The 121,896-nt window shown below is 39.7% G+C and overlaps 1 protein-coding gene across 1 annotated transcript; it reads left to right on the top strand.

Annotated features, from left to right (window-relative positions):
• The first annotated feature begins 1,656 nt into the window (after nucleotides 1–1,656).
• On the top strand, nucleotides 1,657–63,630 carry MPPED1 (metallophosphoesterase domain containing 1). Its single transcript, XM_008490245.2, has 7 exons — nucleotides 1,657–1,722; nucleotides 15,569–15,834; nucleotides 20,928–21,109; nucleotides 36,637–36,862; nucleotides 55,071–55,186; nucleotides 59,940–60,053; nucleotides 63,512–63,630. Exons 2-7 carry the CDS (start codon nucleotides 15,683–15,685, stop codon nucleotides 63,628–63,630), a joined length of 909 nt encoding a protein of 302 aa, XP_008488467.1. The 5' UTR covers nucleotides 1,657–1,722; nucleotides 15,569–15,682.
• Nucleotides 63,631–121,896: the final 58,266 nt, after the last annotated feature.

Raw genomic sequence — 121,896 nt, 5'->3', positions numbered from 1 at the left:
GCACATTTATATTGTTGTAAAAACGCTGACATGTCAAAATGCAAACTTTCAGGATAAATACATGTTTTGCCAGTAACAGAAACTGTGCAGAGGGTTTTCAGGTCCAGTTTTCAGTTCCTGACAACACGGCCCAGCCTCCTCTCCGTTTGCACAGAGCAGAGATAATAGCTCAGTGGGTAGCTGAGGTGTTCCCTCCCTGTGCAGAGCTCTGTGCTCAAGCTTGGCCTTGGCTTCAGCAAGGCACTGGCTATGGGGCGAGGCTGAGATGCCGTCTTTTATTTCCTCAGGAAAATTTCCTGAAGCCGTCTGTTTCATTATGACATAGAACAAGCGCCCAAATCTCAATTTTTCTTTTACAGAATTGGTGTTTTCTTACTCGGGTTGTAAAAAAGGCTGTTTGATGAGTGATGAAGTCACCAAATACATAAAAGCAGATGTAACTCCACTCATTGTTGCTAGATACCCAGCACTCTTCCTTGCCTAGTAGGCGATACAGGAACAAGCGTACAGGAATTAAAATTATTCTTGGAAGGATTTAAAAATATTTCATTTGAGAATCGCTTCACAATTCTGCAGTAAAGCCCTTTATATGTAATTTGCCTCTCCTCGATGTATGCATTTAACTATCCTGCTCTCTACTCATTATATCATAGGAATGTATTATTATATATTTATGATTCTATCATGGCCTGATTTTGAAAAGAAGGAAAGCTGTGCATGCTCAGTGCCTCTGAGAAACACACCAGCCGCTGGCAAGGAAGGGGCCTTCCCTCACGACACCCCAAATTTTCCCAGTGCCGTACGAGTCTCATTGGACCGGACTTCAGCAACTGCTCCCCGGAGCCGTCCTGATCGCCCACCAGCACCACCCTCAGCAGTGCTGAAGGGGCGGCCAGCAGCTCCGCTGTCCCCAAGGCGATGGCCGGAGACGAGGAGCATTTCGCGGGGACGCGGTCTCCGGGCGTGGGGACAGTTGGCCCTGACCCCAGCGCGCCGCCCGTTTAACGGTCGCCAACCCGCCTAACGGCCGGCGCGGCGTGGCAAGGCGCGGCCTGGCTGCGGGCAGCCGTCCCGGGAGCCGCGCCACCGAACTTCCCCCTGACCTCGGAGGGGAGAAGGGACCGACTGGGCACAGGGGGCTGGGACCCTCCCGTCCTTCCCCCAACAAGCCCTCTGAGAGGCCGGCGCGGAGTTACCGGCTGCCCCCGCTGCACACACACGCCTTTTAGGGGGCTGCCTCAATTCTGCCCTGGGGAGGGCAGCCCCGCAGGACGGTTCCTGCGGCCACCCCCTAGGGTGGAGGGCCGGGGGGCACAGCCTCCCCCTCCCGCCGGAGGCGGCCCCACGCCGCCCCCCTCCTGACCCCCACCCGAAGCAGGAGGGCGCCAACCCGCTCCTCCACCGTAGCGCGGGCGGGCAGCACGTCCCGGCCCCGCCGGGGGCCATGGAGCACCGCGGGCTCAGTGCCCCTGCCGAGCCGCCCCGGCCGCGGCCGGCTGCAGCCCCCGGCAGCTCATCGCTCCGGCGGCGCGGGACACGGCTGGCCGGCGGGGCTCCCTGCCCGGGCGGGAGGAGGAGAGGGCCGGCAGTGGGGATTCCTGGCCCCCAAAGGAGGTGGGGGAGGCGGGGAGGGAGGTGAGGGGAGGGGAGGCTGGGCTCCCGGAGAAGGCGATGATCGCTCGCACAAAATCCTGCGTCTTCAGAGCAGCCCGGCGGGGGAGGGTAAGTATTTTAGGGGAACCCTCTCCCTGACCCTTCCCTGCGCCTACAGGGATGGGAGCAGGGAGGGATGCGTCGGCTGCCCCGGGCGGGTTCTTCCTCCACGGCTCGGGGCGGGGGGGTTGTGCGCAGGGCCCGTTCCCTGCTGCGGATCGGTTCAAGGCAGCGAGGTTCAAGCCTCCGCGCTGCCTCCCCGGCTGGGGACTGAGGAGACGGGGGGGATGGTCTGCCTGTGTTGCTGTGCGAGGGTCTGAAACCCTTCACAGCCGTCTCCCCACCTCCCCATCCCCAAGAGCATCAGGGTTTTGCTTCTCCCAACCAAGCTTCCGCGTGGTTTCGCTCTGCCTCCTTAAAGAAAATGATTAATAAAATTATATGTATATATGCCCCAAAGCTAGAGAGAGTGAGGCGGTCGGGGCGGGGGAGGAAGGGCTTCTCTGAGGAGCGGGAGAGGCGGAGGGAGAGCCGCCGAGATCCTGGCAGCTCCTCTCGCTCTGCCTCCGTGCTGCTCTGCCGGCACTCGCCTGCCGCCGGGCGTGTGAAGGGGGTGTGTGAGGAAGGTAAGGGCTGTCACCGTGCTCTCGGGGAAGGGGCTTGCTGCTGCTGCCCTGCCTGCGCCTTGCCTCTCCCGTCCTGCGAGTGCGGTTTCTCGCCAACGGGGTGCACAGCCCCCTGACCCACGCGTGTCCAGCCGCCTCCCGCCAGCCAGCCGGGCAAGTTACTTTGTTCGCAGAGTTCCCTCGGAGGCTGAGCTGCCGCCGGCGGGCAGCGGCGACCCCGGGGGGGGCCCGGCGTGCCCCTCTCATCCAGCCCCCTGTGTTCAGGTGTCACCAGCCGCCGCCGGAGGCTTCCCGGGAGGGAAGCTCCTGTAGAGAACCGTTGTGCGACTTCCCCGAGAGCTTCCCCCCGAGTACCGAGGGAAGAGTGGTAGAAGTGGAAGAACTTTTCTTTGTCGTAGGAGAGGATTAGTCGACCGCCAAGTTTTATTCCGGGAAGAATCCGCTAAGTTTCTCAGGGATTCGTGGTGATTTTCGTGTAATTGCTTTGTTGCTCTTTTTTGTTATCCAGCACGCTCAAAGAAATGGAGAGAAAAAAAAAGATTAGGGATGCTTAGGTAGTGATTTCACTGCTTTTAATTCATTGCTTTTTTAATGCTTGCATTTTATATTTTGCACTTTCAGATGGGTAGTGTGGAAATGCATTTTTAAATGCATCACTTGCTTATGGATAGCAGCATGAGATGGGGAAACAGGGAGAACTAGGCAGATAGTAACATCCTATTTCTCTTTGGTAGAAGATCAGTAGTTAAGATTTCTTCTGCTTACACATTCTATATCTTGACAATATCATACTTACGGAGATCTGATTGATATGTACGGTATTGATAGCCATTTCAACTTCAGTTTAGGCTTAATAAATTTAGTAGGTAATTCAGAGTAATGTAAGGATTCTTTGGATATTCTGCATAAACTGACAACTAGTCAGATTATTAAACTTTGTGATGGGCTCCTGACGAAGTGAACTCTCAGCTTTTCATATATATAATTAGCAGGAGATACTTAAAATACAAGGCAGTGTTTTAAATGTGCATGTCTGAAATTTGACTACTGAAAAACAGTGTATCTTTTGAGAATACCAATTAAGGAGTCATTATATTATGGTAATCTGTGTTGCACCCGTTTGTAATGAACAGTTTTATGATGCCAAGCACTGTAAATGTTCTTGTAGTGTACTACACAGGTAGGGGGGGTTAATTTTTATTTTACATACATTTTTTTTTTTTAAACTATGAATGTAGTGGCTCTCCTAATCTATGATACATACATGTATTGATGGATATTAATTATTTATCAAGAGATTTTAGCCGTATGTTTAAACAATTTTAGCTTGGCTCTTCTGGTTTATTTCATTGTCTCAAGCTACTTGAGACAGAAAGATCTCTAAATTTCCTGCTCGTACTTTATTCCCTGTCTCTTTTCTCCCTGCTCCTTTTCTGTCTAAATTAAATCAGAGTAGCCACGGAGAATACCTATACATGTTTGTGTGAAGAAAAAACACCAGTTTAGAGATACGTGGATTCTTCTTGGTAGACAAGAGCAGACCCTCATGCCCTGAATAAAAAAGCATTGAGCTGGTATTAATAAGACAGTTGTTTTAGTACTAGTTTGTGGTGTAAACATGAGAGAACGCAAAGATAAAGCTGGTGCTCTGATCTTTGTTTAAACAGGTCATGCTTTTTGTTTAATGCTGTGTGCTTATTCCAGGAACGTAAAATTGACTGGAGTTCTGGTACACAGTCAATTCTAATACTGATGTTTCTTCTTTACTTAATGGTTCATATAATATAGTTCCGCTTGTGAGCACATTTATTTACTGAATTTATTACTCAGAATTAAAAAAAATAAGGTCCAGATTATGGCCTTTTAGGAGCTGAATATGATCAGATTGCCTGTCTGAGGTGCAGTCCTCCTCACCTGAGAAGTTACACAGGAGCAGGCACTTCTATGTAGCACAACATGCAGAGGTGTGTTAAAAGGTTACCGGTTTTAAAGTCAGCTAGAGTTCTGCTGCTGAATTTCAAGAAAGGAGACTCAAATTCCCGGGATCCAGGTACCTACTTGGTCAGCTATCCAGACAGCTTGTTTTTGAGACACATGGAAGCAATATCAAATAGTAAATTAAAAATAATTTTATAATTGAGAATTTTAATCTTTTTGCTCATTAAAGCAGTTTTCATCGTCATTAATTTGAATGCTCAGTATGAATGTTTGGATTCTGTGAACACTGCAAAGGTAAACTGGGTCTGTGTGAGAGTGTCTGAGAGCAAAGTGGTCTCTAATTGTTATTTCTAACTTAAATGCATGGTTCTCTTTCTGGTCTGGATATTTTGTAAATATATGTAAATATAAGCAATGCTAGTAATTTAAGAGGATCCTTTACTGAACTGTTGTGCTTTGACTTCTTATTAGGAAGTCTTCTTTCCAGGCTAATGTTATTACAAATAAAATAACTTGAATGTAATGGTTAGGGAAGGTTGCAGACTTTGAGAGTTGAGCATAAGATCTATTGCAAAAAGTAATAGAGCTGTTATGGTAATGGCTATTCACCTACTGCTGCAGTGGCCACCTCAGGAGGGTTAAGCAGTTAATTCTTTGTGACCGCTCACTGCTTGACCTCATTGTTGAAACTGTCAACAATTGTGACACTTTTGCTGTGATTTGAGATGACAGTGGAAGTTATATTAGAATTAGCAAATCATCATCATCATAGTATATATGTAGTTAACTTGCATTCATAGCTGATTTGGGATCCATTGCACTATCCTAAATACAAAATGTTTAGTGTTTTCAGTCACTATTTAAAATGCCATGATTTACCATGGGAATAAGATTGGGTTCATAATGTCATTTAAATGTGCTGTATTGTGTGTGACTATGGAGAGCCCTATGAATATTACTGTTATAAGGACCTGTCTTTTCTGCACAGATTGAGAGGTGTAATTTGTATGTGTAATAGATTTCAATTGCAAGTATTTGTCCTTACTTGCTATACAGTTTTAACTGACACATTTCTGCTAAAACCAAGATTGCTATATTTAGCATCTATCACTTTTTTGAAAGGTATTTTTTATGCAGTCTGGCTTCACAACCTTTTAAATTCAGTTCCTCACCATACAGCCAGTTCAGCTTCCCTTATGGCAGGTGGGGGTCTTGCCATTCAACCACAGACTGAAGCCAGCAGAGCAGATGTAGAAGCAGCACATGAAGGAGACTGATGGTTACTGGTATTTTCGGCTATTTTTGCTTTGCCTTTTCCTAATTGGCTGTTCTGCTCAAGTTCCTTCTTTGCCAGGTCTCGCAGTCACATCACTTAGCTTAACATACTTTATAGGTCAAACATCCTGCATGCCACTTTATTTCTTATCACCTTTTTACTTCTCTCACCATCTTCTTACTGCTTTTGTCTTTTGTGACACTCAACTTGCTTTTTCCTTCTCCACAAAAAAAAAAATGGAACGAACATAACCCTCTGCACTGATCATTTTAATATCTTGCTATATTTTTCTTCCATATCCATTGTTGACAGACTAAGCTGTTTGGAGCAGAGAGTTGGTTGCTGCATGGTTGTACACTGCCCAGCATACTTCAGTTTTGGGTTTTACTTTGTCTGTGGACACTCATATAATAGTAATAATAGTAAGTAGTAATATTAGGAATATCTCATCTTTTTGAGGCACCCTTTCTTCTCGTTCTCTGGTAGTTAACAACATTTCTTGGAGCTTCATAGTGTATCTCCTTTTTGCCCGTCAAGACTTTGTCCCTACAGTGAGCAGTTGTTGGGAAAGTTGAAGATACCTTGTCTATTGCAGCAGGAGTGGTGGGATGAATTGACACTCAACTACTTCCAGTAGTTAATAATTTAGTACCTTGAAGAAGAACCAGAACAAAAAAACCCCCACCAAAACCTGTCAGCTTCAACACCTTTCAACAGAAACTTCAGATTTGTCAACACCAAAAAAAATGTACTTGATTAAGTAAGAAAGAGAACCCCAACATGGACAGTGGATTCATTTCACTATTTTCCTCCTAAGTATTTTTTCATTTTGATTCCCCTTTACTTCTCACCCCTGAGCTGTTTGACTTTGGTTTATCGTTCTTTGCGTCACATGAAAATCCGTGCTCGGTCCAAATAAAATTTCCATGAGTTTTTCAAGCAGCCAGTGAATCAGCTGATGTGCAGTGCATAGAGCTCCGAGTCACAGTCCAGTGGCAGCCAACCCAGTGACTGACCAATTATTCCTGTCACTTGGCACAGCATATGCTGAGTATTGCAGTGTCATAGTTTCCACTATCCTAGCTGCCACGGACTCCTGTGCATGGAGGTCTTCTCCTGAATCTTGCTTCTGAGTAGCCTCTTCAGCTTCAGGGAGAACAGTGGTTTGAAACATCCCTGTGATGGAAAAGGCACAGTGGGACTGGGTGTTTTGCTGATCAGTGGGATCCATTTTAGGCTATCCAGAGCTGATGAATCTGAAAGACTCCCTTAGCACTGTGTGTCTAAGACTTGCCCCATACTATCTTTCCTCTCTTTTTTGTTGAAGGGAAGAGTTTACTTCCCTTTGTCTCAGTTTCTTGTGGACTGTGTAGAGGAGCTCTTTGTGGATATGAGTTTGTGGATAGGAGAGTTGAGGGGCACAAATAACTGCTGAGTATTTTTTCCTTCTGTCAGTCCTGGGAGATGATACCAGGGAAAACAAACAGAACAGAGTGGTAACTGTCCCTGGACATTTATCGGCTGAAATGAAGCACTTTAAAGGGAATGGATGCAGCTAGAGGAGTGAAAAGTGGAAGCAAAAAGTTAATAGGACAGTATGCTTCATTTTCCAAGCTTTGTGTCTGAGAGAAAAAAAAAAGTAGCTGTTAAGGATTTACTTGATTGATTTTATAGTTTAACTCCAGGCCTTAATAGAAAAAAGATATACTGATCTCAGGCATAGTATCACTATGAATATATTTACATGTAAACTGTGTTCTACATTCCATCTTATATATTTGTGTGCTGTTACTTTGGCATTTCATTCATCTCGAACTACAGGAATAGATTGGCTACTTTATGTTCTGTTCTTGTGTATTGACATAGAGATCAGCAACCTTTCAAGAGTTGTTAGTGTGTTAGATTTCTTTTTGAAATCAGACAATAATATTGGCAATGGAAATTCATCTGCAGCCGAGGGGTGCTGCTGCACAAAAAAGGGAAGATGCTCTGAACTATCTTACCATTATTAATTTGCCTGTGTATGAAGCAGCAGCTCCCGGCTCCTGCTAAACTCAGAGCAGGGGAGCTGATGCCTCTGCTGCTGACTATTGAAGGGGTACAGTGGGCTGTTCACCTCCACCCAGAGTCAGTCCACCTGTGCTGTACTTTGTCAACCCACAGACTAGCTCTGCTGGTGACCAACAGAGATTTGGAATGCTTACGTGAAAGCTACTTGAACTACCTACTAAACTAATCCCCCTGCTCAGTATTAGGCTTTGGCACACTCTTAGAATTTTGGTATTGGAGAAAATGCACCAAATCAAATGGAATGTATTGTGCCCTCCAAAATGCATGAATGATCAAATTGGACAAAGTCTGTGCATTTCTACACAATTTCTGGTGAAATTGGTTTGGAATAAAAGACGTGTCATAGGCAAGTGGGACTTGTCTCAGCAGGGCTTCTTCAGATGAAGACTGGGGAATGAGTATGAGGGTGAAGAAAAATAATGTTATTTAGTTAAAAATGTAAACAAACTTGATGTTTCAGTATTTGCCTAATCTTCTCAGTAAATAATATTTTAATAGATTCAAGAGCTTAGTCAGGTGAAATGCCCAAATTGCAGACTGAAATACAGAATCAAATCCCCTCAACCCTAATTTACTGCCATTGGCATGTCCGTATTTGATAGTTTCCTCTCATAACCTGTATATTTAGCTATTTTGCCCTACAATAAGTATTATTGTTTTGGGACTTGTAATTTGCCTTTTATGAATGTATACTTGTGATTTTCGGCAGATTTGGAAATACTCCCAGAGATTAAGACAGATTTTTTAGAGTGAGGAATCAGTTTTGTGGCTTTTAGGTAATTTTTTAAAATTTCGTTCTCTAAAGGTGATTACTTAAATTCATTGGCTACTTCTGCAGGTATTTTGAGATGGATACATGTAATATTGAGCCAAAACAATATTTTTCAGGCAAAGGATTTGTTTTTACTTAAGCAAAAAGTATCCATTTAAATATTTAATCAAAATATGATAAAGTTTTATACATTCAGGCAAGATTGTATGTAGAATTACAGTAATGCATTTAGCCTTGACAATTGTTCAGTCTATTTTAAAATTTAAGAGTATTACATTTTAAATCTGAAATGTATTGGATATATAGTAATGTGATAGCTTAAGGTGAAAACAGAGCAATATTATTAGGTTGTGTTTATTTTCTGAGTTGAAAAAATGAACAGTTAATTGTATGGATGAGAATTTCATTTAGAAAATTGTATTGCTGATGAGCCAAAATAAAATTAAATCTTCTGAGTAATAAGTTACTGTAATTTTGGGGAACCTAGGCAGAGGAATGATAAGCAATAGAAAATCAGACAATCAACATTCAAAATAAGACTAGCTTAGAAGGTTTCTAAATGGTAACAGTTTTAAATAAATACAAAATTAGGTTTCATAGGCAAATGTGGAATTTTTATGTTTTCCGAGCTCATTCATTATCTCTTTCTGGATGCCAGGTCAGAACTTTGGCATATAGTAGGTACAGTTCTCTTTCAAAGACAACTCTACAGAAGTGGGTGTTAAGACATAATTCCAAAAAAAAAGGTAATTTATCTAATTTCCTACTTGAAGCTAACATGTATGCTAGTGTTCTTTATAAATAAAGCAATGAGAGAAACATATATAATGTTTGTATTTGAGATCAATGAAAGAAAGCTAATTTAAACAAAAAAAGTAATTTCAATGAAAAATTTTGTCATCTCATATTTGACAGGTCATTATAGTCAGCAAATGAGAACAATGATGTGTGTTTTAGCATAGTGAGAAGTATTTTGGGGAATTTTTTTTTCCTAGTGCAGGTTAAAGTAATTGTAATTACAGAGAAATAAGAGGCCTTACTTGAGTCACTTGTTTTTTTCATATTAAAAAGCAGATGGCTCAGTGCCCTGTAGATATGCAGTTAACAGATATGTGGTATATATGATGAGGCACTGAAGTATTCATTGATCGGTGAGATAAGAGATTCTAAACAGAAGATGATAGATCTTCCATTTCTTCTCATTGAATCTGGGAGAATTTTGAGGTACTCGAGTAACTCAATTATGCCCCCTGGTTTTGGTTGTAAGGGTGGGAATAGTTCTGACTTCCAGAGAAAAGACATGGTCACAGAACCGAGTACTATTTGACTGATAACAGTTCACAAATTCAGATTTGCTGACACAGAAAACCATCTCAGATGTGCTTTAAAAAGACCACCCAAAGACTGCCTCTAATAAATCATGGGAATGGTATAACTTCTTTCATCAGAAGCCACTGAAGAGAGCAGCAACTGAAAATTCAGCTCTCAAGATATTTTTCTTTCAAAGATGCATGTTTTTGAAAATACCATAGTGGAGTCTGTGTGCTCTAGTTCCCAGATGAGGACTGTGAAATCCATGGTAAGAGCCATGGTAAAGAGGCATTAGTAAAGGTTTTATTTCAACTTTTAACCTTAAGACAACTTCACATATTGCACATAACACGCACAGCATGTTATGCCTCAAGGAGCAGAAGGAGCAGTACATGATGCCATCTCACTGTACTCACAGAATGGGTCAGTGAGTTCATGCCTTTTTTTTTTCTTATGGCAATAAATCTGTATTACAAAACTCACCCTTATTTGTATGTGCATTTGCTGCTTAAACCCAGGGATTTCTTACCCTGTGTGGATATGAAGTTAGAGCTTCCCTTCAGGAGCTTTCTCTGCCGCAGGGGCTAGGGAGGTAGACAGGGATGAAGATGAGGCCCTGAAGGCTGTCACCCCGGCACTGTTCACCACTGCTAAACTGGCATTTAGAAAAACTAATACTCTCAAATGCCATACTGCTTCTGGAGGTGAAGTAGGGTTAGGCTTCCTGGCAGGATTTCTAGGATTTCACTGTGTTCATCATGAACAGCTTTGGGAGGTATATAAGGGTGGTAAACACCTTAAATGGCACCACAGGTTAAGAGACTCTAATTCTGTTATCCTTGAGAAGTCTGTTGGTTTTTTAAAGCTGCTGTTTAGTTCTCATTGACACAAATTGCAGGTATATAAAATGTTTGCTTTGGGAGAAGGGGACTTCTAAGTGCGTATTTCACTTTAGTACATTGCAATTTTATTTGTTTATTTTAAAAAGGCAATGGGAAAGATTTCTGTCTACAACAAATCACATTAATTTGGGAAGGCTAATGATTCCATCAGTAGAAATTTGCATGATCACCTCCAGGTGTCTCAATGACATTTGATTATGCTGCTTTCACTCGAGTTCTCATTTGTCAAGTGAGTCCAAATCAGTCTACTAAAGGGGCAGCCAGTGGTTTTGGTTTGCCAGGACTTGCATACTATTTCAGAAAATGAAGGGGAGGAAGAAGAAGAGAGTGTATCCCTTTGGAAATTATTTCATCTGTAGAGATTTGCCTATTTCTCATAGTAAGTGCTTCCAGGATGTTCATTTATTGATGGTCAGTCTATAACAAGCTTTTTTTTTGAGGGGATTAAAATAGAAGTAGCGATTCATGGTAATGAAGCCAATCACTAGTGATTTTAAGATTGTTACTGTGACAATAAGGGCAATTGTTGCAGAACACTCTGTGGTGCTTTTTAGAGGTTTAATTAAAGGGTCTGCTTCCCTGTATAAAAGATGGCCTGACAGTTTAGGAAAAGCACTGTAGTACATTACAGGGGAAGACCTGAACCCTTGACTAAGCTCTTGGAAGGTTTTCTGGTTAACAGTATCCAAGATTTGCACAAAAAGCAAGCGTGTCATTATACAGTCTATCACAAACTCTCACTCGCTTCTTGAAAGTATTTTACTGCTGTTGTCTTATTTCCTTTCCCTGAAAATAGGACTTCAGTGTTTTATAGCTGCATGAAAATACTTTTTAAAAATATTTTATTTTATTTTATTTTATTTTATTTTATTTTATTTTGCTGCTGGTCTTGGTAGTGCTAAAAGTCCCAGCATCCTCTTCTTTCTTTATGTTATCTGACTGTTACTAGTGTAAAATTTGGCAACTGCCTCTCTTCAATTCTTGCTGGAGTATGCTGTAACCATAGTGTGCCTCTTGACCTCCAGATTTTTCATATCGTAGCGAAATTCGTTGCTTATCAGGTATATCCTTCACAGTTTTCTCTCTTAATTTGTAACTTTTTGTTTTATCATCATCATTATCAGTATTTTATCTTGATTTCTAAGTATTTCAGTGACATCTGTAGTTTTTAATCCAAGTCTAAATTCCTATTTTGTGTTACTGGAATAATTTTGGAGAAGTGTTAGTGTTATTTTTAAGGTTGAGACAAAGGGGAGATGGTGGAAAAGTGGGGATGATGGAATGAGATATGGTGAGATACAGTGGATGGAGAGTGAACTAAAGGATGAACGTAGAATAAAGCAGAACCTGTGAGTGAAGAAGTGAGATTAAAATAAAATCTTGGCTTGACAAAAAAAAAAAAAAAAAAAAGAGAAACAGGATGCATAAATAGGCTGGTGAATTCATATAAAAGAGGGAAATAATTATGCCAACTATTAAAAGAAGGCTGTGAGATGAAAATAATAAATTTCGGGCAGAAAAAGTAAAAAAAAATAATCTTATTACAAAGATTTATTTGAGGACCTCATCAAAGGACTTAAATATACAGCTGGGTTCAAGCACCTGCCTAGTCCAGTAATTCCTTAGAAGGGATATCGCAGTCCACATAGTTCATGGCTTGATGGCCTTCTGAAGGTGGTGGAGCAGTGTCCCTTGAACACAGTGGGCTTTGGGTCTGAGCTCTGTGAGCATTTGAATGCATGCTGGAGAAAGCAGCAGAAAAATAATGTATGGAGAACATTCCTGCTATCAGCAAGAAGATGGCTTAGCTGATTTAATAGCTTTTTCTCAGTCTGTGATTCTAACAGCCAGGTTTGTGATATTTATTTTAGTATTCATGTTCTTGCAGTCCTTTTTACATTTCTCTGTTTTTTCTCTGGCAGACGTCCCGCAGCTCCATAAGTCTGGGGGAAGAGGATGGTTAGCATGTTGTTGCTGTGGGGATTTGAGTCTTAATGCTCTGTGTTTTTAATGCTAGGCATGTAATTTTTAAACTTGCATGCTATAGAAGCAGATAATTATTTCCTTGCTGCATTTTAACCTCTGGTTTGGGAAAGGAAGAAATTTCAGGAAGAAAAAGTTACATTTTTTGGGAACTACTGAAAATGGAAACAAAAAGAGGGGAGTAATGGGTGTCAGTCTGGTTATCAGTCAAGCTGGAAAGAGACAGCTTGTTCTGTCGAATACTGAGAATGTTAGTAGTCAGCCAACCACTTATGCAGGAAGAAAACCCCAGACTGAAAGGTAAGGTTCAAAGACATCTGTGTATGTTTCTGAAATGAGCCTGAATTCAGCTTGCTATTGAATTATGCTTCCTGATTATGTGTGTTACATGTCTCATTTTTTTTTAGCAGATATTCATATGACTTATTTTATTTTTATTGCAGAATCTGGCTATTTCTTTTCTTCTCTGGTGTTCGATGCTTTTTATGTGTTCAGGTTGACACTGGGTGACTAATTTGGCAGAAGGATTGGCAGTGCTATGGCATCTCAATTTTTTTTCCTTTTTCCCTTACCTCAAGTGAAACATGTCTTGCTGTTTTTTGCATGTTTATATGGTGAACTACTTGCTGAATGTCTGAGGCTAGCATCCTCTCGAGCTGTCCTAATGGTGTGATTCATATACTCTCCCATGTGCAAAGATTGATTCCCTGCCTAAAAGAAGTCCCCAGCACTAAAGGGTATACAGCAGTGTGTTTCTGTTGGCAAACATTTTTGCTTTTGAGTTAGTTTGGGTTGGTAAATTATGTTTTCCACTTACCCAGAAGGAGAAAGCAGAGTGTGACTGGATATTGGGATACCTGCATACATCTGCTGTTTCTGCAGCAGATTTGATGTGTAACTTGACAGAAGCCATAAAAGACAGGACCCAAAGAGAAGGCTCACAGACGACATTTTCTCAGCTGCTGAGAACTTGCTAAGACCAAAGGGAGATTCTAAGTCCCTAGGGCAGTGCCTGAAGTCCTTTGTAACTACAGTTCAGTTGTGTGTATAGTGGACATAATCCCTGAATTATATAACAAAGGCTTCAATTTTCAGGTAGTTTGAAAACCTTATGTAGACCTGTGCAATCATAAATTATTAATCTTACTGGAAAATATTTCTAGAGGTTGCCAGTTCTAATAGTTTATTTCAAGCAGAAGTAGGTGCACTTAGAGCAGTTTGCCCGCTATGAAATCTCTGACCTTGCCTATTCAAACTTCTTTACAAACGCATCATTTAATACAGGAAACTCCTCAGGGAGGGTTCTTCACATCTGCCATCATAATTTCTTATTTCCTAAATGCAACAATTTGTACTTGATTAGTCTTACAATGATCTTGCCTCCCTTCCCTCCTCCTGCTCTGGCACATGCCTTTGTGCTGCCGCTTTTTCTGTAGTCTGAACATGGAATCTGAGAGTGTTTAAAATCCAAAATTTTCTTTGTTGCTATTCTGCCATTTTCTTACTGCTCAGTTCTAGGGGAAGGCATGTAGGAATCTGCTCTTTTATTCTCAGACTGTTTTCCTGTGAGTTAGTGACAGTAAGTTGTCATCATTTTACTGCCACTCAGCAAGTCAGAAAACTGAGCTGAATCTCTCATTTCAGTTTCCTAAGGATGAGACTTCCCAAAACAAGAACACACTGCCACTTCATGGGGCACTTAACACCTCTAATAGCTAAGCAAAGGATTGAAACCCAGATTTTAAAAGATGCTTAGGTGCTTGACTGCCACTAGAACTGAATTGCACCGAAGTACCTGTAAACAGATGTAAAAATGTGAGTGACTACTAAGACCTCCCTCATCCATCCATCACTCTTGGCTGTGGTCCCTTCAGAATAGAAGTAAGGCACATCAGCAAGGTCACATACAATACTTGTAGTCTGTCTTTCCAGAAAATGCATGTATTAAGTGAATGGCTGCATTCTAGCATGACTTTTCAGGAAATACATCTTCTGAAACAGATTACTAATATCCCCTAGAAGAAAAGAGCCCTTGCTTGCATGAAAGTAAATATTTAAGGCAGACAACTTCTAATAAGGATGCAGAAATATTCTGTAAAAATACCTACACTTATAGTTTATAATGAATTTGAGTTTATAATGAAATCTGTAAAAATAGTAAAATTGTTACTTAAATTACTTTCTGCTGTTTCTAGGGGCATTCCAGTTTGATTTGATTTGCTGTTCTCTACCCTTTTCAGTGCTGCTGTTCTCAACTTGCATAACCCTTGGGAAAAAAATTAATTCCCAAAAGTAAAACCTGTATGAGTTTTACATTTATATATATATATATATATATACACACACACATATATATATATATTACGTATCTGATATCATTTAACTGTGTGTTAGCCTTTGGATCACTTTCTTTTCCAGTTAATAAAGAATATTGGGGTACTGCTGACTGAGAAGAGAAAGTATTTGTATGGGGGAGCCCTTCATATCTGTCAGGACTTCCTTCAGCAATATGAACAAGTTCACAGAAAGCTGCTTGCTCTGTTCTCTGTAAAGAACACTTGCAATGCTTCCCCATAATACATGTCACAGACTTTTGAAGAATTGGTTACAGTTATTCTTGTTTATTAACTTGCATTTTAGTCAGGCACAGCCTTGTATTCAATTTTAGGTTTGCTGGGGTTTTTTGAAGGTGATGGGAATAAACATTCAACAATTCAATAAAAGAAAAGTAAGTGATTTTGTTGAAGAAACACTATTATTTTATAGGCCATTCTGAAGAATTACTGTCTTTTAGATTTGTATTAAATGTCTGAAATACTTGAGCAAGTTGCTTCTGTGTTCTTTAGCAAGTTTACTTCACTCCTTTCTTCCCACCCTCAACATAAGTATGCTTATGAAATTCCTGATTGGAAAGGTTTGTGGTGATTTCTTCATCCCTCTGTATCCTCCCTTCATCTTCCTCTCATATTAAATAAAGATAATTTTAAATGGACTAACTGTCAAAGAGTTATGTTCCATCTCTTCAATCTGCTTTTAGGTTTACTGAAGGGGAGTGTGCTGATTAGGTGAGGAGATGTCATGGTCTTCTTCCATCGATGTAGGAAGATAGCAGATATGATCGCCTGAAAAAGCCAGACTACACCGAGCAAGCATGGCATTCGCCCAGTCCCACATTATGGCAGCTAGAAGACATCAGCACAGTAGACTCATAATTGAAGTGGATGAGTACAGCTCCAACCCCACACAGGCTTTCACGTTCTACAACATTAACCAGGGACGTTTTCAGCCCCCACATGTGCAAATGTAAGTATTATAGTTTCGTTATTGCTCTAGCACAGACTTCTGAACTGTTATTGCCTTGTCGATGTGGTATTTGATGGACCAGTCAAAAAGAATTCAAGGAACACTCTCTTGCTGCCTTTCTAATAATAATAACTATCATGATGTAAGATCAGTCCATTTGCAAAGTATAAGTACTTTGTTGAAGGATGGGAGAAAGATCACTAGCTTAACTTTAATACATAATGCTTGTGTATTAAAAAGGGAAATAAACACGGAGCAGTGGTAATAAAATAGGAGATGCTACAAGGATGATACTTTCTGCAATCTTATGAATGTTTGCTTGCATTGTGCACTTGCTTATTGATGTAAATAGCTGTTGAAAATACGAAGCCTATATCTGTACAACACGTACTGTTTCATTAGCTATATTACAGCTACGTACAAGGGAAAAATCACATCAATAAATAAAATAGTGTGGGCACCCATCCGACAACTTACTTTCATACTGATGTGCCAAAGATGCCAAGTGATTAAAGAGTAATTAAAATAAAGTGTTTGTTTTTGAATTCTTATATAATGACAACATCAGTAAAATTAACTGCTCTAAATGATTTACTTGTAATGTAAAGTGGAGAATTATAATTACAAAATGAAACTTGCCATAAACTTTAAAGCCAGAAGGAAGAGCAAAACAGTAAAGCTATTACAAATAAATTAAGTATAAAATTCTACTGTAAAATATTTTTATAGGGAATAAAAATGTCGGAACCATTTTATTGTTTCTTAAAGAGAAAAGCACCCTTATGTTTTTATCAGGAGGCTGTTTTTCATTTTCTTCAAAGGTAACTTTTTTCCTTTAGGAAGAGCGAATAAATAATCACCTCATTCAAATTTTTGACATTTAATATGATTTGATAATTTAAAAACATAGGCCATGATTTCTGCAGTTAATAAAACCCAGCAGCTATGACTGGTTGAATGCTATGTGTTTATTTAGTGAATGCTTATGTACATTTTTTAGCATAAATTAGATAGATTAAAAAAATCTGAAGACCAACAGGTATACCAGGGTGTTGAGCAAACACCCATTTTTGCGAGCAGTTTCTTAGCTTATGGTCTGTGTTGGGGTTTTTTAGGTACTACTGTATGCAAACAGTAAAAAGAGTTGAGTGTTAGCACTGGGAAACATCTTTTGTTTATAGAGCTGGCAAATGGTAGCAAAAGTACAAACAAACAAATGTGGGTTCAGAAATACTTTTCAAAGGAAAATGCCAAATGCAGGTTGCTGTATTTGTGGAGGCTAAGCCATTTTTTTTTTAATATGCAGACCTGGTTTATTCACAGGTCTTAAAGATTGATATTTTTTAGTGGGCTGAAAATCTGTTATTCATTAGTATCCACTTAGTACTTAACAATAGGCTGTTTACAATTCTAACCAGTAACAAATAATATTTCTGGATGACTTAGACAATCAGATGTGTGATAGGAGTTCAGCACCTAAGCAAGTAGTTGAAAATAAGCTCTACTTGGAAAAGGTTCCTCAGAAGAGTTTAGCAATCTCATGAATGATTAATACTATTGAAGAAGCTTGTGGAAATAGAAAACCAGACTAACTCAATTGAAACATTTACCACAATCTGACCTACTCTTTCTCTTGGTACAGAAATTGTAAATAATGTTTCTGAATACCAGCAGGATTGCTTTTGCCTCCTGCCAATGAACAGAATAATCACAAAGAAGTAGACATAGAAAGTGTAACAAAAGCACCTTTTATTCACATGATTGTTATGGGTGAAAGCTTAGCCCTGCTTTATAGTCCATGCAAGTTTTGTCATTAACTTCAGGGAGGAGAGGGCTTTGCCTTGTCTTTGTGTATAGTTCACCATCTAGATTAGTGGTATTGCAGGCAGTCATAAACAGATTTCACATAGACCTGTTAACATCTGAACTCCTAGTAAACTACTTTAACCACAGGGGGTTTTTTATGTGCACCTTTTCTTCTGAATTAAATCTTCCAGCTCTTCCTTGGTCCTGCCTCCAGTTTTGTATTTCTTGGTTACTTTTTAGCACCCATAACATGCTGACAGTCCTTCCTAAGCACATCTTAGTCTGGCATTCCTGTGCTTGTGAGGTGCTGGGTTGGCACTCACAAGAAGTGAGGGTGATGGTAAGAAGGGTGGTGGTAAATTCTCATAGATTTTTCAGTTCCATCAGTTATTTTTTGGAAATTTCTGCTTCACTCCTTTGTGAAACCACTGAAATGTAGTGTAGAAATGAACCTTTGGCATTGTTTTTGTTCTGAGATTTTTTAACTTTGCTTTTCAATTTCTCTACAAGTTTACATACCGGTTTAAAGAAAAACAAAAGCATTTGCTCAAAAATAATCAGCAGATCTTAATTCCTCTGCTCATGCTGCAAGCAGTGCATTGGGTGTTGGTGTGACAGCTGCTGTGGGAATGCATTACACAAAAATACGGTGATAGAGCCTTCAGAAATTATTTCCAGTAATACAGCTTAGATGCCTCTGTGAAACTTGACATATGTTTTTACCTATATCTGGGCTCAGTGTGTGCATATCCCTTCAATTTGAAAATCTGCATCTCATTTATTTAGTTTTTTGTACTGATGCCGTTTTCCCATGAAAATTCTCTGGCCCATTGCACAGAATTAAAAAGCGACACATACCTTGGCAGCCAGGAAAATGCTGTTCACATCTTCCCCATCCCCACTCAAACTGTAAGAAAAAACATGTATTATGTACTGTATGGGTTGCCATGTTAAGTCTGTTTCTTCCATTCAGCTTCCAAGGGCCAACATGTGAAATGCATGCAACTCCCCAACCTTGCTGTGCTGAGCTTTAAAAGATTTCTGAAGGAGAAGCAGCACCTGCTGCAAAGACTACCCTACCATGAAAAGTCACAAAGTGGTATTTTAGACCAGTCTATGTCCTAATGTTGTGTGAGGGTAATGTATTTGGTTAAAAGCTGTCTTACTAATACCTGCAACTCACTTTGGGAAGTGCTGGGCAAGGAGAGCAATAATCAGACATTTGTTAGTGAACTGATGTTGAATCTTTTTAGCTTGAGTGTCTGCAGTGGTAGCCAGAGTCAGCTCCACTTCATTTTTATCCAGCCATCCCAGGTCATTTTGAGGAGGAACTCCATGAACTGAATACACTGCCCTTCACACAGCTTGTAGCTTATGACAAGCCTCATTCACTAGTGTAAAACCCAGCATTCACCATCCGTATTCCTTTGCATCCCTGACACCTCCTCTCACAACTCATCAAGCTCACTCTGTGTTAGCTCTCTTCTCTCCACACCAGGCATTTTTAACATGTGATGGCAGTCACATGTTTGAGGTTGTGCTGTTTGAGGTTGTGACCTCCAATGCCTAACGCCCCCTGCATCTAACTTGTTTTTTTCATCTGCCCTTTGGCATGTGCCTGTGATCCTCCTGCAACATACACGCTCCTTCAGCCCAACATGCAGTGTCTGCAGCTGCTCTCTCTCAGGGTACAAATGTTCCATTCTTTGTCAGCCAAGTTTTATGATTTGCAGTATGTGCTCACTTACACACACCCCACTAGCATGTACATACTGCAGGGTATTCATTTGGTATGATTTGATCACAGCTGATTTTACTCCTTAACTCATGCTTGGTTACTTTCTGCTTAAAAACTGGAAGTTTGAAAGACAAAACATGCTTGCAATAAAAGGTTATCCCTCCAGTACTGCTGTGAAAAACTCAACATTGCTTCTTCTTAAATAGGTATATGAAAGACAGGTACAAAATAGTTGAATGCTAAGAACTTTTCTTATATGTAAAAAGATTTGAATGTTTTAGGTTTATTCCTCACTGGCTCACTAATATTGTGAAATTGTCAAAAACACTTCAGTTTACCTGCCTATAAATTACATAGATTTCTTCTTAAAGATTGTGTGATTAAAAATTATTATTGCATATCTTTCAAGCAGTAAAATGCCTTCTGAAAATTTACCCAGTAAATAAGGGTAGTGCAAATGATAGCAAAAATCTCTAACTGCTTTTCTGAGTTTATTGCTGTAAAGGTAAGCTCCTGTATTGAAGCACAACCAGCAAGGGTTAGGAATATGTATTGCATACTGAAACAGAGAACAAAACCGACTTGTCCTTTCAAAACAAATGTAAAATAATTTGTAACAATTCTTTGTATCTTTGGTTTCAAGTGACTTAACTATAACTCTTGCATCTCTAGCTTTTTGATTTTATTGCATCATAATTTGCTAAAGAATAGCAGGTATGGTATAGCTGCATATAGATAAGTTTGCTTCTATATATTCCAACAAAATATGGATTGAAGGTAAAAAGATGGAGTTGAAAATAAGTATTCCTCATGTGGCGGAGGGGTGTTCTCTGCTTTCCTCTTGCAAATCGTAAGTCTCATCAAACTGGGTCAGATATTTTAGTTGTCTCAGTTTTTAATATCAAGATTGGGCTCTGAACAATTCAGCCTCACTCCTGACAGCATCTGATTTCATTTAGTATAATTAAGCCCAGAAAGTTGCCACATTTGTCCTGACAATAGTCAGGCTTGAACGTACATTTACAGCTGCTGTTAGGAGAGTTCTTATCTTGCTTTGCAATAACACACTGAAACATATCTCCAAAATGTGTTAATTAAATTTGCTGGAATTATATAACTTTCAGAAAAAATATAATCAGAAAAAATGCATTTAAATGTATTTATGTATCTAAAATAAATCTTTTCTCTGTGTAGCATGTAATCATATTTAAACAATGAAGCAGGATAGTACTGTTTCTCTGAAACTGGCAATGCCTTTGATTTATTTGTAAGTACTTTTTTCAGTTTCTGCCACAGATCAATCTCTTTTCCTTAATCTCTTTAAATTAATCCATCTACCCAACAAATACTGAAAATGTTGTGATGTGAACATCAAGAGTTTTTACACCTCCCATTAGTGTTAGTTTGTTTTTAATAAATCTCTTCCATCAGACAGATCTAGAAGTCTTTGTAATCTTTTGTAAAGGTAAAAAATAGTATTAGAATTGCAAAGTAGACACTAAGGAGTACGGAAGTACTTTATAACCTTGTTATGATGCCTTTCTTGCAGGGTTGATCCAGTGCCCCATGATGCTCCCAAACCTCCAGGATATACACGATTTGTCTGTATTTCTGATACTCATTCAAGAACTGATCCCATCCAAATGCCATATGGAGATGTGTTAATACATGCTGGTGATTTTACTGAGCTGGGACTTCCAAGTGAAGTAAAAAAATTCAATGAGTGGTTAGGTAGGTATTGAATTCCTTGTGGATTTGAAAGTAAATTTGTTTACTGATTGTATCTGCCCCTTCTGCTTCCCATTAAAAATCATCATGCACTCAGAAATTATGAATATTAATTTGACTTTTAAATTTGAATGCAACTGATCAGGAATCAGACTTCTTTTTTTTCTTTAACAAATATTTTTGCATTTTTCCAACTGAGCAAATAAGATTTGTGAGACTATTCATCTGTTCTGCCTTCACACTCTGGAGTGTACATTAAGCAACTTTGTGTGTTAGCAACAATTTAAGTCAGTAGGCCTTTAATGATTTACATAAAACCTTTTACATACATTGTTATGGCTTTGCTTCTGCAAAAAAAAAGTTGTTGTGACTGAAAACATTTGTCTGTTTAACCCCGAAGGCTCATAGTTTTTTTTTTTATCTGAGGCTCAGCTGCACCACAGTGATGAATTCCAAACAAAGCAAAACGTGTGCCTGTGGTTGCTGTCTTGGATGTAGCAGACCAGATGTAGATGCCTTCTGTAGGCAACTGTTGGCATTGGGTACTGAAATTCTGTTCCACTGGGCAAGAGAGTGGTGATTTACATCTACTTCTGCAATGTTTTTATATGATAAAAAAAATGACAGTGAAAATTGGAAAGCATACACTGTATCCAGACAAAAACCCAGATCACTTTTGTTCCTGCAACAGTGTGGATACCTTTATTTAGAATAAAAACATGATTCTGGATTCTGATAATTCATTATCAGAAAAGGGTGAAAAGACATAAAGGACTTAAAGAGAGAAAGGACATAGTTTATAGGTAATAGATTTCAGTTTTGAGGTTGACTTTCTCTCTTGTAGTTGATATATTTGCATTTTTACTGTCTTTTTTTTAGCTTCATATTACAGCATTCCACACTGGGAAGGCACAAAGCAGAGAGCTTGTAGGCTGAAATAGAATATAAAAAAGTCATCTCTTTACAATTAAAAAAAAATATTTCCTTGGAACTAATTATCAGCAAGGGCAATAACTATTTATTAGAACTCGGGAAAACAATAATATGCATTGTTCTATGAGCAAGGTGGGGACAGCATTTCAAATTAACATGCTCTTGTTATAGTGTCTAGTGTCCTCACCTCTGCCTCTGTATCCAAATGAAGCAGTTTGGTTGTAAAACAGAAAGAAATTTTTAATCCTACTTTTTAGTTCTCTGCCATTTATTATAATGTACTGAAAACAGCATGCAAGGATTGTACAATCTCTCTGGTTATTCCCTCTAAATAATACCCATTTTATTTATCTGCTACTGTGGGTAGAAAAGTGCTATGGGAAATTGATAGGGAGGAAGCATAGGGGTACACACAGTACGTACTGCACAGTTTTTGTCTCTCTGGTTTTCCATCTGCCTCTCTGCTGGTCACAGCTGTACAGTGTTCTGAAGAAGTCCTTAAGCTGAAATCCTCTCGGTGTGGTAGAGAGCTTTTCCAAGGCATTTCTGTGGTGTTTTTTTCACCATTTTTATTCCAGAAGAATACTTAATTTTCTGACTTTTCAGGCACACTTCCAATTTCATGGTAGCTTGCAGTTTGGGAATAGGTGATCTTTGTGGTTTGAGTTATATTTTTACAAGAATATCTTTGAGCTGTGCAAATATGTCAAGTTAAAGATTTTTTTAGCTAATTGGCAACTTGAAAATGTGCAAATTTTCATCTAATTTTTTAATTCTTTCAGGAAAATCCAGCAGAAAAATAATTTGTGCTCACTACATAGGGTTCATTCAGCATTTATGGATTTTTTTCCAGTTCAAAATTGTAAACATTAAAATTTATAGTGAATGGGATTTCAAAATGGAAAATTTAGCTTTTTTTTTTTTTAGATGAACAATTTATCAACATTTTAATACCTTGAGTGTTTACAAAATCTATAGTAAATGTGAGAATAGTTAAAATGCACGCTTTGAGAAGAAATTTCAAAAGTTTTTGCTCGTTGTCCATTTTGTTGTGAAAGGTACTAGCTTCCAATAGTTTGGATTTTTCTGTATTGCTGTTTCTAGTATGTGCCATGATTTTTTAACTCCCATGGTCGGCCCAACCTTCTTCCTTATCTTAATATTTTACTGGTCTTTTGAGAAAGTAACTGGCAGACACTGGTATGGACTTTTACCTCCACCATCATTGTTAGCTGCTGCCAACAAATTACCTGTCTGTTGCTTCATCCCGTAGCACAGGGCTCCCTTTCCCACTTGGTTACTCTGTTCTGTGTCAAATCTATGTCTGCTGCCATTATTAGACTACAACTTCATTTGTGCCTTGGAATAAACACTGGAATATTGGTGTGTTACACCTTCCCTTTCTTGATCTCAGCTTCCTCTTAGCCACTAGATGCAGGCCCTGCTCCTGCATTTGCACCATGTCTTTATGTGTAGCATTCACTTCTACCTTCCAGCTTTTTGTTCCATCATACCTTAGGTGTGTTCTACTCTGGTCTCTAAGCCTATTTCATCTTTTTAACTTGCCCTTCAGCAAGCTCAGATTTAACTTTCTGTTCTACATAAAATTTCTGTGCCTGTCTGATGGAAAGTGTATTTTACATTAATATCATTAACTTCCATGGACCTTATGGTTATATCAAGCACATGCTCAAGTGTTGTGCTAATAGAAGCACATTGGCTTGCTGAGTCATATCCTAAAATATGTTCTCTCTTTTTTAGGCTAACTGTATGTGGGTACAGAGGAAGGCCTGTGGCACAGCTCAGATACTGGGTCTCTAGCTCAGTACTGTCTTTGACTGTGGCCAGCAGCCAAGGTGCTCTGCTTTGCTTGTCCCATGGTCACCTAGTTTTATACATTTTATCCTCTGACCCTTAAAACCCTCCATTTCATTTCACTTAATTCTTTTTGGTAATTAGTTGTTTTCTTTTCTTTTTCTCCAAGCCCGCTCTCCCCTTCTCAGGAACGGATTTGAGGTTTTACTAGGGCTAGTTTAGTGCTTAACTGTATGAAGGAAATTAAATGCTGGTGGTGACTGGATGTGTGTGTTTTCTCAGCTTTCTGTGGCAGTCTGTCCAAGGACTTCTTGAGCCACAGCATTCAATTGTGTGATTTTTCTCCTCTGAGTTTTTTAATAGCCTTTTAGATCTATGCAAGTTTAGAGTGCCAGCCCAGTATTGCATCTGAGTTCCACAATGTGATGTGGACTGTGTGAAGAACTTACTTTGAATCCATTACCTGCTGGTTTATTTGTTATTTGCTAATACTGGAAGAGACAAGTGAACAATTTCAGTCTTCATTCTGCTTAAGAATTTATACAGGCTTGTCCCATAATACATTTTTCAGACTGAAAACTGTTTAGAAGTCCTTAAATGCCTTTGATCATCTGTGTCACTCTTTGTTCTGCTTTGTTCAATGTACTTTCAAAAAGACCAGAACTTCACATGATCTGAGTACACCACAGATTTAACCCCTGGCATAATGAAATTTCCTGGTTTGTTCTCTTTTCCTTTCTACTGTTGTGAATTATTCTGGTTTTATTTTTAACTGACTAAACAATGAGATGACATCTTCATAAAATTGCCTATTATAACTTTATGAATTCTTTCCCGAATGGTAATATCTAGTTCAGAACCCATCAGTCTGTGTTTGTAGTTGGTATATTTTTTCCAACACTTGAATTATTCTGCATAAATTTATATTCAGTTTCATCTGTCCTCTTATTGCCCAGTCATGCAGTACCATGATGTACTTTTGCAAGCCAGATTTCTATTTTGCTCTCCTTATTCATGGTAAAATAAAAGGGGAAAAGGGATTAGTAGTCAGTTTACAAAGGTTGCCAGTGGTGTTATCATTTTGTCATTTCCTTCTCTTTTTTTCCAGGCTGACCTTTCTCCTGGTTTTCTACTTCATTTTTTCCTATATTTGCCTAGTTCCTTCTCTGACTTTTTTTTTTACTTCCAAATGTGAAAATTCAGTTTTGCATCAGAAAAAGTGAAGTACAAAATACATTTTACACTATGGCTAAACAGGAGGCCATGAAGCCAATGAAACTTTCTGATGACATTATAAGGATGCATGGTATGACAGCTTTGAACATGTGTTTATTTTCTAACATGTGCAGATTTTAATGACATCACTTTAAATAGCCAAAAATAATTTGGCAGAATCGTTTCAAAATGCATGGGCCTGTTGGAGTGTGGCCACATGATGGCTACAAAAACAGTCTGAGGGCTGGAACATCTCTCCTTTCAAGACAGGCTGAGAGTTGGTGTTATTCATCCTGGAGTAGAGGAGGTTCCATGGAAGCCTTATTGTGGCCTTTCAGTGCTTAAAGAGGGCCTCTAAGAAGGATGAAAAAGCTTTTTACCAGAGCCTATAGTGATAGGACACGGTGTAGTGGGAGGAGCCTTCCTTGCTCCTGAGGCTCAACGAGCTGCTGGTCTCTCAATTGCCTCGCACAAGAGTGAGCTTTTTCTCTGTGGGTGTGTGTCCCACCTTTATTGGCCCCCTGGTAATAGGGGACCTGCCCTAACCAGGCACAGGTGGACTCACACCCACTCTTTGTCAACTCGAGGCACCTGGTTTATCTTGTTTCTCTACAACAGGGGCCAGCAGTTTCAAACCAAAAGAGGTTATATTTAGATTGGATATAAGGAAGCAATTTTTTACAATGAGAGTGGTGGGGCACTGGAACATGGTGCCCAGAGAAGTAATGGATTCCCCTCTCTGTAAGTGTTCAAGGCCAGGTTGGATGGAGCTTTTGAGCAGCCTGATGTAGAGAAAAATGTCCCTGCTCATAGCAGAGGGTGTTAGACTCTATGATCTTTAAAGGTTCCTTCCAACCACAACCATTCTATAATTCTATGTAATCAGGGCTAGAAAAGGTATATTGTATTACGGGACAACAGATCTAGCTCACTCTGCTGTTCTTCTCCTCAGCTTTTTCATTATTTTTATTTATTTCCTATGTGCATATAAATCAAATGTGTTGTAGGACAAAGACACATGTCCTGCTTTAGTGCACTCATCAAATAATGCCACCAAAAACATCTCTATTATTTTTTTTCCATATGTTGGTACTGGAAATTGCTTGCTTGCCTCAGTTGCTCTCATAATTCCCTTTGCTCAAGTCTGTAATATCACTTTCAATTTTGTATGCTCCAGGACCCACCATTACTTGAAGCTGGTGGGTTACCTTCCTCAAAATTTAAATAAATAGCCAAACTGTGATAGAATCTGCAACACATACTTCCATATTCCCTCTGAGAATTATCTTCTGTGCACAGATTGGAAAGATTACTTAAACTAACACATTTTATAATACACATTGTTTCAGTGTGATTGCTTGAGATTCTTCATTGTGAAAGACAGTCTTCCTATTTGGAATTCAAGTTCAAGCTAAAGTTGAAATAAGAGAACAGAAATTGTGATGGAAAACAATGAAGAGCTCTTCAGAGCATTTTCCTGAAAATGTTAATCTGACTTGTGTATCATTCATACACACACAAACAATAGATTGTTTGACATGTACTTCAGGAATTGACCCCAGCAGATTCAGCTCAAAAGATAACATTTTTATAGCTCAAAAGATAACATTTTTATTCCATGCTAAAAACATTTTAGAGAGAAGATGTCTCCTCAGCTTTAATAACTAGCACTACTAGAATCACCTGTTTGTATTATTAGATTGTAGAAAAAAATAAACTAATTTTTGTCAATAAATATCATCCCTACTTTTAAGTTTGTGTTAAAATTCAGAAATGCCTGAAACACTAGGCTTAGCTTTACTTTTGGTTTACTTTTCAGTTTTGCAAAATTATGGTATTTACTTTTCTTCCTCTCTTAATAGGTATTTTATATTTTTAGGTTCTATAGTACATTTAAAACAGATTAAAATTGTGCTGAGAAAGAAAGAAAATCAGCTTCGGAGCAGCAAAAAAAATTATAAATTGTAGTCATGCCATTTTGACCATCGGTAATTACACTATTTCAATGTTAATGTAGAAACCTCTTGAAAGAAGTATTTAAGCACTAATTATCTATTTACAAAAGAATGGCTTTGGAAATGCAGCGAAAAAACATTGAGCTATGTAGGGATTTAGAACAGATGTCATTTTTAAAAGACTGGGCATACTAAAAAAAAAATGTTGGTTTTTATTGCATTTCTCAAATGTGTGATGTCTCAGATCAGTTGGTACATCTAAGGCTCAGACAGAACAGCACAGAAAAGTGCACTGCAACACACTCTTCCAGTATTCCAGCAGTTCTGGGGAGTTAGTGTGTCTTGAAGACTTCTGAGTGTTAAACTGGCTCCTAGGAGTCTAAGGAGTATATAGGCTAAATCCCTGTGTTGGGAAGATGACCCTGTTTTCCAGGTTTGCCTTCCATGCTCGTGGTCAGAAGCTGTAGAAGCTATAGAGTGGTGGGTGCTAAAGGATTTTTTTCCTTCATTCCCTCCTTCCAAACACATTTGTGCCTTTGGGGAATTTCTTGCACATTGTATGAATAACGAGGTTGCTTCTTTCCACTGTGATGGAGTGGAAAGAAGCCAAACTTGAAGATTCTGAGTCTCTGGGATGACTCACCTAAAAATGTACCGTGATCTTAAAAAATATTGAGATCCCTGACCCCCCAAATAAACAAGAGAGTAAAAATACCCAGTCTTGTTCTGGACTAGCAGACAAGTGAAGCTTTAGGGAGGCAATGTGGCCCCGAAATGCAGAGAACAAATAGGGAACTGAAAGATCTGGAGTATGATGTCTGTGAACTGTCATTGCCTGTGGCAGAGATATTTGAAAGAGCCTGAGGAGGAGAGGCAACCAAATTCTGGTTAGTCTTCTTCAGATTTGACAGCCTCTTTATTGTTCCCTCTTGTAAAATTGTGAAAATGATGCCTGATCCGCCTACCACATGAATGTGTTTGAGGATTAGTTATTCTCGGCACACCACTTTGAACACCTATTGTGGAGCACTATACACAAACATTAAACACTGTTATTGGTGCTGTGCACCTCAAACATGACACACAGTTCTTTGTAGTCTTTCTTTCCAGAATGTGGCAACTGGGACATACTGAAAGCACATTTGTGGGATCTGAAGATGTAAATAGGAAGCTGTATTGGTGTGCATAGAGATCCTTGAAGGAATTCTTAAGTTTTTGTTTAATTGTTACTTTTCAACACAGTCCTCTATCTCCTTTTCTTTCATTGTCCCCTCATACATGTTAGAAACCAAAACTAGAAAAGCTGATAAAGAAATTTGTCTCCTCAGGCTATAACTATTCCAGGACATAAATAAAGAAAAATACTGACGAAAATCGACCCTATGACTTAGTGAAGGATTCTCAAGCCATTAATTGCAGTAATCAAAGGGAACATATCAAGAGAAGGTTCAATCTAGGCAAACCTTGCAGTTTTACAATTCTTTAGGCATCTGTTACTGACCGCTAGTGGACAGAAGGATAGATAATCTTTTGGATTGACTCACTGCAGCTACTTTAATGACCTTGTTTGCAGAGAGCATTGGGTTGGTCCTGTATAATTACAGGGTAATTAAATAAACCAGACTGAAAAGAAGCCTCTTTTCCTTCAGAAGTGATTTCGGCCAATTATTGTACATGTGCGTGGGTGCGTATAAAACACGGTATATCAAAGTCCCTAAGATGAACTATTATCAGATATTTTTTAGTTTGATTTGCCTTTATGTATTTATTTTAAAAAATCTTGTTTTGCAAATGTGAGCAGCATTGGATGTGTTTGCTGTTTTATTGTTTGATATAATTACTGGCTTTTACAATGCAAGAATGTCTACAGCTAGAAGGTTACAGATGACTTAGGAGGGAGTGTTCATTTACAGTGTTATTCCAGATTACACACCATACAAAAAGTATGTTAATGTGAATTTCCCAGACATCAGCCCCAGTGTTTAAACACAGAACTGTCAAAGAGATGCTAAAAAAGCAATCTGAGATGGTTATGCAGTCTTTTGACTGTATCACTCACTGCTGTATTCTAAAAGGTTGAATTGAGAGGGAAAAAGCATTAAGTGGGCACTTATATGATTGCCACTGCTTTTAATGAATACTAAAAATTCTGCTCAGCACAATAACAGGAGATAAGCAAAGCACATCTGCTTGTACAACTTTGCTTTTATCTTGGTGAAGTTACAATCTGATAACAGTTGTAAGCTGCAAAGGAGGTCACTGGTTGATAAAGATGCCTAACCTCAGTACGAGAGGTGTCTGGAGCATAAACATTATGCATTTGCTTTTGAATTATTTGCAGTGTTGATCTAATTTACTGAGGAGTTGCTGATAGAACAGGGTGAACCTTTTAGCACACAGAATTGTAGTTTGAGCAAACTCAGATGCAGAAGAATAGCAAACAAAGGCACGTTCAGTGCTTTTGCATTATGCAATTTGTACTTCAAGTAGTGGTCCCCCAGCATTTCAAGTTATTTTGTAAAAATTATGCTCATCATAAAAAGAACCTACTGTAGTTTAGAAGTTAAGAACTGCTGTAATAATTTTGTAATTGGTGCACAAACATGCAAAAAAAATAGATGTTAAGTTGTTTTTCTTAATTAGTAACCTAAAGTAAAAAAAGGAATAAACAATAATGTTACTAGCTAAACAATATATATTACTGTTATATACATTATGTATCCAGAACTAATCAGATTCTTATTCTAAGCAAACAAAGGCTGAGAGATATCTGAGCAGGGCTTGCCACAACTAACAAAACTTCCATGTACTTAGGTAAGATGTTAGTAAGATGATAATACCATCTGGCTATATATAAGCTGAATATGACATCCCAAGCTTTTTAGATTATAATGATCTCAAAGAATAACAAATTACATTGATTTAGAAGATTAAGGGTAGAAATTTTTTGTGTGAGAAGATGTTCTGGGAGGTAAACCACAGCTTCCTGACTTCTTCGATTCTGTCTTGCAGATGGTTAGTGAGTTCTTAGGTGTCTCATCTTATGTGGTTTCTCATTTCTTCGAGGCCTCTCCTTCAGAGTGGGCATCAGTCTTCTTAGACTTTCAGAAAACTCAAGGGACTATAGTTATCTTTGAAGCCTTTACTCCTCTGCTCAGTATAGTAAATGACTTTTGAATCTTTCAGGCATTTTCAGAGGGACACTGGGAGACAAGCACACAGAAGTGTAAAACTGTTGTACTTCTACAAATTTTGTTTCTATGAGAAAAAGATACCCTCTGATAAAACTGCTAAATGAAGTGCAAGATAATGTATCTCCAGTATTTTTCTGCATGCAGGGGGAGATTACAAAAAGGAAAGGAAAGGGGAAATGTGTCAGGAAAAATGAAGAACCGTGTAGCAGAGAAAAAGGAAAAAGAAGGGAAAAAGATTGCTCATTCCAAGTTAAAGTAGAGGCTGAGAGAATGGACAGAGCCCCATTCCAGATTGGCAGAAGGAAAAATTTGGATGTGGTGAAAGCCCTGAAGCCTGAGACTGAATTTGAGCCAGTATGTTTCTGACAGAATTTTGATGTGTTGTGGAATCAACAGGAAAAAATCCAAATATGATGAAGTAGCTATAGGTTGATTATGGAGGAAAAACCCCCTTATTTTAGGAAAAAATGTGAAATTTTGCTTAGCCATGGAATTTTTATCCCCTCCAAATGTTTTAAACTGACATTTTGATTGGTTTTGTTTCCGTGGTAATGTCAGAATCACTACATGAATTTCCAAATATATCCCATTCCATGCCAATGGCATTTTAATATTTTAATACAGAAAACCATGTAGGTAAAATTTTTCCAGACAATTCTTGCTATTTGTCTCCAGGCTATAGGGATATTTTAGCAGAAACTTCTCAGGTACCAAGAACAGAAATATCCCTGATCTATGGGCAAAACCAATCTAAATAAGAGAGCAAAAAAAACCCCCAAAAAACTGCTTTCCCCCAAATTCATAATTTTTCTTTTTTTTTTTGTTTGTTTGTTTGTTTGTTTGTTTGAAAGTACATATTTGACTCTCGTATCGTATGTTCATGTGTTTCTTGGCACTCCTGAAGGGCAGATCTATTTCTTACATGTTTGCCTCCTTAATTATACTGGGGAATTAATTTTGCCCTGGATATTTATGTGGAATTCCTGTGACAGCTATACATTTCAATGTATTTGTATACATAGATTGTTTATTGATACCAAGTTTGCTACCTGCCCACCAGTAAAGCCATATTCTAGCATCAAATGTTAATTGGCTATCAACTGGGTATTTAATCTTACTCATCTGCTAAATGGATAGCATGAGAAACTTACACCTAAGTTAATGGAACCTAATCTCTAGTTCTTTTAAATTGCTTGCCTACCATAGATTTGTTCCATCAGAATCACAACATGAAATTAGATTTTAATTTCTTTCAACATTACACTCTTTAAAATTCCTGTTTATGTTCCAGTGTAGAATGACAGAAACCTAAAATCACATAGGATTGAGGGGGGAGGGTACCTCTGGAGGATGTTCAGTCCAATCCCTTCTTCAAAACAGGTCTAGTTAGAGCAGACTGCTTATAACCTTGTCCAGTTGAATGTTAGATGAAGGACAGAGATTGCTCAGCTGCCCTGGTCACCTGTTCCACTTTTGACCATCTTCATGGTAAAATTCTCTCCTAGTGCCATGTTCCCACTTGTGATTGTTGCCTCTTGTGTCTGTGTGCACCTACGTGCAGAACAGATCTGCCTTCTGCCTTTGTTCTGAGGTCAGGTAGTTGCAGACAGCAGGTCTTCCTTTCATCTCTAGGCTAAAGAGATTCCTATCTCATCCTCTCCCCATGTGCCACATTCCCCAACCATCTTGATGCCCTTCCACTGGACTTGCTTCAGTTTGTCAGTACTTTTTTTTTTTTTTTTTTTACTGAGGAACCCAGAACTGGACACTACACTCCAGATGTGATCCCCCAAGTGCTAGATAGAGGAGAAAGATCACACCCCTTGTTCAACTGGTTTCACTGTTGTGAATACAGGCCAGGATGTGGTTGGCTGCCTTTGCCACAAAAACACGGTGCATAGTCTTGTTACCATCCTAGGTGCAGGAGTTTTCTTTTGCTTTTATCAAATTTATGAGGTTCCTGTTGTCCCCCTTTCCTAGTCTTTGGAGGTTCCTCATAATAGCAAACATGCCCTCCAGAGTGTGTCAGCAGATTCCCACCCCTGAACTGGTGTTGTCTACAAACTTGCTGAAAGTACACTCCTTCAGATCATCCAGGCTGTTAGTAAAGATGGGAGACAGTATTGGCCCAAACATAACAGCTCAGGCCATACTTCATGTGACTGAATGACAGCTGGACTTTGTATTACTAATTCTAGCTCTTTGAGTGTAGTATTCTAGGTGGTTTCTGTCCCACCTTATTAGCCATTCTGATCTCACCAATTTGGCTATAAGGATGCTATGGCAGAGTATGTCAAAAGCTAAAACCAATGCAAACAAACATCTAGTTCTCTCCCTTATCCACAGAGCAAGTCATCATCTCAAAGAAGGCAATTGCTTTGGTCATATGTGATCTTCTTAAGGTAAAGCATTGGTGGCTGTTCCAAATCAGTTTCCTGACTTTAATCTACTTGGAAGATTACTTTGTGGGAGATTTGTTCCATAATTTTCCCAGGCCTGATGTGAATCTCGGTGGCCTGTAGTTGCCCAGATTCCTCTTTTTACCTTTTTCGAGAAGGAGTGGTGTATTCCAATCATTTTCAAAGGTGACAGAGCTGTGATAGACAAGTGGTAGGCCTGTGTCCATCCATTGCAGCACTCCCATCTGGTGATCTATCCCACTGTGTCTTCATAGTCTGAGAGATGTCACAGCTCTCTACTATGCATGGACTTCTCCTTCTTTCTGGTTGTGTTCCATGCTGTGTCTGAGAGGCTGTTTTTACAAGGGTAAAGAGACAAAGCCCTCTTCATCCTGTAGTCCCCCAGCTACTTCCTCACTGCCTCCATGCCCTCACTCAGTGCGACAACCCTTCCTCAACACACGTTTAATTCTTCCCTCTGTTTTAGTGAACCTGTTGTCAAGACTTCCCCCATTTTGCCAGGGGAATTCCATCCCTCCACAGCAGTCCTTGTTCTTCAGAAATGGTATTGTGGTCATAGAAGCTGGAGCCCTGCTTGCAGTACCAGCCACGAAGCATCATGTTGACTGCAGGATGCATCTGTTACCACCTGAGCAGTGAGCTCCCTCACTGGGAGAATTAAGGAGGTCACAGCCCCCTCACTGTTATCTCAGGGCTGTCAGTCACTCTTGATATGCTCAAGGTCTCTCTGGTGGTACCATTGGTGTCCACGTGGATGAACAATTAGGGAATGTAATATTTAGCATATGCCAGCTTTGGGAAAGAAGGAACAAAAAAAAAAAAAAAAAAAAACAAAAAGGAAAACCACTTAGGAAAGGAACAGTTAGCCAGTGTCTTTACTAAGGCTTCGTTTCATGGAGTTTGTAAATCACAGACAGAAGGAACCCACTGCAATGGGTGTGTTGTAGCAGATTTTTGTCATTGGTAGGAATCTTTCTTAGCAAAATGCAATTGTTACAAGAAGGCACAAAAACCTGCATGAATGGGAATTGAACATTCTCAGCTCAATTTGTTTTAAAAGGGACAGGAAATGTGCTTGTGCTTGGTGTCTTTAATACTCAGCTTGCCATTAGCACCCGCTGGCAGGTGTGGGAATAAACTATTCAACCTGGGATTGGTAGAATTATCTCTGGTTGAGAGCTGGTGTCACAAAAAGTGATAGAAAAGTGATTATTCTAAAACTAGGGACAAATGTGGAAACAGCTATTGGACTATGTTCTCTTGGGGAAGTCTTGGCCCTACCCAAGTACTGAGCCAAGACTACAAATAGAGCAGTATAGAACATCATGTATTTGTGTTGGAAGGACAGAAGAAAATAAGAAAATACAGAACAGTTCAAGTAATAACATATAAAAAGGAAAAGTAAGAAGTTGTAGGCCAGAAGTAGGGAAGAGCTGCTGCTTTAAGGTAGTTTTCAGTGGATTTTAAGGCTATAAAAGGCACTTGAAACATTCAACATTTCTCTGGACTCTGCTGATAGACTATGTTGGACTGTGGTCTTGGCTGCAGTGTGGTGGTGTTGGTCCCTGTGATGTCAGTGGTAGGAGGACTGTGCTTTAGTCCAGAGATGTTTATCATTCAGTGTTGACTTCTCCATGAGGACTAGAGTGAGCATTGGTAAGTATGGATCACACTGGAAGCAAAGAAGGTGGGAAATGTGTAATCAATATTGTCTGATAGCTGAGGGTATTAATCTGAACTTCTTAACTGGTGTTTTACATGTCTAGTTCATGACAGCAGTGTCCAGCCAAGAACAGGGTCACAAAGAGTCATATATAGGGTTGCCTCTGCACTTTGAGCAGAAAGTGAAGCATGTCCTGAAGTCTTTTAAGAAACAAAGTTTAAATGAAATGTTGATTCTACATGCAAGCAGTGAGAAATACCCCTGTTAGACAAAAAGATATGGTAAAGAGGGATTGTGGAGACAAAGAGAAAGAAAAAGGTTTAGAAAGTTGCCTCCTGGTATGGAATGAAAGGGAAAAAAAATGAGCTGCAAACTCATCAAAACCACAGTTGTTAATTGAAAAGCTGACAGACCTGTAACTACAGCAGTGCTTCTGGCCGCCACTGTAATAAATGTAACTGTACATTTAGAGTAATCTGCTAATTTGCCTAAGTAACACCCACAGACAGCAACATGACATAAATACATTAGTGGAAGCAACAACTGTAACCAGCTCGTACAGGTTCTTGGCTGCTAGATGGATGGGTCAGATGAGCTGGAAAAGATTTACAAAACAGAATAGAAATGGAATTGTTAACAGTATTGCAGCACACAGGATTTCTTTATTTTCCTGTTTCCCCAAGGCCTGTGTGTTGGATGCTCATACTTAATATGGCATGTAAGGAACATTTTTAACTTGTGTATGCATGTGTACACACACCTGGAAAACTTGTAGAGATGGAGTACACATCTGCAAAGTGCTAGGCATCTCAGGAGCAAAAATGACAGGATTTACATCTCAAGTAGTCTTTCAGGTAAATAATCAAATTTCCAGCATTCAACATGTAATCATAAATACTTAAATGAGTTTCTATTAGTAAGTGTTCCAAAGGCACATGTATGCTGGGTCCAGAAAAGAGTGGAAAATGTGCAATTTTCTTAATACAGGTGTTGTAAGAGTCTGAAATACATCCTTTAGAATTACCTCGATCTTTTTATTTTGCAAATAATGAGTTCAGCCATGTAGCATCTCATCTGGGCTAGCACAGTTCTCTGTTGTCTGTCTATATAAATGAATTACACTGTTTTATTGTGTTCCAAAGTCCTCCTCATGCCAACTTTTGCCACCACATATTGATGGTTTTTTTTACATTTTAAAAATATCCTACCTTTCGGTTAGGTTTGGGGTTATCACTAATTTTTTTCTTTATTATCAACAATACTTTTTAAAATAAAAAATTACAAGATTGCTGCTGTGCAAGATGGGTCTCAGTTTCAGTTAAATATTTCTTTCTGCTCTCAGTCTCTTAGTCTGACTCTCTTCATCCTAATGCAAATTAATAGTGCAGGAGCAAAGTTAATGAATGCAGCTTCACACAGTTTCTGTCTTTGTTTCCTCTTACATATACTTAGAATGTTTCTGCTGAGCTTTTTGAGACAGGTAATGCCTGCATTCAAGGGCAGTATCCAGTTAATAACCAAATGTGGAGTCAGGTGGAAAGTTTCTGTTGCAGTGCTGCTCTCAGGACGAGCTCACATGTGTGGGCATATATGTTCTTGCCTTCATCAGGAGCTTGTAAGATTTTTCACTAAATATGAGTTGTAAAATATTCTAGAACATGAGTCACTTTAAATTATAGCTCATAGATCTAAGGAAGTCACTGAGAAAATGGAGCAGGTAAAAACATGGGAGAGAGGCAAAATGCGAGACTTCTCCGTGGGATGTGGAGTTTTGACAGCTAAGCCCAATCCTTGTCTTGCTTGAAGACTTGATCTTAACATCAGGACAAAGAGAGCAGCAGACCCTATGGCTGACCCAAGTTCTGACTGTAAGACCTTCACAGTAACAAGTCAAAAAAGACCACAGCTCTGGGAGAAGAGGGCTGACATTATTTTATCAAGCATTATGGCCAATCTTCTTTGAACCCTAATTTCTGTCAAATAGTTATCATCACTGTCACAGTAAGTGATACTTGCAGCACAAATGGCAATTAACTACAAGTAAATAGTAGAGCAGAAATCTGCAGACTGGTTTTTAAGGTTGATGAGTTGATAGTAGTTTCAACACATAAATGCTAAGCATGCTAAATCAATGCACCCTGAAAAAGACAGCAATGTCATCTACCTGAAATCACCAGGAATCACAGTAATGTGCAGTAGGGATATGCTCAATTGTTTCGAGTACGTGAGCATATTATAGGAATCGATAATAGTTGGTGAGTCTGTCTGTTTGCTTTTCTCAGCAAACAGAGATATTCAATAAACCAAATAATTTGTTTGTTTTTCACTGTTTCAGGTAGCCTGCCCTATGAATACAAGATTGTGATAGCAGGAAATCATGAATTGACCTTTGACCAAGAATTCATGGCTGACTTAATCAAGCAGGACTTTTACTATTTTCCCTCTGTTTCTAAGCTGAAGCCAGAAAGCTATGAAAACGTACAGTCTCTTCTAACAAACTGCATCTATCTTCAAGACTCCGAAGTGACAGTGAGGGGATTCAGGATATATGGCTCCCCTTGGTAAGCAGGTTTTTAAGCATACATAAAAAATATTGTTGATTGCTATCACATCAGCCATTTCATATGCACCAGCTATATTTGGATTGCTTTATCATGAAGAAAAGTAGTACTCAGTTTGATAAAGTTTTTGTGTTTTCTTGTAATGAATCATTCCTGTGACAAAATAATGTACTCGCACCATGGGTATTGTTTATCAAATAATGATGGGAAAAAGATAATGTACTGCTTAAACTCTGAGCCAGGAGCAATACTCCAACATAGTCCATGTAGGATTTTTTCTGTCATAAAATATGTTTTCTATACCTAGTGATTTTATATAATTACAGGTTAATTTTATTACAAGGGTTCACTGTTTTGACAATTTCCCTCCTATAGATATTTGAGGTTCTTTAGTGTACACAGGAATCATTTCACACAGCAAGCTTGTTTCAGCATTTGTTTAGTTTGTTGTTTTTTTTTTCAAATATCCCTCAGAATCCTAATTTCTATTAGCAAGTAAGCAATCCTTTCCTCAAGGTATAGTTGAGCTTCTAAACTAAAGAAATCAGTGGCAACTTATTATTTAATGGATTTTGGTCTACTGCATAGAGTGAATACTTAGAATTCCTTGGCAGTATGGGAGACAGATGGGCTTTGGCTTCCTGACCTTCACCTTGGACCTTGTATGTTGGACCTTGTATGTGTTGCTACTATGTCTCTTACTTAATTTACATTGCTACTGTGCTATTTCTGCTAACACTCCTGTAAACTGAGTCCTTTTTGAGCATTCAGTATACATTCAAAATATGAAAAAAAATTAAAAGGCAGGTTTTTAAGGTAATCTGTTATTCTTCATTTTAAAATCACATCAGGCTGGAATGTAGCAAACAAGTTGTCAAACCTGATGCATATACCCCAACGTGAATTTTCAGTGTGAATAAACTGTGAAATCTCTTTTAGATTCTTTTTTTTTAAATGAAAATTGGCATTTTCCCATTTGGTTACTTGAGATGGGTGTTAATTTTCTCTGAGCTTGTTCCTCTACATTTGTCTACATTAAATAGCTTCCCTCCCAGATGCACCCTTCTCTCTCTCCCTCTTAGATTTCCAGATCTTTCTGGGATTTTTCAGCCTACCCACCTGCTGTGTTGTAGTTCATCTTCCTCTTGTGTCTCCTATGTGTTCAATCAATGTACAGTTTACTTCGTTTTCCAAATTATTAGGGAAGATATTAAATGTTATCAGTCCCAATATTAACTTCTGAGAAATGCCATTTGGCATCTCTTCCCATTTTGATGTTCAACTGTAAATACTGTAATTATGCTCTGTTTACAATATGTCTGGCAACTTCATATCTTCATTGCAATATTCCTACAAGGCACCATATTTCCAATGTCAGTAATAATTTTCCAGGAAGTAGAGTACCAAAAGTCTCATTAAAGTCTGGATAAATTACATTAAAGCAAAACACTATCTATAAAGTAACACTAAGTAGAGGCTACAGGAAACCATTTGAACTTTTTGTGTATTATTAGATCTTGAAAAATCTGTTGAGAAAACTTTTGTCCACCCACTAACCCATAAATAATGTTTCTGTAAAATCAGATCTGCTGCCTTCCCTTGGTGCGCTAATCCTGTCATTTTGCACAAGTCGTCTAAGCTCACCAGCCTGCTCGTGAAAAAAAAAAGGATTGCTTTCCATCTTTTATGCACGTTCAGATTATATCTGAACTTCCATACTACTTTTCAGAGCGTTGTTAACTCATCTCTCACCCCCTTATCATCCTGGAAGATGAACGTTATAAGGTCTTTTGAAGATCTTTGCTTGTGGGAGCAAGGCTCAACGGAAGTCTTCCAGGCAAACTATTTTTTTTTCGTTTGTTATTTGGCAATGCTGAATGAAGTTTCCATGCTAATTGATGCCATCTCCAGTGGAAACAACAGCAACAACAATAATAACAATAATAAATCACTCGTCATTAATCTTATCAGAACAGAAGATGGAGAAGTTACAAATCCACATCAGCCAGCTCACCAGTCAGAAAACTTAGGAAGAGAAACAGCTATTTTGTGTGGGTTAAACTAGCTGCCTGCTGGATTGAAGGCTATAGTTGGTCTATGCCTACTGATCATTACTGTTCCTTAGCATTTCTTTTTGTTTCTATAATTCATCCACCCTGAAAAGAGATGTTTGTCATAGCCTCTCTTGAAATCAGTCTCATTTTCTTTCTGTGTCATAGTAATGTTATCTCAAAAAAACTAAGGAAGTTTCAACTTTCTATGCTGAATCTTGTTTTGCCCTTGCATGGTGAAGGCAGTCTTTAGAAAATGCTTATGAACCTACTAAAAATATCAAAATCTACATGCCTTTTAGATCTCAGAATTCAATGAGAAAACTACATTTCAGGCATTTGCTTGTTTATTATCCTGAAATCATTATTCCATGATTTTAGAATTCTAAAATAATTTTCTTTCCCAGACTTGAGAATATACATCTGGCTTTTTTAATGGATTTGTTTAATTGGAGAGCTCCCAATTATAATTTATGTTTGTTGTCCATACATGACTACTGAATGAGAAGGCAAGCTATCTAGAAAGTAAAAGACTAGGGCCACAGTTCATGCCTTTCCATTTCTGGTTACAGCTCTCACTTTTTTTCTGACTTGACCCTTTCAAAAATAAGTACAAATGAGTAGAAATACCCACCCTTTATAAAAAAGGTCAATCAGTAGTTATAAAAGAATCATAACTATGTTGGAAAGGACCCCTGAGATCATCAATCCAACTCTTGATCCACTACCACTGTGGTTCCCAGACCATGGCACTGAGTGCCACATTCAGTCTCTTCTTAAAAACCTCCAAGGACAGAAAATCTACCACCTCCCTGGGCAGCCCATTCCAATGCCTGATCACCCTGTCTGTAAAGAATTTTTTCCTACTATCCAACCTATACCTCCCCTGGCAGAGCTTAAGCTCATGCCCTCTTGTCTTACTGAGAGCTGCCTGGGAGAAGGGACCAACCCCCCGCTGGCTCCAACCTCTTTTCAGGGAGTTGTAGAGAGTGATGAGGTCTCCTCTGAGCCTCCTCCGGACAAAAGTTATGAAGTACTTAGAGAAGGCTGGAGTAATGCCAACTAGCATTAAGTTTTTGTGTTTACCTGTAGTCATCTGTGTTTTTACATATGACATGGACACAATAAGATTGAATTTCTGCTTAAAATGTTGCAAAGTACACTATGAGAGCTTGATTGGTTTGAGTAATGTGTCAGTTCCTAAGGACTTTAACATATGTACTATTTGTGTGTGGTTAAATATTTTCAATAGAACTTGAGCATTTTGACCTCTGTTATGATCTTAAACGCAGTGTTTATTTTCAATTGCATAGAAGAAATGGGACATTGTTTTGTCTGAGAAACTAATACAGTAACTCATATAGGCTCCAAGGGCAAGATTTCAAGTGCCAGATTGAGCCTCTACTCACTAAAGAAAATGTTAACTGCCTTAAATTTGTATTAAGCTAGTATTATCATCGAGCAGGGAGCAGCCATTTTGAAATGCAAGCTACAAAGCACAAAAGCTGCTGTTTAAGAATTAGTATTTGTTACACTGGTAAACTGAACCATGGATTATCATTATAGATGGTGAGGGAGAGGAGTATAAAAACATTACCTACTTCATGGGAACTATCTTGGGAGTACCAAGATGTTAAATGTGTCCAAAGCAATTCTAAATTTTAAGGGTAGCTATATTTGGCCCAAGGGACTCATATTTTTGACAGTGTACCAAGCAGTGTTGCTGGATGAACAGGGCACCAGTAAGAATGCAGTGTGCTTTCTTCTAGTGTAGCCCAGATGTTATGAACCTTTGAGCTTTTCTCCCATATAGAGCCTGGAGATCTTGTTTTTTTCATAAAAAGCTAGGCATAGGAAGATACACTCTGGTTTAATCCCAGCAAAACCCAACACATAGCCAGAACATATTCACAGACTCAGAAGCAATTTTGTGTATGGAGTAGCCATAGTTGCTGTGAAAACAAAGACTGTGGTTCCTCAATAGCATTTGTTGCAAATTGGAAAGCTTCTGGTTGGACAGTACATTTAAACACCCTAATTTATTTTGTAGTGATATGATGAAAGTCAAACTGACTGATTGCATATATCAAATAATTCTAGACAAGAATACTGTATGATGTGCTCTTGACTGCTAAGTCTGCCCAAAGGTGATGCCATTTTCCAAAGGAGAAATTACTTCTTTTCTTTTTCAAAAAGTAATAACATATAATCAAAAAGAGAGGGGGTAGAGAATCCATCCTTAGGTATTTTCAAGACCTGGCTAGGCGGTTGTGGCTGACCAGATCTAGTGGTGATGAGTTGGCAGGGTTGTGGTAGATTAGATTAAAATCTCCAAAGGTCCCTCTTGAGCAATGTTTCTGTCATTCTGTCAGTCTCACTATTGAGCTAGAGCTAGATGTCAGTGCTCATTCCTGAAATGAACAGGTATCAACAAAGTCCTTTCAATAGGTAGCCTTGCTGTTGATGTCAAAAGAGATGGTCCCAACAGGTGATTTGGAAGTCAGCAAGCCAAGATAATGGTGGAAAATTGAACCTGGATTTGAAACAGAAGGTCATTCCTGTATTATCAAGCTGGGTGTTATCTCTATGAGGACGTCATTCATGGAACCATGTTAATAAATGATTAGAGAATTTTCAAGTTATAGATTTTCAGCCTTCTATTAAAGTTCATTACTCTCACAGGTAGGAGTTTTAGCATTAGCTACATCTGGAATGAAGATAGGCAGTACAATCAACTTGTGCCTCTGCACTACTAAAGATTTCAATTGCACAATTACATATGGTGTTTGCCCAAAAAACCCTGATGCATTCAGTCCACAAGACTGCTGTGCTTGCTGAATGTGTATGACTCTTTTTATGGTCATTATTCAGAATTGCCTTGTAAAAATAAATGCCTGTAGAGATGCACATACATTTTTATATCAGCATGTGAACACCTCTCAGAGATTCATTCTTACATGTGTGATCCGGAGTGTTGCTATGTCTGCTTCTCTGCTTGCACAAGGTTCCAGTAATGGACTTTGCCCTTCTGCATGTTTTTCCCATTGATTTTTTTGCAAGTCAGTGAGTAAGTAACTTGGCTCTCTGTTCTCCAGTTGCATGCCATAACTGATGGCAGGATGTGAAGGCTAAGGAACATAGCCCTGATCAATAATCAGAAGCTTGTGTCTGGCAGAAGTCGTACTAGCTATTCTTTCAAAGTCTAGTATTGCACCTCTGCCTCAAATTCATTAAAAATACGTGCAACTGCCGAGGAACAGGTATTGTGTGTGTATGCCTTGATCTTGTGAAAAGTGTCAGGAATTCCAGTGTAATTTTCTGTTAAAGGGTGGATTATTGTGCATGAATGGCAGGGTAAGAGTACATATTTTACCTCACATGGCAAGAGAAATGAAAGTGGCAGAAGGAAAACACCTTCCTAGCCACTGAATTTCCATAATACTTCTAAGCAGCTCTGCAGGAGTTTGTTCCTCGTTCTTTCAAACAAGTTTATAAGGTAGGAGAGCATTTTATCTCTTCAAGTGCTTTTTTTCATTTTCCACAATGTGGGAAAGGAAGGGGCAATCAAAGCCCTCTTGCCAAATATATGACAATTTCATTATTCTAAATGACATATTGCCCTGGATAGCTTAAAGAAGCCCTTTAGTATGAGATTGCCTCCAGACTCATTATCCAGAGAGTGGATTTTTGCTTGGCTTTGATTATCTGGAGGGATCTATTCCTGTGAAACAGAACCTCATTTTTCTTTTTGCAGAATTAGTTTTTCTCTAGTGTCTATGTATTCTCATTTCCTCCTTCATTCCTTTCTTATAGGCCATCTGGAACTTTAGAAACTTTCATTTCCCAGTCAGGGAAAATAGGAGAGCAAAGATTAATATCAGCCTAGAAAGACATTTGTGACCATTTGCCCTGAAGTGACAGACACCCAGTCTGGACTCCTGGATTTTTGTAGCTCTTTTCAGTGCTTTGTTGAGGTTCCTGCATGTTTACATGTGGGTCAACAGCTCTTGCACAACGTTGATGGATAATGGGAAGTGAGTGAAGACAGGTAGGGGTGTGTATGTGCAGGGTGGGTTTTTTCTGTTTAAGTACTCAGCTTAGTACTCTGGGTCAGAGCTCTGGCTATGCCAGAAAAGATGGCTGAATTCCTTCTACTCTGAAAGACATCAATCTGTAGGTTGCAATAGTATCAGCCACCAGCTCAACGCAAAGCTGCCTTAACAGGAGGCTTATTCTCCAAATCATCATCCCACTTTGGTGTGAGGGCAAGAAGTTTGTTCTAATGTGTCAGACATTTTCTTGGTATCTGGACTACTTCACTATGTAGTCAAGTGTCTTTAAACTAGCTACATAGTTCAATATGATCAGTAATGCTTAGCTTTAGGTGTCTCTCTGATGTATTATTTTCTTGTCTGATTTTTTTTCATCAAAAAATAGATGACTTTGTAATAGTCCTCAAATATTCTCTCTTCTGTGTGTGTGTGTGTGCACATCTGCACTTTGGACAGAAAGACTGGTGACTTCCAGGTGTAATTGGGGTAGTTTTAAAGAGCATGCAAAAGGCAAAATGAGGCAGATATGGTTGTGTCCCACACAGAAGCCACCCATATCCTAGGTCTCTGTTTCAGTGCCTTCCTCCTCCATCTTTTCAAGAACAGCTATAATCGTCTCTTTCATTCCTCACTGAACTTGGTTTCCATCAGTAAAATAATGTAGCAAAGATTTATAGATTGATTTCATGAGAGGGACACACTTTCATTTTGCAAGTGATGAATCATCTAATGTTTACTTTCCCAGACCTTGTACAAATCTTTACAGTCATTGAGGTGAACATCAATTAAAATGAAAATGTATTAAAATAATATATTGACTTCATTTAACATAATGTACCTCCCAGGTTGGGAGTGTTATTTCCAGATAGAGCAGCAGCAGTACAAGATGTTATATTGCAGGTTTCATTCCCTCTGAAATTTACAGAAAATTGTAACTTCTGTTTCAAAGTGAACACTCAGATTTATAGTTCTTATTCCCTCTTTCAGACCTGCAAAAAAACTATTCAGTGCCTTGCACATGACTAAAATATATAGATACTCAAAAATTTGTGTTATTTGACAAAACCTTACCAGAAGTAAAACACCTGATCCTCCTGCATTCTCTTCTTGCTATACTCTCAAAAGAAAGAAAGAAATGCAAAGTGCAACTACATCTGTACTGTTTTCTAAAGCAAGAAATACCACTCTAAAACTCTTGGAAACATCATATTAAATAGATTTTTGAGCAGGTGGCTTGTTTGCATGTCTAGCTCAGTCAGGGCTACAGTTTTGTATGGGTAGATGTGGAAATCCTGGATGTGGACATATTACAGAGTGCTGGGTTTTGGTTGCTCAGAAGTTCGTTTCTCCCAAACGATTTTTAAAGTTGGGAACTATTTGGAGCTTTTTTAATTAATGACTTTGAGGCAGGCAATATAAGTGAGTAATTTAGATAGACTGACTTGGTTCTTGAGGATAATGAAAATCATGAGCGAGAATAATAAACTCATTATTCAGAATAGATGCATTTCAAGTTTCAGAAATTCTGGGGAGGAGGTTGGTGTCTAAGCCTAAGCCTACCTGATGTGGCTGCATCACTATGGTTCAAATGCTGATGATTTATTTCAGGCATTCAGTAAGCAGTAGTTAGGATGTGACAGACATTTAAGAAAAAGCAACGTGTTTCTCTCTTCTTAAACTCTCTTCTGGAGTGAAAGCAAAATTCATCATCGTGTTAAAATATATTAATTAACCATCTGAGGCACATAGATATAGGTTTAATTGTATTTTAATAGAATGCTGGAGTGATATTTTAATTTCCTCTTTCATACTTAGCAGAAAACATTTTCCGTTTTGGAAAGTGCTGTTTCTAAAAACACTTAACATCACAATACACTATGGTTTAGTTGCAGCATATGGAAGATTGCAACAATGTTTTTTCCTGCAAAATGATGTTGATCTATTAAATCCAGCTGTTGAAGGAAGTGTTTGGGAGAAACGAAAGATACTGAACTCTGAAGTGTGAAAGTTTTCCAGTGGCAGAAGGTGAGACTAAGAATGTATTCTGGCTCTTTTAACATCAGAAACAGATTAGAGGATTGTTTCTCTCCTCTTTATTTATTCTTTTTTTAAACTAATGGCACTTTGCTAAAAATGGCACTTTGCATTTCATTTGATGAAGACATTTTAGAAAGCATTTTCTTTACATGACTCGGAAGGCCAGGAAATGCGTGTCTCATTCAGAAGACATGACTTAAACAGGTGCTATTGCTCACATGAGCAATCATACTGAATTCAGGAGAGGTCTTTTTAATGAAAACTGCAGTACAAATTAAGTGACTAAAATGAATTATCAAGAATCATTAACATTGCTGGAAAAAAAAAGCTGTATGTAAGAAAATAAAAATTTATCTGATTAAGGTGAATTTTGTAGAGCCTGCTAAAGGAGCGTGGTTGTTGTTAACTAATTAAAGTCTGCCCTAGGTATTTGTTTGAATAAAAACATAAACTCAACTACACCTATCGTAGCCCATAAATATCATCCAAGTAAAACCAGTGTTATAAATTGCATGCTCCTATGGAAATTTGTCCATTTCCCACAAGTAGACAGACTTTTAAAAAAGCTTAAAATATCCTTTCCTTTCCTTTCCTTTCCTTTCCTTTCCTTTCCTTTCCTTTCCTTTCCTTTCCTTTCCTTTCCTTTCCTTTCCTTTCCTTTCCTTTCCTTTCCTTTCCTTTCCTTTCCTCTCCTCTCCTCTCCTCTCCTCTCCTCTCCTCTCCTCTCCTCTCCCTCTCCTCTCTCTCCTCTCCTCTCCTCTCCTCTCCTCTCCTCTCCTCTCCTCTCCTCTCCTCTCCTCTCCTCTCCTCTCCTCTCCTCTCCTCTCCTCTCCTCTCCTCTCCTCTCCTCTCCTCTCCTCTCCTCTCCTCCCTCTCCCTCTCCCTCTCCCTCCCTCCCTCTCCCTCTCCCTCTCCTGAATAGAGACCAGAAGTTATGATTCCACATAACATTTTGGGACAAGTCCTGTTTCTTGTTACGTCGGAACATGTCGTAGGGTTTTATATTTCTGTATGTGAATGGGGATTTGCATTTTGTTGTTCTGTTGCAAATGTTTCTAGCTTTAGTTAAATTAGAAGTCAAAAAATATATTGCTTTAGCTTAATTAGCTTGGAAGAAAAAAAGTCCTTTCTTAGGCAGTAATTATTAGCTTTATGTTATTAAAAGGAAGTAGTTCACACTCAGTTACTTAGCAGAAATAATTGAATCTTCTGATCGAGTAAACTAACTCACTTTGGATTCAGCTGGTTTTTAATTTAAGACCTATAGAAGAGAAGACCTGTAATCTCTCTACAGGGAACTGGCTTCACTTTCCTGCAGTTCATAAACCACAAGAGTGAAATTGCAATCCCCCACAGCAGTTTTCTCTCTATTTTTCACATGTGCTTGAAAGTTTAATTTTATGAGAAAGAGCTGATTTTAATGTTTAAAGTGCTTTTTTGTTGCTGTTTGGATGCTTTTTTCCCCATTTTTTTCTTGAACAAAAGGCCTAGCAGCTCTATCTGTAGTCTGGGCTGTAGTCTCAGACAGCAGCAATTTCAGGATGTTTCAAAGATGTAAACACAGTTGGGTACTGTGATGAGCCCTTTGGCAATATTCCAAGAGAAACACAAATAGCTAACTAGTTTGGAGCAGCTCTACATGGAGCTGATTCTCAGCTGAAGTAAACTGGCAGAGCTCCACCAGCTTTTGAGCCATTTACACCTGGTGAGAATCAGCCTCCCTGCTTCACAGTTGCTTGTATGTATGTGTTTTTCCTAGGTTTTTACACAGTAGATCTGTTACTACATCAAGAACTCGATGGTGAGTTTATATTGTGCTCTATGTGAAGCAGAGCCACCATCACAAGAACTAATTGTAACAGTTAGCTGAGTGTTTCTTAAGGGGAAAAGTAATTTACCACTTGTTGTGAAGCTGTTTAACATCAGAACACTTCCTTTGGATTTGTTGTTGGTAAATTAACTTTATTTAATAAATTAGCATTGTTTAATATGACTTAACATGAAGAATTTTTTTCCCTTGTAAGAAATTAGAATGAATTGGAACCAGCATTGGAACAGAGGGCTGCATCTGCATGTATCAATATTTCTAACTGCATATTTTATATAGCTTAAGTAAATTTTTTTAAGGTTATCTCAGAATTTCTAGTTAGGTGAATGAGCATCCGGGTGGTAAAGCTGTACCTTTTTTTGGATAGAAAGGTACATTGTAGCAGTTGGCTTTCACCACTGTACTGTGGGATGAATTTAGGACTGCAGGAAAACATGAATTTGGAATTTGGGATTGCTTGGATGTTGTTCACTTCAGCTAGAAACATGGCACATGAAGTATCAGTATGTGCTTTTTTAAAGAAGAATTAAGTTCATCTGTTGCTAAATTGAAAATGCTAAAAATAATACACTTCATGCATATATGCACACATGCTGTATTCCTTTATTAGTTTTGGAAGCATTTTCATGCTTGTTTAACTCAAAATGGTTTTGAATTTTCCAAGGAAAAGAAGGCAAAAAAACCCCCAACAACAACAAAAAAGAAAATACAAACAAAAAGGAAGGAAAAATCAAAAAGAACTGACAGACATTTAGTCCATATGGCCTAATTACTTCTAGTATTTTGAGAAAAGAATGTAAACCTGGTGAGTTACTAAACTGAGTAGTGGCTACTGTGAGGGACGTTTTCTTGATTCTCAGTCCTCCTAATACACATCTTAGGTGTTTTAGTCATGCTCCATCTAGGAGAATTCCTTCAGGAGCTGGATTGTAATAAAACCCCACAAGTATTGTGTCTCCACTTAAAGGGATATTTCAACTCCTTGCTTAACAAATTTCTGCAAAGTCTTAGAGGACTACAGTGAACACTGACTAGCTGAACATGTGTGAACATGTGTGAATAATATTATTTTTCTTTGTCTGTCTGGTCATTTGGTTGTGAAAAGCTGTAATGATGCCATGCACAGACAGGCCTCAAATTATTTTTCCTTACCAATTGGCCCATTCTTGCCAAGTTTCACATTTAAAATGAGCTGGTGACTGTACTGTGGAAAGAGAGGCTGTTATCTCCCCTGTCTTAACCCTTCTTCTTTCTGTGGCTATCCACTGTCAGTATTTGAAGTACAGTCTGGATAATTTGGCCTTACCTGTATTTTTACATACTGAGAATCAGAGAGACTGAGGGAACAGACAGAAATCAGGAGCTTATGCCTTAGATTATGCAAGACCTACACCATGCATTAAATCCAAAGGGCTATATTGAAAATCTGTACAGTTCTATATCTGTACACTCAGCATTGACTCTCTTGGATAATTATTCCAAATTAGCTCTTACATTTTTTTCTTGGGTTTATTTTATTATTTTTAGAAAACATCAGATGACATATTATCATTTGGCTCCCATCAGAATGAAATAAACTATTTGTATTTGGTATTGGCATGTTTAAATTCAGTCTTTCATTAATTTTTCGCCTTACCTGTTATCTTCTGTTTTCTGTTATGAAGATCAAGTAGATTTAATTTTATTTTTCATTGTTTTATAAAAGATTAATGTTTAGAAATGATCACTTCCTATTAGTCACAGCTCATTCTTTCTTCTTTTCAGTCAGAGATGTATGAAACCTTTTACTAAACAAAGGGTGAATGATTTCATGTGTAACTCAAGTTGCAAAAGAAGTAATTACTGGCATGGGGCCATATTCTGATTTTTTACCCTCCTTTCCTTTTCTGAAAACAATATTTTAATTTGATTCAGAGTTTCAAGAGCAAAAACCTTGTAAAGCAAGTCAGCCAAATAATCAAGAACACCACAAAGTTTCCCATGGAAGAAATGTTGTCTGTTGTAGTCAACAGATGCACTGAGGATCTGAGTTCATTTTGCTTCTCTCTGCACCCTCCTGAACTAACATTGTGCAAACCATCTCATGTCTTAGGACCTACATTCCCCTCCCTTCTGCTTTCTCCTTTCCACCTGCTGAGCTGTACTTTGTGGCCATGTGTTTTAGGGGATAATCTTATATGAGATTAACCATCATTTGCATTTATTATTTTTAAGTAGAAGGCCTTAGCTTTTATTTTAAAAAGCCCTGGTTCCCATATTATGAATGAGTGAATCTGTTTCTTTTTTCTGTAACTTAATTATTTTCATACGCTGCTTCCTTATTTCTGCTCTAAAATTATACCATGCTTGTCTCTCTCTCACAGGAAGTTAGACATCATACTCCTCAAAACTTCTGAAACCTGTTTGTCTTTAAATCTCAGTTACGCTGTTAATGCTCAGATGCTAAAATGTTGAGCGGTGCTTTGAAGCCTATAAACAAACAGTGCCCTGCCTGCCTTGGCTCTAATGGCCTAATGGCTACTTTTCTGCCTGCTTTGGATGGTCCTCTTGAATGAGAGGAAGACAAGACAAAAAGATGAGTGTTGTGTTATGTCATGTCACAACTACTTTAGATGTAGAAATAGCAAATATTTCACACACACAAAAAAGTGAACTTCTATCAGTCCTTGCTTGCATTGTTAAAAAAGCAGTATAAATATTCAGTGAACTGGATTGTTACTGAGGAAATGCTAAAAAGGCAGTTCAACAAATTATTCTTTCTCTCTACTCTGTACTTGTGAGACCCCACCTTGAATACCGTATCCAGTTCTGGTATCCCCACCATAAGAAGGACATAGATCTGTTGGAATGAGTCCCAAGGAGGGCCACAAAGATGATGCAGGGGCTGGAGCACCTCTGCTACAAGGAGAGGCTGGCAGAGCTGGGATTGTTCAGCTTGAAGGAAAGACTTGTAGTGAAACGAGGCAACCAGGTGCCACTAATTGCCAGGTAGTGGGCATGAGCTTGTGTTAAGCCCACCTGTGCCTGATTAGGGCAGGCCCTCACTGTGCATGAGCAGGACCAGGGGGCCAATAAAAGGTAAGTCCTGAACTCACAAGCTCAGATCACCCTGGGACTCACAATCTTGGCATGCTTGGCTTTAACTGCTGCTTTCAGCACTGCACTACCTTCATTGCTCCACTAGAGCTCATCCCCGTCAGGGTGAGGCTTCTGAGTCTCGAACCCACGGCCTCGACATTGCTCGAGTTTGTTGGTTACTAAGTGCTAGCCGGCTGCGCTACTCAAGCCTCACCCAGACGGGTGCCTTTTAGCTGCAAAAAAGATTTCTGAAGGAAATTTCATGGAATAGAGGAGGTGCAATGATCTGCCTGTGATGTTTTAGTTCTGTGCTTTTTGCTGCCAAGGTGTTTTTGAGGTGTTGCCCACCAGTCCCTTTGATACATTAATGGCTATTCAGTCAGTTCCCATCCCAAGTTCTCCTTGGGTATTGAGCTGTGCAAGGGAGTTTTCCCTTGAAGTCAAAGAGAGTAATTGCCTGCCTACTGGTGGCAGGATTTGTCTTGCTCAACTGGACAACCTAGCTGCAGCAGATGCAGTAAATCTTGCCATCCTGAAGTCCTTGTGGTAGGTGGCACCCTGCAAACACCATGGGTGGGAATATTTCTGGCTGCCTGCCATGTTCATCTTTAGCCAATGACCAAGAACTGTTGAGGGTCCCCTTGAGCTGGTAACTGCACAGAGAGGAAAGAATCCCTTCTTTCAGTTAAAATGTTTAAATTTAATCAAGGTAATGGAGAATGAGATTTCACTGTCTGATTGCTAGTAATAGAAAAATCCACACACATTGATAATTTCCCAAGTCAGGTATCCCTTTTTGTGTTTTTTGTGTGTCTGCTGAGTAGATTGAGATGGATACCAGTGGTTTAAAAATTGAAAACCTTAAATTTTCATGTAAATTACAGGTCAAATCTGTATCATGCATCACTGCCCTTTACAGTAAATCACATATAAAACTAAGTTATGCCCCATTTAAATGACAAAAGAGTTCTTGGACCACATGGTAGCTCTTTCTCCTAGTAGCTGGATAAAAGAAGAAAAACTAATAAATAATTAAGGCAGTAATATGTTTGACCACTTTTTTTCAGTATGACTTTTTTCTGTTATTATTGTAATAGAAATGCTTCTTTCAAAGACAACTAAAGCACTAATGATAGCTAAGAAGGTCGTTCTTAGGAGGTTAAACTGGTTTAATTAGAATTTATGAGAAGGTTACTATAAGAGTGCAGAAAGATGTTAAGGGGTTAACCTATAAGAGATTACATTGTAGTCAGTGTTCTGTTAAAGTTTGAATTAATTTTTCCCATGGGTTTTTCACATTCTAATTTTCAACTAAATGAGACATCTGTTTCAGAAAAGGAAAATTTGCTATGGTTGTCATAGCAACTATCATTCTGTAAGAAAATTATTCCAATGGTTACTTTAGAACAGAAAGATAGAAATTCAGTACATAAAGCAACATCCGATTGCTAGCACAAATTCTGATATTTCAGCTTTTTTTGTTGTTGTTGGGTAGAGTATTTGACCTCCAAAACTTGTTCATATGTTTTTAACATAAGGTAAATTGTGCTGTAAACAAATTAACTTCCAATACATTTTCCCCCTAGAGCACTATATGTAGACAGTCATTATTCTTATCATAATAATAATACCATAGAATTTCGGTAGTGTGTGGAGAGACTCTAACTGTTTGCTATAGGAAGATAAGACTTAAATCAAAAGTACATTTCTACATGAGTGCTTTACTTTGGAGGTAAAATACATTCATGATGTATGTCTTTAATTGCCAAATACATTTTTGGGGTTTTTTATCTTTGCAAACAGCAAGTTTTTCTCTTGTAGAACATACAGGACAGTATTTTCTTCTTAAAATATCATTGAAAAGAAACTTATAAAAAAATTATACCTGTCCTGAATAAGCATTAACAGGGGATCTAGAAATTAAGTGCTTGACATGTAGGCTTAACTTTGCTTTCAGGCTCCATTATAAATGGATATTTTTGACAAGTTTGTCTTTGCACGATAACCAGGTCAAAGACTTGTTAGTGGGCATTAGAGAAGACTTTTTTTCCCCAGGTTCAGAAACTTTGATGGTTGTTTTGCAATAAATTTTCAGAAGAAGACACTTCAAGATTTGTAAAATCCCCATGCATTGGTAAAGATGGTTTTGCTTTGAGGGTGGGGGTACTGAAGTGTGTGATTTGTCTTTCTTCTCTCAGATGTAAAGCACACCAGCATCCTCCAGTGAATCCTCTCTTGGACTTCAGATTTTTTATTTTTTCATTTGCCAGAAATATTCCAGACATTTATTTCCATCTCAGGGTTGTCACAAAAGACAGCATAATGGCAAATCACACAAGTTATAACATCTCTCTTTCACAAAAGAACAGCTCCAGCATGCATAACTTACTGGCCCTGTGCTCGGGTGGCTACACGCTGCAGTCACTACAAAGGGAGGGAGGGGAGAAAGGAGGAGGGGAGGGAGAAATGGGGGAAAGTGCTTCTTGTCTTAATAAGCAGATCATGTCTTTTCATAAGGGGAAGCAGGCTTTTTAAGAAGTGGACGTCTACAGGCTGGCCCTAGTAGAGGCAGACAGGGACTGTCACAGATGCATGTGCCATTTGTGGTCATTCAGATTGCAGCAGGATTAAGCTGACTTCTGGCAAGACCTGTGACAGTCACAGATATTTCTCTTAAAAAATGCTTCACTGTATCTTTAAAATAATTATTGCATAGGGGTTTTTTGACCTTTTCCTCTTAGGTAAATATTGATCTTTATCCTTGGTTTCTTTCTCGGGGCATGGAGTGTCCACAGCCAATCCTGCTGTGATGAAGGACACCACCTTTCTTTGCTCTCCCCCCAGGACCTAGGGACAATGCTGGCTATGCCCAGCAGAACAGGGGTGGGTCAACGGTGGTAGCAGGGGCCTGTATTCACTGAATCTGTCAGTGGCTTTAAAAGCATGATTTACTTTTCCTGTACTTCGTTTGCCTTCTATTTACCCTTACAAGTATTTTCTGTTGGTGAGGTTTTGCTCCTGGAAAACTTGCTCTGGGCCTAAAGATAATTTGCCAAACAGTTGAATATTTTTATCCTGGTGAAGAAAGATACTTGACACATAAGATGTGGAACACAATCCCAGGGCAAGGACGGATGGAGAGTTAAGAAAAAATCTAACCTCTGTATATTTTTATAAAGCTTCCCAATTCTGTAATAGCTGAGCACCTTGTAGACTCCAGTTTATTTTCACAGAATTGCTGGGAGATTAAAACTCCCATTCTGTCAGTGGTGAGCTGTAGATAGAGACAGGCTGATCAGACTCTCACAGACTGGTTTTGTTCTGCATGGCAGTGTGATACAGGAATTTTGCTGCTAGTTCACTACTAAATAAGCCAGTAACTATACCATGAGTTGCCACTCCAGCAGTAGGAATGTGAGAAGTCATGTACCTGTAAGCCAGGTGCTGTTCTGCCTGTCAGGAAAGGATGCTGAACAGGTAGGCAGAAAAGCATGTTTTCATATCCCTGTTATATGCATATGTGTCTTTGTCAGCCAGCCACCCTGGTCTCAGCAACCTGAGTCAAAACAAGATTTCTGCTTCATTGCTGCTGCTATTAGCATCTCTTCTTTACACACCTTCACTTCTCTCATCACAGCTTCTGGAGGCTGGGACGTATTTCTGGCTCCAGTGGCAGATGTAAAAAGTTTCAGCTTTTTTGCTTTTTTTCCCCCTGGACACCTGTTTATTCAGATCCTGGCTAACCAGGGTCCTGTGTGATGGAGAGCTAGGAATCAAGCTCTTAGCCATGGACACAGAAAGCCCTTCAGTCATCTGCCTAGAAAAGCTGAGGATTTTTTTTATCTGTAGAAGAAAGGCAGGAAACATTTTGCAAGCCCTCTTCTTCCTTTCCTTGCAGCAGAATTTACTTCCCTTGAGTAAGCCATATCCTTTTATATTCTAGAAAGCTCTGTTTTTTAAGCTGTTTTCAATAGACATGTTTTACAGCATTCCAAAAGGAAAAGTGGGAGATACATCATCATGAAGATTGCAGACATGCTAATTTTTGAAATGTTAGTCAAGCATCAGTAATGGAAGAGGATGAATAATAGCTTTATAGGCATCTTCTTTTGTCTTTGCCATATACAGTGTAAAGAGGAATTCAGAGAATTTGAAAAAATTCTTTCTGCCTTTTGATGTAATGAGGGAGTGTAAGCTTTCCTCAACAAAGTACTATCTCAAAGAAAACTCTGGTTGATGTGTATGTATTTATAAACACTAAGGCTGCAATTACCATAAACCTTATTAAATCACAGCAGCCTATTTGTTATTCTCCAAATATGGATATGGCCAGAACACGTCAGTCAAAAAATTATTAAAAAATCCCAACCTAAAACTAACCCCTCAATTTTATGACCCAGAATTAGAGCATAGTCAGCAAGACATAATTTACCACTGTGATATAATTGCTGTGAAATATAGTTTTTTAATTAATGGGATGGTAAGATACGGATGAGTTGTGTTCTGACTGGCAGTGTTACAGTCCCACAGCTCCATGATGAGCTGGTCTATAAATATATATTTTTAAATGTAAATGCCCATCTGATAAGAAATCCTGAATATGGAAAGTCTTACTTAAAAGTAAGTCAGCACACCAGAGGACAGAAGAAAATCTTATATGAGAAAAGAAGCACTATTCTTGTTCTGGTGGGGAAGTAAATCCAGCATAGGTGATGTCTCCAGCTTTGGAGCAGGATCTGTTCTTGCGCCTGGTCTGTCCTTTCCCAGCTGGTCATAGACTAAGGACCAAACATGATGTGACACAAATATTCACACCTGGGTATCTGAAACAGGTGTTCAAGATGTAGGAGTCTAGCAGGCTAATCCACGCATGCAGATCTTGGTATACAGGTTTTGTAAGAGTTACTTTTTACCTAGTTAGAGGAGTACTTTGAATATTTTACTGTATGCTACCTCCTGAAAATGGTAAGGCTTGTGCTGATTTGCCACACGTGAAATAATACAGTTTGTATGGAAAGAGGGTTTTACTGTGCACAGAAAGAATAAAAACGAATGTTAATTGTGTCTCCAGATTCCATGCTAGTGAAGTCTATCTCCATATTTTAATTAGATAACCAGTACATGGAAGCAGCACTGAAGACATTCTCCTCCTCTCTTGGCAGGCAACCTTGGTTTTATGGCTGGGGCTTTAATCTTCCACGAGGCCAAGCACTATTAGAGAAATGGAACCTTATTCCAGATGGAATAGATATTCTTATAACACATGGACCACCTCTAGGTAAGAAAATACTAGTGCTCTTAGCTGTGTATTTCAGATGATTTTGCAGTAACTGATGGCTCTCCTTAGACAAAGAGTGCAATCCTGACCTTTAAAAGTCAAAAGAAACATCCATACTGATTTCAGTAGCACCAGGGCTTCAGATCAGTTTTATGTTTTATGATTACCTATGCTCAGCAGTCAAGAAGTAAATAATGGCTTGAAAAAAGAAAACCTTACCACATAAAGCCTTAGTGAGCTTTCTAAATAAGCAAGCTCTAGTTTTCCTGTTTATTTTTCTGCTCTGCCATGGGTAAAATCAGTAAATTTAAAGCATGGAGCCTGTTTTAGGAGAAAGCAGGTTTATTTTTTTTAGCACTGTCTTTCTGCCTCACTTGCAGTGGCATTATTGCACCAACAAGTACCTGGAGGCAGTATTTTTTCTTAGTATACTGACTTGTTTCATCTTCTGCCACACAAACTCAAGTGCTGCCATTGTTTGCCTATTCTTTGGACAGTGTAGGTAAATTACCTGTGTTTAATACAGTCTGGCAACACTAATGAATCAACAAGAAACTGTGTTGTATTTGTATTTTACAAATAATTCTAAAGGTGATATAAAAACCAGGAGAGATTTCTTATGATCCTAGATAATAGTGAAATTATCTGTGTTATTGAAATAATATAATGACAGAAACGTGTCCAGATTCAGTAAAAGCTCCAGGCTTTTAATGTGGTTTTCAACATATTTAGCACACAGGAATGTAAATGCCCATCTTTAGTACTTTATGCAACAATGTGTTTAACTCTCATTGGTTTAATAAATGGACATGGAAATGAAGCATGTACTTCAGTGTTCTGCTGAGTCTTACTGCTGAGAAGTCCTTTGTGTGACATGAAGGCAGTTGGTTTCTTTAAACCTTTAGATTCCCCAATTTCCTGAAGCTAAAAACCTCTTGTCTTCCACCCTTTCTTCTCCTCTTTCAGGGCTTGGAGAAGAAAGTATCTGTGGTTTTGTTATTTTCTTTAGAAAGACGTTTGCATTCCACTGCTTCCTAATCCTAGGGGAAAGGGCTTCTTTGTCAACAGGGTTTCTCACAGTAAGGGCATGTGTTTTGATAACTTCATTTAAGTGGAGTCTCATACCATGCCATAGACTGATTTTAATAGGGACCTGTATTGTAAAAGTGGATGGCCGAAATTAATCACTTAGACCCTAAGATATCAGCTCCAGATGCTTAGTACAGGGGATAACTGCTGTTAGGGCCCAAGGCATGGTGCTGGGCCTTTGATATAGTTTTATGTATGTCATATTTAGAACTCTGTCAGAAGCTTCTTCAGCACTTTTAAAGCTGTGTTTAAAACCAGTTGATCAGCTGTAAAGAACTGCAGCCATCAGCTGATTCAAAGAATATCCCTGTACCTACCACCTGAAATCTAGAGCTGGAAGGTGGAGAGAGGGTTTTTGTACCACTCAGCTTCAGCCACCTTGCTAATTTAACCACCAGACAGTTTCTGGGATAAGCAGAGGGAGAAGAACCTCTACTGAGCATTGCAAAGGTGGCATTTAACAGACATGCTCTAATAAATTTAGTAACAAATTTAATAATTGAATGGTAATTTAATAATTCAAATAATTCTGAGGAAGAGCTGCCCATCTCCACTGGCTGAAACGGGGTAACATGAATTGAACCTATGAACATGAATTCCCCCTATCTCCATGTCTCAGTATTCTCTCTTCTTTTTTTTTTTTTTTTTTATTTTTTTTCCTGAAGTTGCTCCTGTCCTTCAACGATTTTCTTTTTTAAAAATTCCTATTTCTTTGTCTTTTTTTCTGGTTGATGCATAGATAGCTCATGGCTCAGGCACAGAACCCTCTGCGTGAGGGCATCAGCTGCTGGACTCCCTGACATCCATGCCAACAAATAATCTTCAAAAGAAATTAACTCTGTGCCTAACTTAAGAGAACCTCCTTTTTGTGTAGCTTTGTCCACAAACATTTTGAGAGACTGGATCTTCCTTGATCCACCTCCACCTAGGCAATTATTTTAGCCAGAAAGCTGATTGCTGTAATTCTGATCTTGGACAGCATCACTAGAGCTGTTCCTAATGATCATACATAGCAATCAGTGCTCTTGCAATTTCTTCTTCTTTTTTCTCCAGCTTGGCTGGCTAAATTCTGTCCATCATCCAATTTCTGGGTGCTTTGTCATTCCCTCACTATAAAAGAGCTACTAACTAAGCTCCTAAACCAATTAGTACAACATTATTAGATTTAAAATTGCCTGCATGATATAAATGCAGAAGCACCATTAATAGTTAATGGTCTTTGTACTTCTAAGTCATTTAGGCAGGTAACAAAAAAATCTGAGTAACTTTTTTTTTTCTGCCTTAGAGTAGTGCTTTGAGATGAAACCAGGACAGGGATACACAGGAGGTTCACATGGAATGAGAAAACAAAAATCAAAATATATTTTTGACCATTTTATTAGTAAATTTGACCATTGGTGATGTTTATTATTAATAAAGATATGTCATGTATTTAATAGCTTATGAAACATAGTATTCACAGCTATGAAATCAGTACTAATGCTCATTTTTATATCAGAATGTGTTGGTTACTTTCAGGTGTAGTATAACTTCTAAAGTCTTTTCCATGATTCCTAAAGATAAGCATTTATGATTCTTCTATTTATATTCAAGAAGTTAACTTTTTTATTTTTCTGTTTTTAATTTAATTTCACCTTTAAGTCTTCATTTGTAGCTGTATGCTTGATTGTCTGTGACAAAGATTTATATTTTCCTGACAGCTGTAGAAAACCTATTTCAAGTAACCAAACGTTAAAAAAACCCTAAGATTAACTCAAATTGTTAGTTAGGTATAATCAATTACTCTTAGTTTGTGTAGTCAGGTGTACATAATAAGCTGCTAACATATGGGAAAGCTTCAGAAGGGTGATAATGCATGTAAACAAAAACATGTTCAACATAAATAATGCTTAATTTAATGGAGAAGTTAATTTTATGGAATTTTGTTTGTGAAGTTTTTGAAGTGGAAATACTTTGGGCTTTATGTTCACCACATACATTTTGACAATTAACTATTTCAAATCATGAAAGTAATACAACCTATTGTTATAACATGTTTGCTTTAAAAAAATCCTGACTGGATTCCAGAGGTGTTGCTGTCTGCACTTGGACATCTTAAGTACTTACAGTGGATTTTGAAATGTGTTGGAGACCAAGAGTGACTGGTAAAATCAGTTACCAGAACTGAGCATTGCTTTGCTCTGTAATTCACTGGGATTTGCTTTATTTACATTCCCCCAACAGGAGCCAGGCAGCATCTTCAGAGGCATCTGAATGAATTAGGAATCTACAGCCATTATCAGAGCTTCCTCTTTTTCCCACCTAGGATATTGCATTCCCGGCTTGTTTCTGAAAATTTGACTTAGCTCTCTGAGTTTCAATGATGAAGGCAATTTTTTACCATTTTCATAAACCCTCACAGTATACTGAGCCCAGTTTTCAAGCACTGGCATCTAAAGGGATATTTCCAATGTGAACCTACCCTAAAGCTCTAGCAAATCTGAGAGCTTTTCCAAGAACTTGAATATCATAATTCTGGTCTTTTAAGCCAGTTGATTAGCTGTTGTTCAGCCATGCTTGAGCAGACCTCAAAAGCATATGTATGAGAGATGGGTCCAGACTCTATACCTCTCTAGCAGACTACCATTTTATCAGAGGCACTAGATACTTATGCTATTGCAGCAATCTCAGTCAGAGATACAAAGCTAGGACAGGCACAAAGGGGAAGCACGAGAACACATAATGACAAATAGAATTATTTTATCTTATATGTTTCCAAATTTGAGCCTGATGAAAATAGCAGAACAGTAGAAGGAAAGCAAGATTGATTATTGCAAACCTTATAATACAATAACATCCTTCTCATACTGATTTCCTTTGAAGGAAACATGAGACTTCAATTGGCAGTGAAGAACTCCCTTGCAGTATGTTTTTAGACATACAAGCAAGTCAGTGTACATTTTTTTCTGTATTCATGAAAAATGCATTTTTATAGAAATTTTATGCAAGTAAATGCAGTGCCTAAAATATCTGCTGCTGAAGGGCTGAGCTTCTCTTCCTATATGAGGTCCATAGGTTTAGGCTAGGGGGGCTTGCTGTGTCATGAAGCCCTTAAACCAGTTTTATTTGAGAATGTTAGTTTTAGGCATGCTGTAGGTTCTTCACCTGAATGCCATTACTGTAAGATTCAATGTGATTACAATATAGTTTTATTATTAGCAACATAGATTCCATTTCATCAGTCAAAGTGTTCAGTTTTAAAAAATAGATCCCAGAGATATATTTAAGCAGCTAAATGTTAATTTAGATTCTTTTGAGACCCATTTTGGACATCCTGCTCTTAATACTATCTCACTTTCTTAAAGGAAGAAGAATGGATAAAGCATTGACTTGCTCCATTAGCAGCAGTGCAAAAATACTTTAATTGCAGTGATTTTTTTTCCTTGAAAAACAACCAGCAAGAGTTAAAATAGTCCTTTCATAGACCTTTTTCTTTGCATGAGCATTTATGGGTTTTCTCAAGTATTTCTCTTTCCTTACACCTCTACTTAAAGGCACACTGATTTTTCCACGTCAGTTCTTCTATGGCTGTTTACATGAGATTTGAAATCAGAATAATACTGTGTAGCATTACATCTTTGCAGGTAACCTGCCTTCTTCTAAACCTCTCCTTTCTTTTCCAAAGGTTTTCTAGACTGGGTTCCCAAGAAAATGCAACGGGTAGGATGTGTTGAGCTGCTAAACACAGTCCAGAGACGAATACAGCCACGGCTTCATGTTTTTGGACATATCCATGAAGGTCAGAACACATTTCTTTCTATATATATTTAAAAAACACAAACATAGAAGTCTGGTTGAACTAGCATTTTCAAGCTTGAATGTCTGAACTGAAGCACTTCTGGAATTTAGATCCTTACTTAAGTGCATATTGAGAGATGAAATTGGCTGATTCCCAGGTTTCAATATTTGTTCTTCAGCTTCTCTCTCAGTTTCTGCATCTACAAAACAGGGTGATGCCTCCTTCACGGAGAGGATTACTGTGAATTTTAAAAGGAGAACACAAATCCAGTAGTTAAAAAAAGTGACTAAATACTAGGTTTGATGGATTTTATTTTCCTCTGTAGAATCTCTGTGACTTAAAATAATTTATGTAAGCTCCCTGTTTCTTGGTTTCTATGTTTGTAAAATGGGTGAGAATGCTTTGGGGGCTGCATCTAAGGCTTAGTCTTCAAGATTGCACAATAAAGGTTGTCTCTCCTAATCAGTGCATATATGAAGTTGAAATCAACAGGGATGTCACTACTGACTTGTGTAGAAATTTAAGATATTTATTCATGTATCTATTTGCTTTGGCAGGAGAAACATTTTGTACCCAGACAAAATACAGCAGTTCTCTTGACTGATTTTTAACTGGTTTTAAACTGTTTAATTTTTTAACTGATTAGTTCCCTAAACATAAGTCAGTAGATGGTGGCAAATACATTCTACCGAAGTCAGTGACAGTAGGAGTTCCTCTCCCAGCAAAGGTAGATGCTCTTTGCTATAGAGAACTCTGTCCTGTTCACATACCATGGCTACAAGTCTTCAAACAGTGCCCCTACCAAAAGAAACCACTGGGCTGTGCAGAAGTGGCATCTCCACAGAGTGGCATGTAAGCAGGTATTCTCACTGCTTGGGCCTTGGCAATGTTAACTTACTGTCAGGAAAAGGTGCTCAACAACTGCCAGTTTTCTGATTCTGTGACTGCTCCAGCCTTTGAAGGATACCTGTGGGTCTCAGCAATGTAGAAATGAACAAAAAGAAAAACTGGAGTAGCTGGCACTTGGTTACTACCTTCTGAAAGAAAACCCACTCTAACTTGCTGCTGGGTGCTTTCAGAATGCTAGGTTTTGATTGACACTGGTGAGAAATGTGCTGGTGTACAACCAGTGGAGAAGACATTCTGGTCATTATTTTACAGCTTAAGGGTTAAGCCCATTCTCCTCTTGTGTCTCATCTTCATTTACCTAACAGTGCCTGTTAGTTAATGTCCAAGGTGCTGTTACATCACAGAGTAATCAAACAATCATAGGCAGTATTTTTTCCTAACCTTTTGCTGTTGTAGCAGTCTCTGAGACTCTGTACAAGAGAGCTGTTGAGTACAGTTCAAATTCATTGTCTTTTCAGAAATTGTAAGCCAAGTGCAGGGGATATAAGCAAACACTTAGCAAGCCATGAAGCTTCAGGCAGGTAAACAAATTCACATCTGCTAAGACTGAAACCAACTTTGGCTCCCAAGGGAAAATAATGGCACCTCTACGGAATGGTAAATCTTGTGAATTAATACAGTTGGCACAGTAGGTATCAGTACATAGAAACAAGCTACTCTTCTTGTTAACTGTCATAATTTAGAGTCAAAAAATGGGGAACTGCATAGCCTGTTTTGCAGTGGGAAGCTAAATCTCTGCAGGGGAGAATTCCCATTGCAGACAGCCTGTGCAAACGAGGCTCCTCTTTGTAGAGAGAATATATGATCTGAACAGATGAGTTCCTCCCCTGACTGAGCATAGCTACATCTGCAGCAGTCATTTACTGAACGTCCGGGAGGAGATGTTCAGACGAGATGTTTCATCCCTGTCCCCTCCTTGCACTGCTGTCTCTGCCAAAAAATACCTCTGTACATGGGCTTGCTGCTGATCAGAAGTGATGAGCAGCATAGCAGGGACTCCAGCTAAAATCCTTGTTTGACCATTACAGCCAGTGCTTGGCTGAGGTTGTGGCTGAGGAAACTGTTGGCAGTGAGGTAGGAGTGAAAACTGTAGCATTAGGAATCTTCAAGTGAAAGGAACATATTAGTAAGCTCATTCTGTTCTCTCCAAACGTGTAGCCGAGGAGACAGAAAGTCCCAGCAGCAATGCTGACTGTCCTCTGTGCAGTTTGTGTTTTACACAGAACAATTGTTCTGTGGCAAACAGCAAATGATTTAAAGAAATGCCTGTGACAGGAACCTGACAGAGTTTTCTTCCTTCCCTAGTCCCTAATTACAGTGTGGTTTTTCCATGGGGAGTCCAGGAGGCCCTGCATTATTCAGGGTATTTTAAGGAACAAAAAAGAAAGGAATTTGGCTACTGTTTCTTTGTTTGTAAATTCTGCAACTAACAATGCTTATATAAGACACAAAATTACACTCAGAAAACTGTGGGACTGCAGGATTTGAATAGCCAGAGCTCAGTGTATTTGGCAATGAATACGTTTCACTATTCATTTAATTAATTGTGAGATTGAATCTTAGTAGAAATGCTCTCCAAAAATTTATTTCTGATTGTGAATTAATTTCTTCATATTGATCTTAGTATTTCAATGCAAGTTTCCACCATTAGTAGATTTTTGACAATGGAGAGGGTGTCTTCTTTGTCATAACACCAGAGCAGTTGAAGAGCTGCTTCTTGCACTTCACTGTGTTTCTATAGGCATTAGAACTGGAAGTTTGATTTTCTGCAGATTTAGATGTAGAATTGTTTGGCTTGGATATCTAATAAAACATGATATGTAGGTGAGGGCTTTTTGCCACTGGTGAGACATACAGAAGGATATATTTTCTCCTGTGAAAATGTTATGGCATGTGAATTCACCTTCTCTGACAGAGAATGCATTATTAAAGCCATTTTTTTTCTCTAACTAAGCAGACATGTTAGTCTCTTTCCATCAAATTTGGTTGAAATTGGTCAACAAATTCAGACACATGGGAAGAAGTTCTTCATAGACAAATCCCTCCCAGGTACACATGCACACATACTCCCCTTAGCCAGGCAATGCTTTTTCTCATTTGTTGCTTGAAAGATGTACAACACAGGACAGAAAAAAAGGTGGAAGTATGAAAATTGCTCAAATTCTGCTGTGCTGATGACCCAATTATATTTTCTTCAGTGTCATATCTTATTCTTTCCAGTATTGAGAAGGTTGTAAGAAAAAATGCTTTTCAGAGAAAATAGAATCTGTCTTTATAAGGAGGTTTGGCTAGCTGGATGCCAGATGTTATAGCCACCAGCTAGCAAGGGTCCATTTTGCTTTTCTCACCCAATTTAAAAGTTGGCAAAAAGTTCTGTGGTAGGACAAAGGTTACTAATTCAGGACACCTTTATGTTTTGCATGAAGAGAATGCTAAAATTGCTTCTGAGTAATAAATGTGACACCACTGTGTGATAAAGATGAATAATTAAAAGTTAAAGAAGATAATAATGAATAATGAGAGTAACCAGAGTTTTTTTTTCTTTGTAGGTTATGGTGTCATGGCTGATGGAACTACTACCTATGTGAATGCATCTGTGTGCACTGTGAATTACCAGCCACTTAATCCACCTATAGTTATTGACTTACCTACTCCAAGGAACACATGATTATAAAGAAAATATAAAGTTGTGCCCAACACATTAGCAACTTTGTATTGCTGCCTGAGAATCCCGAGAGGGAACCATTCAACAAAAAAGCAAAAACCTTTTATCCTGATAGCTCTTCACAGATAAATTCTGAGTGACAAAAGTGGATGAGGAACAAAATTTGGTGCCAGAAACAGATTAAAGACTTGAACATTTTGCCATTAAAATATTTGTGAACATGGAAAAGTGAATGCATTCCACATATATATGTATATATATACATTTACATATATATATATATCTCTAGTAGGGACTTTTGTATATACCGTACATAATATTGGACTCACTTATTAAAAGAACAATGTCTTTCAAAGGAGTGTTTCTTTAAGAAAGTTTGCAGTTTAAACTTCAGTGTTTAGACTAGGATTTCCTCATTTCAGATGTTTCCCAGTGAGCTCTTAGTAAAAGAAAAATGATGGTAAACATGTTTTCCTTTAATTAACATGGCAAATATAAAAGATGGTGCATGAATGACCAGTCACAGGAGGAAAGCTATTACTTCAAGTCCTCCAGGTCTAAGTCTCTGCATCTCTTCAAAACCAATGCAATAGAGGCCCTAATTCACTGTACTGAAATGAAGTTTTGCTACATCTGGCATTACAGATGGCAAGGGAAATGGTGCATATTGCTGGCATGCTGTAAACAGCTCAACATTCAAGAAAGGAGACTGTTAAGTGCAGTATAAACTCAGGAATTTGTAACCTGGACTCTCCTGTTAAAAAAAAAAAAAAAAAAAAGGATGACATTTCCCTTAAAAAAAAGAAAAGAAAAGAAAAGAAAAGAAAAGAAAAGAAAAGAAAAGAAAAGAAAAGAAAAGAAAAGAAAAGAAAAAAAGAAAAATTATAACTGTGTTTTCATATGGTCAAGCGATATGTGATTGTATGTAAAAAGCAAAAAGAAAACCCCAAACCTCAACTTCCCCCCTAGTGTTCAGTAAATGTATTTTAAATAAAACCCACTGGGACTGTTCGTTCAAAACCTGTTAATGGGACATGCAGCCAATGATGAGGTTAGTGGTGTGAATTGTGCACCAGTCAGAAGTGATTCAATGTCATTGTGATTTTTTGGTCCTTGGGGAATGCTATGGATGTCAAGAGAAAGGGTTCACCTCAAGGTGGAGTTTGGACACTCACTTTTGGGTAGCTATGTAATAGCATAAGTGTGATGAGTGAGGATTACAGCCCAGTGGGTACAGAGCAGCAGGGTGGCCTCACAAAACCTTTCTTTGCTATTTACCTGCACATGGACACTGCTGAGAGAAGCCCAAGACATAATCATCAATTGAGTTGAAATCTGTCCTGTCTTGCTGCATGTGATGCAAGGAAGAGCAGGGGACATGTCAGGAGCTGTTGAGATGGCAAACACTTGTACTGTCCATGCAGCTTTCCTGCAAGTTAATGGGGGTGTTGAAGCTGCTGGGATTACTGCCATGTCCCAAGCAGAAGCTTGAGAATTGATAACAAACCCTAAACAAATAAATAAATACATGTTTTAAATGTGCCCTACAAGAAATAGGTTTCTCTCTTGAGCTAACAAACCCCATGCTCAAAGAGGAATCTTTTTGCCTTGACGGAGATAATTTAACTGCTGTATTCTGAACATGAAAATCCTGAATTTAGGGCTGATGGCAGCTAGACATTAATCTTACAGACATTGGGCAGATCACTGTACAGGGCTGTCGGCAGGTCTGCACGTAGCCCACTTCTGCACACACACACAGTGGATTATTGTGTATGTTACATTTTGCCTGATACATGGATGTAAATGTGAGCTTCACGTAGCAGCTGCATGCACGTTATTTGCATACACAATTTAAAATACCTGTGACACAAAACCAGGCTATGTCAGCCTCTAAGTGAGGTAGGCAGAAACATTGCATGTTGCTGGCTTCCCATGGGCATCAGCTCTTCCAGCTGCTGCTGGGAGTAGTGACATTTGAGCCCAGTAACTAACTCGTGCTGTGGACCCACCAGAAACCACCAGACCACCAGAAAACATGACAGGTCATGGGTCTGACATTTCTTGTAAGCTATTGGGTGACTTGGGGTCTAAACTTAATTTGCAGCTTTTTTCCTGGAATGAAACCCAAACCAATCTGTGGTGCCTGCAACTGGGTTTTGGGTGAATAGTTTACAAGTGCTTGAGCAGTCTGCTGTGATAAATTCAGATGGGGCCACTTTTGTCAAAACTATTGGTGTAGAAATTGTAGGATCAACTCCTAAATCAGCAAGGACTGAAATTCATAGCTGAATATGAACTCCCACCATCATTGGGAAGATGAGCAATAGAGTGTGGTTAGAATGAAAGTGTCTTAGCTAGTCACAGTTCAAGCAATTTGAAACAAATGTGGCAGGAAATTGGCTGTATGTTAAAGAAGTCTGAAATGTTTACATTTGCTCACAGCACTTAAGAGACTAAAATGTTAAAGTGGGGGGAAGAGGTCCCTGTATTAGCCTCAACAAAATTTCTATGTCAACCATAAACTATTCTCTTAAAAATAACTTTTCCTAAGGTAACTTCAAAATACTCTGTATTTTTATGTGGAAAGGATATGAAAGCAGCTGTTACTTCAAAATATCATTTTAAGTACTTGAGGTATGGAAGCTTAAAGGTTATTTGATAATTTTTGGCATAACTTGATTGTTGTTGTAATTTTTGGTCAAGCATGTTAGACAAATAAAGTCTTAAAAAAAAAACAAACAACCCACCACCAACAAATAAGGCCTCTTTATATCCATTCATGCATTCAACTCCATGTGGGAAAGGCTGTCTTGTCTTCTCCAAGTGCAGAAGCCAGCCTGTGGGACATTGTTACAAGGAGGGGCTGCAGATCAGCTGGCAGAGGAGCTGGAGCAATGGGCAGAAGGTGCCCTGTTCCCTCTGCCAGCTTCAGGCCCCAACATCTCCTGCAGAAGACAGCAAGTTGGAAATTGGGGTTGCAGGGGGGAAAATTGCAACCACTTCCTCTAGCTGAAGTGCCTTGGTGGGGGAGTACAGCTGATGCACCCATGAGGCAGAAAAAAGCCAAAGTGAAGGAGTCCTGCAGCAGAGCTTTGAAGCTGTCAGGAATTGGGATGCTGTTCTTTGGGAAAGGGAGGCAGTTGGGGCAGAGCTGGTTTGTGTTCTGAGCTGAGTGTAAGGACACAAACCTCACAGAGAGGGGCATTAAGGTGAGGGGACTTTATTTGTGGGCATAGTTGAGGCCTAGGCTACTTGCCTCAAATCTGATCTACTTCAGATTAGGGAGGCCATGAAAAGGAAGGTTTCTACAAATGCAGGTTTGCAATTGTTGGCTCTTTAAATCAGGGCCTCTCAATTTCCCACTTCACCTCCCCATTGCTGACCTTCACTGATATTTACCCAGTTAGCATTGGCCCTGAAGGTGTGCTGGTGTGTATCACTAATAACTTGCCTTCCCATTACCAGGCAGAATTGTTACTGAGATTAATTTTGGTTCATTTTGACGGGGAATAAGGGAGACAGCATGTCAGTGAAAAAAAAAAAAAAAAAAAAAAAAAGACAAGATTATTTTTACTTCCCTCCAGATATGGCTAAGGATGTGAAACGTTCCTTAGCTACAAGGAGCAAGCAAGTTGAGACTTGGCACCCGCTGGAGCAGCTGCCTATTTCCAGGCAGCCCCCACCCACTGCAGCTGCACTCCAGCCTGGAGAACAGGGTTTAGCATCAGATGATGCTATCTGGTAGCCCATGAAGTAAGAGACTCCAGAACCATGATGGTCTTCAAGGAGGTCACTGCAGGGAGCAGGGTTGGTAGCAGCAGCACTCCAAGCTGGCCCCTGTTTCTGGGCAACACAGAGGAACACAGTGGATGGGAAGGGGCTCTGACCTTGCTGCAGGGGGGAGTCAGAGGGGATAAGCAGCAGCTCATCTTCTCCAGTGGCTGATTGCTGACAATAGCCCATGTAAATGCTTCAGAGGAATGAGGAACAAGACATTCCTTAGAAGGCAATTTTTAGAATAACTTGCCCATGGGGACCTTTGCCCCCCTCCCATTTATTCTTGTTTGTATGAGAATTTCTCTCTTAAAACCCCACATTATTGCTCACTGCTGATGTAATTCATATAGGAAATGTAAGCGCAAATGTTCTTTTCTTTCAGGTACATTCCTGTCCCTTCCTTGCAAGTCTCTCTGCATCTGTGATTTTAGCAATATTTTGGAACAGTGGGCTCCCTGGGTGATTATGCACAGTGCATTAGAACAACAGTATTTCGCTTATTCTTGTACATGTGCTGCCATTTGGGTTTATTGACTGTCCCTTTGTTCTCTTTTTATGTGAAAAGTGTAAATAGGCTTACTTATATGTACCTTCTTTATGCCATTCATTATTTTGTATACTCCCATTATGTTGCTTTTTATTCACTTTGTCTAGAAATTAAAATAATTTCAATTCTAGCCAGACTCTATTTCTAATCCTCTTACTTTCCCATCTCAGAAATCCCCCCCTCCTCCTTTTAATGTGTCCTTTGGGAACTGGTTAAAGGCAGCAATGCCAGAAGAGGACTTTCTATTTCTTCCTACCGAAGCACTGGGACACAGTTCCCTGCTACTTTCTCTCATGATCTTTATCCAGTTCTTCACTAATTTAGGACTTTTTTTTAGGGCAATAATACATACATGCAACCCCCAGTGGAGGACTGGGGTGAGCAGCCCATAGCCCTAGCTGGGTTTTCTCAAGAGGTGACAGCTGATCTGGACTTACTGGTTTTCACAGTCATCACGCCCTTCCTTCTAGGGAGTCCTACCCAGGCAGTTTCCTTTGCAGTCCTCATCACCCTTGGTCAGGCTTTCTTGGGGGAACCTCATCCTCTGTGTATGATGAGCAGCCTGGGGTTGGTGGTGCTTCTGGGTGGGGTATGGAGCTGTATGACATTTACCCTGTCTTCATCCTGCTTTATGGTTTTTGTCTCTTGGCTAGTGCCTAACCCATGACCCTTCTTTGCCTCTCACGAATAGATCTTTCACAAAAGTCTTTATCAAATCCTTTGCAAGTGTCCACACCAATTATATATCAGAGAGATCTCTTCTTCACAGGACTTTGATGTACCAAAAGCTTTCAAATAGATTAAAGGCACAGGCTTTTCTCTTCCACAAACCGGTTGCCTTTCCCTCCCAACCCCTAGCCAGTGAAGTGTATTGCTCCTCTAGAGCGTGATGGACTAAAACTGAGCAGAGTAATTAACCCCACTACCTGCTGTCAGGTCAGCACACAACATAACCCTCACACTCATGCTTTTTGATTTGATTCAGTACAATCTGAGCCCAGTTAGTGTACAAACCCCTTCCTGCTGCTGGACAAGATGCTGTTTGCTCAGAGTGAACCCGAAACTGTGGCCGCATCTTATAGAATCATAGAATGGTTTCAGTTGGGAGGGACCTTAAAAATCACCTACTTCCAAACTCCCTGTATGGGCAGGGACACCTCCCACAAGACCAGGTCACTCAAAGCCCCATCCAAACTGGCCTTCTTCCTTGGTTTTGCCTGAGAAGAAGCACTGCACGGTGAGGTTGTGCTGCTAGCTCACAGTGAGCCTCAGGGAAGGGGGGGTTACCATAGGAAACAACAACTCAAGACAGGTTTGCCATTTCACTTATGCTCATTAATTCTTTTTTAATGCTTACTGGATGGATTGAGCAGGGGGTAGGTCCAGATGGGAAAATCCGGGATGCAGTAAACATGCTGCAATGGCTTATGGTAGTGTTAAACTATAAAATCACGGTAAGGAGAATGCTCTGCCCCACCAGCTGAGCTCCCTTATACCCAAGAAAGGTGGGGGAGAGTCAAAGGTGACATTGAAGCATCCTCCCATAAGCCCAGCCCCAAGGGCCCATTCCCTGCCAGGCTGTGGGCTCACTGCAGGTTGTGGCTGGATGCTGGGCCTGGCCTCACTCCTTGATGAGTGCTAATTGGGAATATTAGAGGATATTTGGGTTGGTGATGCAAATCTTTCCCCAGAAGCCACCAGAGTGGTGGGAAGGAGTCACAGAGGGTCTTGGGGTGCCTTTCCCCAACAATTGCCCCCTTGTTTGTGGGGGAATGGTTGGGGATGCTGCAGCATGTGCCCAAGGGGGTGTGGAGACAAAGCTGATCACATGGGGTAGGTGACTCCATCTGTACTTCTGCATGGCAGAGAGCCAGGTGGCCCCAGCATTGAGTGCTATGGATTGCAGGGAAAGACTTGTCCCTGTCCTTTCAGGTTTCCATTTCAGACCAGTAGTGCTGTGCCTCCACCGAGGCATATGGGATGTGAAGCAGCAATGGTTGTGTTCCCAGCTGCATGGTTCTGCAGTTCGCCTCCTCTGTGCTGAGGGAAGGCTTTCTGTAGACAGAAATACCCTCATCTCTGTGGTACAATAACCCCTCCTTGCAGGCTGCTGCTGCAGTGAGGAATTTCATCTCCTCCTGCAAACTTCACCTCCCACTGTAATGGCCTACCCCAAATGCTCAAGAAATAACAAAGTTACACAGGATCATATGATTTAAGTAGAGTGGGCCATTAAACCTGCATTTATATTTCTTCCACTGTTTTATAAGGCTGTTGCATGGTGCAGCCATTCTGATTGCATCTGTTGCCTGATATCTTAAAATGAACAGAGAGCTGCTTCCCATGGACGTGTGTTGGCTGCTGATTACCTTTCCTTTGCTACCAACAACTCTGCTTCCCACAGTCAGTCCTGCTGGTCCCCATCACTTCATGCCACTTACCATGGGCACCTCCACTCTGGATACCTCTGTGGTCTCCCCAGAGATGATAAAAGAGCCTTAATCCATCTTGGTCTTGCTTTTGACCCCACTGCTTTATCCAGCAGCACCAGCTCTAAGGACCTGCAACCAACCTGGAGTGGTATAGGAGAAGGGGGCAGGTCCTTCTGCTCTGGGTGAGCCTGGGGACATCTCCTAGTACCATTCCAAGCCTCTCCAGGTGAGCAGGTTCCTTCATATGGGGTATGTTCCTGTTGTGGGGAGGGAAGAGCCCCTCTCCAGGGGCAACAAATGCCAACACCAGCCAAGGCAGAGGCAGCTCTTCAACAAGGTGGCCAAGGTGAAGTATGACAGAGTAGGGCAAGCCTCCAGAAACAAGTGCCCAGCAGAGTCTCCCAGCCTCCCAGCATCAGAGTTTGTCCCATCTGTTTGTGAAAAGCTGCAAGTGTATAGCAGCTCGATAACCTCATGGCCTGCCTGCAGCAATCTGACTGGAACTTCCACCCCTCAAGTGATGGAGCACCTCTGCCCTCACTTGCAGTCCTCTGTAGCCACGTACATAAGAAAGGGAAAGCCACTGTGAAGCCAGCAAGGAGTCAAGAGAAGCAGCTGCTTCGAAAGTGCTGCTCCATCGTTCCTGCCTGTTCCCTCTAATACCCATCACTTGGGAGCAATGGTTTACCCACACACCTTCAGAAGTACCTTTTTTCCTTGCCTGTTATGCTTGTAACACGGTGTGTACATAATTACGTTTATTGCTTGTTCAGAAAGAAATAATAGCTCTGAAGAGTTACCTATCTGGTTGGTTTCTGTCAGTGCCCCTAACAATAATTAATCAGTCGTATTAACAAGCGGTCAAGAGACTTGTCAAAACTGGAGCTCTTGAGCAGTAAACAGAGCTCATACAATTAGCAGTCCCTGCTCTGAAAATGCTTGGATTAATTTGTTGTTCCTCCCAACACCTAAAGAACTCAGGGAAGTAATAAATCATGAAAATACAGACAAGGCACTCAACAAACTATGATGAAGACACTTCATCCATTGCCTTGAGCCCTGCCCCAGGGTGTGGCCCTGGAGCTGGCACCGGCTGAGCTGGCTGCAGGACAGCGGTAACCAGCAGGCACTTGCTAACACTGTGGTAAACCTGGAAATACTCTGCTCTCTTCTGAATTAAGGATTTATTAGTTGCTTTTAATTCACCTGCTACCAAGCACATGTTGTCCCTTAAAATACAGATCCAGGAACATTTTGTGCACAGCTGTTAATCCAAAGTTTAGGACTTGCTCTACTGAGCCTCCTATGTTGGGTAGACCAGAGGGGCAGAGGGTGCAGCTGCCTTTGTTGGCTGAGAAAGGGTCCTTCCATCCATCTATGAGCTCAGCATACCTCACCAGGGGACACCTAGCTCTCCTGGATCCTGGACATGCTTTGTTACAGCAGCTGCCTTTAACTTGGGGAAAAAAAATAAAAAAAAACCCAAATTAAAAAAAACAAACAACATTTGCTAGAGGAATAAAAGAAAAAAGGACAACAGTGGCAGAAGAGGAATGGTTCCTCCAAACTTTGAAGCTGGTGTTATCTATTAGAAACAACAAAGGGAACTCAAAGCTGAGAGGTGGAAAGTGACTAAATGTATGAAAGCAAATTACATGAAAGGGAGTCTCAGAAGTGATGGTGACATTTTCCATTCTCTATTGGCTTCATTTCTTTTTCTGAGTGAAAAAGGAGGGTATTCTTTAATAGTGTTGTTTCAGTAGTCTCTGCACAGGCATTATTTAATAGCAGTTGTTTTCTGCAATTGTGGTGCTGGTCTAAAAATCATCAGGAAACCACAGCCCACATGTAGATTTAAAATAGGAAGGCAGTATGTGGGGTTTTTAGTAAAGAAAAAAATCAAACTGATTTTATTCTTTAACATATTCTTTAACAGTTCTTCATAGATGAAAAAGGCAGTTGCTCCTCTTGACTCAATGGCTTCACAGCAGCTTTTACTTATCTGTGTATATGGCTAGAGGACTGCAAAGCTGTTCTCACATGAAGGTGCTGATACCAGTGGAAGTGCAAAGCTGAGTCTGTGCAAGACTCTGTCAGAAGCCCAAGGTCCACTTACTCTGGAAAACAACTTAGTCTGAGAGGTGCAAAATAACCCAATTTTATTTTTTGAGTTGCTCAGGTTGGAGCACCTCTGGAGGTACCCAGACCGACCTCCTGGTTGAAGCTCATCAAGCTGGGCTGCTCAGGCTCCTTCAGACAATTTTTGAGTGTCTTCAAACATGGGGATCACATCACCCCTCTGAGCATCTGTGCCAGTGTTTGACCACATGGTGAAAAATACTCCTTGCAGAAGGGAAAACTCATGTCCCACGTTCTCAAGGAAAGCCACTTGCACTGCTTCCCATCCCCTGCCCCCATCCTGAATGGCTATGTATTGATGTTCTCTATGGTGACATCCTGGGCAGTGGCTGGTTCAGAGCTGGCAGGTGACCTCCTGGCAGACAGCACATCCCTTTGGATGCCCCAGCCACTCCAAAACTTAATGGGAGTCTCAGTAAAACCCTAGAGCATAGTGTTTTCATTTCTTCTCTGAGGCCTTCAGTGCAACAGCTTGACTTGCTTTGGCTGCCTGGGGAGAGCAGAAAGAGAACCAATTCTGAAGAAATGTGTGATGAAAAAAAGTCCTAGTGAAGTCAGTGGAAGCATGAGCACTATCTTCAGCAAAATGAGCATCTAACTCCAGAATTTTAAGACAAGAGCATCCTAAAATAACTGCAACCAAAGACTTGTGCAATTTTTTTTTAAAAGGTTTTCCAGGTGCAGCCATGTTTAGCTCTGCATTTTGCCCTTTTCTAAGAAGCAAAAAGGTTTGTTCTTTGGGGAAGGGTTGTGCTTTGGAAGTTGTTCGCTTGATAATTGACATGTAAACGTGGTGCACAGCCTTCACTATTTGTATGAGACTAGTGTAAGAAATTTTATGTATTGGGACAATGAAATGCAGAGAGCATCCCTGCAATAGGTAATGAGAAGCAGAAAAAGACAAAATCAGGCAGACAGATCCACACCTGTTGCAGGGAGTAGGAGGAAGAAATATTCTTCAAGGCAGAGGCTGGCAACAGAGTAATGAACTGACACAAAGAGTCAGAGCACAAAGCACAACAGTTCATGAAATCAGAAGACACTGATTCAGGGCCCAGCTTTGCAAAAATTACACTCCAAAGGGAGATGAGGGATCCTCTCAGAGGAAAATGAAGAAAATCAGAAGATGCAAGGACATGGTGGTAAAAATGGTGCTTAAGTAGGATGTATAAGTTTAAGAATTTGGGTTTTTAGGACACCAGAAAAACTGCATCATTTGGAAGAGCTTCTCTTCTGCAGAAGACCAGGATGTCTGGAGCTGCAAGGAGGGATTTTAATTAACAGAAATATGTAAAAAGAAGAGACCACCAAACCCTCAGACTGTAAAAAATATTCATGTTGACAAAACATAGAGACAAAAACTCTGCTGCGCAAAAATTCATAAATTCATTATGTATCAAGATTAGAAGCCCAGGTAATAAATGCAAGGAAAAGAAATTGCTTGTTTAGAAACATGCATTTCAACTAGCTGATATTAATGAACCCTAATAGGAGGACACATGACAGGAATGTTGATTAAGTTGTTTATAATATCTTTGGAAAGATCAGCTCTGAAAAAGGGAAATAAAACTGGCTCACAGTACACAATGGTGATGCTGGCAGCTCTGAAGTCAGCTAAAAGGAATATTTATTCTTCTACTGGACCTAAGAAGTGACAGTGAAAACACCACTGGCCTGTGGTGTTGTCCCAGGTCATAATCACTTAGAATGGTCTGGGCTGGAAGGGACCTTAAAGCTAGTTCCTACCCCCCTGCATGGGCAGGGACACCTCCCACTAGATCAGGTTGCTCAAAGCCCCATCCAGCCTGGCACTGAATGCTTCTAGGGAGGGGATAGCCACAACTTCCTTGAGCAACCTGTTCCAGTATTTCAGCACCCTCAAATTAAAGAATTTATTCCTAATTTCTAATCTAAATCCCCCCTCTTCAAGTTTTAAACCATTTCCCCTTGTCCTCTCTCTACACACCTGTGTAAAAAGCCCTACCCCAGCTTTCTTGTAGACCCCCCTCAGATATTGTAAGGCTGCTATAAGGTCACCTCAGAGCCTCCACTTCTCCAGGCTGAACAACCCCAACTTCTTTAGCTTATCCCCATCAGAGCCTGCCTGTCTCTGATCATTTTAGTGACTCTCCTCTGATTGTGTTCCAGGACCTCTGTGTTCCATACTGGAGATTCCAGAACTGGACACAGTACTCCAGGTGGGGTCTCACAAGAGCAGAGTAGAGGGGTAAAGTCAGGTCCCTGTAATCTCTGCTTCTTTTGATGCAGCCCAGGACCTGTTTAGCTTTCTGAGCTGCAAGTGTGCACTGACAGCTCATGTTGAGCTTCTGGTCCACCATCACCCCCAAGTCCTTTCTCCTCCCAACCTGTGTTCATGCATGAGATTGCCTCGACCCAGATGCAGAACCTTGCACTTAGCCTTGTTGAACTTCATGCAGTTCGCATGAGCTCACTTCTCAAGCCTATCAAAGTCCCTCTGGATGGCATCCCTTCCCTCCAGTGTGTGGACTTCCCTACACAGTTTGGTGCTGTCAGCAAATCTGCTGAGTGTGCACTCAGTTCCACTCTCCATGTCACCAACAAAGATGTCAAATAGTACTGGTCTGAGTACAGATCCTTGAGGAACAGCACTCATCACACATCTCCATTTGAGCACTGAGCCACTGATAACAATTCCTTGGGTGCAACCATCCAGTCAGTTCCTTATCCAACGAGTGGTCCATGCTTTAAGCTTTGTGATCTCACAGAGGATGACTACTACTTAAACACATACCAGTAATGTTTGCAACATACCCCACACTCATCATTGCAAGGCACTTCATTCTGAATGGTGTAAACTGGAGGATTCAGTCTTCCAGAATTTGCAAAGTCCCTGGATGACAATTTTCTGATGAAAAGGCTACGTCCAGCAGGTGCAACATCAACATTACATCTCATCTTGATGGATGAGGAGAACTGGTTCATGGAATCAGGATGCTGGATTAGCCTGAGGTATCAGCAGCCTCGACTTTGATCACATCAACTGTGTGATCATAAAATAAGGAGACAGAAGAAGTCAGATAAACTCTTTGCCTCTTAGAAAGGAGAATTCCACAAAGCCAAAAAGTAGTAAAAGAGCTGAAAGAAAAATTGTTGGGAAACTGTCTGAAAGAAAACAGACATGAGCAATCCTGACTATTTAGCTTTAGCTAGAGTAAGCTAAGGGCCTTGAGACCCAGTTGCAAGGTTACTGAAAGATGAGCTATGGGAAAAAGATAAGGGAGCTGGCAGCAGAAAAGAAGAATAGCAGGATGATGTAGCCCGCAGAAGTTCTGTGAGAACAGGATTTGTGGCCAAGATATAGCCACCTGCAAGATATTGTTATATAAACAAGGGTTCTATATAAAGCGAGTGTAAATTGTTAATAAATGACTTCACTTTAACCATATTGGTGACTACGTGTTGTCCTTAAGCCCCTATGGATTTTCTACAAAAAAATCATCAAAACAATAAAACATAGATGGCATTTGCAAACCTTTGAAGAAAGATTTCCAAAGAACAGTCCCGGAATCCAGGAAGACCCAAGCTGGTTTAAAAAAAAACAAAACCAAAAAGCCCCCAACCCAAACATCCTGTTTTTCAGGATAAATAAAAGCAGGAGGAAAAAGGTAAAGAGAAAGATGTATACAAAACTGATGAAGGAAGAAAGTTGTGGTAAAAAACGAAGAAGAAAACAAATGTGCACAGGGAGCATCAATGGCTTGAAATGGTACTGGTAAGAATACAAAAGCAAAAGGGAATGGGAGATTCATCAACCATATTATTAAAAAGGTGGAATATTTAAATAAATACCTTTGCTGAGTGCAGACATTTTGTAAGGCCTGCTGGTAGCCTTACATTACACAGTGCTGGTGACCAACTACTTTTCAGCCCAGAAGTCTTTAAACATCTTAAACAGCAATTACCAAATGTTTTGAATCAGGAAACTTGCACCTGAGAAGCTGGCTGACCAGCTTTTCAAACTGCTATAAATGAGTTTTCAGACATGTTAGGATATGGGGAAAGTCTCAGCAGTCCAGAGAAAGCTGAAATTGTGCCAATATTTTAAAAAGAGGAAGGGGATAGCCAAAGTGAGGGAGCATTTGCCTGACTTTTATCCCCAGAAAAAAAGTAGCGATAGGATTGATTGTGAAAGGTTTGAGTAATAAAGAATTAAAAGGGGCTAATAACATTAAATGCTAATCAAGGTAAGTTTAAGTAAAATGGATCTTTTCAAACTAATTTGATATCTTTTTATGCAATCACAAGTTTGGATGAAAAATGAACTAGTGTCAAAGTAATAGACTTCTTTTAGGCACACGACTTGGCACCATTGCCAAGGAAGTTTTGAGGAGGAAACAGAAATGATGTACTTTTGACATGGCACACATTAAATGAATTAAAAACCATCAACCCAATGTAATTAAATGAGGAATAATCTTTAAGAGACCATATGTTTTATAGGTAGTGATTCCTGTCCTAACAATATTTAACCCTTAGATCTTGACCAGGAAACCTGTATATCCCCACCTCAAAAAAAAAAAAAAAAAAAAAATTACTGAAAAAAATTACTGAAAATGTTGATAGATGAGCCAAAGGTTGAATTTCAGGAAGTACTGACAAGGGTAGCCCACAGGTACACTCTGATCTAGATATTTTTAAGAAAAATGAAGTACAGCAAATCGGTCTATACTTCAGGTTGACCATGCATGCCATGTATCCCTAAATACAAAGACGTGGACCAAAGTGACTTTGTCTCAGGGACAAGAGCTCTAAAAAGAAGGCCTTGGGTATGGACCTGTCTGGAAAAAAGCATCTGGTGTGCCCAGGCAATGGCACAGCCAAAAAAGCAAAAACAACCCCTTGAATAGGCAAAGCTGGTAGCTGGTTACATGTCCTATGCAGTCAGCATCCTTATGGATGAGATTTGAAAATGTCCCAGTTCGGGCAGCTCTGATGTTAGTATGGTTTTGAGAAGTTGGAATCAACACCAGAAGGATGCATGGAAGAGGGAATAGGACTGGAAAAATTGCCTTAAGAGGTGAAAATCTGGGGAGCTCACTATGTCTTGCTGAAAAAAGAGGAGTTCCAAGATGATTTCGCTGTGACCTTTATGAGACTGCAGGGTGCTGCACAGAGGCAACTTCATCTCTGAAATAATATGATCTTAAGAATAGAATAGAAGAATAGAATGTCTAAGGTTGGAAGGGACTGTAAAGATCATCTAGTTCCAAACCCCCTGCATGGGCAAGGACACTTTAAAAATACATTTGCATGTGCACGTGTGTATATGTAAATACATCTTAAAAATACATGTATATGTATTCATATGTATGGAGATGATGTTTCCCTGACAAAGAAAGTAATTAGCCACTAAAACAACCTTTGAATGATTGTGCTGATTCTTTGCAACTGGCAATTTAAAAATCAAACTCTGATGTGTATCTTCAGACAAAAATTAATTATGGGAGGCCCATTCATTTAAAATAAACAAACAAACAAGCAACCATGTGAACACTTTCATCTTATCTTATTGGGCCTTGGATCAGGCCCTGCCTTAATTACAGGGAATGATGCAAAATGACCAGAGGTCAGGGTGCTTCTGCCCCATCGCCTTGCTGGGACTGCTCAAACCACTGGAACTAAGAAAAAACACTCCTTTACACAGACATGTCATTTCACACTCTGGCAGGCAATTAAAATGCAAATTAAAAATGTTAATTAGAACTGTTTCAACATCTATTCTAATGCACAAGATGGGAATTCTGTGCAGTGTACAGAGAAAGATGCATTGTTCCTCGGGCAAAACCCTCCCGCCACTCCTGCTCTGGAGCGAGCAGAAAGAGCTGCTACTTTTTTGAGAACCTGATTGCAGCAAAAAGAAAAGAAAAGAAGGAGCTAAGGTCTGATCCTCATCTCAAATGGTGGAATAAACACACTGAAGCCAGAGGAGTCACAGAGTGCTGTTAATTTAATGAGATGAGATGGGAATCAAGCCCTATAATAATACTTACACTGAAAATAAGTGCAACAGGGTATCCATCCCACAATGAAGTTTCTCTCTTATGCTATTTTTACTATCTTCTCCCCCCTTTTATTTTTTTAAATCATAGCCAATCAGTGGAAAAGACAGGGCTAATGTAAAGTTCAAACGCACTGGATGGCAGCCTGGGGATAGCCTTGTTTCAATGTGCACTGAGGGGGAAGGAGGAGGAGGCTGTGCTGGGGCATTCGGGCCCCATAGCTGAGCCCACACAGTACTGGAGCTGGGTTTTTATAACAAGAGTGGTTCACTAAATGCACACTGGCAGGTCTCCTCTCCACACTGAATATGCAGTTGCTCCACTAAGGCTCATCCCAATACTCCCTGATGTTTAAGACAACTTTCTTTCCTTTCCTTCCTTTCCTGTTAAAAAGTACCTAGATCAAAGAGGAAATCTGGATGCTCCCAGAGCTGTGATGAGGTTGTTTTTACAGCTATTTGAGCAGCATGTTATACCTGCTTATTTGAAGATGATGATATTTGTATTGTTGCTGAGAATTCATGCCAAGCATAATTTTGGGGCATTGTGAAGATATCATATTTGCATATTTTAAGTATTGATATAATACAAAATTCCTTTTATGACTCTTTTCATGGCATAATAATGCATTTTCCATTGCATGACAGCCTTTAAGCTTAAAAGAAATAAAACCCAGAAGGAAATAATTTTTTTAGAAAATGGACTATTTTAAAATCTGATTTTCATTTTCCCATGTTTGGAGCATCCCTTACTGCTCATGACCTGCTGCATATCATCCAGCTAAAAACAGTAATTGCACAGAGATGTAGGCACTTCACATAGTAATGCCTTAATCAAACAAATGAAATTACTGCATTCTGAAGAAATTTGATTTTTTTTTTCTGAAGTGTACTCTATTCCTAGCCTTTCAGGCTTTATGCCAATTGCTGACATGGAAGATGGCCCATATGAATGTCTTCCTTCTTTCTCTTCAGTCCCTTTGCCTAGCCTCAGCCCTCCCTCTGCCCTTTACCACTGTTCCATCCTTTGAGCACAGAGAGGTTCTATTTCTGTTCTTGCAGGCTCCATGCCAGGCCCTACGATAGAAATATCTGGTACAGAGTCTACAAACCTCTTCCTCCCCTCCTCTGACCAATTCCCACCTTTCATTTCCCTTGTCCTGCTTCCTCCAGCTTCTAGCAAAGCAGTTTTTGTGCCTTACCCTTTCTGCCCTGTTCCTGAGGGGCTCTCCTGGAGCTGCCCCCTCCCCCAAACCAGCCCTTGCCTCTTAGCAACAGCAACAAGCTGGTCCCAGGGGCAGGGATTTGGAGAGGCCAAGTAGCTCAGGTGGGCTTGAGGATGTGCTAATGAGCAGCACATGTTACCAGTGACTGCCTGTATTTTACAGGGGCTTCTTGAGAGGAAAGATCAGTGAGCAAGAAAATCCAGTGAAAGACTTCATGTAGTCTTCTATAGTCTGCTTATACATGAAATTAATTTTTCTATGTGGTGAGTGATGTTTAAAGTGTATTTTAATTTCTTGGAAACCTTATGGTGCTTGGCTAGTGTAAGCTTGTTGGCTGTGCAGCCTTCTGCTGCTTCTCTGAGGGGCTTCTCCCCATGATGGTGCTCAGTACTTCTGTGTGATGTTTTATCCCACAAGTGGCTTTCTGAACAGTCAGAGTGTATGTGGTTTGGCAGTGGGGAGATGAAGATGTCTACTCACCACCCCCTGTTAGAAGAGTCATGCCTCAGCAGCTTATTTTCCTGAGGGACATAGTAATGGGTGAAACTTGGGCATGCAGATGGGGAAACATCAAGGCTCTGCTGGGTGGGTGGGTGACCAGAGGCTCTGGTGCTCCTCACAGGGATCACTGGCAGGGAACCCTGCTGCTGAAATCCCTCTGAGGTGTTGTGGTCCTTATCTCCTGCTCAAAGTGGTTGCCCTGTGGATGGAGGGCTGCAGTGGAAGTGGCACCAGGTCAGTCAGCATTCCTGCTGTTCCAGCAGCCAGAGAGCAAATGTCCATCCTGGTGGAACAGGTGTGGGATCAAAGTCGTCTACTTAAAAATGAAATTCCCGAGCTTTGCATTGATGTTTTCTTTTTTTTTTCATAACTGCCTCAGCTTTGCTGCAGCGTTTACATACAGCAGCAGGAGACCATTACCCTGGGATAATGCTCAGTCCCAGGGCTGACATTATCTGCCTCTCAGAGAAGATGTGGGGGGATCTCTGCCAGCACCTCCTGGATGGGGGGCTGACTCTTGGTTTGAGGGCATAGCTGCAAAATTAAAGCCCTCTTCTATTACAAAGTTCATCAATTCTGCAGTTTGCAATTTTAATATGAAAAATTATCTTGATTATTTTAAAACACTGGCAGTTGAAATTCAGCTTGGTCTGGGGCTTTTTTTGTGGTGTTTTTGTTGGTTTTGGGATTGTTTTTTTTTTTTGAGGTTGGATAAACAGTTGGTAAGTGCCATCTCTGCCTTTAAGAACTCGCTTAAAAAAACCAGCGTGATTTGATTTGTTTGTACAGCAAAAAGATTGTTCTTTAATCCCTTTGGAGTTGTTGCATTTGATACTCCTGCTAGTCGAACTAATGAAAAATCCTCTGGCAGGATGTGTCAGGAAACCCAGAGACATCCATCCCCTCACTGCATCACCTCTCCTGACGATGGTGGAGTAAAGGATGCAATTCCTGCACCTGTCCATGAAACACAGTGCCACACCTCATGCTGGAAAACAGCACAATGAGAGAAATTTTATTTTATTTGGTTTAAAATTGGACCCAATTATCAAACAGGAGGAGATTCTGAAAGAAAATGGAAGTAAAACAGAATGCCACCACCCAATAATCACTCATGTAGGATTTTTTTTCTCTGTTGGCTCAGTACAGCGAAACGCATGATTTAAGGAATAATTAATGCAGTGTTTCTTTTATAATCGTAAGTATTCCAAATAATAATTAATTCTTTAATGAATATGAATGCTTAATGCAGTACATAAACTGCATGAAATAATAACAAAAATCAGGCATGTTGCACCTGGCTGGGGAGAAGGAAAGAAATTGCCATTAAGGAAGGGAGTAGGTAGAAGCTCCACACCAGTTGCAGGGATAAAACTAAACAAAAAAAGGCTAATTGGATCTTAAGTGGGGCGTCAGCCAACTCAAGTACCAGCCCTTTTTAGTCACTTGCTGACATAAGTATGTCTGGTCTTAAAACTCACTGGTTTCTATTAACGAAACTAGAAAACTTAAGGTTTATTTGGTATGGGAGAACATCCTTAAATAATGGTAGCTTCAGTTTCCTCTGTTATTCAACTATCTAAGCAGCAATTTCAGGGACTTATAGATAGCCAGTAGTTTTTTGGGGGTTTTTTTCCAAAAAAAGTCTAGCAAGGATTTTTTATGTTACTGTTTCAGATATATCCAATTTCAAATATATTTATTTTATGTTAGACAAATCTTAAAAGCTAAAAGAGAAACAATACAGAATATTCAACCTGAAAGCTCCCAATGCTTTTTACACAAAATCTTCAAAATACCTCCTGAAAAGACTCAAATTGATCAGAGAGATTTTTCTCAGGAAAAACATGCATTTAAGTGTTCTGCACTGAGACTCTTACAGATTCATCTCAATGTTTCACACGTTCACTAGAAATATTTAGAAAAATAAGAATATGTTCCTATATCCTTTCCTATTCCATTCCAAAGACTTCCCTTGATACATGTACATGTGTTCATACACCCATAATCTGTTCTTTTTGTGTGTGTGTGTTGGGTTTTGGTTTTTTTTGTTTGTTTGTTTTGTTGTCCTATCTTTATATGTTACTTGGGAGAAGAAAGATCCCAAATTAGCTCAGGTGATGAGGATAGGGGTTTTTGGTGTTCAGCTGAAAACTAATTCAGGAACCAGACAGTGAAATATTTATCTAAGAATTCTTCAGAACATGTAAGTGTTTAATTGTTGATATAATCCCAGGAAGCAGGCTCTGATGATCATATTATCCTTTAATAATCACAAGAGTTCAACAATCAATTATCTTTAAGATCTAAGTGCATCACAAGATGTTCAAACAGAATTTTTCTAGAACTGGGAAATCTACACAGAGGTTTTATTTGCAATTCACTGTTAATTGTTATATATATATATATAGTATACTTAAAAAACAAACAACAACCTCATGCTAACACTGGGAACGTTTCTCTGCAGTTAAGAAGGCAATGCTTATGATAAAATAGCTATTTGTACAAACTGTGCTGAAGGATGTAGAAGAACAGTTTCAACAGAGTGTCCTGGGTTGGAGTGGCTCCTATGAAAAGCTGCTCAAAGCTCCACTGGCTCCAAAATTTCATGTCCCTGTCTTCAGCTGATGTTGAGGCCATCACTGACAATGGATGTGCCTCTGCAATTAGCATTAAAGAAAGGGAAACAACTGGATTTAAGACTTCAGGGCAGAGGAGAGGAGTATCAGAAATGGGAGCAACGCCGCAGCAGAGATACCAAAGCTGGTAAGAAAGGACAGGGAGATGGTGCCCTGAAGAGATTTTTTTTTCCCTACATCCTATGGTGAGACCACAGCCTGTCCCCCTGTAACTCATGAGGGAGCACAGTGGAGCAGTCACTGAAAGATCCCAGTGGAGCAGTTGTGAAGCAGTCCATGAGGGATCCCCTTGGAGCAGTTGCCGACTTGCAGCCTCTGAAGGATCTCGGAGCAGACTTGGATCTGCAGCTGTAGAAGACCCTGTGCCAGGAACCCTGTGTTGGAGTAGGAAAAGACAGTGATGAATCCTCCTCCCTGAGGAGCATGGAGTGGCAGAAAGCAACCTGTGATGAAGAGACTCTAAACCCCAATCTCTACCCCCTATGCTGCTGCGAAGAGGATGTAGTACTGGGACAAAGTAATTTGGGTATCTGGGAAGAAGGGAGGGGTGGGGTAGGGCAGAGTATTTAAGCTCTGGTGTTTTTTTTCTCTTTGCCTTGTTTTGATTTGATTAACAATAACTTGGAGAAAAAAAAAATCAATTTTATTTCAATGTTTTGCACCTGATGGTAACTGGTGAGTAGAATCTTCACAGTCCTTGCCTTGACCCACAAGGTTTTAGGTGGATTTCCTCCTTGAAATGGGGAAGGAGGAGTGAGTGGCTCATGGTCCTTTGTTATCAGTCAGGCTCAAACCAGGACACAACAGAAGGTGTGGTGTCCACACACAGTTGCTTAGACTTCAATGGCCAGTCCATATTAGTCTGTCTTTGACCATACACATAGTAGTGTAAAGTAGATGAAAGTACTAGTGAAAGTAGTTTCACTTTTCAGTAGTGAAAAAAGATGCACTGAGAAATGGGATGATTTAGTCAAATTATGAAGGCTAATATATTAAGAGTAATACAATTGTAAAATGACAATTGAGGAAATGCAATTGTCTTGTAAACCCTTTTACTGAAGTTAAGAATGTCATTAATAAATGTATAAAAAATTTTAAAAGAATTTCCTTCAACAAATTACTTTGAGACGTCTTAAGAAGCATTATTTTGACAGTGTTAATGGTTGTCTTTTTTCTTTTTTGATAAATGGATTATACAAAATTAATTCCCTCACTATGTAGATTTAATCCACAATACAGGACCACTGTCAGAATTTTGAAGTATTTTGAATTTTCTAATGAATAGATACAAAAAAGGCATGCTCAATTAATTTATTAGTTTGAAATTTGGAATTATAAATCAGTCACTGGCTTTATCTACAGTTTCCTGCATTTGACCAAATCCTACTGTATGAATGCCTGGGGAAAATCATTACAGGATATTTCTGAAGATCAACTTTTATCATCATATTCCAAAATGTTGAATAACTCTTCTTCAGTTAGGTCAATGCTGTACTATTGAAGAACCTACAAAAGACAGAGACAACTTTAAAATTTATTCTAGTGGTTTGAGTGAGCAGGAGGTAAACATTATTTTATCCTGCTAAATTTTTTTTACAAAATAACTTGATTCAGCTCCACTCTGTTTTAGGTTTCTCAGAATATTAGAAAATGAAACCTTCCTTTCTGATCTCTTACTATTCCCATGCCAATACTGGCTTCCTGGGATGCATATCTGAAAATCAGAATACAGGGGTTTTGTCCACTAGCCAAACTGACACTAGCCTGGGGGAGCATTGAGAAATGGGTAGACCCATGTGCATAGAAGCTAATTTACAAAAAGCAAGTGTTTAAAAGCCTTTCACCACTATCTGGAGATGAGATTAAGAGATGGAATGTTCTCCATCCTCCTTGGATGCTCTGCAGCCCTTGCATCCAGAGAACTGGAAGGAATAATCTAGTCACTTGAATTAGCAAGCCCCTATGTATATAATATAATTCCCTAGATGCACTCAATGCTTTTAATTTCCATGGGACAAATGCTCATCCCTGCTTAACACTTCACTGAGAACCCAGCTGAACAGGATGCATCTGGTTCACCTGATCCTAAAGCCAGGTTAGCTGCCTGCATAGTTCAAATATTTCACTTGATGCATTCTTTTCAGCACTTCAAGGGTTTTAAGTGTTCTCAAAGCATGAAAGAAAATAATGTGTTAATTTCTGAGGATTACTTCTTGGGTTAGGTACACTTGGTAATTTAGACTTTGAAAGCAACCTCTAACACAACCTGTCCTTGAGTGCTATGTCAGTTGTCATTTGTTTTCTGGGAAACTCAGATCAGCCTTCCCCTTTTCCTCTTAACAGCTCAGCATCAGAAATCACTAATGACCCCTTGCAGATAGTGCATCCAGAAATAGCAGTGTTACTGAAGTTAGTAGAGAGCTAATTTCCCCTTTTCAGTAAATTAGTTACCTAGGAGATAAAGGGACCTGTAGCTCCACAAATCACTCGATATCTTGTCGAACAGCAGATTAACACCTTTGTGGTCGGATTCTGGAATTGGGGATCTCATCTTGATCTAGATCCACGAGGAGGTAGCTTTTGTTTGTGGGTTTGCTGGGGACTTTTTGTGTGCCTAGGTTACATCATGTTAAGAAGCTTGGTTTGAGAGCTGTTGAGGTTGCTTTAACTATAAGTGGTAATCATCAAATATCCTAGAGGAGCATGACAAATTAAAATTAAATGCAAAGGAGCCTGATCTTCACTATCCTGAGCCTGGTCTGCTGAGGCAGTGCCCAAGCAGTCAGAAAGCAGCAGTGACAGACAGGGAGCCTCAGGCATGAAGCTGATGGAGCTGCATTGATAGATCTTGCCCCCCAGCCTGGCAGGGGAGCAGGCAGGCACTTGGGTTTCAGCTATGTGGCAGTGTCAGAACATACCACATTCCCAGCTTTTAATAAAGATCTAAAAGAAAACTTCTGTTGATATAATCAGCCAGGTTTATAGTCTACCAGGTAACAGTAGTTGGAGTCCTGCAGCTGCAGGTGAAAGGGAGAACACCTTATTGTAGCTCATTGCAGCCAAGCATTTGTTTATTGTGACTGAGCACCCAGCTGACAAGTCGGTCAGTTCTTTGAAGCAGCAGCAATACCAAGGGGTGTCTTAATGCATGCAGCACTAAATGGGCTTGGGGCCCCATGCTACTTTTTTTTTTTATTATTTTTTTCCTTTTCTTTCAGTTGATTAGTAAATATTCAGAATTACTCCAGAACAGATTGTGCTTATTATTCCTGCATAAAACAATACTAGATTTTGAAACCAGTACAGCTAAGTAAAAATTGAATTCCCCATGGATGCAGATGGAGAAATGCTAATATCTAAAGTACACAGGTGTGTATGTGAGAAGATACAAAAATATACAGAGGATACAGATCCCTTGCCTAGCATGAAACCATGCAGCACTCAGAAGAGCAGAGAGAAAAACCAGAAACAGAGGCTCTAAAATGGGGATTGCTTGTGCCCATTCCACATTTAAAAGGGAACACACCAGCTGGAGGGTAACAGGGCTCTGCAGCTGTAGCAGTGCCTGGAAGGAGACCTACCAGAAGGTACATTTCTACTACCCTCCCACATTTTTGTGAAAAATATGCATTTAAACTTTATGTAGGGACTAAGATTTTTCTATGTTTTATCTATTCAGAACCCCACTAGGACCTCAGACATCAAGGAAGTGTTATCACCTCTGGAGAAAGACTACTTTGAGTAATGATCAGAGCTAAAGTCACAAAGAGACCAGGATGAGCTTGTATATTCTGGTTCAGTACAGTTTTCAGAAACTTTTCAGTCAGCCAGATCACATTAAACCATGGTAGTTTTCTTACTATTAACTGATACATGCTACTTACTAGTCTGAAATTTGCAATATTTGACAGTCCAGTATGACTTTCATAATGGGATTTAAAAGTTTGCTTCTTTGCTTTCCAGCAGCACAAACCCTGGGGCTGAATTCTCAGCATGGTACTGAAGAATGATACGGTTTGCAGCCAGGACTCACCTAACAAAGTTGCATGAGGAAGACTCCTATTTTCCAACACCACCATGAATGTGACTGGCCACAGCTATGAAAAAGAATGAAAAAGTACTGGACTGTAATGCTGCTTTAATCCATGACTGGCTGGTGCTTGTTTACAAATTACTGCTAAATACTGTTTACACAAGATTATTTTAACCTATAACATTTTGATATTCTTGGGAAGTGCAGATGGTATATTTACTTAATCACTGTCAAAGCCCTAACTTTTTGTTATTTGCAACTGATTCTGAAGTCAGTGTTACTTCTGTTCAGATATCACTGTTTTCACATGTATCATGCTTGTCCTTGTTTCAACTCGCTCTTTCAGTCATTTTTAATGCAGTGTTCATTTTTCAGAGTAAAATTTGTGCTCTAAAGTGACTGAATGCATAAGCCCCCTGTGGGAGCAGTAGGGTACTTGAGAAAAAACCCTACTGTATACTTTTCCTAGTACATAAAATGCCTTCTTCCAGTCCTTTTGAACCTTTCTGCAGTTCCACAGCTACACGATAGGGTTAATTCTGCTTTGGACATCTTGTTTTAGCTTGGTTAAACTTATCACCTTGTTGTACCCTGAACATGTGTGAACTGCAGAACTATTCATTAAGGCAAAATTAATTCTACTGTTACAAAGCTTTAGCACTGGAATGATGAGTAAGGGACTTTGGGAAAAGTCAGCAAGCCCCAATCCAGTTGCAGAGACTGAATCTACTACTGTTTTCTTAAAATACAGATCCATCTCAGCTTCCCTCTAAACTCTCCTGGTGTTTATTATTGTAACTGGGTAAGCTGATAGTGCCCTGTTTATGCCAGTTGCACATCCACTGGAGTCTGTACGAGCATCCCCCAGGGAAGGAAATGCCCGGTTGGCTTCAGACCTCTGCTCCATGGACACCAAGGCTGTGTTGGACCTGCACAAGCTGGGACAGAAGCACTTTCTTTCTATGCTCTTGGAGTGTTCCTCCATCAGACTGGGTAGGTGAGGAATGAGTGGATACATGGATAATGAAGTTTCTGGCCCAAAGTACTGAGTATGGCCCACCCAGGACAGTGATGGAGTCACCATTCCTGGAGGCATTTAAAAGGCGTTTGGACCTGGTCCTTAGGGACTTGGTTTAGTAGTTGAGTATGGTGTTGGTCAAAGGTTGGACTGGATGATCTTGGAGGTCTCTTCCAACCTAAATGTTCTGTGATTCTGTATCCTTGTGGGCTGAGAGGAGGCAAAGGGTGTTTAATGATAACCTCATTTGGGTTATTTTTAGAGCTCAGGGCCTGGATGCTTAAATGAAGGCCTAGGCCATTGATTCTCTTGAGCTTTTGAGAAGGAGAAGGCATTGCACCTGCCACACACACACACAAAAAGGTTTAATTTGGGGTTTTTAATGCCTCTTGGTGTGTAACTTTAAGCTTACAAGGTGGAATGGGATGAGCATTCTATAAGGAAGCTACAGTTTGAATATTAAATTATATAAAAGTGCTCAGAACGTGGACTGAGACCTTAATTATTTTTTCTGAATAAATTAAAAAAATAGATTATTCAAGACAGCTAAATATACACTTAAAAATTACTGCTTTATCCACTCCAGAATACTGGGATGGAATTTGGCAGAATCAAATTTGTGTATAAAAGAAACCTTATGTAAGATAACAAAGTTCTTTGATGCAAAACTTAATAGTTTTACCTTACCTTCCCTACTGGTAATGAATACTTGATAATTCCTAATGATAGTCTTTTCATACCTTGGTAGCAATCTGTTCTTTCCATGTCTGAAAACAGTTTGGTAATGTAATTTCTCTATAAAATGCTGCTACTAACCATATCTAAACTAATTAGGCACAATCAGAAATGGCCTAAAAATGGAGCAGCCTCGCTGAATGAGCAGATTTGGAATTTGGCACTGTTCCTACAACAGAACTTGATTGGGATGCTATTACTGATGCCTTCCTTTCTGGGCCATGAGAGCCAGATTTCAGTGCCTCTTCTGATCTTTTCTGCCCTAGAGCTGTACTGTGGGCAGAGAGGAACAGCCTGCCTGTAGCTGCCTTGCTGGAATTTTTGCCTTTTCAGCCACATCTTGAAGAGCAGATCTTGGTGGCAGAGAGAGGTACAAGGGCACGATGTGTGCTGACTAACCCTGGCTACTGGGTGTATTTCCTGACCATTACCAGCACTGCAAGTGAAAACTTCCTCTGGGCTTTTCTTGCAGTGCTGCGTGTGGAGCAGAGACAGACAGCAGAGAAAGTGCTGAAAAGATCTCTACTCAGGGCCATCCTAAGTTGCATCCCATACACTTTTTATTTCTAGCTTGATTTTTATTTAGTTCAACAAAAGGGCTTTAGCTCTCAGCTCCTGTGTTTTCTGTTTCGAACTATTATCTAATTTTTAGCAAAATTAGCCAATTTACCATATGATCTGGATACTCAGAGCATAATCCCAAGGAGTTAAATCCTCCAGCTGAAGGAGATGCCATATAAATGCCAGGCAATTAATATCATGGGATAAAGTAAGAGAATACTGGACAGTCCCTGCACGAAGTGGCTATAGAAAAGGGCTACAGAATACTCAGTCAGTACAGCAGAAACAAAAAGAAAAATAAAATAATTGTCATTTTGATTTTTATTATCTTTGTACCGCACAGCTTTTGTGGCCTCTCTATATTTAGCCTCTGTAGCAGTGAGCTTTACCATGGTTTTAACAAGAAGATATTACTCCAGAGGAAGTCACAGTATGCAGCTCTCCCATTTTTCTTCATATTTTGTTGTTATTTGGTTAATTTCCCCTTCATATAAATCCAAACGGAACTTCTCTGCTATATCTGAAATGCAAAGAAAGAATATTCATTTTTTCATTCTCAAAACCAGCCAGTTGTTATCCTTTGTTCACAAGTTTTAGCAAGGGTATGTTCACAGCCCACCACTTGCAGTGATTGCTGTGTAACTCTGCTATGCAGATTTTGCTGTATGCAGGTATATGTGTAGGCCTGTACTTACAGGCTGGCATTTGACATTTTACATGGTTTCAGGGGGCTGATAAAGTAATTTTGGTTTTTAAATGTACAAAAAAGTACTTTTTGACATTACTGAGATAAAAGATTTGGTAAGCTCATGCTTATAGTTTGGAGTTTACAGGTGTACAGGTGCACACTGTCTTATCACACTTGCAAGCATTGTAACAAAGGAACAGAAAATCCTCTCTGGAAGAGAATGGGAATGCAATGGGAGAACAGCATAGCCCAACTCTTCTGAGAGTGAAATCCGGGGTCCTTTCAAATCAGCGGGCATTCAGCCATCAAGACAAGAGCAACCATGAGCACACACAAGGAGAAGACTGGTGAACCTAATAATTCAAATATCTTCAGGAACTGAAGGGGTAGTGTGTTGGAAAGGTGATGAGAAACTTGCAAACATACCATGAGTACCCATGAATAAAGCCATGCCCACCATTTTCAAGGAGTAGCTAATTCTGATATGGATGTGGATGTACTGCACCCAAAGCTCCTGTTAGCTCTTCTGGTGGGTGGTACTTGGAGAAATTACACAGTAGATGCCATTTACTAGAAGCCAGATGTTCCTATGGCTGGGCCACCAGAAAGAGAACAGAAGGCATCTGAGAAAAAGTTAAGTACTTTTCAGGTGGTAACAAACCAAGAAAATCTGATGCTACGATTTCTCCTAGCTTGCTGACATCCTTCTCTTGACACACTTCAGCATGCCTCTCCAGGAATGCTGCCAATCCTTTCTTATTTTCTATTATTTTACAGTTGGGGATACGTGCAGAGCAAGTTGGTTTTGTCTGAGGGCAAGTAGAAACTGGTATCTAAAAGCAAGAGGTAACGGTAAGTTTTTTTCAACTGAATTTCACTGGTTGTGTAGACAAACATTCAGGTGACAAATCCAGTTTCTGTTCTTCCAGACTTGAAGTTAATGTACTCTTTGAGCCACTTCTAAATCTGAATTGAATCATGTCTGCAAAGCTGGAGGTAAAGGTATGAGAACATTCTTTGTGTCAAACTGAATTTAATGTGTTTTGACAACTTTTTCTGTCTTTGGCTTAATTCATAAATCGTTTATAGTTTCTCCAAATTGTTTCTTATTAAGTGACAGATACCGTGTTCAAAAAAAGCTACCCAGTGCCATCTCAGAAAAACCAAGAAAAATCAGTAAATTATGAAATAACTTGGCTTTCATTAGCCACCAGGAGAGCTCCTGGCCCTATGCAAAGACACTGAAAGAAAGATGTGAGATAACAGTGCTCAGTGTCCTCTTGATCGCTGCCTCAGCATCACTGTGAGTGAGCTGGGAGCAAAGCCTCAGCCTAACTCTGTATGGTATGTGAACAAGTGGTATTTATGCTTTTAGATACAATATATATTCTCATATTTAGTGAGACTTCCCAGTGTTCTCTTCAGGGTCTCACTGGTGCAGACTTGCTGAGGCCACACAGACAGTTCCATGAAATGAATGTTGCAGGAATCCTAGTTGGTGTTCAGGCTATTTGGGGTCTTTCCAAGAGCCAGAAGTTTGGAGAGACTTAAGTTCCTTTCCTATTGTCTTGCATGGGCCAATCTAGCATTCACAGACAGTAATGAGGAATTTTCTATTGCTTCCTCTGGGAATGGATCAAATCATGAAGCATGCATGTAGGTAACTGTCTAGGATTTTCAAGAAAGAACCTATAGGTAATGCAATAACTGAGCTAGCAATGGGCCAGTGCTTAGATTTACCAACCCTGGTAAGTTGTTTGCATCTTTAATATTCTCAGTCTGCTATTTCTTTTTCAGTAGCTAAACATCTTAGTGTTGAAGAAGTTAGAAAATCCAAGCATGTTCCAGACTTACTCTAAAAATTTTATAGATTTATATGTTCAATAGTTCTAAATATTTATTTTTCTGTAACAGGCTTGGTTTTAGTCAAAGAACGTGGAACAGGTAGGTGCAGTGGTACAAGGGTAATAGTTAGTTTTTCTGTCTGATTTCCCCACCTTTCTGTGAATTCTAGCACTAGGGTAAGAAGCCATCATGGCAATGGAGATGAACAAAGTGTATTATTGACATGAAATGTAGGTATGGAAATATGCAAAAATGAAGCAAAATTACTGCATTCCTAGCCCACTTACCTCTCTCAAATCACTGTCCTATCAGTCAGGCTATCAGACATTAAGGGCTGTGATTTGGCATCCACCAGAAAGCAGGCAAGACCCCCAAAATGTTTTTAGAGAAGCCAGCAACCCCCTATTAGAAAACTGAAACTGCCAATCCTGTCTAGCATGTGGTTTGTCTCGTTTCATGGGGAAGCCACTAGGAATACCTTTACTGAGTTCCACAGGCATTATTTTCAACATTTGCACAGAAATGAAAATCCAGAAAATGCATATAGCAAACAGAAGTTTGGAGCTGAACATCTTCAAAATGTTCTGATACTCTAACTGTCCACCAGCTTTACCATTCACTCTGTCCCAAAGATATTCAAACTAATAAAGAAGGAAAAGATAACTTTTGTATATGCTAGTCTTACAACAGAATCCACTTATGTATTAAGGATATGACAAAACATATAAAAAAGAAATAGGATGCCTTGTAATAGAAGGAATCCTAGGGCCCATCTTATTAAAAAAAAAAAAATTAAAAATGAAAGCTTGTTTGCAGAAACCTGCACAAGGCTGAGAAAACAATGAAAAAGGATTTCTGCAGGACATTTTTTAATTGAATTGGGCCCTTAGTGTGCTGTTTAAACTACTAAACCCTGTGATTAGATGCAGTGATTGAGCTGCAGTATAGAAGAATAATGCTTTAACATGAAGCGTAAATCAAACACATGGTGCACCTGTATCCTGGCTAAATACCATTGAGGCAAATTTCTCATGCTATCAGCTGCCACTTGGTTATACCAGCACCTCAGGAGGACATTAGGGTTCTATGTTATTGTTTTTTGCATCAACAAGTTATTTCACCCCAGGGCAAAAATGAATGGAAGGGCATGGAAGAACATAGCAGGAAACCTTCTCAGCCTTTGGATTCACAAAGAGTTGTGATGTGTGGCCAGGAACTGGACCTTTATGATGGAGCTGGCCTACAGATGACCTGGCTGCTGCTGCTGCTCCCATTGCTTCTGCTGTCCACGGAGATCCATGTGGCTGCTTGGCCTGACACAGGGCAGGTAACCCAGCCTTATGTATGGAATCACAGGTATGAGACTGGGCTGGTTTCCCACTGAACAGCACATGAGTCAATAAGAAACTGCGTTGAATTAAACGGGGCTCCTCATTCTATAAGCTACTAATCAAAGCAAGGATTATCACAGCCTGTCCTTAAATGAGCTGCACTAATTTCACGAGTGTTTCAAGAGTCATCAGTATGCCTTTTTAGGGTCTTCATTATTGATTTTTAATATTAATCTAATTGGGAATCTCAGATTGCTTTTGATTTGATCTTTTTCGGCAGAGACTTAAACCCTAAAGGAAACCAGTCACCTCTTTGATGCATGTGCCAAGTTGCAGTCAAACTTCAAAGGCCAAAGGATACATTTTGAATTTCCTTTCAACTTTCCCCCACTGGCCTGGCTGCTACCACATTATGAATTATAAACAATTCTATTTTGTGCGCTGGTGATTATACTTCACACTTCATATGAGGATCTCAAAGTGTATTACGAGCTTCAATTAAATAAAACAATACCCTGATGAGCTGGCTTAGCTATAGTTAGAAACTATTTTGATACCCAGTGAAGTTTAGCCATCTGGGGGACTGCAGACAGTTCAAGAGAGTCAAGGGACTTCAAGCAGAGAGGAGAAAAGTGCCTGTGATAAAAAGGGGGGTGTCAGTCAGCAAGATATTAATCAACACCTTGCTTCCAGTGTGTTTACCATCCTTAGGCTTTTCTGATAAAGGTCACAGCATCAGAAATTCAGAAGACCAAGAAGCCAAACTTCAGGAAGAAATTCTTCATCCACTACTCAGTACAGGTTCCAGCTGAGTCTTGCTAATAGCAAACAGTAAGTGGCCATCATCCAGAAAAGGATAAAAGAAGACATTTTCTGTGAAGTCATCCAGGCTATGACTGTTAGTAACACTTGTGTAACAACTTTGAGCAGTGACAACAGCCTGAGCAGCAGGGGTTTAGACTAGCAGTAGCAAACCCTGTACCCAGATTGGTAGGCTCTCCTGGGGCATCTTCATATAGATAAACATAGGCATATCTTTGAGAGGCCTGTCAAAATCAAAATACCTCTGGAGATACAGGGCTTGAGTCTCACTCTCACAGAGGCTGCTGCTTCTTATATAAATGAGGCTCCTCAGGCCTGCTTCTCACCACTATTATGGATGACAGTTTCTATCAAGATTTTTTCTTTTTTCTTCACTTTTCTGGGGTCCTTTTAAGTATAAAACAGCTCCTGTATCCCTTCGCTTCTTCTTGAGTGTAAAGCTGACAGGATTTAGTCTGGAGAACTCTTCATCTGGAGATGCTTGCCTTGCTGCTTCCAAAAAAAGAAAAAACCCGAGATTTTTCACAACTCAGGAAGGTGTGTGTTCTCCTTCTTCTGCCAGGGCTCAGCTATGAGCTCACCCCTGTGCTTCTGCAGCTGGGTTGGGGCAATCCCAAGCACTGATTTAGGCTGGGCAGGGACTGGCTTGAGAGCAGCCCTGTAGAAAAGGACTTGGGGGTGCTGGTGCATGAGAAGCTCAACATGAGCCATCAGTGTACACTTGCAGCCCAGAAAGCCAACCAGATCCTGGGCTGCATCAAGAGAAGCATGGCCAGCAGGGGAGGGAAGTGATTCTCCCCCTCTGCTCTGTTCTCATGAGACCCTACCTGGAGTACTGCATCCAGTTCTGGAGCCCCTATTACAAGAAAGACGTGGATGTGCTGGAGAGTGTCCAGAGAAGGGCCACAAGGATGATCAGAGGGCTGGAGCACCTCTGCTGTGAAGGCAGACTGAGAGAGTTGGGGTTATACAGGAGGAGACCTTACTGTGGCCTCCCAGTATCTGAGGGGGGGCTACAAGAAAGCTGGTGAGGGACTTTCTAGGATCTTGGGTAGTGATAGGAGTTGAGGGAATGGTTTCAAACTAAAGGAGGATAGATTTAGATCAGATGTTGGGAAGAAGTACTTCACTATGAGGGTGGTTAGACACTGGAATAGGTTGCCCAGAGAGGTGGTGGAAGCCCCATCCCTGGAAGTTTTTAAGGCCAGGCTGGACAGGGCTCTGAGCAACTTGATCCAGTGGGAGGTGTCCCTGCCCATAGCAGGGGGGTTGGAACTGAATGATCTTTAAGGTGCCTTACAACCCTGAAAATTCTATGATTCTGCTAAGAGGCTCACAGGAATAAGGAATCACTATGTTTTCACTTCTGATTTCACCTGATGCTGAGGTTCCAATTTCAGATATGATGCTTTCATTTGTTACCTCACTAGAATTTTGCCTACTGGAAAGAGAGCACACAGGAAATTTTGGCTTTTTCTGTTATTTTCAAGGGGGAAGTGGAATATATTTTTCTTTTTCTTTTTAATTTTTTTTTTCCAGTGCTTTCCTCTGCAGCTTTACACATGAATAGCAGCACCAGATAACATGGCACACTGTGCAATATCTTTGCTGTAATTACAAGCAGGCCCCACTCCTGTCTCCAATTTAAAGTAAAAAAATAGTGATGGGAAATACATGGCCAAGAAATTGAGGGATCTGTCTGAATAAGCGAAGTACTGAAATAATTTTCTGCAGTGCACACATGCATAGGAGTTTGGAGCTCTGTGTCTTATCTTTCAGCTTGCTGCCAAATGGATGCAGTTGTGAGCATGAAGGTTAGAATGTGCTAAGTGAAATCTGAAATCTTTTAATCAAGGTTCCCTCTGTTTTATTATTTACCTAGTATTTGGACTAGGAAAAAAGGACATTAAACCAGCATTAGCAAAGATAAAAAACCCGGCTCTTTTCATTCTATGTTCAGCAGCAGATGAATCTTATGAAAAATTGGTCTCTCTAGTTCCCCTGAGACTAGCACTGGGCTAATTGTGTGGTTTATACTGCCAGATCCATGCCATAACTTCAGTCACTCAAGCTAAATTCCTAGTTATATAAACTCTGGTGATGCTAATCTGGGGCTATCTTTAACCTAGAAAAGTAGCTGAGAAGTGACAGGGAAATGTCAAAGACTTTGCCCCTTCTTTTGTCCAAGAAGGGCAGGACAAAGTAACTGCTGAGAAAAAGAAATTTGCATTAGCTCCCTATGGAAGTTCTTTTTATTCCATACTGAGAAAGGTCTCTTTTTCAAATCAACTGGAAGTGGATTAATTTAAAACTGAAAAAAAAAGAAACTTCAAATAGCAAATATACAGATAAAGAGCTAGTGAAAGAGAACTACTGTGCTTTAAATTCACACCTTTGCTGTTAGCAATAGCATCTCTATGACACTGCTGTAGGATAGCCTGTGGTTATTATAGTTTGTAACCATACTCAGAGATAAGGAAAAAATAATCTCCCAGAAATGTAGCAGCAAATGTTCATGGAATGATGGTCTTAAAACATTTACATTTCATCCGAATTTTTTAATTACTCGCCTATGCACAACAGTATGCAGACACATTCCTTGCCAAAGCCAATTTACCCAGTTGTACACTTCAATTAGCAAGACAAAATAATATAATTTTCTTACTTGTTCTTCCGTCAGATGCTGACAATGTCAGTTACCTATATCCCAGCACTCTTCCTCTGATACTGTATTACCTCTTGGAGAGTCAAGAATATCTTTAAACGCCTCTGCAGTTGTGTTCGAGCCAGCAGTCACTGCTTGTTTCCATGAGAGGATTGCTCCAAGAAGACTTATGCAGAATGGCTTCTTGCCCTTCCATAGTCTAGACAAAAACCACCCAGAGAATCAGTATTAGATCGGGTGAATAAATTATAAATCGCCGTGTGGCATTCAGCCAGTTGAAGGCAGAAATGCCCATGGAGAGGGCAGCCTTCAAGATCCCAGAGGCAGTAAAACCTGCTTCCAGGAATTCTGGCTTGCACCACAAAAGAGAAAAGGGGCTATGCAAGTAGTTAAGGGGAAAAATAGACTCTCTATAAACGTGATCCAACTGGTGACAGGCCAACAAAAGCACAGGGATTCCAAAACTGACCTAAACTTTTAAAAAGGTCTAAAAAAACCCGGGTGATCTTACAAAGAGGGCTATTCTGTTAATGCAGAAAAAAGGGAAGTGAGTGCTAACTAGACCAAATATCCCAAACGTATTCTTCTCATCTGAATAGTCTTTAGCAAGCAGTGGAAAGCTCTTTGATTGAAAAGGCACTTCAGTCCTGAGATGAAAGAGAGAGCAATTATTTCCCTTTCCTTTCTGCATTCCAGGTATATTTACGGCGGCAGTTTTTAATCTGGTCATCCACAGTAGGGATACTGCAGCTACACAATGGAGTTGAAGGCTGCTGCAAAGGTACAGAATGTGTGAGGGGAAAGCAGAGAAGAAGTTGGGTATGAGTATGCTAATGCTCGTATAAGATGTGCACAGCCCTTTTTTTCAGTGTATTGCTTTCAAATGTAACATCTATGCATGACTTTCTAAAATCTACAGCTGGAGATTAATGCTGACTAAACCCCCATTTAGGAATTCTGCAGGATGGAAATCCACACTGTGGGTAAATACAGTAGAAGGTCATGTGGCAAACAGAAATAAAAAGGACAAAATACTGCCAGGCTTTTGGTATGGACATACCTGAGAATACCAGAAGTCTAAAAGTGAAGGCAAAAGGCTACATTTCATAAAGTTAAATACATTCTACCTCCAGTTAGCAGGAAACCAGCTTTTGAAATTAAGCCAGTCTTTAGATATGAAATTAGTCTCAGAAATGGTGCAATGTGGAATTATGATAATTACAATAAAAAAAAAAATAGATAAAAATTTTGAAGAATGACATTTTCAGGAATGGAAGATTAGGTTTACACCCACTGTAATGTCTAAACTAAATAGGTAAAATATCTTGAAAGCAAAGTTTTCATAGACACAACTGGCAGCCAGTTTTACTATAGCTATGATGAAGAAATCCTGGTACAAAAAAAATAATAATAATAAAAAAAAAAAAATCTGGTTTTGGTTCAAGTATTTTTCTTTACAGCATGTTAAATGTTACTATCATATTTTATACTCTCATGTTTAAGCATATAAGCTTTGTCACCTTCCTGCTCCATGCAATATCAAATCCCAAAAAAGAAACAGATGGCTTTTGGTCCTGCACTCCTGTTTCCTTGTCACGTCTCACATGATCGTTATAACCGGATGGAAAAGAAAATATGTTTCTTACAGAACTGCAAGTAAACTGCCTCTTAATCAGAAAAGGCTCCACCATCTTCAGATGCAAATAACACTTTTCAGTATTAACCATGCTTTACATAGAAAGATGCATGTGGGACAGATGTTAAGGCTGCATTATTATTAAGAGAAGAAATAGAAGAAGTGGAACCATGCGTGCAGGCATGGAAGCTGCTTCATGCTGTAGGCAGGAAATGAAGATTGCTGGGCATGGCCCAGCACAGAGTGCACCTTCTGCTTTCCTGACATTACTGCAAATAAAATAAACAACAGTGCACCGCTGTTTCTAATTATTCTAATGAATCCACAGTGTTAGGGAAAGTATTACTGCCCTACAACCTTCTAAAGCAACATATTTTTAAAGCGTAAGCTTTCCTAATATACGTAATTTCAAGAGCTTTCTGTTTATTTCATAAGACACAATGCACTTTGATCTTGAAATTATTAGAGAGATGATAAAGAAATTCGTTGCTCTTCTTGAAGACCACAGATAGGAAACTAGGAAACCTTTTCTGTTAACTTGCTGCATTACATTTGTCTGCCATATGCAGTTACCACATTTTAGTGTGTAGTTATTATTCCATCATCCACTGATGAAATAATGTCCTTTAGCTGCAATAATGGAGCTGAAGCCTAAAATTCCAGACTCTGGCCTGGCCTCTGGACATTTGAGTGTCATTCCTCCTTTTCAGACCAGCCTTACAGACAGTGTGGGCATATTTCTTAGGTTTGCTGGGTCTTACTCTGTCCTCAAAAGCCAGCAACAGGAATGACCCTGCCTCAGAGCTGTACAGCATATGTCCTAGCAGTGATGACAGATCATTTATAGAGGAGTTTTTGTTGGATGAAAAAAGGCTATATTTATCTCTTAGTGATTTCCTGATATTCTGTGCCATGTGCTGCACTCATCTCATCAAACTCTTTGTGTATATCACTTGGGAATTCAGGGGCCAGGACTCTGCAGCCTGCTTTCAGCCTCTCAGACTACCTCATTGCTCTCTGAGCAGTATCTGCCCCACACCACAGGCAAACATCAGCTGTTGCCATGGGCTGTGAAGTCCAGATTATCTGACTGCCCTGCTCATCTCTTCACAGGCTTCTCACCCATCCCAGCAGAATTTTAGAGTACCTTGAGAGGACCCTGTAAATCCACTTTCACCTCCTGCTTTTATCAAAAGAGGGGGGGACATTATTACAAGGCTTTTTCTTATGAGCTACTCTATGTAGCTGTTCGAAGCAGGGCTCTATTTTTCCTCTTTAGAAAGTTCTCTGCACAGCCTCATGTCCTTTTCTATAAATGGCATAACTCTGCTGATTAGTAATAAAAGAAGGCTCTGCCACCCACACCTGCTCAGTGAAGCTCTGTTCTTGAAGCTCCTTCCTGTTTCTGGAAGATTTTTTCTATTAAGAGGAATTATTAATTAGAAAGTAAATCAGTCTATTAAGAAAAATAAAGATTCCTCTGGTCCTCTTCTGGGCCCTGTCACAAGTCTGACCCCTCTCCTTTTCTGGGGAGGCTCAGAAAGCAAAGGTCTTGGGAAACTGCTTACACAAGAAGGCTCTTGTATCTCCCCCTAGAAAAAAGGATGCATTTTCCTCTTTGTCTGTGAGAATGACCTTTGCCAGAAGTAATAGTCCTTTTGACAGTATACACAGTTTTAGAGGCTTCTGTGCTTAGCCCTTGGGCCTTCCTTTACCTTAACAATATGTATCTTCAAGTTCTTTGCCATAACAACTTGTAGAAGCATCAGACTTAGTTACCTGAGCTTGGAAATGCATTTTTTTCCTCATATTCAGAATTCACCAGCCAGCCAGTCTAGTTTTTAGTCTCAGAACTATAGAGAAGCTTGGATTTTAGCTCTGGGTTACAAGCAGAGCTGTATCCTCATCTGACAGTGATCAGTCTAGCTCCATTAACCTGATTGCTGATTCACTCCTGCTGAGGGCTTCATAGCTTGATTGCAACAGGAGCTTACAATAATAAACCTGATTATAAATAAAAGATAAAAACTTGACTGAGGACATCCATTCTGTAGTGTACCATTTCCCTTTTGACCAACTATTTGCAACAGACATACAAATTTTGAGGTCACATTTGCAGGATAAAGTATTTTTGGTATTGTTTAGAATATGTAATTTTATATGATGGTTTGACAAACTGGTTTGACACAATGAGTCAAAGGTGGCCCACGTGCCCATCTTTGCCTTGTCTAGAAAAAAAAACCACATTTCCCTAAATATAATTAAAAAAACTTTTGTATTAAATAAATATGAAGTAGTACGCCCAGGTAGAACTGGATAGAGAGGTAAGAGCAGAGGCACAAAAGGCTTCCCTGCTTCTGTCTCCCCATCAGCAACACATCTAATGGCCTAATACTATGTTCCCTGCTATCCATAACCCTTACCTTCTCCTTTTCCTCCTCTCCTAGTAAACATACAGTGAAAGAAAGATTTCCTTTCCAAGGAAACAACTTGCCATTTCAAAATTCCATTAGATCCTTTCCTTCATTGCTCTGAAGACAGAAGAAAAGGGGAGGTACAGCTTTGAGAGGCCTTGTCAAAGGGGAAAGACACCAAACCAGATAGATCAGCACAGTGAGGTACAGCACATGGAAGTCATTGGGAGGGAATTGCATAGCAGAGCAGGGTCAAGGCAGAGAAATTTTCAAACCAATGTCACCATGGATAAAGAGAAACATGGAGTTAGATTGTGGCATAAGGTAATCTTTACCATTCCTCAGCTTGAAGTAGATGGTAATACTGGAAAATGGTCACAAACATGCAGGTGTCCCAGAAGGTGCATTTCCCTGGGCACAGATGTCCTATATGAGGACAAAGCCTGTGATACTGCTGGCTGAGGGCAGGGACATAATCAGCAGGCTTGCTAATCTGTGCTGCTGGTGCAGATATCTGTCCTTCAGAACAGGAGGGCCCAGAGAGTCAATAGAGGAAGACAGTGAGTTTTGAATAAGAATGTAAAACCCCCACCCCCAAGACAGGGGAAAGTGACACCTCTGTAGAGCAGTCTTTATATATTCCTAGTGCAATTTCACAAGCAGGTCATGGCAGTAAAAGGAACTTCAGCTCCCCACTCCTGACTGCAGTGCACAAAGTATGTAAGCCCTGGAAGTCAGTCTGATTTCCAAATTTCATCATTTTAGATGAAATAACTTCTTAAAAAAGTACCCAGAAAAACAAACAAACAAAAACCCACCAACAAAAACCAAAGCATTCTCTAATTCTTTGAATAGATTTCTGATCATTCCAGGATTTCCCTTTGTCAGCTGAGAGATGTGTCAGCAAAACCTTAGTTAGCTCAGCCCCTGCCCCTGAGTGGGCACAGTCATCTGTCCCTTCTCTGTCATCTCCTCACCCTGACCTGCTCTCTTTCTCCTTACTGCTGGACTTGGCAGCTGAAGGCTTACTAAGGTGGTAAGAAATCAGTCAGCAGTCTCAGCTCTAAGAGAGTTAAACAATAAATTATTTAGTCCTAATCATAATCCCTCCTTTCCTCATATATCCCACACTAAAGGCAGCTGCGCTGACCCTCCATGAGCACCTTGTTGTTCCAGGCCTGAGCAGCATGCCCTGAACTATGGCTTTTAACACATTCTTTGCTTTTTCCCCTTACACATCTGAAATAGCTTACAGTGGGGAAGGACACGTGAGTACCTCTGCTTTTGGTGGAGTATGATTCCCAAGTGCAGCTTTCATTAGGCTAGACTGCATTAGCCGCTTATTATAATGCAGACGAGCTCCAAGAAATATTTGTGATGCATATTCCCAGCCCCAGGGTCTAGACTTTTACAGATATCCTCAGACCATCCACTGGCTGGTTAATGACATCCCACCTAAGACAACGTCCCCTCCGTCTCCTTCCTCAGCTCTTCTACAGTTGGCTAGCAGCATCCAAACTAAGTGCCATAACTATAGTTATTTCATAGCTGAATATTAAGCTGCAATCCCATTGCTTGAAATGCTTTACATTTCTTTAATTCTATTTTTGTACAGTGTAGCCCTACAGCTCTGCAGAGCTGTATTTCTGTGGGAATCCTGCTCATACACAGGTGCTGCAGTGTGTTTTCTAGAGAGTTCATCAAAATGTAAAGCTCCCCAACACATGTCAAAGCTATCAAAAGATTCACGTGATGCATAAAATGCTGAGAAATAATTTTCACAATATTTTTTTAGTCTCCCCTTATTCATCTGTTTTCTAAGAAAACAAAACAAAACAAAACCAACTTAAACCTATATGGCTTTTGGATTTGTGAATGTTTGCATTTGTGCTTGTGGGTTTTATTTACGAGGTGCTATTTGAGACAAAAGTCATCCCAGGCTCATACTTTACTAGTTCACTAAATTTTCCATACTTTAATGATCAAGCTGCATACTTTACTTGTTACTTTTTAATATACTTCAGTGATCAAATTGTATAGCATAATGATCAGTTTTCCTAACATGCCTGAATGAGCTGCATACCTCATTAATTTGGGTACATACTTTGCAGACCAAAATTGTAGTGTGTTTGGATGAAGTGAGTAATTTAACAACCAGCCTTCTCTCAGAACCTGCACAGTGAGCCCAGGGTGGGATGAAATTGCAAAGGCGTGGGAAATTTTGGGTGGAACCCAAAATGAAAACATGAGATTTGAGAGCATCTGGAAGCTGAACCAGCACTGGGAACCTGGTTTGTATTTGTTTTGTCTTTTCAAAAATGTTCCCTTGTGGATTAATTTGGGATTTTAATGATGGATTTATCCCTTCTATCCTCAATAAAATGCAGAAAACTGTTCAAGGTGAACACTCAATATTGAAAAAAGCACTACAGACTCCAGCCCTGTCAGGGACTGAATGCCTCTTGAAAGATGTGGAGGTAGCTTACTTTTTTGATAAGTTGAGGTGGAAAGTATTTGGGGTCTTGAAGGACTAACTGTTAAAGAGAATTCATGTTAAAAGGTACACTCTTGTAGCCTTTGATCCAAGGAATTGTGCAGCTTGTCAAGTTGTTAAGGAGGCTTAGCACCCACTTTGAGGATGAGAAGACATTACAACAAAAACCTTACCTAACAAAAGCAGGTACCTGTTCTAAACTTAACAAGAAGCTTGCTGGCGGGTCAGTATTACTCCACAAAAATACAGTCATAAAATAATTATATAGATGTGTTATATTTCATAAAATTGGTCTTTGTGCTGCGATGACTCAGTTGAGATTTATTGAATTTATATAAGCAGGAAAGGGGGAAATATAGCATTTTCTAACCTATGTAAAGTATTCCAATTTTCAAACTCGAGAACCATTATATCTTTTAAGCCTGCATTTTAATTTAAATAAGCTGAAAATATAACAATTTTTACATCCTCAACTATTTAAAAATATCTATAATTAAATGTAGTCTTGCCACTGAGGATAAAGTAACAATTGCACTACTATAAATATTAATGCTAAATTCACAGAGAATAAAATACATTTAAGCAACATTATAAAATTTTGAATAAAGCCACATTTAAAATAAGCACTTTGGTAAAGCTCTGCCTATTGGTACCTGAAAGACCTAGATAAAATCTCTAGCCTGATACAAAAGCCTCTAACACATTACAGGCATTTGGAGCAGTTTATGGGTCCTTCATTCAAAACCTGTCAAACCTTCATTCGAACCTTCTCCTCCTCTCATGATTTACTGAAATCATGTGATTATTTGAAGACTGACTGGGGACATGAAGAGGCTGAGACAGATCTCACTGTTTTCCCAGCTTCTGCTTTATGATACAAGATTTAATCACTGTATAGCTCTTTGAGGATTTGTTTAGCACAACATTCCATTATCGCCATGGCAATAAAGTGGTAGGCTTTTTATATGGTTTTCCATTGGGTGATGATTATTATTTTTCTCATTTTATTTGTGCTTTGAGCATATACTTTTGAAAATGAAACATAGTTACTTCTTGGGACATAAGATCCAAGTTAAGAGTTACTTTTTTTTTCTTAGAACTGCTTTTTGTCCAACTAGTAATCAGCTTTTGCATCCTTAGCCAAGTTAAGAAATGAGCTATAAGGTAATGTCATTTGGACTCCTGCACTCTCAAATCTACTTATACTTGTTTTTTGCTGAATAAGACAGAGTAAAGGGGGAAAAGCCAGAGGAAAGGGAAGCACTGTGAAATTAAAGTAAGACAGAGACTTATTTTATTTAAACCTGTTGATAAATATTCCTGTTAACAGTAAGGATTGCTGCACTGATAAAAAGATGGGATTATGGACTGTAGGATCCATTTCTTCAATCTGCATCAAGTGAACAGCCCCAAAGGCATCGTGGACACAAACATCTACCACAGAAAAACAGTAATGAGTTTTATTTGACTTGTTGTGACATTGCATATTCAGAGCATCAGAGGAATTTATCTATGACTGCAGTCAAGACTTTTTCTGTTCTTGACCAATCTCTGTTTTGACCTACACAACTTTTACTGTCTGGCACTAAGAACCTGGTGGGCTTCCCACTCCACTCTGCCCAGCTCCTGCCAGTCAATCTAGACAGGTCAGAGATCATTTGGCACATTTGCATATCCCACATCCTATGTTGCCCCATTGGGGCAATCTGGCTGTACCTGGCTGTGGTTGTGCTTTCAGATGAACAGACCTAAATCTTAAGGAGTGCAAGACTTAACTTATGAGAGCAGTTTAGGAGGGCACAAAGACTTAATGGAACCATAAAATAGAACTATAAAATCATAGAATCGTTTGGGTTGGAAATGACCTTAAATATAATCTAATTGCAACCCTCCTGCATGAGCAAGGACACATCTCACCAGACAATGTTGTTCAAAGCCCCATCCAACCTGGCCCTGAACACTTCCAGTGATGGGGCAACTGGAGTTCACTGATGTTAACTGAGACCAACAGAAAGATGTGTCCATGCTTTCAGTCACTTCTAGCACAGCAGATTGTATTTTTCAAAGAAATGTATAGCTTGGTAGCTCTTCTTACCTCTCTGAGGTGGTTTATGTTTTTCAGGAACACTTTCCAGTCCACTGCAAAATCCTCACAAAAATTAAGGTACTTGAGAATGTGCCTGAACTGCTTGTCTGATAACGCTCAAGTATTTACCAAAATTCCAATGCTTTATTTACTCAACTGTCTTCTAAAAGCAAGCATTCAGATTTTTTAAGTGAACCTAAACATTCCATTTTTTTTTTCCTTCCCACTGTTCTCATGGAGATACCTGAGACTTCTGTGACTTTTGCAGGTAGTTTCTATGTGAAGAAACAAAACATTTCTCAGAACCTAGGTAATTTGAATCTTTCCTTTCTTTTGAGTCACACACAGGATATCTTTGGTTGGAAGAGACCTTCAAGATCATCCATTCCAACCTTTGACCCAACCCTGTAAGTTCACTACTAAACCATGGCCCTAATGACCAGGTCCACACATCTTTTAAATACCTCCAGGGATGGTGACTGCACCACTGTCCTGGGCAGTCTGTTCCAATGTTTGACAGTCCTCTCAGTGAAAAAATGTTTCCTAACATCCATCTTAACAACCTCCCCTGGTGCAGCTTCCATCCCTTCCCTCTGGTCCTGCCACAGTTTACTAAGGAGCAGAGGCTGTTTCCCTCCTTGCTCCAACCTCCCTTGAGGCAGCTGAAGAGAGGGATAAGGTCTCCTCTCAGCCTCCTCTTCTCCAGACTGAACAACCCCACCTCCCTCAGCTGCTCCTCACAGGATCTGTGTGTGCTCCAGGCCCTTCAGGAGCTTCATTGCCCTTCTCTGGACATGCTCCAGCACTTCCATGTCCCTCTTTCCATGTCCCTCTTACAGTGAGGTGCCCAGAACTGAACAAGGTACTCAAGCTGTGGCCTCCCCAGAGCCGAGTACAGAGGGATGATCACCTCCCTATTCCTGCTGGCCACAGTGTTCCAGTACGAGCCAGGATGCCATTGGTCTTGGCCACCTGCACACACTGCTGACTCACGTTTCATCGACTGTCAACCAATACCCCCAGGTCCCTTTCCAACCTAAAGCTTTCTAACCACACTTCCCCAGGTCTATAGCTTACCATGGGGTTGTTATGACCCAAGTGCAGGACCTGGCATTTGGCCATATTGAAGCTCATACAGTTAACTTTGGCCTATACAATATGAGATGCAGCTGTTGAATTAAGCAAAACCAGCCCATATTACTGTACCACATGTAATTATAAATTTGGAAATAAGCAGCAACCTGCAGTAAAACCTCCAGTATATCAAGCATCCAAACATTCCAGAAAAAGTAGTCATTAATGCAAAAGAGGAAGCAAACAAAAATATCTAAATAAATATTTTATGCTGCCTTAAATAATATTAATTACAATACTTTAAATTAAACTCCCTTAGTATACTTAATTTGTCTTTTGTTTCCCTCTGCTGCTCTGTCCTATAATTGTCCCTGTTGGAAAAAGTTTGTTTTCAACTCCCTAAAGGACTGAATAGTCTTAGTTCTTCATCCTCATTAGCTTCAGCTCATCCTGAAGGCTTGCTTGCCCTTTTCTTGTCCTCCCTTGCACAAAATGGCCAACCTGATCTTTTTGGTAGTTTTCCAAAGTTTTCCCAGGGGAAACAGACTGGGGTTAGCCCAGTTGCAGCAGATGGCAAGGAAGAGAGTACTCCAAATGAGTGGCAGAAATACCAAGATGTAGAAAAGTTATGGGTCATAGCTATTCTCATTCTGCCTGGCTGATACTAATTTACCATGCTCCTTTATTTTATTCTGCCTCTTATTTATGATGCTGCTCATCTAAACCATTGTTTCCATAAACAATTGTTTCCATAGCATATTAGTGTCATGCAGCAGTTTTTATGTTTTAGCATTAGAACTGTTGTAAGTAATGGGTTCTTGGGTTCTTAAATGTATAGTTTCATGTGTATGAACTATGTCTGCTGGCAAAAAAATACTACCATATCTGAAGGACATTGGAAAGGAATCCTTTGCTCAATAAAGATGATTTTGTAGCATCTTAATGTGAAAGTTTCATCTTTGCTTATGTACTGAAAGTCTTATGGGAAAACCAAAGCATTGAATATACAGTGTGTGTTGTAAATGAGTGAAAATGAGTGGGAAATAGTTATTCTGACAGAGAGGACCCACCTGAACTCTTTAATTATTTGCTATGGAACTTCAAATGTCTGTGCTCAGTTGCAGATATATCATGGATGGGATGGGATAGGACTTTTCTTTCAACTAGCTGGACTCATGACACAGTGCTTTCAGGATCTGCCCCTTTCTAACAAAATACTTTGTCTAAGCTTATGTTAAGAGTCCCTCATCACAAAGGTGGCAGCAACTATTACTCAGAAAATAGCTTAAAAGAAAAAGGAGAATTTCCTTATTATCTCTTGTAAAGTAAGTAAGAAAAAGCTCTGCTTTACCTTAACCTGGTGAACAAAATGGCTATCCACAGAGAAAATCCCTTGTTCCCTGCAGTTATAATAACCCCCAAATGGTATCCTAAAAGACTAAATGAATGATTTGTTCATGCCAAAAGTCATTTTCAAATCACCCCCTCATCAGACAAAACTGTGACTTTCTCCGTTCCCAAGACACGCAGTGATGAGAGGACAGGTACTGTCTTCTATTAAAATTTAACAAACACTAACCTGTGCTATTGAATTTATTTCTTATTTAAATAATGCAGAGCACAGGAAGGACTTTTTTTCCCCTTACTATAAAAATGTAAAGTAATTTTTTTTTTTTTTTGCATAAATATTTCAGTATCCTGTTCAATAGTTAGTCTATATAGCCAAAAATGGCAGTGTGGCCTAAATCTCAGTCTCAGGAGTCTCCAAATAGTGTGAAAAGAGGTTTTTGGAAAGAAACACCACCTCTCATGGTACTACTTTTTTGGGTGCTTGTAACAGTGACATCACTGCTGATGTCTTTAACTGGAATTTTGTGTTATTTTTAACTGCATGACAGAGTCCACAGATTGAGATTTGAGACATGCAGCCATTGCTGATGGGTAATTTCTACCTACAGCCTCTTCCCAACTGCTGCTCCCTTGCCCTCACAGCAGCCCTTCCATGGCCAGGCCTTTGTCAGACTTAAATTTCCAACCCAAGTCATTTAACAGGAAGACAAGTACTTGGCTTTGACACACACAGATAAGAGGAGCACACTGCTGAGGATCCGGGGGCAATGAGACCATTTTTGCAGGCCTAAGCCTGCCAAAAAGCCAGGAGCTCAAACAGGACCTGAAACTGCAGGTGCAGATGAGATGGCTCTCCAGTTCTTTGTGATAGTAAGGTTTTCTTCAAGGTCTTCTTGATAATACTTTCCCATGCTTGAATAAAATCTTACTGTGGCATTGAGAATTATTTACTCTAGAGGATGCTGCATTTCAGTAGTCTGACACAGCAGCCAAGGACTATTTAATATACATCATTTTTCCACCCAGGGCTTTCACAATTTTATAGAGAAACAGGCATTTTTATTGTTCTCATTTTACAGGTGGGAAAACCAGGAAGCTTGCTGCTTGACAGCTAACGCACCTTCCCTGTTTCTGTCTGTATCAGAAGTGGCCAAGAGCACAAATGCAGAGAGGTGCAGAGCCTCAGCAGGCAGGTGCTAACTTCTGCAGTTGCTATGATGATGTGCTCACATCTGATCACAGGTCCAGATCCTCAGATGCTACATGATCCTTTCATCTTGCCCTGATAAAACCATAATGCCTGCCTGCAGCAGCACATTATATTTCTGCACTGTAAGTCTCAGCTTAGAAAATTCAACAGAGCTATCTGAAAGACATGTGGTATTTACATATGTGGGACACGATTTCCAGATAACTGGAGGAAGAAAACAGGTTGGGGGAAGAGAGGAAGGTCCTGATAATTTGCTATTCACTTTTCCTTTTCCAAATCTTATCTTCACAAAACCTTTAGGCTTGATTTGATATGCTTGTTTTGTGGAGATACCAGAGCACAATCAATTAAAAAGCCTGCCAGAAGGTGCTATTTCTACATATGCCAAGGTTGTTGGCAGACTCAGTTAATAGCAGAAAACTTTTGAAGCCTTTGGGTTAGCCCCTAGCAGGCAGAAAAAATAGAGATTAAGATGTAGTGACTAGGTGAAATTTACCTTGTACAACAAATCTTAAGATGATGCAACTATTTCTTTTATCTTAATTAGGTTCTATTCTAAGCTGAGCACTGCAAAGCTTGCAGGTGGTGCAGCCTGCTTTTGTCTCTGTTGGTATTTGGATGCTCTGCCATCATCAGTTGCTCTCAGGAAATCAAAAAAAGAGAGCTTGCTGTCATGAATGTTGATTCCTAAGCTAAGGGAAAACTACAGAATGGGATATCAATGATTTAAAATAATCATCTCACTGTTGTCTGTAGTAATTATTATGATGTATTATTTGTACTACACCAGCACTTCAGGATATGCTTGTGCTGTCAGTATATAAACCCTGCTAGTTCTAGCCTCATCCCCTTCTCAGGACTCAGCCACAATCTGATCCAGACACAACTACACTCTCATAAGCAGATCCAGGCCAACCTCAAGATGCTCAAGAGGAGCTTGAGCCTTTAGTCTGTGCCCAAGGGCTCAGCCTTCCAGTTTATCAGCATTCATTTTGTGCTCTTGAAGAACACAGTATTTTCATCCCCAATGTGGACAGAGGACATATATGCTCCCAACTTTGTCCTTGAATTTCCTTCTCATGTCACATTGTAAACACAGACTAATAGACTCTATAGAGGAGTAGATGTTCCCTTTTCCAAGTGCTGGCACTTCCCTTGAGTTTCTGCTTTACAAAAACACTTTTGACTTGCAGATGCTGAAGTGCTGTTTAAGCATCCCAGTGTGCTGTGGTCATTACAGTTCTGAGAGAAATAAAGAGAACCACACACAGCCTGGTAGAACATCCAGTATTGCTGTGATGCTTTTCATGGATGTACCAGCACAGGTCTATGCTCACTTGCTATTTCTCTACCATACGGGAGGAAACCAAACCAGGTTCATACAATGCTTCTCCTTATGTTTGTGACAGAAAGGCTTACCTCCCCTCTCAACCTCTACTTCACTCTACATGGTTTGGCAGGTCACTGAAGAACTATTTTGCAGGTTCTTGGCAGGCCTCAGCCTTGCTGTGTCTCAAGCACTGTCTCTTCCTTCTTTGATGTGGCCACTGGGCTGCACAGAGGGCTGGCAGCTGTGGGTCAGCAGCTGCTGCCTCTGACTCCTGCCATGCTGTGTCCAGTGAGGTCAGGATGTACCTGGGAGCCCAGCCCACAGGCACCGAGGGCTGCACTGATCACAACTTGCCAAATTGCTGTCTGTCAGCTGAAACATCTGCTGGATCACAGACACTGGGGAATTTCATGTTCTGTCACGTCGGAAATTCAGTGGGTTACAGATAGCTCCAGGTAACAAAACTGAGTATATTTTTGCATCAAATATCAGCACAGGGAAATATGAGCTCTTGCATACGACTTGGGGAATTTTTATGTTTTTTTCAGATGATTTTTTTTTACCAAACTAAATTAATTTTTATTCAGATAAGTTTTACCATTAAAAGCCTGGAATTAAGGCAAGCTTCAAGTATGCAGAAAATAAGTGAAAATTATTTAGCATGAAAGGGTGAGAGGAGATTAATAGCACTAACCATTACATGAAAAGCTACTTTCCTCTTGTGACTTGTGACCACTTTATGAAAAGACACCTGGAGTATTTTAAACAAGGATTTCAAACCTGTAGGGTTTATTGCCACAGGGGATACAAGAGCAGAGGCTCTCTGCTCTGCTCTTACTTACCCTGCATAAAGCCACTGCAGTCGGTTTGTGGAATTTCCTGCCACTGAAACACAGTCTCCAGACTACAGTATATGTTGGGTGTTTTTTGATACAGATCCATGGCTTCCATACAATAATTTCAGACTGACCTTACAGTTACCATCTATAGACAGGTTTTTAACAGACTTTTTATAGCTAATTATCAGAACTTTAGTTTCTCTACACACACACATATTAGATAAACAGTTCCTATGCTTCTGGGGAAAAGCTGGACTTTTTTTTTTTTTAAAATCTTTCATTCAGCTTTTTTGTTACAATTATGGTCAAGACAAGTCCTAGAGAGCAAGAGGTGACAGAGGAGATAACCACACTATACAGTCCTGATTTTCTTGTTTAAAACTGAATTACTGTAACATACTTTTTCATCTGTTTCCACAGTAAATCACCAGGGACCAATGCCTCAGCTACCAATCACCAGAATATCCAGTTACAAGAATGCCTAATTAATGGGGAGAGCCAGTAAAACAAAGAAGAAGCTTTATAAAACAGGCTGGGAAAGAAATTAACTATAGACCCCATATCTGCTAGTAAGAAAAAAAATATTCAAGAGCCCTGATTTTGCATCTTGCAGCTGCACAGCACTCCCACATACTACCCATGTCAAGCTGGCTCCAATATTGGAGACAGTGTGTGGAAAAGGAAATAATCAACACCATTTCAGCAGAGAAATAAATTGCCAAGTGGGCATTAAAATTTTAGTAATAAAACTAAATGCATATGCTAATCTACTCTGTATTATTTAGAAAAGACTATTTTGGATCAAGAAAGGAATAATCTGCACAAAATTACAATGAATGGAGGTGTTTATCATCAAGAGGTCTTTGAGCAAGAAGCAAGCAGCAGATTCCTATTAAGGTTTCAATTCATAAAAAGTTGATCACCCAATTAAAGGTGAACTGTGAAAAGACTTTGTTAATTTTATTTCAAAAAAAAAAAAAAAAAAAAAAAAGAGTCTGGTCTGGCAAGCTCTGGATAACAAAAGCCAGTGCTGCAAGGCATATGACCTTTGGGGGTCTGTTTGGTGCAGAGAGCCCCAGCTACCTAATTCTGGAACAAGCCCTTTGTGTTCTTTAGCATCTACAAAAGAGATTTTGATCCTTACTCATACTAACACAGAGAATTAAAAGCATAGTTTTCCTTAGCAGCAGCACTGGGTCATCTGAAAATTGCTGCTGTTTTATAACCTGATTTAATTTTCTGTTCTGAGCAGGATCTGTTTCATAAACTTGATCTATTTAAAAAAATAAAACAAACAAATAAATACACAGACTCAAAGCATACTTTGTTACATAAGAAGCCATTTCACTATCATTACCTGCAGAATCAATATCTTACCTAAAATATTTTTCACTTGTATGCAGTTTTCAGTGTATGGATGTCTCCATTAGTTTCAACAGAGCTTCTTATATACTTAAAGCAAGTAGAAGCTTATGGGCTTCCCTGGGTGTGACCAAAGAGATACTTAGGAGTTAATCATACAAACCTGTTTAGAAGACCACTGAACTGATCATGATCATGGAAATAGCTGCATTCCTTTATTAACCCACGCAGGTCACACACTGCTACATAGCAATCTCTATATTTGTCCACTTTATGAAGTGCCTTACTGAAATCTTGGAAGTAATCCCTAAATTTATCCCTGAAAGAGAGCAGATGTTTATTTTAGCTCCTTTGTGAAATCAGATAAAAAGGATCCAAACAAATGTACATAATAGGGGTGGAGGGGCAGAGAAAGATTTTGAGCTTATTTGTGTGTGGTAAGTTTGTGTAATTTATTCAAAGACTGCCAAATTGTTCACTAATAAATCTCAAACCCAGCAACCTCCTCCCATTTAATTTGCACATGGAACTGCACAGCTCAGGACTCCCATTGTAAACAAATGGCCTTTGGGTGATTAACTGGTTATTGTCCCCATGCAGAACAGCAACTACAAAACATAGTGCTCTCTCTTAAAACCTGTAGAGATTGGAGTTACAAAATATTTTGTACAGATGTTAAAATGATAAGGGTTTGGTAGAATACTTTCTGCAGTCTGGGGCTCCTGACACTGACACATTAAGAACTATTTCAACAAAAACACCTGAGCAAAATCTGGAGCAGCTGAGGGCCTCATCCATAGAGCTTTTGTTGACTCATCTGGGCTTTGGATGAGTGCCTTAAAATCTCTCTGAGATATTTATAATTTTTTTAAAGTGATCTAAACCAGGCCTCAAAATCTTGACCCTTCCTCCCATTTTGTTTGGTCACTTATATTTCACTGACATCTGGCACCTTTTGATTGAACTTCAAGGAATTTCCCCACAGCTTTCAGAGACAAGGAAACACCATGGTGTATGCAAACAGCATCACTTATCTTAAAGAAATCTGAATTGTGATATGACTTATGCGAGTTATTAGCAATTTAATTTATGCTTTAGACCCATTGTACTTTCCACAGTTATATGGACTAACGTGGAATTATCAGGACTTTGTGTTTGACCAGCTTTCAGCTGGCAAGAAACCATTTTTCAGTGATACTCTTCTCAAGTTCAGTGGAAGTATGGATCACTTCCCAGCTTGCTTAAGTCATCTTTTGAGAGTTTTGACTCAGCTTACCACTGTATTCAGGGTATCTGGATACCTTTCAGTCCTTACACACAATTCTAGGCCTGAGCTGCAGAACAGGGCACCATTGCTAGACAAAATTTTTGGGACTCCATGCATAAGCAAATAGAGCATTAGTGTATGCCATAACACCTTCTGATGTTACATTCAACCCAAACGCAGTTCCAGGTTAACACCCAAGTCAGACACTTCCAACATATTCAGATGAATTGATGTATGTCTTATCTTTCACATTTTTCAACAGTCCTGTGAGTGTCTTGCACTCTGTTTGGCACATCAAGTCACAACTCATTGATGTCCTATGCTGTTACCTCTGAAGTGCATGCTGCTAAGCAGAGAAAACTCTGATCTGAATTGGACATATGGGCTTGGCATGCAACACCTTTGCATTACAGGTGCTAAGCTTCATGGCTCTTTCTGCATCATGTCATCTGTACAGGCTCACCAAATCTAGCCCACCCTCTTCTGAAACTGGATAATATCTTTTAAAATTGTATCTCCAGGTGTTATATCATTGTCTATGTTGTTTTCAAGACCAGAAGCCTCGAATGCTCTAGAAAGTGTGTCTCTTAAACTTTATTGTCAAATTCAGTGGTTTTACCTTAAAAAAAACAACCCAAAACACTAAAAAGCCATGCTGGTTTTGTATTCTGGGAGCTGGTCTTTCTTTTGTTTACAAAATGGTTTGTCTCAGCTCTGACCATAACAGATCAATAAACAAATATGTGACATTTCTTACAGAGAGCAGAGCAGAGAGCTCTGGCTCTGCTCTCTCAGTCAGTGCCTCAAATCATGGTGTTGACAAGCACCCTGGAAACACAGGTCACACATATCCATGGATCAATTTTTAAATTATCCTTCCTGTGAGCCATCTTTGGAAAACTTTATCCCTCTTCTAGTTTCAGTATTTTTAAGGCTAGGAGTTGTCTCTATTAATGCTTTTAATTGGGGAATTCTTTTCCCAGATTCACAGGCCATTAGTAACTCCAAAGCTACTTGCACAGGTTGCCCATGCTGTATGAACTCTCAGGTAACATTCACAGGACAAGAGGTATCTAGACACCCTTCTTATTTTTGTGGATGACATATTTGTGATGGCTCTGGTTTTATCTTGTTGACACTTAATCTTTTATGTTACTTCTCTGCTCTGACGTTTGCATTTCTGCCTAATCCTACATCTCAGGCCCTTTTGAATACTTTTTTCAGATTCCCTAATGGCTTTCTCTCTACTTGACATCTTCAGTACCTATTTAAGCAGCCACAGTTTCTCTAAGGAAATGGCTTTTCCTACACTCTCCTGTGAAAACTCAAGACTGGACTTTAACCCTAGAGGGAGTATTTGAAAGCAGAATTTCCTGTACAGTGGTATAAAAATGCAGTGTTAAAACTCCTGTCATGCAAGGAATTTTGCCTGGAGCCAGCAGAAGAAACCAAACTTGTAATTTTTGTAAAACTTGCACCTGAAAATGTCCTTTATGGGCCAGTGTCTGTCCTGAAACATACACTTAGCTCCAGTGGATATAAGGACAATCTCAGTGACTTGTCTTTTGATCTTCTTGTTGCTAATTGGCTATTCTGTTTTTTTCAATTTGCCATGGTTACTCCTACATAATCTAGCTCCTTTACAAGCTTCTCTCTCACAGCCAGAGGAACATTCCTGGCACCACACAGTGCTGTGAAAATACAGCTCTCTAGTCTGTGTCCACTTTATCTCTGACACTAAATACTTGTGGGTACTGATTTCCTGTATTTATGGTTCCTATATTTTCCTTACTGCATTAACCAAGTCCAGTTCAAAGGTCTTGCCAAATAACTGCATTTCTGTTAGCTGATGCAGATTTTCTAAGCTCCATGATATAATGCAAATCTGTGAATTCTCATATATTTAACTTCTTGGAGATGATAGTTCTGAAGAGGAGGAGTTTCTTCAAAACTCGCTTAGTTTTCTTTCCTGCCATCCTGCCATCCTGCATGACCTGTTCTCCTTCTAATATTTCCATACCATACTGTCCTGTGTGACTGTTCTAGATTGAATAAACAGATTTTTTTTATCTTTTTTTTTTTTTTTTAGATCTTACCTTCCTGGGAACTTTTTTGTATCTTTGATGCCAATAACTATCTGATCCCTTAAAATGGAATCTTGGAAAACGTCATAGGTACTTGACTGATCTATTATTTTAAGATCAGCTAAAAATTCTTCAAAGAATTCTTCCTTCTGACTTCTCATATGAAACTGGTTTCTTTCAAAAGTTCAAGTTTCCTTGGGAGTGCAATATTCTTTCAACTTACTTTCTGTAGCTGCATAGATTGCCCTCTCACCCTGGTTGGTTTCATGCCATTATAAACTTTGATAGCTCCTACTCTTGCAATATGCCAGAAAATTCTTGTGAGCTTCTTTATGATTAATCTAGCCACTCTATATAGGTTTCAAAGCATGATGTGAATCTTTTCAAGGAAACTGCAATATTGCCAGTGTGTTTTTGAGCCTCTAAAAGCCCCTAAAGAGCTATCACCTTTTCTCTCGCTTTCAAATATCTTTTTTCCCAGTTAATTCCTTCCTCTGATTCACATTCTGCTTCCATTACCATGTGGTACTTGGTTTACACTCAAAGCAAGGCTTGTATTGGAAAGAGCACAGCTGCAGAGGGTGCACATCAGTCAGGGTGCACTTACTTTCAACTCAAGCTGGCTTTACTGTCTTCAATCTCCATGTATCTAATTACTGAGTAACCAGCTCAGACTCCTTCAACCTCCTCTTAGGTATGAGACCATAGAGATCCAACATCTGCTAATTACATCTCTGAGATTTAACTTCTGTTATTTTCAGAAGCACACAGACTTTCCAGCTGAGTCAAAAGTCTCAAATCTCCTGACGGAGGGTTTGCTTTTTTTGAGTTACTGTAATGGGCCACTGAAATGTAATGGGCCACAGCTTAAAACCTCAGCAAAATTTTACAGCAAAAGGGCAGTGGTGGAAAAAGATGGGTGCTAAAGTCCAACATGGGACCAAGAGAGTTACATCTTGGAAGCAGGATAAAGCAGCCTAAAAGCCAAAAAAATGCTGGCCACCTTAATGGCAGGTTGTGATTTCAGGGAGAGATTGATCTTCCTCAGCCCTGGAATATTGTTTAGGAATAATCTTTCATTCTTGCAATGCTGTACTTGGAAGGTATGATATGGTCCAGGTTGTATCCTGATTGATGAAAATTTCTGGAACCCTTTTCAGCCCTGCGTTATTTTCAGTGCCACTCTTCATCACCACTACCATCTTCCACTTAAACCTTCCCAAAGAAAGCAAAGGATGAAGTAAAATCAAAACAGATTTTGAGGTTCAAATTTCTGGAAAATGAAGGCATTCAACATTTTTGGACTAATAAAAGTTATACAAGCAGTAATCCTATCACTGACAGCAGCAAATATGTGTGTGGAGAAAATGAGGATTAAAACCATAGATCAAGCTACATTGCCAAAAAAATAATATTTTCTTGCAAATGTTTTGTATTTTTCTTGAAGAGCTGGAGAGTCACTGTTCAATGTCTGTTTCTAATTTGGGAGATTTGTTCCTGTGAGTTATAACAAAAGCAAAAGGAAAAAAAAAAGTGCACAGCAGTATGTTTTGAATTGTAAGATGTCCAGAGCTTTTGTCTGCCTCACAGTGTGAAATCACAGGACACTGAAACTGCTCCAAAGCTGCTGGAATGAGGTTCATGGCCCTTGCAGAAAGCCAGAAGAAAGGGCACAGGCTGGATGCAGCCACTGTGCAAATAGAACTGAGAGGGCTTAAGCAAGATCACAGAAGGGGGGTGAGATCTGCTTCCAGTGCTGCTGAAGTGGGTTCTATGACCAGCAAATTCACACATCTGGCATACACCTCCTCCCAGTCTGAATTTGAATGGAATCAGTTTTCCAACTCAGTGAGAATGAAGTGGGGGGCTGAGACCCCTGTGGATCACCAGGGTTGGGTTTTTTAGCCATTGCATCTGTTTTCCTGACCAAGGGCGGATCTCCTTACACTGACCTTTCCAGACTGGTACCCACCTGTGCTTCCCATATCTCAAGTGTCTTCTGTGGTCCTGGAGCAGAAGGCTGACACTTGGCAGGATCTCTGCTTTCACAGGTGCCACACGGATGGATTTCATCTGTCAGAAGACAACTCCGGCTTAAGAATCCTTTGTGGCTTTCCAGGGCCCTGTGTGAAATCTGAGGAGTTCAGAGGCCTGGATTCAACTCCTCCTGCATTTCCAGCTTTCTGAGTGAGAAAACCAGACAGAAACTGCTACCACAGGATTGCTCTTGCTGCTCAGGAGGTGGTTGAGGAGACAAGAAGATTCAGAGGAAGCGGAAGGTGGCAGGTTATTGATAACAAGAAATACTTTGCAGATTTAAGCTGTGAACTCATTCCCAAAGGAAAATACAGGTGCCAGAAATTTCAAAAGAGCAAGAAAGTATGTCTCATAAATATAAGGCAAGGGAATCCATAACATAGCAAACAATTACAATATAATATTTGGAAGGAGTATAAAAGTCCCATATGCAAGCTTCAAATAAATTCCATCATTGCTCAGGATGAGACAGTCACAGTGAAAGGGGCAGAATATCCCATGTCACTCTATTAAACAGCTGCTCCATCTCAACCAGAAACCTCTGTCTCTGGTTGCTAGCAGGTAACTGAATCCCCTTACACTGGACTCCCTGTGCAATGGTATGTATGTACCCATGTGCTAAGTACACAGTTCTATATGTAATTCTATACATAGTTCTATACGTAGCTGTTGTTATGGTTTGTTCTCAAAAGTAAATAATTCTAAATGATGTGGACCTGCCAGCATGTGACATCATGACTATTTTATTTTTACCCAGCATGTCTTCCCCATTGATTTAATTACTCTCCAGCTGCTTCAGGATGAGTATTTGCATCTTTGAGCCACACTGCATAATTTCTGCTTGCAGCACAGCATCTTCTCTACTTGCAGAACTGCTTCTTACTTATAGCATTGAAGGCAGGGCCACCTCGCAATTGGCACTGCACTAACAGCAATGAAACAGAAGGTTCCTGACTGAAAGAGCTCTTCATCCAAATGCAAGACTAGAGACACTGAGCTGGTACAAAAAACAGAAAAGAGTCCCTCATGAGACAGTTAAGCCCTAAGTTTCACATCAAACAGTTACAAATACAGTAATAAGCAGTGCCTGCAACACAGCAGTTGCCTAACCATCTCTGGTGTGTATTATGCAATTTTTTACAGATGGAATGCTCATTGATACCTGTGGATGCCATAAGTGCAGTTTATGCCATTGAGCTACAATGTAAGTGGGACAGCTGTGTGTCCTTGATTCCTTCTGTCTGTTTGGGATACTGACAAACGGAACTTAGAAAAGGAGGGGGAAAAGGCAAAAGCCTTAGCTTACAGGCTACTCTCTGCATAGTGGTGGTCTAATATTTTTTGTATCTAAGGATTTTCCAAGCTGCCTCTTTATCTCCAAGACAAGGCTGCTCTTCTTTGTTTGTAAATGTATCACCTTAACCAGCAATGTCATGGGGAATTATCATTCTTATCAATAATAACTTTTTAGTTCCTACAACTTTCCAAGCACAAAAGAAAGCAAACCTGTGCTTCTGGGTGTATATTTTTCACATTATTTGCTCCTGAGACTTTGTACTCATAAATAAATAAATAAATAAAATTTAAAATAATTAAAAATCAGTTCAGGAGAAGACTGAAAACACAAGCAGAAAATATGATAAACATCCAAGTAGTGTCTATCCACAACCAAATATAAAGTTTTAACAGCACTGTACTGGGGCAGAGGATTCTCCTGCTGCCTCAATCTTCTGGCAGGTGCAGGAATCCTCTAGCAGCAGCAGGCTAATCACCGCTGACTTGCTAGGGCAAGCATGGATCATTAGCCTCTACAATGGGTAGGATATAATTTTGTCATTTGTTTGTTAAATGCTCTTCTCCAGAGCAACAACCTATTAAGTCTGCGAGTGCTGATATTGTTTGAGGCAGAGACTCCCCTTGCTTGGAGACAAGATGCTTATTTCTGTCATACAGAGCCAGGGTCTGTCTTTGTCAAGGCCGTTCCACAAAGACATTTACTTACAATTTAACTAGCTGCTAGAGGGATGTGAAACCAACTGTGATTGCTACTTGGCTGTCTTCCAAGGGACAGGGTCAGATATGGCACCAGAGCGTCCTGCATGTCTCCCCATTCCAGCTGCAAGAAAAGCCCCTGTTGAGTGTAAGCAGTGAGGTCTAAATCTGTTTTGCCCAAAGTGCAGTCTGAGAAGAAGAGCCTTGCAGGGTGACAAAACCTGCACTTGTTCTTCTCCTGCAATCTGACCTGACAGCAGCATTAGGACTGGAACCACAAACTGAGACGATACCAATAAAGAGGCCAGTGAGTGCTCCAGGCACAGGGGCCAGCTGGCACATCTCAGATACTAAACCTTCTTAGCCACTGAAAGGGAGCAGCTGCCTGCAAACTGCCTATTAGGAATGGTCCTTGAAGCATTCTTGCTCCCAAACAATGTTGGGAATGATCAGGGAAAACGTCAGATGACACGGGCCAAAGCACGACGAGAGATGTTTCGGTAGTATAGCAGCATAGAGGACTGAGTCTGGGAATGCCTCTGGACATTTTGATTTGTCAGTAGAGGTGCTACCATAAAGTCTGTAAAATAAGTAATGTAAGCCATAGAGAGTATCTATAAAAAAGTCTCACACTGAACACTGAGCTTGTCTTATCTTCAGCAAATCATGGGAATAACTATTACTAAGTTTGGTCCAGCACCTTCTAAGATGCTTTTCAGAGTCTTTTTTTGGTGAAATTACATTTGTATTGTACACAGTGTCATTTTAACAATCTAAACACAAAGTTATATGCTGAGCTCATAAATAACTTACTTGATGTATTTTTAATTTGTCTTACATGGAGAGCTTTACTTTGCTGTTTCTGCTGCTCTTCCAGCTTTGAATGCTTCTTTTGTTGCTTATTATAATGTGCTTGAAATGGTGCATAGATGTCTTCCATGATGTGTCTGCTAAGTCCTGTGTCAGTGGGTGCAAATTTTACCCCCAGTTTCTGTAAAAATTCTTGGTTAGGTATCCTTTCACATCTTTATACCTTGAAAAAGAAACGATCTTTTTAATTATTCATGTGTTCTCCATAGAAAAGCATTACAGATGTCCTTAAATGACTTAATGGCTTAAATCTCACTGACTTCCCTTCCTTAAAGAGCTGCCATATCACACTGAGAATGAGTGACTTTATATGAGACTTGAAAGATAGGGTTTATGGATTGTAATCACAGAGTTGATTGTGAAAATGTTACCCTGAAGATGAAACTGTCAGGGGTATTCTCCAAGCTCTCAGGACTGCTGCCTTTCAGTGGCTTGAGATGCAGAGAGCTGAGTTCCTAAAAAGTCAGTCTCAAATGTTTCAAACTGGTCACACAAGCCTGAGATGCTCAGAACTGTAATTGTCCTTCAGAAACACAGGTTCAGCTTCATGAACACTTCCATACTTTCTATGGTATAAACTGTTCCACAGGCTTTTTCCCCTGAAATTTCTCCCCCTGGTTGGTGTTCCCATGCATAGTAATGCCTAATTTAGCCTCTGCTTTGTTTTAGCTCCTTTTTTCAAGTTACAGACATATCAGGCTCCTTAAAGAGATTCTAGCCAACAGGAGTGGCTGATGGGAGTGAAGTTGTGCAGTAGAAAACTGCATGAAGAGAATACTCTTCGATGTGCCATGGCATCCATGAGGAATAAGAACAGAAAGTAAAATCTAATGGAGTAGAAAATAATGCAGAAATGAATCAGTGCTAAGAAAAAAACCTATATAGTTAATGCAGTTTGAAACCAAAATGCAATACACTCAGGCTCTATATGTTAGAGAGGGTAATTATTTTTTTAAATAGACCTGTAATGAAGGTAGCTTTTTATACACTGCCACATATAGATGACATCTATGCCATTTCAAGAACAGTTTATAGCACAGCTCCACTTTGTTGAAGGCAGAGAAGTATTCCCCCCCACTTCACAACAGATTACTTGTCTATAAAAACATTTCATGATATTACTTGCCATCTTTATGCAGCATGAAATTACCTTACTTTCTTTTGTTATGTATTGGGGTATTTAGCATTTTTCTTTTGACTGGATTGCTTTTATGTAAGTTGA

The sequence above is a fragment of the Calypte anna genome, chromosome 1, assembly GCF_003957555.1.
Source record: "Calypte anna isolate BGI_N300 chromosome 1, bCalAnn1_v1.p, whole genome shotgun sequence".
Taxonomy (NCBI): domain Eukaryota; kingdom Metazoa; phylum Chordata; class Aves; order Apodiformes; family Trochilidae; genus Calypte; species Calypte anna.
This window is presented reverse-complemented; position numbering and strand designations above follow the sequence as displayed.

What these genes read in the sequence shown, in the direction of transcription:
- MPPED1 (XM_008490245.2), top strand. Translation starts at nt 15,683, where the DNA reads ATGGCATTCGCCCAGTCCCACATTATGGCAGCTAGAAGACATCAGCAC. An exon ending in AGGATATATGGCTCCCCTTG is followed by an intron (nt 36,863 to 55,070) that starts GTAAGCAGGTTT and finishes CTCTCTTGGCAG; the next exon opens with GCAACCTTGGTTTTATGGCT. An exon ending in TTTTGGACATATCCATGAAG is followed by an intron (nt 60,054 to 63,511) that starts GTCAGAACACAT and finishes TTTTCTTTGTAG; the next exon opens with GTTATGGTGTCATGGCTGAT.